The sequence below is a fragment of the Amblyomma americanum genome, chromosome 2 (assembly GCF_052857255.1).
Source record: "Amblyomma americanum isolate KBUSLIRL-KWMA chromosome 2, ASM5285725v1, whole genome shotgun sequence".
NCBI classification, from domain to species: Eukaryota; Metazoa; Arthropoda; class Arachnida; order Ixodida; family Ixodidae; genus Amblyomma; species Amblyomma americanum.
In genome coordinates, this window is record NC_135498.1 from 230377607 (window position 1) to 230521785 (window position 144179).

The following is a 144179-nucleotide window of genomic DNA, read 5'->3' on the forward strand; positions in this document are numbered from 1 at the left end:
AAAACCGATTCAGGCGGCGTCGAGTGGTTCAAAGGGTGACTTCACCCTTAGCGGGAGCGCGCGCATAGAGGCACCCTAGGTTGGACTAGTGCTCGAATGGTTGGAACACAACATCCAGGCATTGCACGGCGATGAAAGGCGCGAACGCAGGCGCGCAGCAGTGACGCCCGCACGACAGTAGAGCGGCGAGGTCGACGCGGGGAACGCAATGGCGGAGGGAGCGCGCAAAACACGGTTCAGGCGGCGTCGAGTGGTTCAAAGGGTGACTTCACCCTTAGCGGGAGCGCGCGCATAGAGGCACCCTAGGTTGGACTAGTGCTCGAATGGTTGGAACACAACATCCAGGCATTGCACGGCGATGAAAGGCGCGAACGCAGGCGCGCAGCAGTGACGCCCACACGACAGTAGAGCGGCGATGTCGACGCGGGGAACGCAATGGCGGAGGGAGCGCGCAAAAACCGGTTCAGGCGGCGTCGAGTGGTTCAAAGGGTGACTTCACCCTTAGCGGGAGCGCGCGCATAGAGGTACCCTAGGTTGGACTAGTGCTCGAATGGTTGGAACACAACATCCAGGCATTGCACGGCTATGAAAGGCGTGAACGCAGGCGCGCAGCAGTTACGCCCGCACGACAGTAGAGCGGCGAGGTCGACGCGGGGAACGCAATGGCGGAGGGAGCGCGCAAAAACCGGTTCAGGCGGCGTCTAGTGGTTCAAAGGGTGACTTCACCCTTAGCGGGAGCGCGCGCATAGATGCACCCTAGGTTGGACTAGTGCTCGAATGGTTGGAACACAACATCCAGGCAGTGCACGGCGATGAAAGGCGCGAACGCAGGCGCGCAGCAGTGACGCCCGCACGACAGTAGAGCGGCGAGGTCGACGCGGGGAACGCAATGGCGGAGGGAGCGCGCAAAAACCGGTTCAGGCGGCGTCGAGTGGTTCAAAGGGTGACTTCACCCTTAGCGGGAGCGCGCGCATAGAGGCACCCTAGGTTGGACTAGTGCTCGAATGGTTGGAACACAACATCCAGGCATTGCACGGCGATGAAAGGCGCGAACGCAGACGCGCAGCAGTGACGCCCGCACGACAGTAGAGCGGCGAGGTCGACGCGGGGAACGCAATGGCGGAGGGAGCGCGCAAAAACCGGTTCAGGCGGCGTCGAGTGGTTCAAAGGGTGACTTCACCCTTAGCGGGAGCGCGCGCATATAGGCACCCTAGGTTGGACTCGTGCTCGAATGGTTGGAACACAACATCCAGGCATTGCACGGCGATGAAAGGCGCTAACGCAGGCGCGCAGCAGTGACGCCCGCACGACAGTAGAGCGGCGAGGTCGACGCAGGGAACGCAATGGCGGAGGGAGCGCGCAAAACCCGGTTCAGGCGGCGTCGAGTGGTTCAAAGGGTGACTTCACCCGTAGCGGGAGCGCGCGCATAGAGGCACCCTAGGTTGGACTAGTGCTCGAATGGTTGGAACACAACATCCAGGCATTGCACGGCGATGAAAGGCGCGAACGCAGGCGCGCAGCAGTGACGCCCGCACGACAGTAGAGCGGCGAGGTCGACGCGGGGAACGCAATGGCGGAGGGAGCGCGTAAAACCCGGTTCAGGCGGCGTCGAGTGGTTCAAAGGGTGACTTCACCCTAAGCGGGAGCGCGCGCATATAGGCACCCTAGGTTGGACTCGTGCTCGAATGGTTGGAACACAACATCCAGGCATTGCACGGCGATGAAAGGCGCGAACGCAGGCGCGCAGCAGTGACGCCCGCACGACAGTAGAGCGGCGATGTCGACGCGGGGAACGCAATGGCGGAGGGAGCGCGCAAAAACCGGTTCAGGCGGCGTCGAGTGGTTCAAAGGGTGACTTCACCCTTAGCGGGAGCGCGCGCATAGAGGCACCCTAGGTTGGACTAGTGCTCGAATGGTTGGAACACAACATCCAGGCAATGCACGGCGATGAAAGGCGCGAACGCAGGCGCGCAGCAGTGACGCCCGCACGACAGTAGAGCGGCGAGGTCGACGCGGGGAACGCAATGGCGGAGGGAGCGCGCAAAACCCGGTTCAGGCGGCGTCGAGTGGTTCAAAGGGTGACTTCACCCTTAGCGGGAGCGCGCGCATAGAGGCACCCTAGGTTGGACTAGTGCTCGAATGGTTGGAACACAACATCCAGGCATTGCACGGCGATGAAAGGCGCGAACGCAGGCGCGCAGCAGTGACGCCCGCACGACAGAAGAGCGGCGAGGTCAACGCGGGGAACGCAATGGCGGAGGGAGCGCGCAAAAACCGGTTCAGGCGGCGTCGAGTGGTTCAAAGGGTGACTTCACCCTTAGCGGGAGCGCGCGCATAGAGGCACCCTAGGTTGGACTAGTGCTCGAATGGTTGGAACACAACATCCAGGCATTGCACGCGATGAAAGGCGCGAACGCAGGCGCGCAGCAGTGACGCCCGCACGACAGTAGAGCGGCGAGGTCCACGCGGGGAACGCAATGGCGGAGGGAGCGCGCAAAAACCGGTTCAGGCGGCGTCGAGTGGTTCAAAGGGTGACTTCACCCTTAGCGGGAGCGCGCGCATAGAGGCACCCTAGGTTGGACTAGTGCTCGAATGGTTGGAACACAACATCCAGGCATTGCACGGCGATGAAAGGCGCGAACGCAGGCGCGCAGCAGTGACGCCCGCACGACAGTAGAGCGGCGAGGTCGACGCGGGGAACGCAATGGCGGAGGGAGCGCGCAAAACCCGGTTCAGGCGGCGTCGAGTGGTTCAAAGGGTGACTTCACCCTTAGCGGGAGCGCGCGCATAGAGGCACCCTAGGTTGGACTAGTGCTCGAATGGTTGGAACACAACATCCAGGCAATGCACGGCGATGAAAGGCGCGAACGTAGGCGCGCAGCAGTGACGCCCGCACGACAGTAGAGCGGCGATGTCGACGCGGGGAACGCAATGGCGGAGGGAGCGCGCAAAAACCGGTTCAGGCGGCGTCGAGTGGTTCAAAGGGTGACTTCACCCTTAGCGGGAGCGCGCGCATAGAGGCACCCTAGGTTGGACTAGTGCTCGAATGGTTGGAACACAACATCCAGGCATTGCACGGCGATGAAAGGCGCGACCGCAGGCGCGCAGCAGTGACGCCCGCACGACAGTAGAGCGGCGAGGTCGACGCGGGGAACGCAATGGCGGAGGGAGCGCGCAAAAACCGGTTCAGGCGGCGTGGAGTGGTTCAAAGGGTGACTTCACCCTTAGCGGGAGCGCGCGCATAGAGGCACCCTAGGTTGGACTAGTGCTCGAATGGTTGGAACACAACATCCAGGCATTGCACGGCGATGAAAGGCGCGAACGCAGGCGCGCAGCAGTGACGCCCGCACGACAGTATAGCGGCGAGGTCGACGCGGGGAACGCAATGGCGGAGGGAGCGCGCAAAACACGGTTCAGGCGGCGTCGAGTGGTTCAAAGGGTGACTTCACCCTTAGCGGGAGCGCGCGCATAGAGGCACCCTAGGTTGGACTAGTGCTCGAATGGTTGGAACACAACATCCAGGCATTGCACGGCGATGAAAGGCGCGAACGCAGGCGCGCAGCAGTGACGCCCGCACGACAGTAGAGCGGCGATGTCGACGCGGGGAACGCAATGGCGGAGGGAGCGCGCAAAAACCGGTTCAGGCGGCGTCGAGTGGTTCAAAGGGTGACTTCACCCTTAGCGGGAGCGCGCGCATAGAGGCACCCTAGGTTGGACTAGTGCTCGAATGGTTGGAACACAACATCCAGGCAGTGCACGGCGATGAAAGGCGCGAACGCAGGCGCGCAGCAGTGACGCCCGCACGACAGTAGAGCGGCGAGGTCGACGCGGGGAACGCAATGGCGGAGGGAGCGCGCAAAAACCGGTTCAGGCGGCGTCGAGTGGTTCAAAGGGTGACTTCACCCTTAGCGGGAGCGCGCGCATAGAGGCACCCTAGGTTGGACTAGTGCTCGAATGGTTGGAACACAACATCCAGGCAGTGCACGGCGATGAAAGGCGCGAACGCAGGCGCGCAGCAGTGACGCCCGCACGACAGTAGAGCGGCGAGGTCGACGCGGGGAACGCAATGGCGGAGGGAGCGCGCAAAAACCGGTTCAGGCGGCGTCGAGTGGTTCAAAGGGTGACTTCACCCTTAGCGGGAGCGCGCGCATAGAGGCACCCTAGGTTGGACTAGTGCTCGAATGGTTGGAACACAACATCCAGGCATTGCACGGCTATGAAAGGCGTGAACGCAGGCGCGCAGCAGTGACGCCCGCACGACAGTAGAGCGGCGAGGTCGACGCGGGGAACGCAATGGCGGAGGGAGCGCGCAAAAACCGGTTCAGGCGGCGTCGAGTGGTTCAAAGGGTGACTTCACCCTTAGCGGGAGCGCGCGCATAGAGGCACCCTAGGTTGGACTAGTGCTCGAATGGTTGGAACACAACATCCAGGCAGTGCACGGCGATGAAAGGCGCGAACGCAGGCGCGCAGCAGTGACGCCCGCACGACAGTAGAGCGGCGAGGTCGACGCGGGGAACGCAATGGCGGAGGGAGCGCGCAAAAACCGGTTCAGGCGGCGTCGAGTGGTTCAAAGGGTGACTTCACCCTTAGCGGGAGCGCGCGCATAGAGGCACCCTAGGTTGGACTAGTGCTCGAATGGTTGGAACACAACATCCAGGCAGTGCACGGCGATGAAAGGCGCGAACGCAGGCGCGCAGCAGTGACGCCCGCACGACAGTAGAGCGGCGAGGTCGACGCGGGGAACGCAATGGCGGAGGGAGCGCGCAAAAACCGGTTCAGGCGGCGTCGAGTGGTTCAAAGGGTGACTTCACCCTTAGCGGGAGCGCGCGCATAGAGGCACCCTAGGTTGGACTAGTGCTCGAATGGTTGGAACACAACATCCAGGCATTGCACGGCGATGAAAGGCGCGAACGCAGGCGCGCAGCAGTGACGCCCGCACGACAGTAGAACGGCGAGGTCGACGCGGGGAACGCAATGGCGGAGGGAGCGCGCAAAAACCGGTTCAGGCAGCGTCGAGTGGTTCAAAGGGTGACTTCACCCTTAGCGGGAGCGCGCGCATAGAGGCACCCTAGGTTGGACTAGTGGTCGAATGGTTGGAACACAACATCCAGGCATTGCACGGCGATGAAAGGCGCGAACGCAGGCGCGCAGCAGTGACGCCCGCACGACAGTAGAGCGGCGAGGTCGACGCGGGGAACGCAATGGCGGAGGGAGCGCGCAAAACCCGGTTCAGGCGGCGTCGAGTGGTTCAAAGGGTGACTTCACCCTTAGCGGGAGCGCTCGCATAGAGGCACCCTAGGTTGGACTAGTGCCAGAATCGTTGGAACACAACATCCAGGCATTGCACGGCGATGAAAGGCGCGAACGCAGGTGCGCAGCAGTGACGCCCGCACGACAGTAGAGCGGCGAGGTCGACGCGGGGAACGCAATGGCGGAGGGAGCGCGCAAAAACCGGTTCAGGCGGCGTCGAGTGGTTCAAAGGGTGACTTCACCCTTAGCGGGAGCGCGCGCATAGAGGCACCCTAGGTTGGACTAGTGCTCGAATGGTTGGAACACAACATCCAGGCATTGCACGGCGATGAAAGGCGCGAACGCAGGCGCGCAGCAGGGACGCCCGCACGACAGTAGAGCGGCGAGGTCGGCGCGGGGAACGCAATGGCGGAGGGAGCGCGCAAAACCCGGTTCAGGCGGCGTCGAGTGGTTCAAAGGGTGACTTCACCCTTAGCGGGAGCGCGCGCATAGAGGCACCCTAGGTTGGACTAGTGCTCGAATGGTTGGAACACAACATCCAGGCATTGCACGGCGATGAAAGGCGCGAACGCAGGCGCGCAGCAGTGACGCCCGCACGACAGTAGAGCGGCGAGGTCGACGCGGGGAACGCAATGGCGGAGGGAGCGCGCAAAAACCGGTTCAGGCGGCGTCGAGTGGTTCAAAGGGTGACTTCGCCCTTAGCGGGAGCGCGCGCATAGAGGCACCCTAGGTTGGACTAGTGCTCGAATGGTTGGAACACAACATCCAGGCATTGCACGGCGATGAAAGGCGCGAACGCAGGCGCGCAGCAGTGACGCCCGCACGACAGTAGAGCGGCGAGGTCGACGCGGGGAACGCAATGGCGGAGGGAGCGCGCAAAACACGGTTCAGGCGGCGTCGAGTGGTTCAAAGGGTGACTTCACCCTTAGCGGGAGCGCGCGCATAGAGGCACCCTAGGTTGGACTAGTGCTCGAATGGTTGGAACACAACATCCAGGCATTGCACGGCGATGAAAGGCGCGAACGCAGGCGCGCAGCAGTGACGCCCGCACGACAGTAGAGCGGCGAGGTCGACGCGGGGAACGCAATGGCGGAGGGAGCGCGCAAAACCCGGTTCAGGCGGCGTCGAGTGGTTCAAAGGGTGACTTCACCCTTAGCGGGAGCGCGCGCATAGAGGCACCCTAGGTTGGACTAGTGCTCGAATGGTTGGAACACAACATCCAGGCATTGCACGGCGATGAAAGGCGCGAACGCAGGCGCGCAGCAGTGACGCCCGCACGACAGTAGAGCGGCGAGGTCGACGCGGGGAACGCAATGGCGGAGGGAGCGCGCAAAACCCGGTTCAGGCGGCGTCGAGTGGTTCAAAGGGTGACTTCACCCTTAGCGGGAGCGCGCGCATAGAGGCACCCTAGGTTGGACTAGTGCTCGAATGGTTGGAACACAACATCCAGGCATTGCACGGCGATGAAAGGCGCGAACGCAGGCGCGCAGCAGTGACGCCCGCACGACAGTAGAGCGGCGAGGTGGACGCGGGGAACGCAATGGCGGAGGGAGCGCGCAAAAACCGGTTCAGGCGGCGTCGAGTGGTTCAAAGGGTGACTTCACCCTTAGCGGGAGCGCGCGCATAGAGGCACCCTAGGTTGGACTAGTGCTCGAATGGTTGGAACACAACATCCAAGCATTGCACGGCGATGAAAGGCGCGACCGCAGGCGCGCAGCAGTGACGCCCGCACGACAGTAGAGCGGCGAGGTCGACGCGGGGAACGCAATGGCGGAGGGAGCGCGCAAAAACCGGTTCAGGCGGCGTGGAGTGGTTCAAAGGGTGACTTCACCCTTAGCGGGAGCGCGCGCATAGAGGCACCATAGGTTGGACTAGTGCTCGAATGGTTGGAACACAACATCCAGGCATTGCACGGCGATGAAAGGCGCGAACGCAGGCGCGCAGCAGTGACGCCTGCACGACAGTAGAGCGGCGAGGTCGACGCGGGGAACGCAATGGCGGAGGGAGCGCGCAAAACCCGGTTCAGGCGGCGTCGAGTGGTTCAAAGGGTGACTTCACCCTTAGCGGGAGCGCGCGCATAGAGGCACCCTAGGTTGGACTAGTGCTCGAATGGTTGGAACACAACATCCAGGCATTGCACGGCGATGAAAGGCGCGAACGCAGGCGCGCAGCAGTGACGCCCGCACGACAGTAGAGCGGCGAGGTCGACGCGGGGAACGCAATGGCGGAGGGACCGCGCAAAAACCGGTTCAGGCGGCGTCGAGTGGTTCAAAGGGTGACTTCACCCTTAGCGGGAGCGCGCGCATAGAGGCACCCTAGGTTGGACTAGTGCTCGAATGGTTGGAACACAACATCCAGGCATTGCACGGCGATGAAAGGCGCGAACGCAGGCGCGCAGCAGTGACGCCCGCACGACAGTAGAGCGGCGAGGTCGACGCGGGGAACGCAATGGCGGAGGGAGCGCGCAAAACACGGTTCAGGCGGCGTCGAGTGGTTAAAAGGGTGACTTCACCCTTAGCGGGAGCGCGCGCATAGAGGCACCCTAGGTTGGACTAGTGCTCGAATGGTTGGAACACAACATCCAGGCAGTGCACGGCGATGAAAGGCGCGAACGCAGGCGCGCAGCAGTGACGCCCGCACGACAGTAGAGCGGCGATGTCGACGCGGGGAACGCAATGGCGGAGGGAGCGCGCAAAAACCGGTTCAGGCGGCGTCGAGTGGTTCAAAGGGTGACTTCACCCTTAGCGGGAGCGCGCGCATAGAGGCACCCTAGGTTGGACTAGTGCTCGAATGGTTGGAACACAACATCCAGGCAGTGCACGGCGATGAAAGGCGAGAACGCAGGCGCGCAGCAGTGACGCCCGCACGACAGTAGAGCGGCGAGGTCGACGCGGGGAACGCAATGGCGGAGGGAGCGCGCAAAAACCGGTTCAGGCGGCGTCGATTGGTTCAAAGGGTGACTTCACCCTTAGCGGGAGCGCGCGCATAGAGGCACCCTAGGTTGGACTAGTGCTCGAATGGTTGGAACACAACATCCAGGCAGTGCACGGCGATGAAAGGCGCGAACGCAGGCGCGCAGCAGTGACGCCCGCACGACAGTAGAGCGGCGAGGTCGACGCGGGGAACGCAATGGCGGAGGGAGCGCGCAAAAACCGGTTCAGGCGGCGTCGAGTGGTTCAAAGGGTGACTTCACCCTTAGCGGGAGCGCGCGCATAGAGGCACCCTAGGTTGGACTAGTGCTCGAATGGTTGGAACACAACATCCAGGCATTGCACGGCGATGAAAGGCGCGAACGCAGGCGCGCAGCAGTGACGCCCGCACGACAGTAGAGCGGCGAGGTCGACGCGGGGAACGCAATGGCGGAGGGAGCGCGCAAAAACCGGTTCAGGCAGCGTCGAGTGGTTCAAAGGGTGACTTCACCCTTAGCGGGAGCGCGCGCATAGAGGCACCCTAGGTTGGACTAGTGCTCGAATGGTTGGAACACAACATCCAGGCATTGCACGGCGATGAAAGGCGCGAACGCAGGCGCGCAGCAGTGACGCCCGCACGACAGTAGAGCGGCGAGGTCGACGCGGGGAACGCAATGGCGGAGGGAGCGCGCAAAACCCGGTTCAGGCGGCGTCGAGTGGTTCAAAGGGTGACTTCACCCTTAGCGGGAACGCGCGCATAGAGGCACCCTAGGTTGGACTAGTGCTCGAATGGTTGGAACACAGCATCCAGGCATTGCACGGCGATGAAAGGCGCGAACGCAGGCGCGCAGCAATGACGCCCGCACGACAGTGGAGCGGCGAGGTCGACGCGGGGAACGCAATGGCGGAGGGAGCGCGCAAAACCCGGTTCAGGCGGCGTCGAGTGGTTCAAAGGGTGACTTCACCCTTATCGGGAGCGCGCGCATAGAGGCACCCTAGGTTGGACTAGTGCTCGAATGGTTGGAACACAACATCCAGGCAATGCGCGGCGATGAAAGGCGCGAACGCAGGCGCGCAGCAGTGACGCCCGCACGACAGTAGAGCGGCGATGTAGACGCGGGGAACGCAATGGAGGAGGGAGCGCGCAAAAACCGGTTCAGGCGGCGTCGAGTGGTTCAAAGGGTGACTTCACCCTTAGCGGGAGCGCGCGCATAGAGGCACCCTAGGTTGGACTAGTGCTCGAATGGTTGGAACACAACATCCAGGCATTGCACGGCGATGAAAGGCGCGAACGCAGGCGCGCAGCAGTGACGCCCGCACGACAGTAGAGCGGCGAGGTCGACGCGGGGAACGCAATGGCGGAGGGAGCGCGCAAAAACCGGTTCAGGCGGCGTCGAGTGGTTCAAAGGGTGACTTCACCCTTAGCGGGAGCGCGCGCATAGAGGCACCCTAGGTTGGACTAGTGCTCGAATGGTTGGAACACAACATCCAGGCATTGCACGGCGATGAAAGGCGCGAACGCAGGCGCGCAGCAGTGACGCCCGCACGACAGTAGAGCGGCGAGGTCGACGCGGGGAACGCAATGGCGGAGGGAGCGCGCAAAAACCGGTTCAGGCGGCGTCGAGTGGTTCAAAGGGTGACTTCACCCTTAGCGGGAGCGCGCGCATAGAGGCACCCTAGATTGGACTAGTGCTCGAATGGTTGGAACACAACATCCAGGCATTACACGGCGATGAAAGGCGCGAACGCAGGCGCGCAGCAGTGACGCCCGCACGACAGTAGAGCGGCGAGGTCGACGCGGGGAACGCAATGGCGGAGGGAGCGCGCAAAAACCGGTTCAGGCGGCGTCGAGTGGTTCAAAGGGTGACTTCACCCTTAGCGGGAGCGCGCGCATAGAGGCACCCTAGGTTGGACTAGTGCTCGAATGGTTGGAACACAACATCCAGGCATTGCACGGCGATGAAAGGCGCGAACGCAGGCGCGCAGCAGTGACGCCCGCACGACAGTAGAGCGGCGAGGTCGACGCGGGGAACGCAATGGCGGAGGGAGCGCGCAAAACACGGTTCAGGCGGCGTCGAGTGGTTCAAAGGGTGACTTCACCCTTAGCGGGAGCGCGCGCATAGAGGCACCCTAGGTTGGACTAGTGCTCGAATGGTTGGAACACAACATCCAGGCATTGCACGGCGATGAAAGGCGCGAACGCAGGCGCGCAGCAGTGACGCCCGCACGACAGTAGAGCGGCGAGGTCGACGCGGGGAACGCAATGGCGGAGGGAGCGCGCAAAAACCGGTTCAGGCGGCTTCGAGTGGTTCAAAGGGTGACTTCACCCTTAGCGGGAGCGCGCGCATAGAGGCACCCTAGGTTGGACTAGTGCTCGAATGGTTGGAACACAACATCCAGGCATTGCACGGCGATGAAAGGCGCGAACGCAGGCGCGCAGCAGTGACGCCCGCACGACAGTAGAGCGGCGAGGTCGACGCGGGGAACGCAATGGCGGAGGGAGCGCGCAAAAACCGGTTCAGGCGGCGTCGAGTGGTTCAAAGGGTGACTTCACCCTTAGCGGGAGCGCGCGCATAGAGGCACCCTAGGTTGGACTAGTGCTCGAATGGTTGGAACACAACATCCAGGCAGTGCACGGCGATGAAAGGCGCGAACGCAGGCGCGCAGCAGTGACGCCCGCACGACAGTAGAGCGGCGAGGTCGACGCGGGGAACGCAATGGCGGAGGGAGCGCGCAAAACCCGGTTCAGGCGGCGTCGAGTGGTTCAAAGGGTGACTTCACCCTTAGCGGGAGTGCGCGCATAGAGGCACCCTAGGTTGGACTAGTATTCCTGTATATGCTCCGCAGGGAGCATATACAACCTAATGTTCCTGTATATGCGGGAGCATATACAGGAACACTAGGTGGACTGCTTGCGTCATGGTTGCCAACGGTCGCGCGGGGCTGGCGTTATCTCTGCCACTCCTATACTACAGACCTGCACCACGCGTCTGTCAGATTCCTGATTCGTACCCCTTCTTGCGTAGCTCTCGATTCATTCACGGCGCAGCACTTTTTCCAACGACAATCGGAGGGAGCAGCAGCTTTGCTCGCCGTTTGCAGTGGCGGGTTCAGGCGTTCGCTCCGCCTATCACTTGAGGATGCTGTTCCTTGCCAGAAGAATAGAGCGTTGTAAGTTGTTACGTTTGTTCGTTTCGTTTCACCATGATTAACGAAAATTGTTTTGCGCGGATAAATGGTGTGGTCGGCGACGCTGACGTGAGGTGTCCTCGCAGCAACTCTAAAATGGCACCAGTGAATTATGACAAGCACGGCTGCTGCTTTCAGTTTTGTGCGAAGTGTGGGAAATTTTAAGCTCGTTTGTAGAAAAGAAGGGGACGTTCACGTGCATTTATTTATACATATTTACAACTCTTTACACCAATAGCATACACAATACTTTGCATATCGGTCTGCTGCTATACAATACAAGTATGTTTACAGCCGTTTACATTTCTAGAATTTGTGTATTTGCTTGTGCTGACACTTATTTACAGGCATAAGCAATATGTATTTTAGCGCAACTACATTTGTACGCTCGAAGAGGACAAAGCGTCTCGAGCGCGAGCGGAACAACAGTGAACGAAACAAAACACACCTGTAACGCCCGTCTGGACAGCCACTTCGTACGCCCTCGTGTGTTTGATCGCCCTCTCCTGCGGCCTGAAGCGAGAACGACGGTAAAATAAACGATGATGCTGCGGCGAAGAAACGCTGGCTTGTGGTTCGGCCTTTAGGGTGATTGCGCCTGAAGACGTGCTCAAGGGGACTTGATTTCGATTTTGTCTGCCTCCTTTCCTTCAACCGCTTTTTTGTTTTTTCATCATTTTATTAACGCCTGCTTGTAGTCAAGACCAAGCAGAACGTCCTAAATGCTTCGGCATCAGCTGCTGTGCCGTGCATTTGCGTCTGGAGTTCTTTTCGCTTCTTAAAACAATCGTAGCTGCAGTCTGCCACGCACAGAGAAAAATCTTTATCTAGTTGTCGTAACGATGACAGCTTAGCGTGCGAAAAGTAGAGCTACGACTTGAAAGCTACTGCTACTTGGCAGTTTCGAAAAATGCCTTCTCGGGCAGATATATAATTCCTTCTTTATTTCATTCTTCCATTTTCCTTACTCAACATGATTGAATCGCAAATCAATAGAGTAAAACGTATTACTAACTACCCTTACCCTCTGATTTCATATATCTGCCAAGCAGTTTCAGTACCTATCCCGGAATGTTTCAGTGTTGTAGCTAAAAGACAAACATGATTCGGACAAGTCGCCACAGCCTTTCGTTACAATGCTAACGCCGCTGCACCGCACTCTCTGTGGCTCCTTTTAAAACCAGCGCCTGCAGTGGCTCCGCGGTGAGCAGCGCCACGAACGGCGCTCTATATGACGAGTCAGTACCTGACAGACAGCCTGATTACTATGAGGGATTCTGAGCGCCGTCTCACGAAGTCATGGCTAAGTGGCTTGAGCCAGGTAGTAGTAGCTCTAAGTGAGCCACCACCCGATTTAAAATGTTCAGCCTTATCCATCCATCCACCCATCCATCTTTGTTTACAAATGTTTAGAAATTTCCTTTTTATGACGCATGTAATTTTCATTCAAATTAGTTATTTATATTGGAACATTAAGAACATATCTGCGAGAATTATTCGCAAGTGCTTACTCAAAGACGCAACAAAAATTAACTAAGATGCAGCGCCATCTGCCGACGTTTTACGAGCTCGTTACGATGCTTACGTAGTTTATTGACTTTTACGAACGCGTGTTTTGACATGGAGGATGAGATGTTTGTGTGAATGATGGACGCAGTGTGAAAGGTATTGTTGTGCGAGTGCCATATAGTAGTTCCTGGCTGCCGAAACCGCGGAACGCCGGCAGCGCGTCCTGTGGCCAGAAAGAGCGAATGTCACGACGTCGCTGAGAGTGGCTGAGACAGCTTGTCACCCGCCCTCGCACGTGCCGGTACGTATGCACGACTGCGAGCTCAGCGAAGCTGTCTATCCCCGGAAAGCAGCACGGCGTCTGTGTAGACATGCCCTCTGGGGATGTGTGCCCCGAGCTGCAGTGCTGATTTAACGGTTGAGCTCGGGAAAGCAGCGGCGAAAAATTCAGATGCTGAACCGTCGTTTGTACACTTTCAGTGGATAGGAACGAGCTTTACGGCAGAACAAGCCCGCACTACGCACATTGCGAAACAGAGAGAGGACTAGAACAAGCGCTGATTATCAGCTGACTTATTTTTCCCCCTTCAAGGGAGGAAATACAAAAAGAGTAATGCCATAAGAAATGAAGGTAGCTGACAGCCGTCAGTTATGCTGTCTTCCCCGTCTCCTGTTATTTGTATCAATTTGCCCTGGCTTGATTAGCCCTCTTAACTAGCTCAGTGGACTGGTCCCGGCACACTCGCTGCACATGCGTACAACTTCTGTGTTGGCATGATGCTGGTGGTTATTTCATTCCTTTCATTTTGAGCATGTTAACTTTGCTCAGTGCTGTGTGCATTACGTGCTGTGCTCTTACATAATGTCACACCGTTTTCCTAAGTTCGGGTGTTGCACTTTTATGTTGCCTATAAACCCCATTATAAAGAGTATTGCAAAATGGGCTGGAATTTCCGAGGTATTGACCATGTCGGGTGTCAATTTAAGGAGCTAGTATAGATGCCAAGTTTTTGTTTTCTTTCGAACGATGCGTTAGACATTAGTATACGTGGGTCACCCTGTTTTGTTCTCTTATGGCCGTTGAATAATATGCAATCCACTTTTGTTTTGATGCAGTTTCGGTTCCATTAACTGCATGTTCGCTGGCACATGTACGGTATGCTAAGCTCTTATGAAGCTCGAAAATAATTGCAATATAATCCCGATGTGTAGTCTTAATTCACTACAGTGCTTAAGCCAGCTTGCCTCTAGAGCTGCAAGGGTAACAAACGATATGTCAGCAGTTATATTTCATGCCTCACGTGACCTAAACACTCCTTACACATAGCTATCGTTCGGTTGATGAAACCGTAGCACCATGAAAGAAGAAATTCAGTCATGAATTATAAGTAATAACAGGTGCTGATCCATATATATTCTAATGCCTTATGCGTCATTACAGAAATGAAAACATGCAACTAAAATGAGGTGTTTATGTTCATTTAAGGGGGGACGCTGCATTCAACTCCCCAAAAAATGGCCAAAAAATTGGTTTTTTGATCGTTCTTGTATTTGCTTGTATGCCTGTTTTTTTGCTGTTCCAAAGTTCCATTGCTGACATTGACTAGGAAGCACTCTAAAAAAATTGTTTCATGAGCAGTGGGAGCTATGCATTGGAGGGAAACACTTGAACAGCGGGCGTTTTTCTCTCTTCTGGTTTTCTGCTTGCGTACCTTGTGGAGCAAATTTATTCACAGCAATTTTATCTGTTTTGAACGTGTTAATTTTTTTCACTCCTTAGACCGTAGTGCATGTCAAGAAATTTAGTTTTTCAAATTTGTGACTCAAATTTTTTTTATGCAATGTTTTTCTCTCTGTAGACATGACAATAGACACTGCATCAAAAAAATTGAGAACCAAAATATGTGCTTTGTAAAAATACTTCTGAGAATGCCTTGACTTGCAGGACGCCATTATGAATGCAAGGAATGTTGAACCAGTCGTCTTCTGCCTCATTTTCTTAAATCTGCAACCCTTTCATGAAGTTCAGAGAAAAATGTATATTAGAAAACTTTTTTTTGAAGAAATAATAGGGAAATCTTGCGGGAGTGGTCTCAAATTTTTTTTTATGTTTTATAAAAGTACATGTAAACATGTCATGTTTGCTGAAAGCCGGGTCTCCCCTTAAGATAGCTGCGAAATTTGATGGTGGGTGATGGTGGTGGCATGGTGGGAGGCTGTTCCAGTTGCTGGTAGCTTAGGGTGCCTTTATGCCACCCTATTGTGTCAGGATAGAAATGAATTGGCATCCACGCATGTGAATGAAAAAAAGGATGACCAGTATGATGCGGTGTATGGAGTGGGAGTACACAGATGTATTATTTTCTTTTTGTAGAGGGGGGGTGGGGTGGGGTATAATAAAATCTGAGACAAGAAAAGACTGTCAATCTTCTCTCAAACGTGAAATGTAGCTGTATTTGTTTTTTCTGCTTGCAAGTTTAGCACCTCTATGTTATTTGGCATGCACCCTCTGGAATGCTGGTTCATGGCACTGTTCAAGGTTAAATAAAAACTTTATGTGGTTTATGAAAAAGCAGTGAAGTAAGATGGAACGTACCATTAATTGGGTCAAAATTTTCCTATTTAGAGAGGAAAATACACATACCTGTGATGAAAACATGTCAGTTGCTAGACAGATGGTGCCTTTGACATTTGTGCATCAAGCTGAGGCTGCATGGAGGCTACAGCTTCTTAAATTATCAGTGGAGGTGTGGTGAAAATTGGCAGCAAATTTGTTCTCATGTAAGCAGTGAAGTTCTGATTTGAAATGAAACTTTTAGATGAATGCCTGGATAAGCAGTCACTCTTTGCCATTTGGAACTCGTAGCATAACATATTGCAAGGGGCAAAGTTGAAAATGCACCGCCACTGCGGAACTCTCGTTAAGCATGCACACCTTGAAGCGGGCATTTGATCAGCCAAAAATGATCCCTGCACTTGGCAGTAATCTGACGCAGTGGGTATAAGGTTCCCTTCATGTGTAGCAAAGCTTATGCAGGCCATAGTGGATGTTTCCTAAATTGCATCTCTGCAAGCATGTGGCATTTATGCTGAGACCACCTTGCTCACTTGGCAGTGCATGGCATCATGTGCTGGTGTTGCCCTTTGTTCGAAACAGCACTTGCACTTGCTTGTGTTAAAGATGAACTAGAAAGGGCAATCTTTGAAGCAGTGTAGACCACAAGATTTAGCAGTGACACACGCGTTAATTTGCCCCGTGTCTATCTTTCTGAAAAAGAGTTAATGTTCCTTGGTGCAACCTGCAGTTCTTCTTGCAGGTTTGTTCCGAACTTCCCGGCAGAAGGTGTGCATGCTTATTTTTGGTCGAAAACACAGTGCCTCTCTGCACTTGCCCTGCCCTGTTTTTCATGTTGAAACAGCTTTGTTAGCTGTACCAACGTGCAGGCACATTATGGGATTTGACGTTAGCACCAGAGATCGATTGGAAAATGTTGCTTTATGTCGTTTAAGCAATTGCCTTGCTGATTTAAAATAAAAAATCTTTAACCAGCAATACCGTGCCAGGCCCTGTGAATACAGTGTGCGGCTCAAGTGTGCCTTCGACTTTCACCGTAATCTCATATTCTTTGGCAGTTGTTCGTCTTGTTCAAGAGTTGATCTAACGACTACCAGACTCAGCTGAAATCTAGCCAGGAAGCTCGACGAATTGCCTCTGCCAAAAACCGGTTACATTGCATGTTCAGAGCTTAAGCAGACAATCGCTGTGCACGTCAATGTGTAATGGCAGTGAGCCAAGCACTGGGTTATGGATTGGCTGATGTAGGAGCCACTGAAGAGTAGAATTTAATGTTAAGCGTTTGTCTGTACCAGTCTCAGCGGTGTGTATGGGACTTCCTGTGTGTCTTCTGGCTTCGGCTTGAAGCACGCCAGACTCTGTACTGAGTGCACAGTGTAAGAGGAGGGTATGCGAGATCGGCAGACTGGCTACAGTCAAAATGCTGCTTTCCACGGTAAATCGCCCTAGAACGCTAGGTCTTGCACTGCCACTACTTGGAAAGAATGTTGGCAGTTTTGCTTGTTTAATAGAAAATAATTAGCAGCCAGAATAGTGTGTTTGTTAGCCATGTGCTCGTGTAACAAAACTCGTATTCTGACATGAAAAGCCACATGACTGACAGGCCATGTGGTCGTGTGACAAACTCGTATGTTGACAACATGACAAGTCACATGACTGACAGGCCATGTGCTCTTGCTCTTGTGACAAGTGTCATCAGCCCTTGAAAAGGGGTGTGGACGAGAGGCAAAGGCAAGATGCCCCACATGTGAGGCCACTAGAAGACCAGTGGTTAGTGCTACAATGTGTGTGCAAGCTGTGCAGTCGTGAGCAATAGGAAAGAGAAGAAACATTTCGCTCGAAATTGCAAATTTTCTGGTTAATTCTCCACTAAATTTTGGAATCAGTTTTGAATATTATACGCGAAGAGGAAAAATAGCTCGAAACCAGAAGAAATTGTGCTTTTCAAACATAATTATGCAGTAATCGGTAAGTGAATGCTCAAACTGCGTTCCCTCTCATATCGCACACGACTGTACATGGCAGCGCAGCCAGGGACCCCTGAACAGGGGTGGCAAGGGGGGCGGCCGCCTCCCCCCCCCAACGTTTTTCCGAAGGAGGCAGCGCCCCCCCTCCATAGTCTCCAATTGCTTATCCTTGGATCAGATTTTTGACAATTGAAACACTTCAGTTCTAGGACTCTCTTAATGCAAAGCACAGTGCGGCTGAGCTACTATGCTTCATGGTCAGTTGTAAATCATTTCATATATGAGTAACCTAAGCCAGCCATGTCTCAACAGAAGTCAACTGTCTGACCCGCGTACATGATCACGATTAGCAGACTTTAAACAAATTGTACACAAACTTTTTAAATGCAACCGATCACTCCTTGTGCTTAAAGCTTCCCATCTATAAAGCTTCTTATTTCATGCCCTGAATCTGCGCCGTTTGTTCATTCGCACTCAAAAGTGCCGGCACGCGGCTTTATCATTTTGTTTTGTAATGCGAAAAGCAGCCAGACTTTTCTCCATTGATGGTGGCCACTTACAAATGCTTCCACATTTTTCCAGATTGCTGTAGTTGCTTTTGGTCCTTTATCTCGAAGGTTCCTTGCAAGTTTTAAATTGAGCACGGCCAAGTACTGCAGGCATTCAGTTCGATGACCTCCGAGCACGCTTGTGGCTGTAGCCGCCGCCGGGTCATTCAGTTCTTAGTGGGCGCAAGCCAGCCGATTAAACAGCTTATTTTGGAAGCCTTTTCTTTGTCTTTCTGACTGGTGGAGCGTCGTCACAACATGATAGTTTGCGTCAATCTTTGAACATCGAAAAATAAATAAATAAATAAAAATATAAAAATTTTATGCAAATGAGCATTAAATAAATAAATAACAACATAAGCTCGAAGTCTTGTCCCCCCACTCAAAAATAAAGGTTCAGGAGTCCCTGAGCGCAGCATGAAAAGATGAAGGTAGCTTTCGTGCATCCTTCAGTGGATGTCTCAGTTGTTGTGTATCATGAATGGGTGACTCGTACTTGTGACATTTGCCTGACTCGATTGTCAGCCTCATCTTTTCTGGCTTGCAGTGCACCAAAATGACTGACACTGCTGTGATACCATATACACTTGACTAAGGGCTGCACTCATATATGGGTTGCTGCCCCAAACAAGGGAATTTGGAAAGTAATTTGGAGAAAACTATCCCTAAAGACCAACTCCACTTTTCATGTGTGTATGAATTTGTTTGTGTGGCACATGCACCCCGTTGAGCTGCCAGATGACCACAGTTGCCTGCTGCCGTCATAATCTTTACTAGAAACTTACTAGAAATTTTTTGTTCTGCAAAGCACAAATTTTGGTTTTGAATTTTTGCGATGCAGTGTGCATTGATAACCTTGACTTGGGGGAGAAGAAAATTTCATATAAGAAATTTAAAATTCACCAGTTTGAAAATCAAAGAAATGTTTTGACCTGCAGTATGGTCCTAGGAGTGCAAAAAAACAAAATCAAATGGCTATGAAGAAATCTGTTCCTCTAGCTATTGTCTAGACGGAAAACCGTAACAAAGAAAAATGTTCATTGTTCCAGCATTCCTTGCAATGCAGAACCACTGCAGTTCACAAAACAATCTTTTCTAGACTACTACTCGGTTAATTTCATCAATGAAACTTTGGGACAGCGTAAAGAATGAGGCATACAAGCGGATGCAAAAATTTAAAGAAAAGAATATTTTTCGATCATTTTTGAGATTCCAAACCCACATCTGCCCTTAAGTCAGAATACAGAATACTCAGAACAGATGCAACAGCCGACCATGAAGTGATGCTCATTAAATGGCTGAGAGCATCACTGCATTTCTTATGCTTGTGGTTTTGAATTGTTGCGCGTGGTGTCTCTGGACAGTGTTCAAAGCTTGAAAGTTGGAGGAATTTTGGATGCAATGGGTGGAACCGAAGATGGCATCATTTACGATTACGAGCATGGTAAGGGGTCAGGCTCGTGTAGGGAGGACAGCGATAGTGATGGATTAAAGTTACCTTTAATACGTGCTACGAGGCCCCAAATATAGCATCAGAGTATAGGGTAACTAGTGTAGTTTCCTGAAATATGAATAGGAAATTCAACTGAAAAATGCCCTTTTTTGTAAGAGCTGCACCCCGCCAAAATAACAGTAGAAAAGAAGACGGCCTTAGTGGAATGCATATGGATATTTACAGCTGCACAGATGACAGTGTGGGCGTAACGAATGTCAGTCATTTGGATCCTCTAATTGCCTCTAAGTGCCATTTGCGCATGCATCGCCGCACTCTTATTTCGTGCTCATGACAAAATCCCATGAACAAGCAGATGTCTGCAAATTGCCTTCACACCTAGCATTCAGCACCTTGCTAAGCCAGTCTCTCCGAAGTTTGCAAAGTGCATGTTGTGCACCATGTATAATATGTTAGGGGGTTTGTTTGTTGTGTCCGAATACAAGCGCTACCAGCCACCTGTGCTGTTGGTGCCTGGTCCAGAGTGGTGGTCAGCATTTTCTATGTTGGCTTCTTTGAGGCTGTAGAGGAATTGCATCGCCTGCATTGCTTTGCCTTTTGAAGTCCTCCTGTTGAGAGGAGAACGCTGGCAGACTCGCAGTGTGTGCCCCCATGCTGCCCCGGCGTGGGGCCAGAGCGCCCTGGGAGCAGCAGCCACTCTTGATGGTGGTGCCTGGCCCAGCGTTTCTTCCGCACCTGCCCGTCCGGCCACTGCTGCATCATCCCCCGTACCTGGTGCCGCCGGCCAGAGCTATGCCGCAGGATTCCTCCTCTCACATGCTCCGCAAGTGAGTGCCACTCCTCCTCCACGGTACCCTGAAAGGGGACACTTGAAAGGACATTCAGGACAACTTAATCATTAGAATGACATTGATTATCTGACAGAGTTTCTTAAATTGTTATGGAACTTAATGTGATTCGTGTTCTTAGTGAAGCTCTCTTCTGTGGCTCCTTCTTGCTACACAAACGACCGATTTCTGGTTTAGAGAATTGGATTTAAAAATGGAACTTCTTTCTCCCTCCACTCAGTTCAACCTTCCGATATTTTTCACCATTTTAAATTGAGTGTGGATGCGGCATATAGCCTTGGCGATCACACGGAAAAAAAAATGCTGCTGTCCCTCCCGCATGGGCATTTGTAACATGCAGATGTTGGGGAGTTGTTACACCGTGGACTCCTGAACACATGTGGGCTCGTGCTTTGGCTCGTGGGCTCGTGGTGTCGTGCTTTAGTTTTGATTCTAAGTCCCCCCCAACTTCATATGTTCAAATAAAAAAAACAGGTCGACTTACAGTAGTGTAAATACGGTATCTCCGCAAAATTCATAATCTCATCCACTCACCTAACCTGCTGCCCCCTGCTACGCGTGCCTTCTCTTGGAATCCAGTCCATTACCATTGGTTATCATCACTTCGCATTACATACCTTGCCCAAGCCCATTTATTCTTCTTGATTCAACTGTGATGTCAGTAACCTCCGTTTGTTCCCTGAGCCACTTTTGCTCTTTTTCTGGCTCTTAACGTTACAACTATCATTTTCCTCACGGCACTGTCCAACTTAATTTCAAGACTTTCCGTTCGCTTCTGTGTTTCTGTTCTATACATTTCTTTTGAGATACTCGAGGGTTGCTGTTGACGACCAAATAGTAGTTGCCAGTTGTGTGAAAACAAACATGGGGGAGAGGAGGCGAAATGAGTCAGTACAGACTGCTGCAATGTTTCTTGACTGAGCACAGCCAGGCTGCAGCTTTGTTCACTTCAAAACTGTGCCATGGGTATGTGCTGCCACCCCGTATTGATTTTGCAGCGCCTGGAGGAAGCCCAGTGGTGGTTGGTATGAGGTTTGATGGTTGATTTGGCTGTGTGATGTTGTCAACAGGCGGAGATGGGATGATGGAGAGGAGCAGGAGCGACCCCAAGTGAAGCGGCGCTTGCCGGCACCCAACCAGGCACCACCCCCACGACCTGTGGGGGACGTGCGAGAGGCTGGCCCCCCTGAACCCGTGCCCACCCCTCAGGTCGGTCCCGACCTTCTTTCATAATTGAACACAAGATTAGCGAAATCAGGAGCTTGTTACGTTGTACATGAAACAGGAATCAAGTCATTGGAACCAGGTAAATCATTGAGTAACGCTTTTTTTATTTATATTTATCTTTTGCCTGAATTCCCCCAGTGCAGCTGACTCATCTTGTGCGCTTGGCGTTCGCATCAGAAAGGACAAAACATTATGTTGTGCATGACCTAGAATGGGGTGCACCCACGTTAGTGGTTAATTTTCTTGCATTGACACGCCACCTGCCAGGCTCTAGCGCCAGTGTAATATGGACCTTACTGGCACGCTGTTCACCTTGTGTTGCTAGTCCTAGTGGGCTTTTCATCGAGGCCAAAGCCAAAGTGCTTTGAATCAAGTCACAATTCTTCATAAAATGTCTAACCTGGTTGCCACTTTACCATCACACAATAACTTTTAATTAAAATGAACATTTGATTGATTTTTGCTAGGCCTTCAAAGGTGAAGCGTGCAGAAAAACAGGCCAGGTGAGGGCCACCTCACACTGACAGCCGTAAGTCGCACGCATGAAGCTCCACTCCGACCCGTGGGCCAAGGCGTTATTACTATGAGTCGAGCACCTTATCTTCGTAAGATCTTGTTAACTTAAAATGTGATGATATTTCCTAGTAAACTGATTTAGTAATCTGCTTTACTTTGTGCTTTTAATTTGCGCCGGTTGTCAGGTGCATGTCCTATCAGCCTTACTTTCAGTGCATTGCGTAGTATTTTTTGTCATAAAAATGCATGCCACAGCATAAAAGGGGGCATGTAAGTGGGACTCTCCTGCAGTCCGAAAAATTTTGTACAACAAAAATGATGACTGCGACAAAAATAATGACCTCGTGTAAGGGCTGTGGCCCCATCAAAACCATAAAAAAAAAGTCTGGCCTTTACATGGGTACCGTATTTGCTGGTGCATAACCCTCCTCTGCATATAACTCGCACACCTAACTTTGAACTCTACGAAAAAAAAAACCTCTTATATAAGCCACACGTTTATCTTAAAAAGAAGAAAAAGGAGCACTAGAAAGATGCAACTGCACACTCAGTGATACAGTCAAAACTCGATTTAACGAAACCCGATTTAACGAAAATCTCGATTTAACGAAGGTATCCTAATTCCCCCTCAGACGCCCATAGGGTTCAATGCTTTGACTAACCCGAAATAACGAAACCGATTCCGTGATCTGTCCCGATTTAACGAACCTTTTTTCGAGAAATAAAGATGAAAAAGGGTTAATTTTTGGTCTATTTTGTAGACAGCACCCCAAAATTTATTGATTGCGAGTCAGCGGTAACAGTGCGGAGCACCTTCATCCCGTCGCTTTTTTCAAACTGCGCGGCGCAAAACGAGTTTTAATTTTGAGTCGAGCTCACGAGATGGCGCCAGCAGTAAAAAAGTTTCGTGCCACATTTCATAGATGGCGCTGTTGCAGTTCGCGTGTTTTTTTTTGTGTGTTTGTGTGTTGTGCTCTGTGTTCGCTCTTGTGCGGATTTCCCCGTGCCTTTGAACGCACGTCTTTGTCAAGCTCAGCTTGTTAGGCCTCCATCAGTCTAGCCTTGCTATCGTGAACGCGGACGTGGTGTGTGCGAGCAAGCGCGCCGCTAACCCTCCTGACTAGCAGATGTAGCCCTGCAAGAAACGAAAAAGGCTTACGCTGGACGAGAAAGCGGACATAATTCGTGCTGTGACAAGTGGACAGAAGAAATGTGACGTGGCTGCATCACATGGCATTGCAGCGAGTACTCTCTCCACAATATTGAAAGGGAAAGATGACATCCTCCGCGCCACTTCGTCGGGGAATCTCTCGCGCAAAAAAACGCTGGACCACTCCTCAAAGCAAAATGGAAGAGGCCCTCTTCGCCTGGTTTATGGATTTGCGGGCGAAGAATAGTATTCCCGTGAGTGGAGACCTGCTCCAACAAAAAGCTCGCTCTTTCGCGTGCTTGCTGGGCGACAACGAGTTCAAGGCAAGTCCCGGCTGGCTGTCGCGCTTCAAAGAACGACACGGCATCGTCGGGAAAGTGCTTAGCGGTGAAGCGAGCAGCGTAAGCATGGCTGTAGTCGGCGACTGGCAGTCTGAAAACGTGCCCGACATTCTGGGAAAATATGCCCCCAGCGACGTCTAGAACGCCGACGAGAGCGGTCTATTCTACCAAATGCTGCCTAAAAAAACACTCGCCCTGAAGGGGCAGGCGTGCCACGGCGGCAAACACAGCAAACAAAAGCTGACTCTTTTGCTGTGCGTCAACATGGACGGCACCGACAAACGAGACCCGCTTGTCATCGGAAAGAGTGCGAGGCCGCGCTGTTTTAAAGGCACCAAAAAGCTTCCTGTGAAGTACGTTGCCAATTCAAAGGCGTGGATGTCGCGTGCCATTTTCGCTACATGGCTGAAGGAATTTGACAGCGACATGTGTCGCCAGAAAAGGAAAGTGTGCCTGTTGCTGGATAACTGCACGGCCCACTACGTTGCAGAGGTCGAGCTGACCAGCGTGGAGCTCCGCTACTTCCCCCCAAACGCAACATCCGTGGTTCAGCCCTTGGATCAAGGGATAATTAATAGCGTGAAGTGCGCATACAAGCGTCGAGTCGTCGACAGAGTTCTCCTGAACCTGGAGCTGAAGCGCGAGACGAAAATAGATATTTTTATGGCGGTTCAGATGGTGGCGGCCGGCTTGGAGAGCATTGAGGCCGTCGATAATTGTCAACTGCTTCAGGACAGCCGGTTTCGGTACACTAGGCCCTGAAACTGCCGAAGCTGGTCCGGACTGCGCGAGCGCCGTGCACGAGGATGAAGATGCCTGGGAACACCTTCGCTCAGTGGATGAAGTGCCCACAGGCATAAGTTTCTCAGACTACGTGAACGCCGACGCAAACGCAGTCACAACGGAAGTTTTGACTGATGCCGATATCTTGCGGCTTGTAGGAAGCGTGGAGGGAGTGACGGCTGAAGACGCTGCCGACGACCCTGCAGGTGCCGAAGCTCCCGTGCCGACACCAGGTCAGGTGATGGATGCTCTCGATCTGCTGCGACATTTTGCCGGTGCACACGAGGGGACGGAAGACGCGCTGGACGCACTTCAGACCTACGAGAAATCGGTGCGGCCGTTGCTCACAAAGCGCACGCAGGCAAAGATCACCGACTTCTTTGGCGGAAAATAAATTTGTAGTCCCCTCGGGCCTTTCTTGTCGAGTAAGAATTTTTGTTGTTTCTTTTCATACGCGCTAGCGGCGCCGGTCGTGGTGTTGGCGCTACCCACTCGAAAGTAGCGCGGGGGGTCATGACGATGACCATACGGACCCCCAAAGATTGCGGTAGTTGTATGATTACCAACTTTGGCGCCAATTTGTCATTAGCTGTGTGGCTTGCCGTCCCGTCGGCGGTATTTAGGGAAGATTGTTGCGCCGCTAGCCGAACCGTCCTTTGGGTCGGTGCTACCAGCGTGGATTCGTCACGCGCGAGTGCGACGAAAAGTGAAAATGGTACGTGCTAACCGATACGACCGCGATAAGCTGGTACGGTTTATGCGGATGCAAAATGCATTATGTTCAATGGGTGCTCAGTCGGGGACTTGACTTTACTACTTTTAAAACGAAAGTGCTGTTTAAGCGGGTACGTTTTAACGAGGTTTTACTGTAATCGAATGTACTGAATTATGTGCCCAAGAAATGCCTCATTCAATTTAACGAAGTTCTCGATTTAACGAAATAATTCACGGCTCCCCTCAACTTCGTTAAATCGAGTTTTAACTGTATTGCGTTTTCAGAACATTTATTTAAGTGACCACCACCATGTCACTGGTTATCCGATTCTCAATCGTCACCGCTCTCACTGCTGCCATCTGAGGCTTCATCGCCACTCTCAAAGATGTAGTTGTCCTGAGAACCATCCAAGCTGTTACTGATGGCACATTTTTTAACGCTTTTACGCACTACGCACCAAGTTGGCCGGTATCGCTTTCCATGCATCTATGATCCACTGGCACAGGAGTATCGGGCCTTTGCACGTGTCCCGTCGGTGTGAGGACGTAAAGGCTGTCGGCCATCCACTGGGTATACAGTTGCTTCACGTGTGCCTTGAACGGCTTGTTCAGGCACACGTCAGGTGGCTGTAGCATGGACGTCGTGCCACCAGGTATTATAACGAGGTCGGTGCCGGTCTCGGCGAGGCGAGCCTTCACTGCATCGTTGCAGTGGACTCGGAAGGAAACCAGTACGAGCATCAAACATCCAGTACGAGCAGCAGCTCTGTTGCCTGCGTAGCCCGCGTAGCCCGGTTCCCCCTTTTCCACTCGGGAGAGGAACAGTGGTCGAGGGTACTAGCGGGGAGAGGCAGGTTTTGAGTGGGCAGCCCGCGAGTGGGCCCTACATGTTTAACTTATCATGTCTCTAAGAGGTAATATTGGTCCACCAGACAGTGGCAGTTGTCACAAATGACCAACCAAGTACACTGTTTGAGCACTCTATAGACATGTACCGCAGTGGTAGCCTAGTGGTTTGACAATCTGCCTCGTATGCAATGGATGCGGGGTTTGATCCCAAGTGCCGCTAGGTACCCACCGGTGCTGCAGTGGGTACAAGCTTTCCCCCCGGCCAGGTGCACGGCTTCTGTGGTGTGAAGTGCTTGGAAAATGAGTTTGATCCCAGCTTGAGTAGAGCGAAACACCTTGAGCCAAAGCTGCCCTTGCATTGTTAAGATCAATTGTCATCATCGTCACTCAAGGCAGGTATGTGAACCTCTGTACATGCCTGCTATTACTCACCATTTGCTTTTGTACACTACAAGTGGCGAAGATTTTGGGATGAGCAAGTTGATTGGTTGTTCCTCATTTCATGCTTGTGAGAGATAGCAGTAAGTGCATGTTGAAATGAATCAGGCCATCAGCCAGGCTGGGGTTTGCGGTCTCCTCTGGATTGTAGCCGAATCCAGTCTTGCTAGAAGTGTGTGGTTGGAAATTAATGCAAACACCACCACTGCATAAACAAACATGCTGGGGGCTGAGTGTGTCCCTTGTGGTTCTCTCAGTGGAGGTGGAAGCACCACGTCTTGTTGGTACATTCCCATAATGTTGATGAGGAGAATAGGAGCGTTTGCTGAGGTCATATGTCGCCACCTTGAGGAATTTTGGCAAGGGACGTGTTGCTATGTTGCCTCCTCAGAATACAGCGCGAAGGAGAGTTTGGGTCCATCCAGTGTGGCTTCTTTGAGGTTGTTGCCATGCGCTACATTGACATCAGTTTCGAGGAACGGTTCACTACACAGGGAAAAAAAAATTTCTGCAGATTTCTTGTTGCGAGAGTAGAAATTTCATATCGTTTGTCTGTCCGCCAATCTGTTCATCAACAAAAGCACACGGTCAGCTGTGTTGGTGTTACCAGTATTTAGCATCATTTGGTTCGAAAGATATTTTCTGTATCATGGCGCAATGCGATGATTTTGTGATAGTCGACAGTGCCGGCTATTCGCGGCAAGATAAAGCAAACATGCAGAACACTGGCCCTTAAGGTCAGGTCCGCGCTTTTTATGCACGGCTGAAAAATCACGCAGTACGGTTGTAAGTGTGTAATGAGAATCTTTAAGCATTAGCCGGGGTGTGAGAGGGATTAGGCACTTTGACTTCTGACCACGAGCTCGCCAAATTGCTTGGTGGTCTGGTGGTCCTGCTTCCTCCATAGAATTTCAGTGTAGAAGGTGTTTTGTAGCTTTCTGGTTTAAACTGCTATGCTCTTCTTCAATGATCAAGCGTGCAGCAGCGCACTGAGTGAGCCGTCGCTGCTGGCACTTGTATCAAGGGCATGCAGTGTCTTGGCACTCTGCCAAGTTTCCCGAGCACAGCGCTCATCAAAAGATAAACACGCCGTGGCATTATTGGTGCACAGCATCATGGCGCATTGCCAAGGTTTGTGCAGCAGCCGGCACAAAACTGAGGAATGCGGTAAGGAAAGTTAATGCTTCAATGGGGGAGGCTACTCTTGAACACCAACTTTTTTCAGGTGTCTTACTGAAATTTTTGAGGGTAGGTTGATGGCACAAACATTTGAATAACTATCAAGTTTCATGGAGCTGTGCTTGCTGGTTCTCAAGTTACAGGAGTATATCAGAATGAATCACATCGGTCCCTTATCCTACTCCTGGATATGTACCTCAGGCCATGACAAGGCCCTTTTTCTAAATTTCAAAACGATGGGGGGGCTCATTATGTGTTTAAATGCGGTGTGTAGCTGCCGTTCTCTGCTTTCACTGTAAGTGTGAGCGGCCACAAGTGTGACTACAGTCATGGAAAAGTTCAAGGCTGTAAGCTCATTGAAAGAGGTGAAAGAACACTGTTGTTTCAGCCATTCTTTGTCAGCTTGTTCCTTCCTAAATGCACGGCAAGAATCACTGTGAGGAAAAGTTTGCCTTGGCTGCTGACAGTGGGCTCACATGTGGCACGTGTGCTGAGCAACTTGCGCAAGTCTGCGTCCAGAAGCAGGAATGCCTCATCCGCAGAGTTACCATTACAAGCCAAAGGGCAGACACCAAAAGGTGGGGAAACTTTTTTTTCTGAGTACTGCACGCTGGGCACTTCCAGCATCTGTGGAGGGAGGGGTTGACTGTGGCCTCGGCACATTTCTGTGCCAGAGACATGCGATAGTTCCACGCAGTCAGTGGCAGCAGGTTTGCAAATGTTGCTCAAGTACTGTTGAGTGTCATCGAACTGCTGTGCTGAAAAATGTTCGGCTCAGGTAGATGGCATTCTTTCTCTTTGCACCACTGTGTCCAGAATGGCATTCAAGATAGCAGCACAGAGCTGAGTGCTAATTGTCACAGCTTCTGGCCAGGGCCACTGTGTAGTTGCCGCAGACGCATGGACCTACTCTTTTTGTAAACCAGCACAACGGCTCGAAGCCGAACAGGGAAAGGACAAAATACAGGGCTGAACTAACAACAGAATGGTTTTATTCAGGACACCAGTGCTCAAATACACGCTGGTATCGCAGAAAAACAGAAAAAGAAAACATCAAGTTTCACAGGCTAATCATTCTGAGTATACGAAAGCTTTGCCGATGCACATAATCTAGGACATCAAGTATTCGTGCTCTTTTTTCGAGATAGCAACAGGAGGGGTGCTTATGCATTTTGTACCTATCCTCATGATCTCTGATGCCTCAATTATCTCCCTGTTCAGCTGGTCTTTGCTTTCTGTTCACCGTGTGTTTGTGTTAGGAGTGGACCAGTGCTGTGGTTTGTGTACACAGGTAGCTGCTTCTGGGCAGCAGTGCGTGCCTGGGGCGGCACCGGATGAACATGACAAGTGGGCGGCTGTGTCCAGTGCGCTGTGGGCACACTACAGAGCACGGCAGCACACAGAAGACCTGCTTCAGCGCAAGATGGAGCTGCGCAAACGCCTGCACGACAAGCTACGCGTCATCTTTCCCCGTGAGTGTGACCCTTCCGTCGCGACAGCTGTAAATCTGGCCGTGGGGAAAGTTGGTTGCCTGTGAATCGTCATTGCTTGCAAAACGTTGCACTGATGGCTGCTTTACTGCTGCGGTAGCCTAGTGCAAGGGTTCTCAAACTGGGTTTCGCGAGCACCCGCACTGGCCTGTCCATCCTTTCCTTTACATTTCTGGCGGGCGTGTTCGCGCGTGTGTTATTAGCTCGTTCCTCAGTTTCGTGCTATCTGCAGCACGGACCTTGACAGCATGCCAAAATGCTGCACGCTAGTAATGGCACCACGTGTTATTGTTTTGACAAGAGCGCAGGCAGGGGTGGCTCACTTGGTGAACTTTGCAGTGCACCAAGACTCCGCTGCACCCCGCTGCACCCCGCTGCGCTAGGGTGGCTAGACCAGCGGCACCAGTGAACATGTGTTTGGAATGTAGGCGAGGAGGTGTGGAAAGGGCATGGCACACAAAGCGATGCGTGTTATGTGCGCTCGTGCACATGGCGACTGAAAGTGTGGCCTGCACCACCGAGCTAGCTGAGCTCAGCTTAGGCAAAATAGTGTGCCCATCTCATTGAGCATTTTTCCAAGGGATTCGCCAGCGTCGGTGGCGCTTGGACGAAGTTTGCCGGTGCACCCACTTGAGCCAGAAAGTCAGTACAGTCGACGACCGATTTTTCGAACTCTAGGGACCGTGAGAACGAACGGAAAATCAGGCAGTCCGAAAAATCAAATTTTGCTGAAAAAATTATGAACTCATTGCCAATATGCAGGAGGAAGGGGGTCAGTCGTATTGCACACATTCTGAAGCTCCTCATGACTAAATTTCGCCGCGTGACATGTGCACAGACGACGGGCGGCGACCGCTTTCACGAGTTCAGCCTGGCTGTGCTGCCCTCGGCATGTCGCCGATGAACGCACGGGTTGGGACAAAGTCTAAACGGGAGAGCGAACACGCCGCTGCGGGAACTGCGCTGCACCCGCAGTACGATGGGCCCGGAACGAGAACGGGAAGATGGCGAAGCAATAAGAACCGAGAAACGGCCGAAGCAAGCACTCCGTTACTGTTGGCCTTTGTCATTAGGCCTAGTGACTAGAGCCAAAATCGGCATCGTATCTGGCGATATGCACTCTGCGGTGGCTTGCGTATAATGAGAGGCGTCTTGCCTGTCATCGCAACGCGAGTTGTTTAAGGTTTTATGATAGAAGAGTCAGTGTTACGGTGCGTTTTGCTGCGGGTACTCTGAACTCGCTTTGAAATGCACCACCATTTCCTCCCGCGCTTGCCATCTCCGCGAAGCCGTATGTCTCCCACGCGCTTTGCTGCTACCTCTTCTCATATTGTTATGTGACGGCAAGCAGGTGAAGACAGGACTACATGAGAGATGGCAATGGAATGATTTAATAGCAGTGGGCCTAGCGCAAGCGCTCTGTGCCGCCCCACTGCCCACTTTGTTGTTTTCTAGTCCGTGACACTACCCGAGGCTGCCGAGCAATCGTCCCGATCGTGCGAACTAGAAAAACGGCCATGAAGACAAAACATAGGACGTGACAATGGGCGTGACAGGAAGGATGAACACAGAAGAGAAGAAGATGCAGGGCTTGCCGTTACGATGAAAGAGATGAGCAGATCATGATCAGACTAGCGCTGGCCCAGGAAGCTTCTGGGCCGTGCGTAGGTCACCTTGAGCTGATGGCCGAGGCCCATGAACACACCAAACGGCATGGGCATCTAAGGGCTGTGTTCGAACATAGTGGCGGCTTCTAGGGTTGGTGGGGTCGTAGGTTCGAGTTGCGGCGGCGGCGTCATGTCGTGTCTTCTGGTCGGGGCGGGGGAATGGGGCTGGGGTGAACAGCGTGGTCGGTTCTGGTCTGGTGGGCTGGGGCACTGCCGGGCGGTACGGACAGAACACACGACCAATGACCTCGGCACAACCAGGACGCCGAAGCTCCAGGACCGGGATGGGGATGAACTCCGCACCTCACACCTAATGTTACGTGACGGCAAAAAGGTGAAGACAGGACTACATGAGAGATGGCGATGGAATGATTTAATGGCGGTGGGCCTAGTGCGAGCGCACTGTGCCGCGCCACTGCTCACTTTGTCGTTTTCTAGTCCGTGACAATATGCGGGATGAAAGACTCGTCACAGATGAGTTACGCGAACTCTGACTACTGTTCAAGTTTGTGCGGCGAAAGACATTCAAGAACAGTACGAATTCGAGACCACGCAGGTGTAGTGTGCTGACTCGTGCAGAATTTCAGCATCGCAAGTTAAGAGGCTCCCTTTAAGCTTGAATTTCGTTTTGTTTGATCAAGTTTTCGATCTTGCCTGCAGTTTGAATGAATGAGGTTCCACTGTACACATTATATGCCGGTTTGGATATTGGGGGTGTGAACGAGGTCCGAAAAATCGAGCAGTCGGTTGAGGGTTCGTCCGAAATTTCAGGCGCTCTTACACATCGGCTCTGTGGGCCATGTCACGGTGTCACGAGAAAGTCCGAATAATCAAGCATGTCCGAAAAATCAGGCGTCCGAATTTTGAATCGTTGACTGTATATATATATATCTTGAAATTGAAAAAAATATGCTGACGCCGGAGCGCCAATGAAAGCCGGACCAGGCTTCGCGTGATTCTGGGCTCAGGCCAGGCAGTCGAGTGTGCAAATGCGAGGGGGAACTTTTGTGACTAGTTTTCTGCTTTTTTTTCTTGGGGCTAGAGGCCTGAGCATGAGTGAGAGATGGGCATTGAATAAAACGCTGATTGCTGAAATCAAGAAAACAAACAAATACATACAAAAGTGAATGAAATAGCAAAAAAAAAACACAAAGGGTCCATTCTACAAGCAACACGGACATATTGTGATTGGGGGGCGGGGGGATTCCTTGACACGTGAAGTCTGTTGGGGTTCCTTGAGGCAAAAAAGTTTGAGAACCCTTGGCCAGAGGTATGAGCATTCGCCTTCGTTGCGGGAGGTGCAGGGTTCAATCCCCAGTGCTGCCAGGTACCCACCTGTGAAACAGTGGATACAAGACTTCCCTTGACCTGGTGCTTGTGCTTGGCTTCTTCAGGGTGAAATGTTTGGGAAATGGGTCTTTGACGCCATCTTGAGTAGACACAAAAACACCTTGTGCCATGGTGCTCCTTGTGCCTTCATGTTATAAAAGTTCATCATCATCATCAACAGCATGGCTGCTTTGGAATTTAGCCTACTTTAGAGGCCAGTTCATGAAGTTAGCGGTCTTCTCATGTTGTGCGAGACTGTTTCCCTAGAGACATCCTGCCAGCATCTAGTGCTGCCTTGGGTTGCTTAACTACAGAACAGTTTGATTCCAAGCAGCAGTGAACCTTGTTGGCATGGCTGCTTTGCTCTTAGCCACCTGGCACTTTGTCTTTCTGGCCTTGAAATGGACAGTCGGGCATCCCACCATATGCCCCATCCTGTGTTGCCCACCTGCCCATGCCTTTTTCCTGCATTCAGGCTCCCGCTTGGAGGAACTTTGCTCAAAGGCAGTGGATGACTAGTTGTGGATCAGTGCATGCACCCCCCCGGGAGGCTGCTGTTTGGCACTGTTGAAAACCGCAGTCACAGAGGTGGGCAGGTGAGGTCGTTTGTGGTTTTCAACTGTTCCTTAGCTGCCACAGTAACGTTGATGCTAGCTGCTGCTTGGGATGCTGACTGACGGGAACTTCTGGCATGCACGGGGTAGAAGGGAGCTGGAGGAAAATGCGTTCCCGCCTTCTGTGCGCAGTGTGTGGCCTGTACGTGGTGGGATCCTCACTGACCGGCTTTGGGTCCAACGTCAGCGATGCCGACATGTGCCTCATGCTGAGCCAGGACCAGGTGAGAGGAAAAAAAGAAGCACAGTATTACGGGAACAGTGTGTTCTTTTGCTCTCTAAAACTTGCCAACTCATGGCTGTCAGCACTGATGGCGTAGCTTTCTTCAGAAGCTCTGCAAATGTGATGTGCGTGACCTGGGCAGTTCATGGACACTGGGCTAGATGAGAATTTCAAATGTTGTCTGCAGCTGAACAGGAGATGGATCTCTGATGGTCGTGTGTTGTGTGCCACCACACAGCCAGTTTCACTTGTCAGGCAAGCTGTCTCTGTGGGACCTGTGGCTCTTGGAATAGCCACTGACGTTCGTGTAGCAGTACTCAACGAATGTCAAGATTAACAGCGCAAAAAGCAAAGATGAGACTATGGGAAGTGCACACAGTGAACTCTGATGAGAATATGTGAAGCAGATGGGTGTAGGTGCAAACATAAAGCACCGAAAGAACACCGTGATCAAGTTCAAGTGGCCCCGGGAAGCCTGGAAGTTCACTGTAAGGTTTTCTCCATCCGAGGAAAACAGCGCTCAATATGTGCACTTTGCCCGTCCTCATCTCTGGTGTATATAAGCTATTAAGAGGGAATGTGGCTTTCAACAAAATGTTTTAAATTTTTTGGTGTATTTACAAGAATTTTTTTGGGCTTATTAGAAATAATTTTATGACTACTATCACAAAATTTCACTTTTATATCTCAAGAAAAATGTTTACCAATATAGTATATTTTTTCTCAGCTTGTGAAAAGGCTGCAGAGTTAATAAAATGTAGCAGAAGACTGGTTCAACAGTCACTGAGTTCCTACTGGCATGCTACAGGTAAAGACATTCCAGAAATATTTTTTTTTTTGCCAACCACAAATATTGGTTTTGAATTTTTTGATGCAGTGTCTGCTGACATGTCTAGAGGGAGAAGATATTTTCATGCAAAAATTAAAAGTTACGAATTTGGAAAACAAAATTTTCTGAGGGAACAGCAGTTGGTAGCGAGGTGCTGGAAATGGTAAGGGAATGCATCTACTTAGGGCAGGTAGTGGCCGCTGATCCGGATTGTGAAAGGGAAATAACTAGAAGAATAAGAATGAGGTAGAGCGCATATGGCGGGTTCTCTCAGATCATGGATGGCAGTTTATCAATATCCCTCAAGAGAAAAGTATACAACAGGTGTATCTTACCGGCACTCACCTACGGGGCAGAAACGTGGAGGCTAACGAAAAGGGTTCAGCTTAATTAAGTTGAAAACGCAGCGAGCCACGGAAAGAAAAATGATAGGTGTAACATTAAGAGAGCGGAAGCGAGCAGAGTGGGTGAGGGAACAAATGCTTTTTAATGACATCCTAGTCGAAATCAAGAGGAAGAAATGGGCTTGGGCAGGGCATGTGATACGAAGGCAAGATAACCATTGGTCCTTAAAGTTGCATTAAAGATTAATCTGAACTCGTCTTTTTACTGCGGGAACTCAAACTACATGTTCTGAGCATTCTTAGCAACTTCGAATTATTTTCCTGTGCAGCTGATTTCCCTAGTTTAAATCGGATTAAATGTCCCGGCTCCTGCCTTTTTTTGAACTCAACGCTGTAGGTAGGAGGAGTCAACCAACGCGTGGAGTAACTTTCAGCTAGTCCCTTGGCGGCTTTGCTTTTGCTTTTATTTTGTTTTTAGGCTTCTGTGAATAAATAATTTCATTCGCAGACAACCTAGCCATAAATTAGGCCCACGGAAATAAAAATGCACGTGGACTCTTTGATTTACGTATTACTCCGCCAACGGCAGAGCGGCAAGCCGCCACAGGACTGGCTGAAAGGCACCCCACGTATTGGCTGACTCCACCTAACTACAGTGCTGAGTTAAAAAAAAAGGCGGGAGCAAGGATGTTTAATTCGATAAATTAGGGAAATCGGCCGCACAGGACAATAATTCAAGGTTTCTAAGAATGCTTGTAATGTGTAGATCGAGTTCCCGTGGTAAAAAGACGAGTTCAGATTCCTCTTTACTGCACCTTTAAGGGTAACGAAGTGGATTCCAAGAGAAGGCAAGGTAGCAGGGGGCAGCAGAATATTAGGTTGGTAGATGAGATTAAGAAGTTTGCGGGCATACACTGGCCGCACCAGGCAAAGGACAGGGTTAATTGGAGAGATAAGGGAGAGGTCTTTGCTCTGCTGTGGGCATAGTCAGGCTGATCATGATAATGATAGCAGACGAGCAATAGGTATTCCATCACTCATCACCCCACCATAAGAATTTTCACCTGATCGCATGACCTTCTCTACCCAGCGCTCGCCTTCGCCTCGTCGCCGCTCCCTTTCTCCCATGTGTCGGCGCCTGGATCTTTCGCAAGAGGAAAACTAGGTGCCGCAGTTCCTGAGGTGTGATCTGCGGCATCAGCAAAATGTCCAACGCCTCAATTATCTCCCGCAAACCTGATCGCCGTTTCCGTAAAGGGTGTTTCTGTTCTGGGGCTTGTCGACACCGGTGCTGCAGTTTCTGCCATGGCCGCCACCTTTTGCCGCTCGTTGCGAAAAGTGACAACCCCGCTTTCTGGATTCTCGCTGCGCACCACAAGCGTGCAGGCTATTGTGCTGTTAGTGACTTGCACGGCTCGCGTCGTTATTCAGGAGATCCCGTGTGTGATTGAATTCATCATTATGCCAACCTGTTCTCATGAAATCATCTTGGGTTGGGACTTCCTGTCAACGCAGTCATCGATTGTGCTCGCGCTGAACTCGAGTTCTTTGTGCTCAGCGGTTCCTCGTTGCCCGAGGCCCCTTCTGCTGCCCCTGCCAAAGCCGCTGTGGCTGAAGACATTGAACTGCCTGCCTGCTCATCTGTTCTTGTGCCCATCACTTCTGACCTTGTTCGCCACTGCAAGGCACTTATCACACCATCGCCTCTCTTTCTGTGCCGCAAGTACCTGCCCAAACCTTACGCCGTCCTCACCTTGTCAGCTGGCCTTGGCGTGTTGTTCGTGACCAATCTGTTTGCACATGCTTCCGCTGTGCGCTGCGGTGAGTGCCTCCGTAGCGTCCAGATCATTGATTTCGTTCTCTATCACAATGAGACTGATGATTCGCCGTCCCTTGACGTAGATGCCCTCAGCCCGCCGGTTCCTGCACTCGACACTTCGCCTCCAGACGTTTTCCTTCCCTCCATCGACGCCTCTTTCCCTGCACCTCAACGCACTCATCTTCTCGCGCTGCTTCATCAATTTCGTTCCTCCTTCGATTCACACCAACCCGCTTTGACCCACACGTCGACACCGGTGACCACGTTCCTCTGCGTCAGTGCCCATAATCGTGTCTCCGCCAGTGAGCGCCAAGTTATTCAAGACGAAGTTGACACCATGCTTCAGAGCGGCGTGATTCAGGCCTCACACAGTCCCTGGGCCTCACCCATGGTACTCGTGAAGAAGAAAGATGGCTCTGTTTGTTTCCGCGTTGATTATGCCGCCTGAATAAGATCATGCGTTTACCCTCTTCCCGGCATTGATGATGCTCTGGACTGCCTTCAAGGAGCGGAACTCTTCTCTTCTCTCGATTTACGCTCAGGGTGCTGGCAGGTCCCCATGGCAGCTGACGATCGCCTTAAAACTGCATTTGTGACCCCTGATGGCCTGTATGAATTTAACGTCGTGCCTTTTGGCCTCTGTAAGGCTGCTTTCGAGCGCATGATGGACATCATTCTGCGCGGCCTGTTATCTCGACGACATTGTGATATTTTCGCCCGACTTTGCGACTCATCTGTCCCGGCTGAAGCACGTATTAACCTGCTTTACGGATGCTGGCCTTCAGTTGAACTTAAAGAAGTGTCGATTTGTTGCTCGTGAACTGACAATTTCAGGCCACGTTGTGTCAATAGAGGGCGTCCACCCCGACACTGCCAAACTTCAGCTTTGACTGCGTCTCCAAAACATACTTGCATTAAGGAACTGCACAGCTTCTAATATAACATATGTGTCGTATGTCGGTCGGGCCGCAAGCATCAGGATGCTGATGCCCTGCCCCCCTCCCCGCTACCGGCCGAGCTTGCCAGCCTCTCCGCCCTCGAATCCGCTGCACCTTCGCTCACCACCTGCGACATGCCTTCTGAGCAGCGTAAAGATCAATGGATTGCCTCTCTTCTTGACTTTCTCTCCGACCCATCTATGGCTCCAGTGTCCCGCGCCCTTTATCGCCAAGCTTCACATTTTGAAATTCGTGATGATCTGCTTTATCGGCGCAACTATAACAGATGACGGAAATGGCTTCTTGTCATTCCCTGACATCTCTGGTCCCAAATCTGCACCTGTTTCTATGCTGACCCGCAATGCGACCACGCAGATGTATTCAAGGCGTACACTCGCATCCGTCTCCGGTACTACTGGTGCGGCATGTATAACTGCATCTTGAAGTACGTCTGCTCTTGCCCGTCCTGCCAACGCCGTAAGCAACTGCCTCATCACTCTTTTGAAGCCAATGCATTGTCCGCCTCGCCCTTTGGATCGTTTTGGCATAGATTCTTACGGCCCTCTGCCGTGCACCGTTGCTGGCAACCGCTGGGTCATTGTTACCATTGATCACCTGACTCGGTATGCAGAAAGCGCCACGCTCCCAGATGCTACAGCTCGTGAAGTGGCGTCCTTCATTTTGCAGTGCTTTTTACTTCGCCACGGTGCTCCTCTTGAAGTGCTCAGTGACAGAGGACGAGTCTTGTTGTCTGGCGTCATTAAAGCTCTACTCATCGAGGGCAATATAATTCATCGGACTTGTACAGCCTACCATCCGCAAGCGAACAAAGGGTCTAACCGAACGATTTAATCGCACTCTAGGCGACATGCTGGCTATGTACGTTGCTGCCAACCACATGAACTGGGACCTCGTTCTACTCTATACAGTTAAACCTGGGTATAACAAAGTTGACAAAAGCTCGCAATTTTTCGTTACGTGCAGGTTTTGCGTGAAGGCTCGTACGGATGATGCAAAAACGAAAACAAATGGCTCAGATATCCGTGAAGGTGAACTCACCCTTCAAGCATTTATTTTATAGCGAAAAACTGCGTAATTGCCGCTTGCTTCTTCTGCACGAGTGAAAGCACAACACGCTGCTCCAAAGAAGCTAAAACGTGTAAAGCTGCTTCATCGTCGCGCGAGCCGATGAAACGGCGCAAAATGTCCATTGCGTTCATCACCTCCTTTGCAGTAGGCACGTCACACGGATCTACCTCACAGGAACCATCATCACCGTCATCGGGATCTTGCACGCTTTCAGCTGCTGCTGCATCAGTCATTTCTTCTGTAGCCACGGCGGCGTTGTCAGTAAACAAAAAGTCACTCAGTTCAACGTCGTCGGGTACACCACCGTTAGTGCGTAGCTCGTTCCACGCTTCGGCCACATCGGACGGAGTAGATAGGTCTTCTTCCTCCTCCTCATCGTCGGCACCAGCCGGTGCATTTTTGGCTATTCCTGCCTTTAAGAAGCAATTCGCGATAACTTCTGCCCTGACCTCTTGCCAGGAGGCAGCAAGCATCTCGACTGCTTGATAAATGCCGATCTTCATCTCCCGTTCTAGACGGATGTCAAGAAGTATATTCAGGATTAGTCGGTGCCGGTAACAGATTTAAAACTGTTAATGACCCGTTTGCCCAGGGGTTGTATTAGGAACGTGCAGTTGGCCGGGAAGTAATGCAGTTCGATGTTCGACAGCTGCAGGCCTTCGACGTGGTGCGTTGAGCAATTGTCCAGCAGTAGGCAAACTTGGTAGCCTTGCCGCTTGACTTCCTGGTTAAATTCCTTTAACCACTCAGAAAATATTGTCCGAGTCATCCACACTTTGGAATTCGCCACATACTTCACGGGCATACGCTTCGTTCCCTTAAAACACCTGGGACAGGCACTTTTGCCGACAACTAGCGGGACTCGCTTGTCTGAGCCGTCGAGGTTGGCGCACAGCAGAATCGTTATGCTGAGCTTGCTCTGCTTTCCGCCGCAACAGTCATCGCCTTTTAATGCTAGCGTGCGGCCCGGAAGCATCTGATAAAATAGAGCTGTCTTGTCGGCATTGTAGATTTCAGCCGCTTCGAAGCGACTCAGAATTCCAGGCAGCTTGTCAGCCACCCACGAAGCAGTAGCATCGCTGTCTGCAGAGGCAGATTCGCCACTAAATACTTTTCCGACGACACCGTGCCGGCTCTTGAATCCCTGCAGCCACCCGTTGCTTGCCTTGAAATCGTCATGGCCCAAGATACACGCAAAATCCTTTGCCTTTTTTTGTAAAATAGTGCCACTAATGGGCACATTTCTGGTTCGCGTGTCCAAAAACCACGTGAACACTGCCTTGTCCACATCAGCGTATGTGGACAGCTTCAGTCGTTTTTTCTTCGAGCTTGTTCCCGACTCCACTGCGTTTCTGATGCTGTGTTCCGCACTCAAAATCATTGATAGGGTGCTCGCTGGAATGCTGAAACGGGCAGCAATGTCCTTCTTCTTCTCGCCTGCGGAGACTGCATTTAAAATTGCGAGTTTGTCTTGAAAAGACAGAACTTTCGTTTTCTGGCAGAAGAACTCATCACGACCAACTGATGATGCAGTTACAAGCGGAGACGCAACACTATACGCTGACAGGCAGGCCTAGCACCTCCAAAACAAGTCGGACGAATCGGCACCAGAGCACAGTTGACACGCACACGTGCAGACGCAGGGCAACACGCAAAATGGCGAATAAAACGCGTTGTCGTCGTTGTCTCATCGTCCCTCCCTCCTCTCCCTTCCCCCGGCCTGGCAATGAAAGAACCGGCCATCAGCTTTGCTTTTAAAGTGAATTCTTAACAGAAGTGTGTCTAAGCCGTTGAAACAAATGAAAATCACAAAATAAGAATGCTTGTCCTCAAATCCATGCAAAAAAAAAATGCTGCAAAAGAAATCAACTGCTGCTACAAATGCCACCTGGTGTCACGCTAGACAAGCAAAGCCTGAGAAGGCTGCTACGTTAGGCACGGGGCAGCGCTAGCCGCCACCATCATCATCATCGCATGTGGAAACCTGTTTTCCCCCTCCGTTTCGATGCGGCCCATCTTCATCGTCGGCCGTCGGGACGGGCAGCCCCGGCTGGGCGAGGAGGGAAGTCTCCCTCATGGGGGAAAGGGAACGGCGACGGGAGCGCCCCCTTGTATATTACGCGGAATTCTGCGGGACCAGAGAGAGGCTCTTCGGGATCCGGCCAGCGTCGTGACCGGTTGCGGCCGCACGCTCTCGTCACCTTCTGCGGCAGGCGCTCGGGGATCCATTGTGCCTTGCTGCTGGACTTCTGCTGCTGGTTCCAGGCAGCGAAGCGAGTGCAGCAAATGCGTGCTCTGGTCGCCTTCCTCAGCAAATGCTAGGGAACGGCTTTGCCCCAAGAATGCGGCGTGCACGGGAAAACCCGGCCACCATTGTCGGCGCATACAAATGTTCGCCGCCGATACTTCCGAAGTCGCGCCCCTGTCCCAGCCGGTAAGTCGGAAGTCCTTCTTGCGTTGCCTTCTACTTCCGAGGAATGCCTCGTTGATGTTTTGTAGCTAGCTGGCCCGCTATGTGTATTAATTGCAAGTGTAATAAATATGAGTGTTAACGCTGTGTCGTCCCTTCCCTTTGTCCCTCGAGCACGAACCCCATCCGCAGTTAGCGAGCGGGAACGCTGCATCCGCGGAGTGGGGTGCGGGTAGGGGCGAAAGGCTTTGTCCCCCGTTGTATTTCCACACGCTAACTTTGCTCGGTCACGGCGATCCCAGGCGTTCGCGTAGCTGCTGGCTCCTTACAGTATTAATATTCACTAATCTAGTGCATTTCTTTGGCCGAATTTTCTTTAAAAGTGCTAAAAGTAATGACTGATCAGCTTTGCGAGTTCGTTACATCAAGGTTAACTGCCGCAACCCGTTCGTTACATCGAGGTCGAAAATACATGGGCTTCAATGGGGGCAGCGTTGGGGAACTTAAAAACTTTGTTAAATCCAGGAATTCGTTACATAGAGGTTCGTTACATCCAGGTTTAACTGTATTACGTACGCCTATAACACTGCTACCCAGTCCACAGCCGGTTTATCCCCATTTTTTCTGCTCTACGGCCGGCATCCATCCGCTCCCATCGACACAGTTCTCCCGTACCTCCCTGCCTCATCTGAGTGTACAACTGTTTCTGAAGCTGCCCAGCACGCCAAAGACTGCTGACAGATTGCACGGTCGCTCACGGGAGACACTCAGGGGCGCCAAAAACGCCGCCATGATGACGGTCAGCTTGATCCGGATTTCCCACCCGTTTCACTCGTCTGGCTGTTGATCCCTTCCACTGCTTCCAGCCTCTCAAAGAAACATCTTTCGAAATACCATGGCCCCTACCGCGTCATAGAGCGCACATCCTCCATGAACTGCCTTGTTGAGGCCCTCACACCGTCTTCTGATCTCCGCCGACGTGGTCACGAGACTGTGCATGTTCAACGACTCAAGCCGTACTACGACCCAATTGTGTTGTCGGCACCATGAGTCGCCAGGATGGCTCCTTTTCTGCCAGGGGCCATGAAGGGCATTAGCCTAGTCGCACTGCCATCGCTCAGATCAAGAACCTGCTAAACGTGACGCACCAGGGACTGTGTTTCGCCGGCGTGGTTTCGTCGCCGCCTAAGCGCTGACCTAAGCCCCTGTTACAATGGAAAGATGAATAGAAGTTTGCGCACAAAAGTACTTCAAAGCTTTCACACACCCTCTCTGTTTCAAATGAGCTGCATAAAATATAAGACTGATACGAAGATAAGTACGGAGTCCCACCATGTCGCCACCACATGACCGTGCGCTTAAGACCCCTTGCCGTAAAAACAAAATTTCTCCTGGTTGCCAAACCGAGCAGCGAGTTATGCGTCCCGAACTTCAGTGGCCCATCTTGGCAACATTTGAACAAGTCTTCATCCTGCACAGAGCTGTCGGAAAATTGCGCGAGTTCGTTGTCATGGAGAAGTGCGTCTGATTGTGATATCAAGGAAAGTAGTGAGAGCACCTTTTCACATGCAGTAGCGTGCTGTAGCATGCGGCTGCAAATGTTGAGGGAGTGTGCCGAACTTTCAGAGAATGGAACGAAGCCCTTTGCGATGCCTTCAAGTTGCACGTATTCTATCGCCTTTCCTCGGGACAATGTATGGAATCCACGCTCGGTGCGCAGGTGCAGGTGCACTACCTCTGACGAGGAGTTTCTAACTGCTCGACCGCTTTTCCGATACGTTTTTATTGGTATTTGTGGCATGCAGCTCCCCTTGTTTGACCAGTGTGGAATTTTAACTTTTTCTTTTTCGTTTCCCAGAGTTGGGGCCTACCCGCATGACCCATCAAATAATGGGTGTGTAAATACGGCATAGTGTGCTTTTGCCTCTGCATATTAGATTTTAACGGGAATATTCGGTTATATAACGCCAAAGGTGACTTTTCGCTTCCTTTTTCGGTAAAAAAAAACTCTTGCTACTTTCAAGTAAATACGGTACATCTCAGTTGATGCCCCGGCCAGACTCAAGTAGGTGCACATTCTGCTCTGCACTGACTATGTGCACGGAAGTTTTGTAGCAGAGGAGAGCATTGTTGGGCTATGATGTCACTCGGGCTGCTTCAATATGCTGCTGGGGGGAGGGGCTTAGAGCCGATAACCTCTGATTGCAATTTCTAGCTCGAATGCGAGCATGGAGCCCAACTTTTTTTTATGTACACGTAATGTTGTGGCTAATAGCTGCAACTTTTAAGCACAATTTGTTGGTAGGCTATGTCGGGACCCCTTTAAGAGGCTGGCAAGAAAGCTTAAAAGGACTGTAGACTCCAAATTTTTGCTTGCTTTTTCTTTATTTCAAATAATCCGTTGTACATGAATACACATGGTTCACTTGTGATATTCACCTACAACCGCTAAATAATTTATAATTTAATTTCTTCTTGATGCTGTTTCCATTTAGATTTCATCAATCAAACGATGGCTGTGACGTGTTATTAGTCTTTGGGTCATGTGAGGCATGAAAAAAATGCAGAAAAGTGGTAGCATTTGAACATAGTTAAACCGTGTAGATGTGCAAAAGTGAGGGGTGCTAAAGCACCCCTCGCTTATAAGGTGGGAAAGCAAAACTTGATGGTGCCAAGGTCACCATCAAGGTTGCCCTCCCTTAGGCTGCAGCTAGCGCGACGCTTCTCCGAACTTACCCGTGCCTACCCAAGTTACTCCAAGGCTTCACACAAAATTTTTGGTTGGAAACATGTTAAGTGGTGCTTTCTGCAACCAACTTAATTGCCTGTCAAAGGCTGGCTACCATGCAGACGTTTTGGTTTCTGTTGCGGAAAAACTGAAGGAAAAGGTCGGACTGGATAAGATAGGTGAAGCGAGACAGGAGGAAAAGAAAAGAAAGATTGCCGTAGTACCGTATCTGCACCAAGTCTCGCATAACTTGAAAAGAATTGGGAAACATGCTGGTGTCGAAGTTGTCTTCTCGGCGCCTAAGCGACTGTCTAGCCTGGTCAAAAAAGTAAATTCAGTAGGAAGGGAACCACGCAGCTGCTTGATAAGGCACGCGAAACAATTCGTGCCTTGCCGGGAAGGGGTCATCTACTCTCTACCTCTGTCATGTGGCAAATGTTACATCGGCCAAACTGGCCGATGTGTTAACGAAAGATTAAAGGAGCACCAATATAATGTCTCTCGTGTCGCTATCACAGGCCACGTAGCAAAACATTGCAGAAACTGCAAAGACAACGAAGATGACGATGACGAGGAAGTCAACGACGACTCATAAACTTGTTTTCCCCTTTACAAGGAATGCTCTGTATTAGGAAAGAACCGAGACTCGCTAACTAGGGAAATAATAGAAGCGTACCTGATAGCTAGGACTTCAGATCAGTATATCAGCACTCCCTCTGTAGCCTTGTCGGATAAGGAAACCCGCTACCTTGATTGTGAATGAAAACTCGTGCCTGCTGTAGGGGTGATATTTTGCACTGATGACTCTTGTATGTTGACACGTGCCTGATGAACTGGCGATGTTTGATACCACGCAAGTCAAGCGTGCTTGTATTCTTTTCCCGGCCACCAGGCCAGTATTTATACTGGCTGGCAGCCAATAAACGTTTTAGTTGTGAGTCAGCGCTGTGTGTTGTGTCTCCTCTTCTTTGTCCCATCTGTCGCGCTGTTATGGATCATCGTCAGCACCAACTCGCCCAACAACTGGCATTGTCAAACTTCATTTCTCGTACAAAGGGCTCTTTTGTTTGTGACACTGAACCTCTTCAGTTTGTGTCTGTCATCGCGGCTGCGTCGTGCACGGCAAGAACGCTCGGTTTTTGCATCCGCAAGAAAGTCCTCCCGCCCGGAGTCTTGGCTCTGTTGGGTGGTGTCCAGCCGTCTGCCAGCCATGGAAGAAGACTGTGCAAGTTGCTCAGAGCGGAATGGCAGCAAAGGGTGAGAGTGTACAGGGAGCAACTCAAGCTTCGGATGCAGTTTTCCGTGGGACCGGTCCGGTCCCCTCAAGCAATCAATGGCATCAGCTATCACGGTGTATCGACCGCACCACAGATTTCGTTTGGCAGCAAAGGCTTCCCGGTCTTCGTGCGCTGCTGCCGAAGAAGAGTGCAACAACTGCACAACAGATCTACACCACTGAGAGCGTCCCGTTCCCTGGATACGTCAGGAAAGTCCTGAGCCTGGGGCCCAAATTTGCAGTGGAGCCAAAGAGATCGAGACCTGAACTTCTGGCCATGGTGAGGCAAGTGGCTAAGCAGGCCGACAAAACTGAGGTGGACCGATGCATATCGGAAGGTGTAGACGTGCTAACAAAGTACAGGTCGTCGGGGAAGAAGCTACCTCTACAGAAGACCATTAGCTGGCTGAAAGATAACTCACTCTCTCTCCTACTTGCTGACAAGGACGGAGGTTTTGTCGTTCTGTACAGGGATGTGTATGTGTCAAAAGCATCAGAAGCTGTTCTTGCTGTGTTTGAAAAGCGCAATGATGTGTCAATTGCCAAGGTCAAGAGCAGGGCAAAAAAAACTCGTCAATAATTTGAAATTAAATGCGCTGTCAAGTAAGATCAACAGCAGCTCTAAGTCCTTGTTGGAAGTGTTCTTCACAGCGAAAACCCATAAGCCTGAATGGCCGTTCCGCGTAATAGTCTCCGAAATTGGAGCATGGCAGCAGCATGTAGCGAAATTCCTGCAGCAGAAACTGAATGTTTTGTCGATTGATGATCCTTTTAGAATAAATCGCTCGGATGATATGATTGAATTCTTGAAATGCAACTACAATAAGAAGCTCCGTGGTTTTTCAGTCGTTGTAAAGGGTCTTTATTACACCTTGCCTCAAGCAGAAATTCTGTCATCTGTAAGTGACCTCATTGACCAACATGGTGCTATAGCGTTTCAAAATGAGTGCGGAATTTCCACTGGCGGCTTCCTCGAATTGCTTTCACTCTATCTTGTCTCGACGTTTGCCGAATGGGAAGGCGAGGTTTTTATTCAAAAAGAGGGAATTTGTATTGGTTCGTGTTTAGCACCCTTTCTCAGCGATGTGTTTCTAGCTGCACGCGACAGAATGTTGAAAGAGCGTTTTGACAGGTCCAGTGTTTGTCGTATTTTTAGATTTGTGGACGACTACTTCGTGTTTTTAGATTGTGACAACCTCGATTTCGAGCAGCAATTGCATGACGTGTTGTCGGTATTCTCAGAATGCCTTAATCCATTGATTTTAACACACGAAGTACCATCGAATGATTTTATTAGGTTTTTAGATCTTTCGCTTCATTTCACTCCATCTCATGTTTGTTGGGCTTTTGAGCCCCGTGGTGCAAAGCCAATCTTGCCTTTTTCATCAGCTCATTCAAAGCTGGTGAAGAGAGCGATCGCTTTTTCTGTGCTTCACAACGCTGTAATGAAATCTTGTGCGCACAGGTTGGAGCACAGCTTCTGCAACCAACTTAACCACCTGTCAAAGGCTGGCTACCATGCAGACGTTTTGGTTTCTGTTGCGGAAAAACTGAAGGAAAAGGTCGGACTGGATAAGATAGGTGAAGCGAGACAGGAGGAAAAGAAAAGAAAGATTGCCGTAGTACCGTATCTGCACCAAGTCTCGCATAACTTGAAAAGAATTGGGAAACATGCTGGTGTCGAAGTTGTCTTCTCGGCGCCTAAGCGACTGTCTAGCCTGGTCAAAAAAGTAAATTCAGTAGGAAGGGAACCACGCAGCTGCTTGATAAGGCACGCGAAACAATTCGTGCCTTGCCGGGAAGGGGTCATCTACTCTCTACCTCTGTCATGTGGCAAATGTTACATCGGCCAAACTGGAGCACCAATATAATGTCTCTCGTGTCGTTATCACAGGCCACGTAGCAAAACATTGCAGAAACTGCAAAGACAACGAAGATGACGATGACGAGGAAGTCAACGACGACTCAAAAACTTGTTTTCCCCTTTACAAGGAATGCTCTGTATTAGGAAAGAACCGCGACTCGCTAACTAGGGAAATAATGGAAGCGCACCTGATAGCTAGGACTTCAGATCAGTGTATCAGCACTCCCTCTGTAGCCTTGTCGGATAAGGAAACCCGCTACCTTGATTGTGAATGAAAACTCGTGCCTGCTGTAGGGGTGATATTTTGCACTGATGACTCTTGTATGTTGACACGTGCCTGATGAACTGGCGATGTTTGATACCACGCAAGTCAAGCGTGCTTGTATTCTTTTCCCGGCCACCAGGCCAGTATTTATACTGGCTGGCAGCCAATAAACGTTTTAGTTGTGAGTCAGCGCTGTGTGTTGTGTCTCCTCTTCTTTGTCCCGTCTGTCGCGCTGTTATGGATCATCGTCAGCACCAACTCGCCCAACAACTGGCATTGTCAAGAGACAGGAAGGGAGTAGTGTAAACCAGAGAAGGAACTTTGGTTAATGGTGTTGTAGTGGATTAAGGTGACAAAACGAACTTGGGTGGTGCATGCCACAAGGAAGATGGGTTACTAATTACCTGTGTCTAACAGAGTGAATGCTCACGGCAGAGCGTCAGAGGAGGAATCGTGGGATGGGGCTTCTGCAGGTGTCTGTGTCCGGTGGTGTACATAATTCAGCCTGTGGGGTGTTGGAATGTGTAGGTCACTTTGGCAGTGCGGGTGAGGGGAAGAAACAAATTGCATTTGTGCAGGTGGACCAGCGGTACCAGGCCATGGCCATACTTAACCACGTGGCTCGATTGCTGGCCAAGACGGGTGAGTGATTTTTACATGAAACCAGTTCAAGTTGATTGGCTGCATGAGATTAGTACATTGGAGATAAATGAACAAATGTATGCAGAAAGAGGTTCCAAATGTAGCACTACGCTGGGACCTCTTGAGTTGATCAAAATAAGGTGCAAGGTGACAGACACAGAAGGGGGTACTCACATGACGTCACGGGCGACATTTTATTGTCCGATACACACTTTCAGCAGTGCAGGCTGGAGCAGAAGGCAGGGATCCCTTCAGACATGCTGGCGGCCTTTTGCAATGCTCCATAGACAACAAAATGGCAGTCACTGTGATGTTGATGAAGACTCCCTGTACACGACAGTCATTAGATTATAATTAGGGTCTTTTGTTTTGGGTGAAATCCAGTTTTTCCTGATTCTTGCACCCAGAGAAGATTTCCTAAAAATTATGTTAGGCCCGATTTATACCTCCAATTGTGCCTTGGGAAAATCATTCTGCCCAGGCACAAAGCTGTAGGCACCATACGGGAACAAGCAATTTCTTGAACTTTAGAGTAGTGTTCTCAGTTTATTACTCATTAGTAACGTGATAGCATTAAAAGGACCAGGAAATGATATTTGAAAATATAGCAGGCGAATAAGAATGGGATGGAGCGCATATGGCAGGGTCTCTCAGTTCATGAATGGCAGTTTACCAATATTCCTCAAGAGAAAAGTGTACAACAGCTGTATCATACCAGTACTCACCTACGTAGCAGAAACATGCAGGCACAAAAAGGGTTCAGCTTAAGTTAAGGACAATGTAGCGAGCAATGGAAAGAAAAATGATAGGGTAACGTTAAGAGGCTGGAAGCGATCATTGTGGGTGAAGGAAGAAACGCGAGTTAATGATGTGCTAATCAAAATCAATAGGGAAAAAATGGGCTTGGGCAAGGCTTGTATTGCGAAGGCAAGATAACCGCTGTTCCTTAAGGGTAATGGAGCTGATTCGAAGAGAAGGCTAGCGTAGCAGGGGGCAGCATAAAGTTAGGTGGGCGGATGAGGTTAAGAAGTTTGTGGGCTTGTGGTGGCCGCAACAGGCAAAAGACAGGGTTATATGGAGAGATAAGGCAGAGGCAGGCTTCGCTCTGCAATGGGTGTAGTCAGGCTGATGATGATAATGATAGCAGACGAGTAATAGGCATTCCATCACTGATTACCCCACCACAAGAATTTTTGGGCTAGCTTTATTAACACTGAAGATATCAGCGATTAAAAATGACATTCTTCCTCTCCCCCCTCAACTCACTCAGGTGCGCCTGAAAAAATAAAAACTAGGTTGGTACTGCGCCTTGCCCATGAAAGCATTGGGCATCACCTCCTGGTTTGTTTACTTCTGGTGGTGACGCCCACTTGGCCCCACAGTCCCTTGGGAGCAGTCCCTTGTGAACATTTCAGGGCCCTCATTGTGGGTGCATCACGAACCCGGATCTCAAGGCATGGCTTCTGCAAGTGACCCCTGCCTTCAAACGCTTTGAACCCTATAAGTATGCCTTGCGTAGAAACCAGCTGCTGAACTCCGGCAACGGCAGCAACAACTTGGCGCCCGGCACACGGACCACTACAGGCAGCGGCACAGGGGCGTCGTTCTCCTTGTTCCTTTCCTTTTCAGTCCGCAGTGGTGATAACTTCAGAGCTACCAGAGATCAAGCTATCGTTGCAGAGCAGATGAAAGTGTAGTCGTGACATAATGCCAGCAGCGAAGGCAGCGCCGGGCTCTTTGTTGTTCACCATGACATCACCACACTAGTGACTTATAACTGTAGGAGAAATAGTTCCGAAAGCCGCCACCACTCACACATAAGTCGGCCCGTGAATTAAAAAAAAAACTAGTTTTTTCTAAATCTCCTACTCGGCTCTGTTTCAAAATCTCCTATTCGGCATGAATTCTCAGAAGCATTTGTTGTACACATTTACCAGCAACTCTGAATCCATTTGCTATTCTCTTTAAGCAGCTCATACCGCAGAAAATGCTGTATTGGCGTTGTCGGCGTCGTTGAGAGTGAACGAAACTTCCTCGAAAAATCCCCAGAGAAGCTACCTAGGAAGCAGGTGGGCGGGCCACGTAATTTTGTGGTGTCATCACAAACAGCCCACCGGAGCGAAACATCTCCGAAAAATTCCCATAGAAGCAATCTGGGAAGCAAGTGGGCCACCTAGGTCACGTAACCGTGTGGTGTCATCACAAACTGACCACCGGAGCGAAACATCTCCGAAAAATCCCCAGAGAAGCAATCTGGGAAGCAGGTGGGCCACCTCGGTCACGTAACCGTGTGGTGTCATCACAAACAGCCCACCGGAGCGAAACATCTCCGAAAAATTCTCAGAGAAGCAATCTGGGAAGCAGGTGGGCCACCTAGGTCACGTAATCGTGTGGTGTCATCACAACCAGCCCACCGGAGCGAAACATCTCCGAAAAATTCCCAGAGAAGCAATCCGGGGAAGCAGGTGGGCCACCTAGGTCACGTAACCGTGTGGTATCATCACAAACAGCCCACCGGAGCGAAACATCTCCGAAAAATTCCCATAGAAGCAATCTGGGGAGCAGGTGGGCCACCTAGGTCACGTAACCGTGTGGTGTCATCACAAACTGAGCACCGGAGCGAAACATCTCCGAAAAATCCCCAGAGAAGCAATCTGGGAAGCAGGTGGGCCACCTCGGTCACGTAACCGTGTGGTGTCATCACAAACAGTCCACCGGAGTGAAACATCTCCGAAAAATTCCCAGAGAAGCAATCTGGGAAGCAGGTGGGCCACCTAGGTCACGTAACCGTGTGGTGTCATCACAAACAGCCCACCGGAGCGAAACATCTCCGAAAAATTCCCAGAGAAGCAATCCGGGGAAGCAGGTGGGCCACCTAGGTCACGTAACCGTGTGGTGTCATCACAAACAGCCCACCGGAGTGAAACATCTCCGAAAAATTCCCAGAGAAGCAATCTGGGAAGCAGGTGGGCAACCTAGGTCACGTAACCGTGTGGTGTCATCACAAACAGCCCACCGGAGCGAAACATCTCCGAAAAATTCCCAGAGAAGCAATCCGGGAAGCAGGTGGGCACCTAGGTCACGTAACCGTGTGGTGTCATCACAACCAGGCACCACCCCCACGACCTGTGGGGGACGTGCGAGAGGCTGGCCCCCCTGAACCCCTGCCCACCCCTCAGGTCGGTCCCGACCTTCTTTCATAATTGAACACAAGATTAGCGAAATCAGGAGCTTGTTACGTTGTACATGAGACAGGAATCAAGTCATTGGAACCAGGTAAATCATTGAGTAACGCCTTTTTTATTTATATTTATCTTTTGCCTGAATTCCCCCAGTGCAGCTGACTCATCTTGTGCGCTCGGCGTTCGCATCAGAAAAGACAAAACATTATGTTGTGCATGAGCTAGAATGGGGTGCACCCACGTTAGTGGTTAATTTTCTTGCATTGACACGCCACCTTCCAGGCTCTAGCGCCAGTGTAATATGGGCCTTACTGGCACGCTGTTCACCTTGTGTTGCTAGTCCTAGTTAGTGGGCTTTTCATCGAGGCCAAAGCCAAAGTGCTTTGAATCAAGTCACAGTTCTTCGTAAAATGTCTAACCTAGTTGCCACTTTACCATCACACAATAACTTTTAATTAAAATGAACATTTAATTGATTTTTGCTAGGCCTTCAAAGGTGAAGGGTGCAGAAAAACAGGCCAGGTGAGGGCCACCTCATACTGACAGCCGTAAGTCGCACGCATGAAGCTCCACTCCGACCCGTGGGCCAAGGCGTTATTACTATGAGTCGAGCACCTTATCTTCGTAAGATCTTGTTAACTTAAAATGTAATGATATTTCCTAGTAAACTGATTTAGTGGTCTGCTTTACTTTGGGCTTTTAATTTGCGCCGGTTGTCAGGTGCGTGTCCTATCAGCCTTACTTTCAGTGCATTGCGTAGTATTTTTTGTCATAAAAATGCATGCCACAGCGTAAAAGGGGGCATGTAAGTGGGACTCTCCTGCAGTCCGAAAAATTTTGTACAACAAAAATGATGACTGCGACAAAAATAATGACCTCGTGTAAGGGCTGTGGCCCCATCAAAACCATAAAATAAAAGTCTGGCCTTTACACGGGTACCGTATTTGCTGGTGCATAACCCTCCTCTGCATATAACTCGCACACCTAACTTTGAACTCTACGAAAAAAAAAGCCTCTTATATAAGCCACACGTTTATCTTAAAAAGAAAAAAGAGGAGCTCTAGAAAGATACAACTGCACACTCAGTGATATTGCGTTTTTTAGAACATTTATTTAAGTGACCACCACCATGTCACTGGTTATCCGATTCTCAATCGTCACCGCTCTCACTGCTGCCATCTGAGGCTTCATCGCCACTCTCAAAGATGTAGTCTTCCTGAGAACCATCCAAACAGCCCACCGGAGCGAAACATCTCCGAAAAATCCCCATAGAAGCAATCTGGGAAGCAGGTGGGCTACCTAGGTCACGTAACCTTGTGGTGTCATCACAAACAGCCCACTGGAGCAAAACATCTCCGAAAAATCCCCATAGAAGCAATCTGGGAAGCAGGTGGGCCACCTAGGTCACGTAACCTTGTGGTGTCATCACAAACAGCCCACTGGAGCAAAACATCTCCGAAAAATCCCCATAGAAGCAATCTGGGAAGCAGGTGGGCTACCTAGGTCACGTAACCTTGTGGTGTCATCACAAACAGCCCACCGGAGCGAAACATCTCCGAAAAATCCCCATAGAAGCAATCTGGGAAGCAGGTGGGCCACCTAGGTCACGTAACCTTGTGGTGTCATCACAAACAGCCCACCGGAGCGAAACATCTCCGAAAAATTCCCAGAGAAGCAATCTGGGAAGCAGGTGGGCTACCTAGGTCACGTAACCGTGTGGTGTCATCACAAACAGCCCACTGGAGCAAAACATCTCCGAAAAATCCCCATAGAAGCAATCTGGGAAGCAGGTGGGCCACCTAGGTCACGTAACCGTGTGGTGTCATCATAAACAGCCCACTGGAGCAAAACATCTCCGAAAAATCCCCATAGAAGCAATCTGGGAAGCAGGTGGGCCACCTAGGTCACGTAACCTTGTGGTGTCATCACAAACAGCCCACCGGAGCGAAACATCTCCGAAAAATCCCCATAGAAGCAATCTGGGAAGCAGGTGGGCCACCTAGGTCACGTAACCTTGTGGTGTCATCACAAACAGCCCACCGGAGCGAAACATCTCTGAAAAATCCCCATAGAAGCAATCTGGGAAGCAGGTGGGCCACCTAGGTCACGTAACCTTGTGGTGTCATCACAAACAGCCCACCGGAGCGAAACATCTCCGAAAAATCCCCATAGAAGCAATCTGGGAAGCAGGTGGGCCACCTAGGTCACGTAACCTTGTGGTGTCATCACAAACAGCCCACCGGAGCGAAACATCTCCGAAAAATCCCCATAGAAGCAATCTGGGAAGCAGGTGGGCCACCTAGGTCACGTAACCTTGTGGTGTCATCACAAACAGCCCACCGGAGCGAAACATCTCCGAAAAATCCCCATAGAAGCAATCTGGGAAGCAGGTGGGCCACCTAGGTCACGTAACCTTGTGGTGTCATCACAAACAGCCCACCGGAGCGAAACATCTCCGAAAAATTCCCAGAGAAGCAATCTGGGAAGCAGGTGGGCTACCTAGGTCACGTAACCGTGTGGTGTCATCACAAACAGCCCACTGGAGTGGAACATCTCCGAAAAATTCCCAGAGAAGCAATCTGGGAAGTAGGTGGGCCACCTAGGTCACGTAACCTTGTGGTGTCATCACAAACAGCCCACCGGAGCGAAACATCTCCGAAAAATTCCCAGAGAAGCAATCTGGGAAGCAGGTGGGCTACCTAGGTCACGTAACCGTGTGTTGTCATCACAAACAGCCCACTGGAGCAAAACATCTCCGAAAAATCCCCATAGAAGCAATCTGAAAAGCAGGTGGGCCACCTAGGTCACGTAACCGTGTGGTGTCATCACAAACAGCCCACTGGAGTGGAACATCTCCGAAAAATTCCCAGAGAAGCAATCTGGGAAGCAGGTGGGCCACCTAGGTCGCGTAACCGTGTGGTGTCATCACAAACAGCCCACCGGAGCGAAACATCTCCGAAAAATTCCCAGAGAAGCAATCTGGGAAGCAGGTGGGCCACCTAGGTCACGTAACCGTGTGGTGTCATCACAAATTGACCACCGGAGCAAAACATCTCCGAAAAATCTCCGGAGAAGCAATCTGGGAAGCAGGTGGGCCACCTAGGTCACGTAACCGTGTGGTGTCATCACAAACTAACCACCGGAGCGAAACATCTCCGAAAAATCCCCAGAGAAGCAATCTGGGAAGTAGGTGGGCCACCTAGGTCACGTAACCGTGTGGTGTCATCACAAACCGCCCACCAGAGCGAAACATCCCAGAAAAATCCTCCAGACAAGGAACCCAAGAGGCAGGTTGGCCACCTAGGTCACGTAACCTTGTGGTGTCATCACAAACTGCCCACCGGAGCGGAACATCCCAGAAAAATCCCCCATAGAAGGAACCCAAGAGGCAGGTGGGCCACCTAGGTCATGTCACCTTGTGTGTCATCACAAACTGCCCACCGGAGCGAAACATCCCCGAAAAATCCTCCAGAGAAGGAACCTAAGAGGCAGTTGGGCCACCTAGGTCACGTAACCTTGTTGTGTCATCACAAGCTGACCACCAGAGTGAAACGACCCTGAAAAATCTCCAGAGAAGCAACCTAGGAGGCAGGTGGGCCACCTAGGTCACGTGACCTTGTGGCATCATCACTAACTGCCCACCGGATTGTGAGAAAACTGTGCACAGTGGCAGGCGGCAATTAAATTATTTATTGGTCACTTGAGGTTGCTTGGAAAGAGCAACCTGGGCCACACAAGCCCACCAGCAGCAGCACGTGCCATCGCAGGACGGTGGCGCTTTGCTTAAATGCTGTACCACTGCGCCATTTGTGGTAGGAGGACACCCAGGGATCTGTGAATGTCAAGTAGAGAATGACTAGTTCTGCATTCATGGGCATTAGCTCATAAAAGCTATTGTGTCATTCCCTTAAAGCAGGGCTGAAATGTCGCCTCCAATTTTTTTTGTAAGCTCTTTTTGATGGTTGTTATCCGTGACTTGGCCTGATGTGAAGGTAAATTCGGAAAATATGTTTTCGAAGTGAGAGCGCAGAAGAGAGGTACTGTCCTGGTGTCTTACTAGCAGCATGTGTGAATGCTGCCTATGCTGACGGCATCATGTGTCAAGGCACTGGGAAGTATTGGAAAAGTTGGGAGGTTCTGCTGTGCCTTTATAGATTTAGAAACATAATTATAATTGCAAAACTTAATAAGAACGGAAAACTGGGCGAGTTGGTAGGGAATCATGTTTAACTGCGCAAAGAAACGAAGACAGAGAAGAAGAAGGCACGACACGAGCGCGGACTATCAACTGATTTTTTATTCAAGGAAAAAGCCTATATATGTATCTTCATCCCGTGGAAAAACCACGTCTTGTTTAAACCAGCGTCTTGTTTAAACGCAGGGATCAGGTTTGCAGGGAGTTGGTGGAAGCCTACCTGATCAAGAAAGAATCAGATGACTGTGTAGCATCACCATCTATAGGCCTGATTGATAGGGAGATACCTTTTATGCGCAGTTTTTTTAGCGCAAGCAGGCGGTATGGAGTGTTAGCTTGACAGGAGGGTGCCCGTGAGTTTGCTGTTTGTTTGTTTTGTATCTTGTCTCTGACGACGCGGAGATTGCTTTTAGGTTGTGATCACAGCGGCATCACGTTACATATGCCAAAATAGTGTGCGATAGTGTTTGCGTTGTCGGTTTTTTAGCATGTTTTTCCGCGGGATGAAGATACATATATAGGCTTTTTCCTTGAATAAAAAATCACTTGATAGTCTGCGCTCGTGTCGTCCCTTCTTCTTCTCTGTCTTCGTTTCTTTACGCAGTTAAACATGATTGCAAAACTTCTTGTGGAATGATCCAATATTTATCTTAATTTGATCTCTAAATATAACACTTACCTATTTCTCACCCCCCAAATTCCTAAAAAAAACCCAGAAATGAAGGACCCTAAATATAGTTCACCAAAATAAAAAACAATGCATCAAAAGACAGTCAACAACAATGCCAGCAGATTAAAGGGATTGATCACTGGCCAAAGCATGTCATGTGTTTATAGCAGAAATGAAAAGATCGTACCTCATATTGTGAGAATGGAGCACTGCAATATTGAGTAAACAAGGATTTATAACTTTAAATTGGTATTGAAAATCACATAAAGTGCCATCTAGTGGTGAAACCCTGCCATTATTAGTGTAGTACACAATGTGACTACATCTCGGTCAAATATCAACGATTTGCTTTAAGCACAGTGTTTTTTTTCTTTTTCAGAGGTGTTCCTTATGTTTTACTAAATTTTTACGGACTGTCCAGTGTGCCGTTCGATGAAAACTAACACATCCTTCACATCGCCGATGTGCTTTTAGCTTTTGTCACTAGATGACGCCGCTGTTTTGCATTTCTTTGATGAAGTGGCAACAACGATTCACTAAAACTTTCGTCGACCTAGTATTTGTCACTGTGGCAAAATAGCTTTGGGTGGTGGTTTGGGTGTTTATATAAACAAATTTTTTCATTCTTAAGCAACAATAGCGATAAAGACGAGGACAAGGAAAGAAAACAACAGGACCAGCACTACTGTCATTACTGTCATATCACTTCTGCCAACATACAGTTGCCACCTTTTTGGCTGATCATGGTTTCCAGCATCGGCCTACATAAAAACGGACGCACTCACTGATAAAGAATTCACGGTAAAAATCGTCTGCACTGTTTCTAACATAACTTTGCGGAATCGAGCACTTTATGCAGCGAGCTTTTCATTGCACCAAAAATAATTGGGTGCTTAAAATTCAGTATTCTGTCCCCTGCGGATAATCCAGTTTTAAGTAAACGTATAGTATTACAGAAATATAAAGTGGATACAGAAATTAGGGCGGTGTGAATATTGAAATTTCTTGATATGAATTGATTATAAATATGAAAACAAAATGCCTTGTAATGTTGATTCAAATATCTGTTCTGAATGAAAAAAAATTCAGAAAAAGGTAAGTAAGCAAATGCTGTTGTCCTTACTTTCTTTATTGTTTTGAAATAGTGCATGGCCTTTGCATTCAAAATTAAACAGACCTGGACTCACTGAGCGAGGACCATATAAAAAGAATGTACACTGCTTTATTATATTCGAATACAACTTCAGTCTGAAGTTCCACCCACATTAAGGACCATCACAAAGGAGTCCTCCATGGCAAAAAAAGTAGTCCTTTGTTAAAGCTTTTCTTGTTACCTAAACAAGAAGCAAATCATAAGACGGAATTGAAAGTTCAAGAACTTCATTGCCTCTGGCTTGTTTGACATCATCATCAGCCTGACCACACCCACTGCAGGGCCCATGTCTCTCCAATTAACCCTGTCCTTTGCCAGCTGCGCCCACCCGTTCTATGCCTGCAAACTTCTTAATCTCATCCGCCCATCTAACTTTCTGTCGTCGCCTACTACGCTGGCCTTCTCTTAGAATCCACTCTGTTACCCTTAAGGACCAACGGTTATCTTGCCTTCGCATTACATGCCCTGCCCAAGCCCATTTCTTTCACTTGATTTCGACCAGGATGTGATTAATCCTCATTTGTTCCCTCACCCACTGTTCTTGCTTTTGGTCTCTTAACGTTACACCTATCATTTTTCTTTCCATGGCTTCCTGCGTTGTCCTTAACTTAAGCTGAACCCTTTTCGTTATATTCCACGTTTCTGCCCTGTAGGTGAGTACCGGTAAGATACAGCTGTTGTAGAATTTTTCTGTTGAGGGATATAGGTAATCTCTTGAGGAATATTGATGTAGGCAAACATTAAAAAACTGATTTTATTTACTGTTCTGGTCGGTCTGCAGAGTAATACAGAACACTGCAGACCGTGGCCCAGTGTGAGCGACTGCTGTTTCTTTAGTTAATGTAAAGCTGCTATAGATAAACTAGCCCTTGGTGCGATTCGCTTATTGGTTGACCCCTTGAGTAAAAATAGTTCAATGTTGAAGGAAACAGGTGGACCTATACGTATTAATAATGTTACTAAGGTGAAGAGGTGTGTGTGCATGCGTGGGCATGCATTTGTCTTCAGTGTTGAGTCTTTGTTATTGTTGGCCATGTAAGGCCTGGCAAAATGTGGCACGCCTCGAAAGGTGCAACTGTGTTGGGTGGATGCGGGGCCCAGCTTCCACATGCACTTGTGCATGAAAACTTCCAGTGGGCTCCTTGCCGGAGCATGTTTGTATTTCGCTGATCGGCCATGCTTGTGTTGCTCTCTCGTGGATTCAGTCACCCTGGCACGCGTTTGACACCCTGCTCCTAATCCACTGGTAGAATTGCCACTATAAGTGAGAAGTTGTGCCTTGAAGGGCAGCCCAGGGCTTTTTGGACATTTTGAGCTGGTGACTGCAGCACAATCATTGGCCCTCCCTTAGATGCTGTAAATAATGCTTGAAAATAACTAGTGAGGCAGTTTTGAGGCATCATAAAAGAGGAAGCTGAAACTGGCTGTCGCAGTCGAAGGTGGTCATTCACACAACTCGCAAATGAAGTCACAAGCAGTCAGAAAAAATTGGAGGACGCTTAAGCTTCGCATTTAAGAGTTGAACGCGACAGCGTGTTGCAGCACTGCCAGGGAGTCCACGGAACGCCATCGCCCGTTCGGCGCGACGCCTTGCCTGTTGGACAAATCGCTTTGCTCCATACTGTGAAACGTACGCACGGAGTGGTAAACCATGTAGAAGCACTGCCAGGTGCCTTGCCGAAACGTGCGGGACTCAAGTTGCAGTCATAGTTCGTCGGCACATCGTTCTCAACAAACCCGATGCCACGAACGCTATCATAGGTTCCGCACCGAACGAACGAGCAGCAGGCCACAAGCTTCGTGGTGAACGCGCTTTGGATGTGCGTTGTGTTGTTCGCCGCTCACCGCTTGATTCCGGCGTGCTCGCACTGCGCCATTGCGCCCGAACTAGACGAGCGGGAGACACTGCCGTCGCGCGCCATCTGTTGGGGCAGTGGCGTACATTGTGAAGAGGAGGAGGACGATTTTTCGCTCATGGCCAACGCCGCCGACGACACCGCCTTTTCTGTGACACAAGGCCCTTAACACTGTTGTGATAAAATTCACATGCATGGGCTCAGTGGTTAAACTAGTTAGTGGCATTAATAAAATGACCAGAAGAAAACTTAGCATTTTCTTATTTTGCAAGCACGGAGCATCTATCAGTGGCTGAGCATTTTGTGACATCAGAGGTGTCTCTAGGAATTGCCCCAGTGAGGTTATGAAGTTTCATGAGTTCATTTGTGCCGAAAGAAACTGCTGCGTTGCTACAGGATTAGGCATAAAATATCAAGAGACTGCAGAGAACCTACAGTACCTGTTTCTGTTAAATGCACGAGCCTTGAAAAAAATGGCTGTAGCTCAACTTGGCTAAGCCAGGTTATACGGAGCGAAAGCTCGATTAAGCATTGTTAGACATGGTTAGACGCCGCTGCCCTTTTCCGCTTTAGATACTCTTGTTGCCTGTGCCGCTGCTTCTCCAGACTTGCCTCCCATTCTTCATTGGTTTCATCAGCTCAATGTGACTGCTTTCACAGCTTATCTCTACCCAACGCGGCTTTGTGACGCCCTCTATCGTAGGCATCGCTATAAGCAGCGTGGCGCCTCCAGTGCTTAGTCGAAGAACTCGTCCTGGTGACCGGTTCTGGCTCCATGCCTCTGCGGTGTCTAGGCCGCGGGCGCTGTCCTTTATTCAGCAAGAGCGAATCATGGTTAGCCAGGTGACACAACTGGCGAGAGTGAGCCGTTGGAGCGGCAGTTCGTGCAGTGGCGGAACGAGCGGTAACAGCTGTGACAAGTCTTGTGGTATGACATCACAGCCACACCTGCGGTGAGCCTCCAGTTAGAGGTCAGATCCAAGCGTCTTTTGACCTTCAGCTTTGCATGCGAGAAGTGGACCTTTGCTCCAAAAGGAACCAAGGCAACATACTCTGTAAGAGCAGGCCGCAATGCGCTAGCATTAATGTCGTTGTGCTTATCACTTGTCGTGCAGTCATCGACTGCACTAATGGCTGCTCCATTGCCTGCCACGTTGACTATGTTTATTAAAGACTACACCTTTATGCATGTCTTTTGATGTTATTTGTCTTCCTTCGTGACGCTCCGGTGTTTGGTTTGCATGTTGACTGCGTCCCCTCGTTGTGGCAGTCTCCAACCTCATTTGGCGCTTTACTACCACTTTGGGCTCATCAGACTCACGTTCACGCTGCCGTTGTAAGCAGCGTTGCCGTGCACCCAACGCTCAAGTGATGAGAATCTCCTGTGCCCTGATCTGCATGGCTTATCTTTTGGCTGACTGCCCAGCAGGGGGCGACCACACAAGCAAGCACACATACACATAGCCCGGCTTAGGTGCTCACTGTGGCTCCTAATGCATAAAGACTCCTGAACTTGTCTTTTTAAATTTTCCTAGCAGCGATTGAAGTAAAAAGCTTTTTTGTTTTGAGCACAAAATAAGCAGCTGTTTTTGAATACTTGTTATGTCAACGTGGTGGCTGTCATTGAAAGGCAGCCCTGGGTGTTTATCGTGGTTAGCGTAGTCTAATGAAACTCATCATGTAGGTCTTCCTCTCATTCCACCAAGTGGCAGCCACGTGACGTTTCATCCTGGCCTTAACAGATTTTAAAGTTTTCCATTACAGCCTTAGTTCAGACAATTTTTACGGACAACAGGCCATTGAATGCACGTACAAGTGTTTTTCTAGTAATGTTTGCTACGTCACTATGTCTGGCCTCAGGTTTAGTTTCATTTTTTTTTTGCTGTTCTCACTGTTTTAAAATCGCGGCACGGACTTTCTCTTCAGGCACTGCTCCTGCAGGAAGCTTGAAATATTTATTTATTTATTATCAATACCTCAAATGCCCCTGAGGGGGCTGAGTTTGTGCTGCCTCTTCATTCAGACACTCGTGTTCATTGTATCTGAGACTCTGTGTCATTGCCCCATTGTATATTTTGAATATTTTGACGACAGCACAACCCTTGTTTGTAATAAGTGAGCGTTTGCCTTAACTGTGGTCGCTATAAGTGGGCTCGCCTGTACCATACTGTATTCTACTCTGGCAGGGTGTGTAACATCACTGTGTGTTTGAACCACTCTGTGTCGCGTGTTGCCATAGTGTGTTTCTGTGACGTCATGCGTGACGTCACTCTATGGTGGCTAATCAGCATGTTGCGATGTTTTGTCAGCCCCAATGCCGCAGAACTCGGGAGCGTCCTTTCAGCAGCTGTTGCTGTAAAAGATGGCAGCACTCAGCCTTGCTGTGTGCATTTGTTGCTAGTTTAGCTGAGGCCTTGTTAACATTGCAGCGTCCAGGCTTCCATTCAGCGGAAAACCCGTGTCGTCGTCGTGTAGAGAAACCCACCCGATGTCATCCGGTGGCACTGTTGCCGAGCAACCCACACCACTTGTGACATCACGCATGTATGTCTGGAATGAAAATAACTGAAAAGAGGACTTAGAATGGGAATTAAAGGCCGGTGCGTGTCTTAAATGACTTAAATTTTATTAAGTAATTGATTTTACGTAAAGAAGAATTATCATAAATTTTAGTCTGGAGTCGGACCCATGACCCTTGAGTCACCAGCCAGGCCCGCTATTGACTAGGCCATGTAGTGTTGACTTGGCTGAGGTACAAGGAGGTGATGTATGTGTGTAATGTTGGCTTAGTTTGCAGCTTAGTAATGTGGTAATTAGTGGAGTGAACTAGAGACATGCTAATTGGTGAGACACTTTAAATTAGAGTGACATTATGTGCATAAACTGTAGGGCGGAAGAATTCAAAGACAAGAATGTGGAAACTGCGTGGTGGTAATTGTGATAACTGTGTAAATGTGAGCAAAGAACAGTGACTGTGTGTGAAAAAAAAAAAAAAACCCGCTGAAGGGAGCCATTAATGCAGTTGCATCACACCTTTAAAAGTGGAGATTGAAGTGCCCCCCCCGGTGGGTGGGTGTCCCATTAGTGTAAAGGAGCACCAAAAGAGCGCTTCGGGTGTAGTTTCCTTGGAGGTCAGGACACAGTGTGGGTGGTTGTTGCTATGTGCAGGCTGGTGCCAGGGCGGGCGCCCGCAGGTGATCCATGCCAAGGTGCCCATCCTGCGGTTCCGCGACCGGTCCACGGGCGTTGAGGTGGACCTGAATGTGAACAACGTGGTAGGGTTGCGCAACACGCGGCTGCTGCAGTGTTATGCACAGCTGGACGCCCGTGTTTCTCCTCTGGTGTTGGCAGTCAAGGCGTGGGCCTCGAGCCGGGACATCAACCAGGCCAAGCATGGCACCCTATCCAGCTACTCCCTGACGCTCATGCTCATCCAGTACCTGCAGTGTGCGTCTAAGTCACCCGCTTCTCAGCATGCACCTATTACGGCCTCTCTTTGTGCCAGTTGCAAAAATCCACTTGGGAACTTGACTAATCTTTCTGGTCAATCCATGGAGATATGTACAGGTATATCACATAGATATTATTGGCATCCCCCTCTGGATTGAATAAAGTAAACTTTTTTTATTTTGTTTTTAAATCTTAATCCTGTTCTGGTTCTTTGCCATTCTGAGCAGATTAGCAAATGGAGGGGTCACCTTGGTGCAGTCATTGTGGCTCAGTTATTAGCAACCAATCGGGAGTGCAGATTTTGTCAGTGACTGCAAAACTCATCTTTGTACCAAATATCAGAGGAAAAAAAGAAGCCTTTTGTTGATTGTAAACATTATTTACCAACATACTTTAAGGTTTAATGGAAACTCGTATGGGAAGGGAGTTTCATTCTGCAAGAAAGAAGCATCTGCCAAAATGTAAAAAATATGGACATTTCAACGCTGATACAGGTGCCTTGTTCACAGTGAAATGCAAACAGGTGGGCCATGGCTTATGTAGTAAAAACTTGGTGTACAGAGTGTATGCAAATCTTAGAGATGACAAGTGAAGCAATAAACAGGATGCCAGCCAATCTACCTGAGATATTTATACGTTCTGTGCATCACATCTTCCTACATGAACGATGGCCCATCTGTTTTCATCTCGTGTGAACAAGGCATTTGTAGCGGTGCTGAAATGTCAATATTTTTTGCATTTTTTTTTTCTTCAGTGGCCTTGGTCAGTTCTTATTTCTTCACATACAGAATTCTCCACCAATGTATTCTGTGCATGTTGCACATTGATTGTGTGACACCATGAGATTTTTTTCTCCTCAGGCCAAAAGCATGTCGTTGGCAAAGCCACAAAACTGTGGCTCAATACAGATGAACATAATATACAGCACACTAACTTATGAATACGGTTTATTTCATGTTTGTTCAATACATGGGGAGATGGAAGAAAAAAGCTGCTGAACAGCATCTTGACAAGCTCCCACCCCCCTTGTTTACCTAGGCAACAGCAGCTCATACAATATACATATACAGATCAGCATACACACACAAAAAAAAACACGCTTTTATGAATATTTTATATATCAATAAAAAAGGTGAAAGACAATTTCCTTGAAATGTACAAGTAGGAAACGCAGTGTAAGTATACATGATTGAAAATACTTCAAAGATTTGAAAGAACAGCAGTTATAAAACCAAACAGAAGAATTAACAGGTACACAAAGCATAAAGATCTATCCTGAGAAAAAAATTTTCATAAAAGGTAGTGCAGAGAGTACATTTGTAGCATTTGAGAAAAAAAAAAAATGAAGGGATTACTTTTTCTCAATGCTATTTCTAAACAACTAAAGGAATAAATCTCTGAATTCTGTTTTTGAAATGGTCATTAGATAGTTTCTTTGAGAAAAAAATAATTTAATACACTTAGTACTGTGTGTCGTAACATTTGTTCATCGTAGTCAGTGCGGTTACGATGGACTTCCCAGTGCTCAGGATGTCTAGTTGTGTAACAATGGTTATTCGTTTGCAAGTTTGCCAGATTAGTTCGAGATTAATGCCTTGTTTCTTTTCATCCCTTAACTTTTTACAAAGGTGATAGTTATACAAGTTTTCTCTGTTAATTGGTCTAAGCTTTCTAAGCAAGCTGTCTGCTGAGTGGTCTAGTGAAGAATTCGCAATAATCCGGATTACTTTATTTTGCATTACCGTCAGTTTCCTGACGTTTGTTGAGATTGTCGTGCCCCACACTAAAAAGCAGTAATTTATGCGCGATAAAAACAGCGAATGATAAATTAGCAGTCTTGTGCTTACAGGAAATGCATTTGATGATGCATTTCATTATGTGGATTTATGCGAGCTACCGTATTTACACGGATGTGAGTCGACCCCCCCACTTCACATTCTAAAAAAAAAAAAAAAAACTTGGGGGGTTGTTTAAATTTGGCCTTTAATAATAGAACGCAATAGCATTATCCTGCCGCGCGTGGGCGGGCCCGTGTGCGCATTCTAAAACGGAAATGTATTAATCACTGGACTACTCGTCCACACTTGTGTCATCGTCCTCACTAGCACTACTGTTGTGATTGCTGCTGTGGACCCACAGCACGTCATTCTAACGTCGCCGTGCAGTGAAATCCCGGACTTCGCAAACAGTCACATCACAACATCACGTGGGACAGCTGAAAATTTTGCCTCGCTGCAGCTGCCACACCTGTATCACCCGTTGCGAACGTCGAACTTGTAGCCCTGCGCGCAGTTGTTCGTTTCTTTGGCGTAAAGAATGACAGCCATCTTGAATGCAGCTGTGAATGAGTGCCGGTTGTTTACCAGACCCGGAGCACAAATGACAACTGACGAAGCACTGCATTCAAACTTGTGAAACGTTGCCGGCAGTGGTCAAATGCGCCAGAGCTGAAGAGAAACTACGCGTGAGCGTCGTCGGCTCTTCTGCGGGCTACCAGTACTCTCCAGCGCCGCTGCCGTTTGGAGTGGCGGTGCCGCCACGATTGGAACAGGGGCCCTTCCATCAACTATTGATGCCCCCTTGAGCGCTGAATGCGCAGTTGAAAGTAAAAAGAAAGAGTAGAAAGCGAATGCGCTATCGGGCCGCTGCTGCTTGTCAGCAGCTACAATCTGCAGCCACGTGTGGGGAGTGGGGGGGTGCCGGTTTGCTGCTTATCAATAGCCACCATCGGCCACCGGGAGGGGACGCCGGTTCTGCGCAGTGACTTGACAGCTGCTCAAGGCACCAAAAGCGATGCGATGGAGCCACGCAGCATGAATGCCACCACACGGTAGCACGCCTGATATCTCATTTGTCTCATCTTTATATTGTCATTCTTTGGTTTTGATTATAAGTAGACTCCCCCACTTTGGATTTTCAAATTTTGAAAAATGGGCTGACTTACAGTCATGTAAATACGGTACTGTTGAGAGCATAAGTGGCATGTGTGACTCGCTGTTTTGAACCGCAATTAAGTCGAATGAACTCATGCGTGATTGGTATATACCACTTTTGCCCCTGTCAGACAGGTGTCCTGCCTTTTTTTGGCAGTGTAAAAGAAATGCACATATTTTGGTGGTGGTCTACTTGGTGAGATAAACATATAGGTGGCTAGCGGTGAAGCATGAATTGGGAATGGCATCACTTAGACTCTGAGAAAAGAGGTGGTCCCTGCTGATATGACGCCTGCCTTGCCATGCAGGTGGCACTGAGCCAGCCGTGCTTCCCTCCCTGCAGAAGATGCATCCCGTAAGTGGATTCGGCCTCTCTTCCAGGGTAGCTTACCTCAAGCACTTGTTGCAACCACGGCAGCTGTCTGTGCTGAGTGGTTGCTGCAGCAGCTGGCGTGGTGGTTCTGTTGTGTTGGCCACTGCATTGGGCCACCTTTAGAGTAACTGGAGCACAGTCATGCACCATCCATAGCAGGGGCATTATATATGAAGTTGCACCTCTTGCCATCAGCACTGGCTGTGGTGGCTTAGTGGTACAGCAGAATCCCCCTGTAGTCAAGTTGCTCAGACCAGGCAACACGTGCCTTTACTGTATCAGTGTCATTATTATATTCATAGTTAGCGCTCATTGCGTGGTTCTGAGGATGCTGTCTGATAATTTGACTACGTACTAAAACGTAATGTTGCTTTAGAAAAATACATGGAAGCACCTTTCATCCTGCTCTTATTATCCTGTTATGTGCTGGCAATTTATTTTCAGTTGTCACATTTTGTTACAGTTTCGATTTTATCCAAATCTTGTGGGAGCACTACATTTGTACAATTATAATGCGGCCACGAATAAGGCACGAGGGAGGGAGGGTTTGATTCTATGTGAAAGCCAAAGCTTTCCATGAACACGATGCCTCTTCGGCGACATCACTGAGGCAAAATGCGCACGACTGCATTGCGCGCATCAAAAGAGCCCATGCAGCACCGCCGGGCCTTTGCTCCTTATCACAGCCGCTTTGTCCTTCGCTCTGCTACCCAGTGCTGCATAGCTTCGCCCTTGTACAGCACTAGCGCTAAGAGTAAGGTGGGCGGTGTCGCGAGGCGAACACGAAGAGCAGTCGCCCACACGCTTTCATCACCACCATGCAAATGTTGTATAGAAAACAGATTTAAAGGAACAAAGGGCAAATGCCACAGCTAGGCTTGAGGGAAAGAAAAAATGCAACAAGTGGCTAAAAAGCGGGCGCCAAAGCCATAAAACACTGCTGGCACTCTTGGAGAAGGGACGCCTTCGCAAGCTATGACCATCTGAATGGGGGAGGCGGGTCTCAAAACTATTGTTTCTTTTTATTTATGGTAGGATTTTTATTAAAATCACAAAGTTCTTTTAACATGAAATCCAAATATGCTATTAGAGTTTGCATAGCACAATTAGAATTTGGGTATAGCAGCTCTGATTTTAATTGGGCTCTTCGTTACCAGCTACTATTAGTAAAAAATGTTTATAAATTATTTGAAATACTTGCACAACTGAATCACCCAAGATGCACTTTGTGTGGTGGGGCTGTCTTTACACTTGCCTCTGCGGAACTACATTGGAAAAAAATTCTCTGAACAGAACAGCAGAATGTACGAAACGGGTTGGCTGGCAGTTAAGTAAACCAGCTAATTAAATTTTACGTATACAGTAGAACCCCGCTGTTACGTTCCTCACTGCTGCGTTTTCCCGGCTGTTACGTCGTTTTCATCCGGTCCCGGCATAGCTCCCATAGGATCCAATGTATTGGGTACCCCGCTGTTAAGTTGTAGCTGTGACAACGTTTCCGCATGATACGTCGCAACCTGGCACACCGAACCCGGCCGGGCAACACGCGCCAACCGCCATTTTGACGAGTCTTGGCCAGGCTTGGCTACGGAATTGGCTACAAGACCATGGCCTCCGAGATCACGCCCTTGCACGCGTGTGGGTAATCTCGGAGGCCATAAAAAGCCGCACGCGAGTTGGAGAGATTGCCACTAGATGGCCACTGCCTCGTCAGCCGAAGCGAGTAAAACCCGCAGGCCCGCAGCAATCCAGTCTTTCTTGTTTGTGCGGTTCAACCCATCCGAGTCGTCCGTGTCCTTCCATCAACAGCTACGCTGCCTACGCCTCGTCGGGCCTCGCTAACACCGCGAGCGATTTGTCGTCCTTTGATGGCGTCGCGCAAGCGCAAGGCGCTTTCCCTCGAGGAAAAGCTGGATGTTCTCAACGCAGTCGACAGGCAGCCAGCGCGGAAAAGAGTCGACATCGCCAAGGATATTGGTCTGCCACCCTCGACGCTTAACAGCATCGTCTCGAAGCGTGCCGAGATACAAGGGAATGCCGCGCTCTTCGGCCCGAAAGCTAAGCAGGCTCGTGGTGCCAAGTATGGAAACCTCGACGAGTCGCTTCTTACTTGGTTTAAACAAGCTCGCGCTGCCGGTGTTAACTTCGACGGCAGCATTTTGCGCGAGAAGGCGATGGAAATAGCCGACCGACTGGGCATCAGTGACTTTGCGGCGTCAAATGGCTGGATCGACCGTTTCCGGAAGAGGCACGGCATCGCGTATAAGACGGTATCCGGGGAAGTAGCAAGTGTAAACTTGGAAACAGTCGACGATTGGAAGGCCACACTATCTGCCATAATTGAGGGGTATGAGCCTCGTGACATTTACAATGCCGACGAAACGGGACTTTTCTTTCGGGTGCAGCCATCCAAGTCGTCAAGCCTGAAGGCCGAAGCATGCCACGGAGGCAAATGCAGCAAAGAACGATTGACGGTGCTCCTTTGCTGCAACATGGATGGCTCGGACAAGCTGAAGCCATGGGTAATCGGAAAATACCGAAACCCACGGTGCTTAAAGAACATTCGCCTGCTGCCATGTCACTATAGAAGCAACAGTCGTGCATGGATGACGGGTTCTTTGTTCGAAGAATTTTTTCATTACTTCGACAACAAGATGGGCTCCCAGTGCAGGAGTGTTGTCCTTTTTCTGGACAGTTGTGCTGCCTACCCGAGAGACCCGTCGTTTCTTCGGAACGTTAAGCTTGTTTTTTTTCCTGCAAACACTACAAGCCACTTGCAGCCGTTGGATGCCGGCATCATAAAGAACTTAAAGCACTCGTACAGGAAGTCCATCGTAAAGCGCTGTCTGGCGCGTATTGATCGCGGACAGCAGCCTACGATCGTTTCAATACTGGACGCCATGCACTACGTCGCTTCAGCGTGGACTGCAGTGAGCGCGTCAACTGCACAGCACTGCTTCGCGCGGTGTGGCTTTCGCATGGACGGCGGAGAGGAAACTGCCACGGAAGCTGAAGAGACGGAAGAAGCCTCTCATGATCAAGAGCTGAGTGAAGCTTTGAATGCGCTGAGTGCCACGGGAGTCACGTATGACGACTACGTCGCCGTGGATGCTGCTGTCACGACGTCCGAGTGTCAGAGTATTGCCGAGATCGTTGCAGACTCGGTCGTGAGTGAAGCCTCAGACTGTGATGACGACGAGAAGCACGAGCCGCATGATTCCGGGGAGTTGGCGGACCCGAGCTTTGGAGAAGCCGTCGCGGCTCTAGACCTCCTCTGCAGGTACGTCGCACCTCAAAGCGACGCTGAGAGTAATGAGGCTTTCCAGGCCATCGAGAAACGCGTGGTGTTTTCCAGCGAGCGGAAAAAACGGCAATCGACCATTCTCGATTTTTTTAAGACCTAAGCTCACTTGATGTCGAAATAACTTGTTTCAAGGCAAAGCTGCACAGTTTTCATTAATTTTCGGACCTTTCCTCACTGTTGCGTTTTCCCAGCTGTTAGGTTTTTTTTCACGGTCTGGTGAAAAACGTATGAACGGGGTTCCACTGTAATGTAAAAGCTAGTAAAAATAGCATCCACTGCACAACTCTACTCTTCCCGAATAAATTTATACCAAGCTCAGTTCAACTGCTCGAGGCAAACCTCAGAAAAAGCCCGTAAGACAGGGACAGTACAATTGAACCCACATATATTGAACTCGCAAAAAAAAAGTATGAGTTCGACATAACATGTAATTCAATATAAAAGTAGCAGTAAATTTAACAACAGACAAACATATTGAGATGGAAAAAAATGTATTTCTTTGATAGCCACCTACTGCTTGCACATTACAGAGTGAAATAGTCGGGAGTTTTGTTATGTTTATCTTCATTGCCTCAGTGAGAACACATTTTTTAGTGTTATCGATGGACTCCAGACAGGTGCGACCGCAGCCTTCTGTCGATGTGCAATAGCAACGAACCATGCTATACACATGGAGCATGTCAAGGCACTTAGGCACAGGTTCTCTCAAGTCATCAGAATTTGCATCAGTACTGTCCCAGTTATCAGCAGCATCAGTTAGTGTCTCCATCTGCAAGCTCTCCCATGGTCTCAACGTAGTTGTCCACGGAGGCGAAGTCTCCTACAGCTGCCCCATCACAAATACAGTAGACTCTCATTAATTCGCGACATTTGCGCTCGGGCCGTTGAGTATAATCCATGCTTGGTACCCAAGTGCGCTGTCTCTGGCAAGGAGTTTAAGACTGCTCGGCCGCTGCTCCAATATGTATTGATCGGTACTTGTGGGTTGGAGCTGCCGTTGATCAACCAATGCAGCATTCTAATTTTTTTTCTATTTCCCAAAGTTGGGGGTAGACGTGCACGACCCATCAACCATTGTGCGAGTGGATGCGGCATATTATGCTTTTGTCTGCACGTAGTATTAGAAAATTTCGATCTAAATGCAAATGTTCGATCACCTTTCAGACGCCCATAGGGTCCAATGATTTCGGTCTATTTTGTAGAGAATGCCCCAAAATTTATTGACGCAAGCCAGCGGTCACATCGCAGAGTACCTTCGTCCCGCTTTTACCAATCTGCGCGGCACAAAATGACACAGCCAGTCTAGAAGGGAGCGAACGCTCTTCGCGAGCGCACGGCCGTGAAAACGAGATAATTTTGAGTTGAGTTGATCAGATGGCGCCAGGGGTAAAATAAAAACGTTTCGTTTCGCATGCCATAGATGGCGCTGTCGTGGTTTCTTCTGCGGATATTACCCCGTGCTTTCGTCCTTCTTTCTCTTTTTCTCTTTGCGAATGTTGCATCGTATTTGCCAAGCTCACCTTGTTAGGCCTGCAGCACCTACAGTCAGTCAGGCCTTGCTAATCGTAGACGCAGACGTGGTGTGTGCAAGCAAGTGTGCCGCTAACTCTACTGGCTAACGTGTTGAGGCCTGCTGGCTTCGATACACTAGGCTCTGAAACTGCCGAAGCTGCACCGGACTACGCGAGCACCGTGCACCAGCACGAAGCTTCCGTGCCGACACCGGGTCGAGGGATGGATGCCCTTGACCTGCTGCGCCAGTTTACCGGAACACACGAGTGGACCGAAGGCACGGTGGCCGCACTTACAGACTTATGAAAAATCCGTGCGGCCATTGCTTACGAAGCGCATGCAAGCAAAGATTACTGACTTTTTTGCTGGTAAATAAATTTGTATTCTTCGGGGCCCTTCTTGTTGCGGTAATAATTTGTTTCTTTTTATAAGCACTAGCGGTGTTGGTCGTTTCCGCTGGCCGCAGTTTATTTTTCGGCGTATTTATGCCTCACAAATATGATGCCACGGCAGCTTTCTGGATGCTGCTACACCATATAATCGATTGTATCGAATTAAGTGACCGAGAAATGCATCACTCAATTACACAAAGTTCCTGATTTAACGAAATATTTTGTGGCTCCCCGAAATTTCGTTAAATCGAGTTTTAACTGTAAAACATGCATGTTGCTCAAGGCTGTTTATTTTTTTGTGATAGCTCGTTTGTCTTCACATGCATGTTGCTTTGTAATCTACTTCCGCTGGAAATGTTGGTACTACCTAAGCTGTGCACATCTCTGTTTTTGTTGACAGTGCTTTCTTGCTGAGTTATTTTCAACTCTGAGTTGTTGTCTTGAAGTGCTATTATTTTAAAGTTATGTTTGCCTTTTGTACTATTTGTTCACTCACAGCTACCCCAAGACCTTGCATATAGTTGGCAGTACAGTTGAGCCCACTTATAATGGCTGCAGTTGTACAAATGATCGCTTATTACGAGCAAGGGTAGGGCTGCCATGAAAATATGTATTTGGGCTATGTCACTGGGTCTGAGATAAAATGAACCGCGACTGCAGCATTCGGTTACAATAAATGAGGAGGCGCTATAAACTCGACCTCACAGTCAGAAAATTCGCGTTTCCTGTCGTCGGAGCGGACACTGAAGAGCGCCTCCAAGCTCCTGTGACCCCCCACCCCCCTTCCTTCTTCCCCCCCAAATTTTTTTAAAGCCCCTCAAAAAACATTGCAAAAAATGGTATTGAACCACAGTTGACCGCCGGCCGAGCATACCCTCAACAGGCTAAAAGGTCAATCAGTGCATGCATACGTGCGAGCTGGGCAAAGCGTTCAAATTGAGGGCAGAATCTTGGCAAGTGTGAGACATGAGCAGCATTGAAAGTAAAACCACACTGCGCACAGTCAGTGATCAACCAGTGACAGCGATTTGGCAAGTTTGAATGCCAGTCACAAGGTATGCCAAAAGAATGCCAGTCACCTTGCTGTGACTCCTCGTCATGTGGCATGCATTGTTTGCCCAATCAATCTCAGCCTAATGCGCTCCTACTGAGTGTAGACAGTGCGCAGATAGCAGAGTCTGCTTCACTGTTCTGTGAGCACTAATTAGTGAAATCACAGTAGCTGGTGGATTTGTGGTGAAGTGCTAATGCTTGCCTGGTTTTTAGATAAATGATGCTCTATATGCATGCAAATGTTGCTTCAAGAACCCAGTAGCTATGGCAAGGTGTCAGTTTATTTGGAGCCCAGTGTGCTGCTTGAGTGTCTCACACAAGGGTGACACGCCCTGTGCGTTCTGCATGCACCAGAGGTGTGCAAATGCCCTAATTTTTACTTTTCCTCCCTCACTTTTGAAAACATGGCCCTCCCTCACCCTCGCCCTCACATCTTTGGCCCTTCCTCACCCTCACTAAAAGTCGTTCTAGAACTCGAGTTATTTTTTGTAGTCTGCAAGCTCTGGTGATATTACTTAGTAATAAACATATAAGACAAGCCCTCAGGCCACTGTTGGACGAAAGGCTAGATGCTTATATTGTGGTGTGTGTGTGTGTTGTTTGAGCCAATACTTGAGACAAAACCGAGAAAGCTACGAGTTGGTCCCCAAAATATCACTGCCTTTACTTCTGGCACGCACTGCATGCATACATGTGCCCTGCACTTAAACATTTCATTGTCTATATGCACTGCTAAAATGAGCTTGTTGTAGTGTCTGTGTACAAAAATGAATGTACGCCAATGATATTTAGAAAACAATGCACTAGCATTTACCACGACAGTTACAATAGGTGCTGAACACAGAATAGACTCAGAACACGCAATATTCGTAGGTCACTTAATTAACATTACCTGATGACACTGTGGTATCACTGGGACTATTCAATTTTGTTTTCAAACTACAGCGTGAGAGACTGGCAGTTTAACACGCGTGAACGCGGGTACGTGACAGAGACGATGGCATTGCAAGCGCAGCTCAAGAGCTTGGCAGTTCGTACAGGCAGGATGTTAGGATTTCTTCCAACTAATTGTTCGTCTGAGGGAAGTATATGCACCGACCTACTTTAAACGGGAGTGGCAATCCCTCTTCGTGATGCCCTCAGCCTTATTTCGTGTCTAGTGTTCTGTTGCTCTGTCTTTTTGCGATGTGTTTCGGGCGGGGCGTTTTCAAAAAGCTTTGTAAATATTTTAGTTAATATAAATAGAATATATTTTCAATGTAATAAATACCATGCTTAAAAAAGGATGTGGCATTGGCGTAGTGGTCAGAAGTAGTGGCCAGCAGAACTGATTGTTTAGTGCCGCCGCGGGTTTGGATCCCGCTCCAACCCTGCTATTAAGCTTTTTTTATTTCTTTAGTGGTTTCCTCGATGCGATGCCGGCTTTCCGCTGCTGTGAGGCTCTTATGTTGTCGCTAAAAAATAAAACATTATTCAGGCCGCTTGAAAATCAAACAGGTCGCTTAAATGCAGCATTTGAGCTGAATAATGGTAATCACAAACTCCCCGAGTCTGGAGTGAACGATTCCTGTGGTTGCCATTTTAGTCCCCTAGCTCTTCCACACCACCTAAAAGCGGTTGTCTGTCTGTCCTAAGCCTAGCTTCTAGGCGTGGGCTTGTGATGACGTTGTGACGTCATCACAAGCTGCCCACCGGATCGTGAGCAAACTGCTCACCGAAGCAGTTCAATTAATGATTAATCGCCAGAAATTCCTGAGGAACAACATGACCCTCACAAGCCACACCGAAGGCAGCACCTGCCATCGCAGGGCAGTGGTGCATAGCTTAACCACTGCACCTCTGCACCAGGAGCAGAAACAGGACTTCCAGGGATCGGTGAATGTAGAGAATGACCAATTCTACCAGAGTATAAGTCTAAAATGATGCAATAACATGTAAACTTGCATCATATGATATATCAAAGTAAGCCAGTTCAGGTCAGCACATGCATAGAAAGTCGAGATAAACCATGCAAAACCATGGCTAACAATGCTAGCGCATGACAATTCGTGGTTAAGCCCAAGCTAAAGTGCCCGTGATTTTTCTTGCTTGCACGTCTACGCATTACCCAAACGCTGAGTGTCAATTCCATGGCATGCCTGCAAGTAATTTGGTTCATAAAATCAGGCGCTCGATTACGTGGTCACACGTCTCAGCAGGTACAGAACCTAGACATGTTCCTCCTATTTGGAGAGCAGTACAACATTTTCTTTTTTTAGCACATCGTACAATGCAAGGTGGAGTGAACAATGATTCAGACCAAGGTGGTTAAGCTGCTACTTTATTTCCATGCTAATTAAAGCGGCGTTCAGACTACAGCCGCAACTACCATAAACGTCATAAGTATCGCATTCTGCATAACTGCTGTAGCTTTTGTTTATGCAACTAAAAGCTGCCTATGTTCACATGAGCCCTTTGGTAAGATACGCTTTTTACGACCGCCCAATCACCGCTCTCGAAAAGCTGCGCTCCGCATTTTTCAACATGACGCCGGTTAGCAAGTGGTTGTTAGCGGAGGTCGAGGCACTTCAAGCTCAAAATGAGGTCATCATCATCTGTGCACTTAACCGACGCAGATGGAGGAGTCACAGAACAATGTGGGTGTATTAAATCTTCCTTGATAGAGCCGTTGAGAGAGATTTCCACAATCCTTTTGTGAAGCTGAGGACTGGCGACACTGCGCTGTTCTACAACTACGTGCGGATGTCACCACAGCGCTTCGACTTCCTCGAAAGAAAGTCTAAGAAACGCCATTGCGAGAATCTCTATAACGCTGAAGTAAACATTAACTGGAGGTTTCTATGTCTTTTTCTCTGCTTCAGATGGTAGATGCGGATGCAAGGGAGCTGTGCGGAGGCGTGTTGGCGAAGTCTGTTTTTTTTTTTTTTTTTGCAGACAGAAAGCTACTCTATCATGCATAATAAGAGGTTTCGTCTTCTAGTCACAACGATGCATATTTTAAAGACAGTGTCATACGCTTCCAAGTTCGTATAAAATGCATATTTGGAGTGTCCGGGGGGTGCAATACACTCTTGATATAGGGAATTCACACTGCTTTTCTATTTTCTTAATGCTTTATGTATAGCATTCTGATTTTGCTATGAAAACTAGTGCACAAATAGACGCTTTTGCAAAGGTAGGCACTCATTTTTCTTTTGTCAGAAGTAACATTGCCGTTTATCATGCCTCCTGCTCATAATGCAGTCCATGAAAATGAACTGGTGCCACTTAATAAAAGCACATTTTGCACAGCAGCTGTGAACAGTTGTCTGCATGTAATGTTGTAAACAAAAGCCAGCGAAAACCTATATTGTCTTTTTATATTCCAGTTTCTTGGCAAGCGGGAACAGCTACCAGTTCCTGGCATACAGCTTCAGGGTCGGAAAATCAACTATCTTGCAACTGGTTTCTCAAGTGCGCATTGCTAAAGTATGGAAGGTTCTACAACCAAGGGCCCTGAGGCGGCCAGATCATAGGCAACTTAAGGCCATTGCTAATGAGTTTATGTGGAAATGGAACCTTCCAAATTGTGTTGGTTCTATCGATGGTAAGCACATTAATTTGGATGCACTGCCAAACTCTGGTTTTGTGTTTTAACTATGAGTGCAGCTTTAGTATGAACCTCATGGCATCCTGTGATGTGGGCTACAGGTTTACAAGTTTCCATAGGGGCTTTTGATAGTGAAACAGATGGTGTTTTTTCATCGTGCGGGCTTAGAGAAACCGTTGAATATGCACAGGAAACATTCCCATCTCCCATGGCCCTGCCCAATAGTGGCCCTGTGCTCCCATTTGTGATGGTAAACCAAACACGCCAAAAAGAGAACCGCATGAGTCTGCTGCCAGAGAATGTGTTTGCAGTCTCGGGTGCTTGCGTTTGCGCAATTACCTGATGCAGGAGGGGAGGCTGCCAAATGGCTATTGTCCACCACAGTTTGGAGACAGTACACACAGTGCAGGTGTACTTATCACAGGCAAATGGAGGAACAGCATGGAGTCCTTGGCACAGATGAATAGGCAAACTCTAATGCTTATGCTGGGAGAGTATCTGAAGTGAGAGACTGCTTTGCTACCTATTTTCATGGTCTAGGTTTTGTGAGTTGGCAATGAATCTAAATGCAGAATTGAAGTTGAAGCTAATATTTTTCGGTGGCATTCTGTTCAAGTGATAGACACCTTGACATCATGATCTGCTTTGACTGTGTGCTTTACATTTGCTGTGGCTGGATAAGTGCTGAGATATCAGTAATGTTTTGCAAACACAAGCATGTTTTTCATGATACTTTATTTCGTTGGCATATGACCTTTGCACTGCATGAAATTTTCGTGACAGCATTGTTCAATAACTTAGATACAATAATAATAAATAAAAATACCATTTTATTTCAATATGGTTTTCTTACGTGCCCAAGGACATTGCACAAGGAGAGGCAGAGTGAACATTTCTTTAATATATTAGAGAAGCAAAATACAATACAAATAAGAGAGCAAAACAAATTAAAGCAAGATGCAAGAAAAGTTAAGCGAGAGAATTGCAAACAAGCGGAAAATATTTCATAGCAATTTTTTCTCGGGCTGTTTTGGTTATGGTTTCACAGCCGAACGACGGCTATGACGTCAAGGACGCATTCAGGTCACATGAGGCTTGCAAGAACTGTGCTAGTGCTGCTGCTTTCTTCATTTTAATTTACACCGACTCGTACGCAAGCCTGCCCAAGAGTTGGAGTAGAAAAAATGAACAAGCAGCAATTATATCTGTTTTTGTATGTTTCACATGACCTGAACACATGTCTGACTTCACACCGGATGATTCGGTTGTTGAAACTTAAATCAAAATGACATCAGAAAAAATTTGATAGATTATTGACCCGGCATTCTGAGGGTATGCTGAGAAGGCCTTTTAAGCTCAAAAGGAGATGTTAGTCGTCATCTACTGACATGGCAGCCGTTGTCAAGTCACTGAGATTCTGGCGGTTTGCTTGTAGTGTAGACATTAATTCATCTAGGTACATCGTCTTACGTTGGTGCGCTTGCTCAAGTTCTTGCCTGGTACAGAAGTTTCGCTTGAGCATGAACGCCCACTTGGGGTAGGCTGAATGTCTGGGCTCCTTCGGTGCTGAAGCAGAGAACCCTTGCATCTCGTCAGGCAGTGAAGGCTCGACCTGACTGCTGCCAATATAAAATGGTGACATATGCCCTCAACAGACTCAAGCTACTGCGCATGTTGAACTGCAGGCTCGTCTCTTCTCGCCAGGCCGTGGAGAAACATATTAGATGCTTATATCCACACATAAACTCAAACATAATTAGCAACACGAAGAGAATAGCCCATGCAAGGTTGTGTCACACAGGGCTGTTTATAAACTTCCTATTAACACGCGACAAGTCAGTGATGCCCCATTGTATAGGCTGGTTTTAGTTTCTAAATATTCTGCTCCTGGTGGCCTTTTGTCACACTTTTTGTCATAGTAGCATGGAGCAGAAACGCTATCCACGTGCTCTGGAATGAAGTAGGTTGCGGTGAAAAAATAAATTTTCACCAGCACTGCATGTAAATGTGGCACTGGTTTTTATTACTGGAATGAAAATTCGAATGTAGACTACAGGAGAGTAAAATATTACAAACGTATTAACCGGATGAAGGGGCCTAAGTGTTGTCCAAATATATTACCGATTCTCTAAAAAAGGCACTTGTGATGTAGTTCATTTTATGTGTGGCGTGCTGGCAGTTGTGTCACACTGATTGTTCCTACTGTAGGAAGTGAGGAAGTCAGCTACTTCATACATATCAAATATGCCATTAAAACAGATTGCCTGTAAAGTCCTGATGCCGAAATTCAGAGTACAAAGGATGTTGCACTGTGGTCTACACATTTTTTTTTTTTTTCACCGGGGGGCCAGTTAGTGTATGCGAAAATGTAGGTACATGAGCGTGGTTTTATTTCTTCATCGAAATATGGCGGCTGCAGCCAAAGAAATCAACCCATGCTTAGCAGCAAAATGCTACAGTCACTGAATATAAAGAAGCTAACAATTGGCTTTTACCTTCGACGTTATTGCGTCAACCAGGAACAGTAGATTTGGCATGAGTGTCCATCCTTTCGCCACATCTGCTGCGCCACTGCTGGACTTTGTGTATGCTTTCCGGAGGCGGAGAAACTTTTGTCCGAGGTTGTTCCACCGATGCTGTAGCTCTGGCATTGCATTGACCATAAGAAAAGAACGCGTTTACATATTACAAACAACACATTGCACATATTCTCTGAAAAATAGTTCGTCTAAAGAAAGCTCACTTCTGCTATATTATACTGATCTCATTTTTCCAGTCCAACATGAGGTTTATGAAAATTTGTGCACACTGCCGTAGAAGTGAGCTATGAACGTTCATTTCAGCTTACCAGCTTGAGTTCGGCAGGGTAGCATCAAAAACCAAGGAGGGTCACTTCATCGCTGATTAAAGGCAAAGCGACAACATAGCCTCTCCCTATAGACGCTCGTGCCATAGAGACCCACTCCCGTAGACACCCTTGCATGTGTCAGTTTATGGTTCGACTCCCAACTGACAGCTGGCGCAAGTTGCGACTAGCAATTCTGTGCTACAACTTGCGCAGATTTCAACGCAATCAGTCTTGTGTGCTAATTTTGGGGTCCACAATCTTTGCCTTAGAAATCGCCGCTTCACCTAGTATGACAGCGAAACAACAGCACCGCAGAAACAGATGTGAACTGGCCCACGAAATTATTGAAGCTGAAATGATAGATCGCTTAGGTGGCTCTTGCATATCGAAGCAATCGCTCGCTCTTAAGGAACTTTTGTACCTACGTTAGTGCCTGAACGTTCTGCTAGTCACGCTTGCGTGGTGTTGGCCATGTTATATATTGTCACAAATGGGTTGCAGAATCAAAAGGCTAGGCACAGGCTGCAAGGAATCGAGCAGTGTCCCAGCTGCAAAGAGCACGCGCGTCTCACTTCTTTGTCCTCAAGGCGCCACCCGGGGACACCTGGCGGCATTATTCCCCCTCCCCATCCAAAAAAAGGAAGCAAATACGTGGGCGCACTTTGAGCGAACGAGGTGCCCGTTACTGCATCAAGTACGGCTTCATACGCAGTACGTGCACGACCTCAGGCTGTGGTCGACGGTGCGAACTGGGCAGAGTGCCATCCGGGAGGACTCCATACGTCACATCCGTGATGCGGCGCAGCACAGTGTAGGGTCCAAAGTAGCGGCTCAGGATCTTCTCCGACAGGCCGGGGCGACGTACCGAGGTCCATACCCACACTTAGTCATCGGGGTGGTACTCGACGTGGCGATGTCGTTGGTTATAGCGTTCTGCATCCGTTGCCTGCTGCTGGCGGATGTGCATACGGGCCAGTGGGCGGGCTTCCTCTTCGTGCCGGGTAAATTCCTCGGCGTCTGGTGTGAGCGCCTGGTCGTCAGGGGGGCACAGAAGCATGGTGTCGAGCATCGTTTGGACATCACGCCCGTAGACGAGGCGAAAAGGCGTAAATCAAGCCGTTTCCTGAATTGCCGTGTTGTAGGCAAACGTCACATATGGGGGGTTCTCGTCCCAAGTCTTGTGCTGTACGTCGACGTACATTGCGAGCATGTACGCTAAGGTTTTGTTGAGTACGCCATTGCGAATGCAAAAAGAAGACAAGTGGCGGGAAAAGTGTCGAGGTACATTGGAAGCATGGCCCTCCAGGTGATCCATGACAGACCGCAGGTCTGCGTCAGCACGCTGCTTTGCCACTAAGTCCGAACTGTTGATCACACCTAGGAAACGATTGTCATCCTCTGCACTGTCATCAGCTTGCTCGACGGGTACGCGTGAGAGTGTGTCGGCGTCTTCGTGTTTACGTCCGGACTTATAGGCAATTGTGTAATCAAATTCTTGAAGGCGAAGGCTCCAGCGTGCTAGGTGGCCTGATGGGTCCCGGAGATTGGTAAGCCAGCACAAGGAATGGTGGTCGGTGACCACTTTAAAATGACGACCATAGATATAAGGCCGAAATTTCATCGTGGCCAAGACGACAGCAAGGCACTCCTTTTCCGAGGTGGAGTAGTTGATTTCGGTGCGCGAGAGTGTGCGACTCGCATACGCGATCACACGTTCCACGCCTTCACGTTCCACGCCTTCTTGATGTTGAACGAGGATGGCACCAAGCCTGATGTTGCTAGCGTCGGTGTGTATCTCGGTAGCAGCCTGCTCATCGAAGTGAGCCAGCACAGGGGTAGTGTGCAGCCGTTGGCGCAGCTCTGTGAAAGCAGCCTGTTGCTCGGCAGTCCAGATGAACGATGTATCGTCACGTGTCAAACAGGTGAGGCGTTCAGCGATCTTGGAAAAGTCGGCAATAAAACGACGGTAGTAGGCGCACAAACCCAACAAGCGCTTGAGCGTTTCCTTTGTAGTAGAACAGGGAAACTTGGCTACGGCGGCAGTTTTCTCCGGATTGGGTCGTATGCCATCGGCACTCACAACATGGCCGAGATACTTGAGCTCTTTGTAGCCGAAGTGGCATTTCTCGGGTTCAAGTGTCAAGTCGGCCAACCGCAGGCGTTCAAAGTGTTGATCGAAGGTTTCTGAGAACACCACCACGTCATCTAGGTAAACTAAACAGGTTTGCCATTTGAGGCCAGCAAGGACAGTATCCATCATGCGCTGAAACGTCGCTGGTGCAGAGCGAAGGCCGAAGGGCAACACCTTAAAATCATATAGGCCGTCGGGTGTGATGAAGGCCGTTTTTTGACGGTCACGTTCATCAACCTCAATCTGCCAATATCCAGTCTTTAGTTCGATCGACGAAAAATACTTGGCGCGGCGAAGTCTGTCGAGCAAGTCGTCGATGCGGGGCAGCGGGTAGACGTCCTTTTTCGTTATGGCGTTCAGCTTACGGTAATCCACGCAAAAGCGCAGTGTCCCATCCTTCTTCTGAACAAGCGCGACGGGCGACGACCACGGGCTCTTAGAGAGCTGAATAATGCCGTCTGTAAGCATCTCCTTCAGCTGCGTTTGGATAGCGTCGCGTTCCTTCGGGGAAATGCGGTAGGGCTGCTGTCGTACGGGGCGAGCGTCATCGGAAGTGATGATCCGATGCTTCGTGATCGTCGTTTGCCGCACTTTCGAGGAGGATGCGAAGCAGGTTTTGTACTGGAGCAGTAGGATGCGGAGGTCGTGCTGTTGAGTCGCTGAGAGCCCGGAGCTAATATCGATGCGATCCAGGGACGTGTCTGGACAGTCCATGGCCTCGGACGCAAAGCACTCAGTAACATCGGCCAATTGGTCGGGCCACGCGACGGCAGTAGCTCGGAAAAGGTGACGAGGTTTGCTCGTAAAATTAGTAATCAGGAGTTCTGACCGACCGTCACAGAGGTGGATGACACTTCGGGCCGCGCTAATGCCATGTGGCAGCAGCAAAGAAAGGTTGCCCTCGGCGACTGCAGGTCCATCATGTAGCCCATCATTACATTCGACGCTTGCAAAAACACTGGAGCGCAGTGGGATCAAGACGCTTTCAGTGGAAATACGAAGGGCGGAGCTGTGTTGCCGAACGTTGGAGGTGTTGCCGGCTTCCGCTGTCGAAAACGTAACGGTTCTGTGCCGCAGGTCAATAACAGCACCATTCTCCTGTGTCCAACAACGTGCTAATGCTGTGATCATCGAGAAGCACAGGTATGTCGAGGGAGAAGTGGTCCTTTAGTTCAACTGCGGTCGTCGACGTCGTCAAAGCTCTATCATCGGATGTCTGCGTCGTCTGCATCATCAGGGGGTCTTTACAGCGTTGATGTGTTGATGTCCAGCGACCACGCCCCCGGAGGTCGCTGTCCTCAGTTTTCCCGGCGAGGGCTGGGCGAGCGGTCCGCTGTCGCTCGCGAGGAGTTCTGCACATTCGGTGCACGGGGCCGTTGGCCAAACCAGGGCCTTGGCGCATCGGAGGGAAAACCCTGCAGGCCAAGCTCTCGATATGGGCACCGCTCTCGATATGGGCACCGGCGGAACAGGTGACCGGACTCCCCACGGTGGAAGCACAAACACCGGCGGTCAGGGCCACGCCAGACGTCTGCTCTGCGCAGGAATTCTCGATCACTCGGGATGCGGTGCCCCTGGCTACACGGAGGGTAGCAGGATGTCGTGATGGTTGGGAAAAACTGCTGCTGGATTCGGGGCAGGGCGTCGCTGAGCTTCAGCGTATGTTGGGCGGCAGTAGTCTGTCTGGGTAGGCTGTGGTTTGGCGAGTAGTAACGGAGGCCTGATAGCTTGCTGCACCTTTTCGTGGATAACGCTCATAAGGGAGCTGGCCGTTGGCTGCGACGTACCACAAATCTTCTCTAGCTCCTCACGGACAACAGCGCGGATCATGACGCGGAGAAAGTCGGTATTGCTGTTGAAAACTGGGAGGGACTTCGTAACAGAAGCAGCAAGGACTGGCCGGTCGTACGAGGTGGAACGCTGCTGGAGGACCTGCTCCATCGTGACTGCCTCCGCTAGAAACTCGGCAACAGTGCGGGGGGGGCTGCGCACGAGGCCGGCGAAAAGCTGTTCTTTAACACCACGCATTAGGTGGCGCAGCTTTTTGGCTTCCGACATGGCTGGGTCAGCCCGCCGGAAGAGCCGCGTCATGTCTTCGACGTACATGGTAACCGTTTCATTGGGCATTTGCTTACGGGACTGCAAGGCTCGTTCAGCTCGCTCTCGACGATCAGCACTGACATACGCGGCGAGCAGTTGACGTCGGAACTCAGGCCGTGATGAAAGAGTGTCCTCACGGTTTTTGTACCACGTACGAGCACCGTCCTCCAAGCTGAAGAAAACATTCCTCAGCTTGGCGGCGTCTCCTATTGGTTAAATGCGGCGACACGTTCAAACTGGAGGAGCCTATCTACCACGTCCTCCAGTTGAGTCCCGTGAAAGGACTTGGGTTCTGGAGGGTGTAGTACGCGACGCCTTGCATGACTGGTTGAGGGGTAGGTGCCGAGGGAGAGTCGAATGGCCTGAGCACAGCAGGCAATCGGCCAGGCGGCGAGGTTGTCTCCAATAGCCCATGCTCGGGGGGCAGTCCAAGATTTCGGCTGCTGACCCGGTGCACTGGCGTGTCGACAGGGAGAGGTCTGGGGTCCTTGGTGTTCGGAGGGGTGTGCGACACATTCCAGAGCGATTTACCCGGCATCTGCACCACAAAACATCTCAAATGGGTTGCAGAATCAAGAGGCTAGGCACAGGCCGCAAGGAATCAAGCAGTGTCCCAGCTGCAAAGAGCACGCGCGACTCACTACTTCTTTGTCCTCAAGGCGCCGCCCAGGGACACCTGGCGGCAATATTCTGGGGCGAGGTTCGAAATAAATGGTTAGGTCGGCGCTAGTGTCTCGTCTTTTCTTTCCTTGTGTCCTCGTTCTGTGTGTGCTGTTCAATCCTGCCATGCCCAACCATGCCCAAACTGCCACGTTAATGAACATCGGAAAAACGCCTCGGCGGCCTCCTTATCCTATCGCATAAAAGCACTGTTGTAGACACGTCGCTTGATGGTACGCAGCCTTACGGGCTATAAGAATGCACAAGAACGAAACGGGCAGTGCACCGCCGTCTATATTTTTAACGCTCACCTGGTGCCATAATCGCACTTTTCTAGATGAGGGAAAGCATTTGACTGTTGCGAGTTTGTCTGCAGATGAAAAACGAAAAACACTTGCTGCTTTGGTTCAGTGCACTTCCTATTTCGAGGCAGGCGTCGTTTTGAAGCTGCTTGTTTCTGTATATTTTCAGCCGCTGGTCGTACAGAACCGGCCTCTGCTGCACTTTTTCAATGAGCAGCTCATCAGTTAATAGTGAAGGACCTCCTGCACTGATCATGACGACGTTGCGGGCAAACCATGGTGGAAGAATGGGCAGACCACGATGACTATTAGCAACACAACACCAGCGAGCCAAGACAATGTGGATGAGGCGTTGGTTTGCGCATTAAATTTGAGAAGATTGGAAACTTCATGACCAGAAAGTGAAAGCCGAAACTGATGAGCGCATTGTCCGAGCAGTAACAGTTGCATCTGTGCTTGCTGTAAATGTCACGGGTCCATCAACATTTACGTCCACGCTCTGAGCAGACTACTTACTTTACGCTCAGCGTAATACTCATCTGAACAGACTCATTGCGTTTTTTGCATTTACGCTTACGATTTTTACCAACAATCCGTGTGGAGCGCACGTAGTCTGAAAGGGGCTTAAGTCTATAGTGGCTGGATTTGCCCACTACATTGTGGCACCGCTTTCCTATATCGCAATTTCAGTGAAACTAGAAAACAAAGAATATACGACTGTGCTGAACTACTCACAGTGTGAATGAAAAAATTCCACAGCACCGCCGCCAACAGGCTTTGATTTGACTGTAATTTCGTAGGACCATTTTTTGTGTGAGCTAGTTCTTTGAAACCTCACTGAGCTGAAATCGAACTTCGTTCCAGGAAACAAGGCTTAAAACTTGGAAATTCAACAGCCTTACTAAGTATAATTTCTACATGTTTTGCTCTACACTCTGATATTGAAAATGCTGACTGTGGTACCACGGTTCCCTCTGGACAGGCGGCCACCCGCTCTGCCCGGCCTGTGCCCCATGGTTAGCGCACTATTCATACAGGGTGTTTCACCTGAGACTACACAACTTTTTAAAATAGTTTTTTGAGTTAGAAGAGCGCTTTTTCGTCATAGTACTGTGAGCGGTGTAGTACATCGCAGCAACGGAGAAGGCGTGCGGTTCCCTGCCTTTCGTGTTCATCTCTTGTACCTCCAGACTGCAGAAACTACGTTTTCCATGGGAACCTTCACCCTAAGCATTGCCGCTTTAAAATCATCGTCATCATCATCATCAACCTTACTACACCCACTGCAGGGCGAAGGCCTCTCCCATGTCTCTCCAATTAACCCTATCCTTTGCCAGCTGCATCCACCCTTTGCCTGCAAACTTCTTAATCTCATCCGCCCACCTAACCTTCTGCCGCCCCCTGCTACGCTTACTTTCTCTTGGAATCCACTCCGTTACCCTTAAGGACCAGCGGTTATCTTGCCTTCGCATTAGATGCCCTGCCCAAGCCCATTTCTTTCTCTTGATTTCAACTAGGATGTCATTAACCCGTGTTTGTTCCCTCACCCACTCTGCCCGCTTCCGGTCTCTTAACGTTACACCTATCATTTTTCTTTCCATGGCTCGCTGCGTTGTCCTTAACTTAAGCTGAACTCTTTTCGTTAGCCTTCACGTTTCTGCCCCGTAGGTGAGTACCGGTAAGATTAAGCTGTTGTACACTTTCTTCTTGAGGGAAATTGGTAAACTGCCACTCATGATCTGCGAGAATTTGCCATATGCGCTCCACCCCATTCTTATCCTTCTAGTTATCTCCCTCTCATGATCCAGATCAGCTGTCACTACCTGCCCTAAGTAGACGTAGACGTCACAGCTTCTAGGCTCTCGCTGCCAATTGTGAACTGTTGTTCCCTTGCTAGGCTGTTGGACATTACCTTGGTTTTCTGCATGTTAATTTTTAGACCCATCGATCTGTTTTAAAATGGTAATTCATAACGGACTGCATAGACAAAACAGGTTAGCCCGGACTATGGTTTGGGCCACCACCCTCGCCCTCAGACAGTGCATCTCCCTTCCTCACCCTTAACTCATCATAGCTTCCTTCCCTTGCCCTCACCTCATCATGTCTTCCCTCCCTCACCCTCACTTCACCATGTCTTCCCTCCCTCACCCTTGTCCACAAATTTTCATGTGCCCATCCTCCCTCCCCTTCACCTCACCGAGTGAAATCCTCCTGAGGTGAGGGTGAGGACGCCAACATGAGGGCTCGTTTTTGTGAGGACGCCCACCTCTGGCATGCCGTAAAGTGGTTCGTCCACAACAGGGATCTTGGCTAGGAGCACATTACCTGTTGGAAAACTTGGAAAGGGGCTTGATAGGGCCTGCTTCGAAGAAGCAGGTATACGCAGAGAACATTTTAATGGGAACAATTACGGGGAACTTCAAATACAACAAGTACAATCCGCGTGACTGTCAGGTTTGTTATATAAGTGAGCTTGACTGTACCTGTACCTAGGGGTTGGACTTTTCAGTTTACACTAAAAAAAACAACAAAAGTACACCCAATTCATTTTAGAAAATTCAGTTTTAAGCGATAAAGGTCTGTATTCTTGGCATATAAGGCACAGTAAGTTGGCTGTTGGTTACGAACTGCACTCTGCCAGAGTAGAAAATTAACTATGTAGGGAACCCAGGGGCATAATGGGATGGTGGTATTGTCAGATAACCAGCACAGTTATGCAATTTGAGGTACTGCTCTAGTTGCTTATATGCCTCTGCAGGCCAGGAAGCATCAGCTCCTTCCCACCTGCTAGCTAAGCAGTGTTTGTTCACTTTTATCAATCTCTTACAGCAGTTAATGAAGTAGATTTATCAACTTCATGAAGGATACCGGCAAGAAACCGTGCAGTATCATGTTTTCATTACTGTGTCAATTAAGCCACTGTTCTATCGCCACCATCAACACGTAGACCATGCGATTCCTCGCCCTCTCGCTCAGCCTAGTTACTAAAAGCTAACTGGCACTATAAACTTGTTATTTTTTAATGGCAATGGCAATTTCTTCTACAAGCACACATCTATATACTGCCACTTGTACATTAACAACTGGTAAACTCCATGCTGACAAAAATGCCAAGACAGGCTCTCGATGTTCAATCGCAAAAAAATTAATTAAATCATTAGAAAAAAAGAAACAGAATTCACATCCTCCTGAAATACACATAGAAAAAGTCTGCTGAATTTCAGGAAAAATAAAATTGAAAAGTTCAAACCCTACCTATAAAATGAAATCAAATAACTTGCGATGGTGTCATGATTTTAACTGCGGGCCTCTTGCATGCTATATGGGGGCTCTACCTCTACATCAGTGTTGATAGTATTAAGTGCCATGATTCTGATATGTATTGTTACTTTTACTTAACCGTTGTTCTTTCCAAGTCATTCTTAATCGTAACCTGAGTGCAGTTCAAGATGCCAGAGTGCTCGACGGTATTACACCGTATTGCGTATGGGCAGGTCTCGTCCGAACTTCAAGTTTTGATGCTCTTAAGATACGAAGTGGAGGCTTTAGATACAGATAGGTTCCTGAACTAAAGTCTAAAACTTGCTTTCAGTAAGCTGTATTGTTTGAGGATTGTTAATATGATTAGAACATCAGTGTTCTCTGGCAGCTTCATTTTGGTACATTTGAAGCAAAAAAGTACCTGTTTCGTATGCGATGCTCATAATAGAACCCTAGTTACCTTCTTCATTCCGGTGCTGTGTGAATCGCTTTTCCTCAGTGTGAAAGATTGCCGACTTTGCTCACATTGTGCAGGGCCGTTTCCAGAGCGATGGAGATGTGCGCCTGCTGCGGCTCGGTGAAGAGCTGCCGCGGTGGGAGTCCAGCAACACGCAGAGCCTGGGCATGCTCTTTGTGGGCTTCCTCAACTTCTATGCCAACCGTTTCAGCTTCTCACAGAGCTGTGTCTCGGTGCGGCTTGGAGCACCCCTGAGCCGTGTCGAGGCAGTCGCCCATCGCACGCCAGGCGCTGGCCGCGCTCAGTGGAAGTACATCTGCATAGAAGGTGCGTGCCTCCGCTTGCAGTCTTGGGGCAACTCTTCCATGCCAGCAGCCTGCCACGACAGATCAGTGGCATTTGGTTGCCCATCCCAAGGTCATCTGATCCCAATTGGATGACCCCAAGTGACTAATCCCATATGGCCGCATATTGATAAATGCAGAATGCAAAAATTAACGCCCTTTGTGATGTCAATGCTTGTTGAACGAGTAGAGAAACCGAATTTTCAGTTGTGTGTTGTTATATTTGAAATGGTGCATGAGCTACTAGGCATGGATCGTCACGAGAAATTAACCTAGGCCCACTAAGCATTTTACACAGTGAACCCCTGTCAAGGTGAACTTGGCTTACAGAAATTCTCAGATGAGGCGAACATTGCAAGAACATTCGATTGGCTTACCATAAGAAGACTAGCTGTTTCGCGTGTGCTTTACTTAAGACAACTTTTTGACCATAAGCCACGGTGACCCCACGCAACTGTACTTGCAGAGCTTTCGCGCGATGCTGTTGAGAGAAAAATGAAATCATAAAAACCTTCCATGCAAAGAAAAACCCTGCACAATAGCTTCCACATGGCTTCGTGCAAAACTGCGGAGAAGCTTCCTTGTGAGGGCATGCTTTTTTGAAGGGAAGCTTTCTTGCCAGTGTAGGCATGCTAGGGAACCTTCACTCCTGCTGCACAGCACGGATATCAGATATGCCAAATCTCGCCATTGGGCATGCGTCACATGCGTCATGGTCATTGGCAGACAAAAAGGCAGTGTACCCACTTGTTGACTTTGGGTGTAGAGGGACGCTGAGTTAAAGTAGAAATAGGCCTATATCGATGGGGTACTGAGCTGTAATCACAAAGAAACCACTCTCGTTGAAGACAGAGCTTTTATAAGAGCTAGGAATGACCAGAAGACAAAATACGGGTGTCGGCATCACTGGCTGGTTTCTCAAATGGACTGTGTGCGTTGACTCTGATTTTTGTGTGCGGATTCTAGAGGCTACATTATACCGCTACCCAGTGACAACACTGACGTCCAAAGGGCATCCATTTATTTATTTATTTATTTATTTGTGATACCCTCAAGGTACAAAGTACATTTCAGAGGGGAAGGGCAGTTGTTAACAAGAAAAATAAACAAAGCACAATTCATACAAAACTATAGAACAACGGAGGCAGGATAAAAAGATGTGAGCAAAATGAACACGGAACAGATTAATAAAATAGTTTAAAAACAATACTAATACGTGGAGAACACAACACTCCAATAAAATATAAAAGCGATCATTATGTAATCAGAGTGGTAAGTATTCTTCTAAATTGAGTTGAATCAGTGATGCTAGTTAATGATGCGGGTAGGGAATTCCATTCTTTAGAAGTTAGCGGAAAATATGATTGCGCACATGTCACTGTGTTACAATGAGGCACTATGACCTTGTGTTGATGATCACGACGGTCAGAAATGAACGGTGCTGGTTGAATCCATCGAGAGCGAAGTTGAAAATTGGAGTAGAAAATCTTATGGAATAGGCAGATGCGGAAGTGCTTACGGCGGGTAGCTAGGGGCAGGAGGTTTAAAGACTTTTTCATTTGGGTGACGCTAGATGTACGATGGTAATTGCCTAAAATGAATCTAGTTGCACGATTCTGGACAGTTTCCAGAACCTGTGTCAGTGAGACCTGTCCAGGGTCCCATATAGATGAAGCGTATTCCATTTGCGGTCGTACGTAGGTCATGTATAATAATGATTTTAATGAAGATGGAGCAAGTGTAAAATTTCTTCGAAGATAACCAAGCGTTTTGTTTGCTTTAGATGCTATATGTTCTATATGAAGTTTCCAGGACAGGGTGTTAGTTATATGTATGCCAAGATACCGGTACGATCTTACGCTTTCAAGGGGATGACTGTGAAGAAAATAAGGAGGACAAGTAGTATTTGAACGTGAAACTCTCATAGATTTGCATTTTTTAATATTTAGTTCCATTTTCCAATTATGACACCAGTCTAGTATGTTATTAAGATCGACCTGGAGAGAGCGAATATCGGAATCGTTAGTTATTTTACGGTAAATCACGCAGTCGTCGGCAAACAAACAAATCCTAGAGTTAACAGTAGCAGGCAGATCATTAATATAAATCAGGAACAGTAAAGGGCCAAGGACAGATCCTTGAGGAACCCCAGAACCAACTGGCACGGTAGAAGAATTAGTGTCATTAGCATGCACAAACTGAAGGCGAGAAAAAAGAAACGCGCGAATCCAGTTCAGAACAGAAGGGTCAATATTTAGAATGCTGAGTTTATATAGAAGTAATGAATGGTTAACTTTATCGAATGCCTTAGCGAAGTCGAGAAATATGCAGTCTGTGGAAAACGCGGAGTCTAAGTAGAAGTGCAGATCATTAGTAAAGGAAAGTAATTGAGTTTCACAGGAGAAACCTTTCCGAAAGCCATGCTGAGTCAGAGAAAAGAAGCTATTATCTTCAAGAAAATTAACAAGGTGAGTGAGAATTATATGTTCCATTATTTTGCAGGGTATTGATGTGAGAGAGATGGGTCGATAGTTAGATGGGTTCTGTTTGTCACCGGCTTTATGTACAGGTATGACCTTAGCAGTTTTCCAGTCCTCGGGTAGTACGCCATCATGGTACGACTGTGAGAATATGCTTTCCAAAATGATAGAAGTATATTCAACAGTATTCCGAAGAAATTTGCTATTAATGCCATCGATTCCGCTAGAAGATGTTTGTTTTAAATTATTAATGATCGGTATAATGCCATGAGAGTCAAACACAATTGGATCCATACAGTAGTAGTTACACGATTGGAGTTTGGGATGGTGGCGATCAACGGATGAGGAAGAAAATGACTGGACAAAAGAGTCATTTAGTGAAGTGGCACAAAGATGGTCCGGAATGGGATTTCCAGTTGCTGAAAGTAATGACACTTTGTCGTTAGTGCTAGGTTTTATTATGCTCCAGAAGCGTTTAGGATTAGACTTTAAGATGTTCGGGAGGGTTACATTAAAAAAAGAAAATTTAGTACTCTTTAGTGCACGGGAATAGGCTAAGGCAGCTGATTTATATGCAGTCCATCGCTCAGGTTTTAATGAATTCCTAGCAGTTCGAAAAAGTCTTTTCTTTTTGTTAGAAAGGCGGTTTAAATATCGATTATACCATGGAGCTTGGTTATTCGAGTAGACGCGCCGAAGAGGAATATGTCGGTTAATCAATTCAGATACCTTATTTCGGAACATGCACCAGTTAGTTTCCACCGAGCGCTCGAGGTAATTAGGCAAGAATATGTCTAGAAAAGAGCTCAGTTCATCATTAATAGCAAGAAAATTAGCCTTGTTGTAGTCCCTAATATTTTTGGAGCGGTTTGATGAAGGTACGTGTTCATGAGTTAACGTGAAATGTAATACATCGTGGTCGCTCAGGCCAGGCATATGTATTACAGGTGACGTGCAATCTTCTGCAGTCGTTAATACAAGATCTAGAAGAGAGGATGAATTTTGAGTAACACGTGTGGGTGAAGTGACGATTTGTGTCAAGCCAAAGTCTGCGCAGATGGTGATAAATTGGTTAGTTTCTGCGCTGGGTGGGTTAGAAAAAGGGAACGTGTGTGACCAGATAATGTTGGGATAGTTGAAGTCCCCCAAAAGTAGAATTTGTGCGCTGGGATATCGAACGGTGATTTGATTCAGGCTGTCATGCAAGCTATCACAGAATGACATATCGCTGGAAGGGGAGCGATAGCAAACGCCGATGATCACTTTCCTGAAACCTAAATTCACGCAGCACCACACAGATTCAATATCAGAAACAATTGATATGCAGTGACAATCAAACTGCTCGTCAATTGCGAGCAAAACACCACTACCTGTTCTTTGAGTGCGGTCACTGCGGTAGACAACATATTTTTTATCGCAATGAAACAATTCTGAATTAGATATTTTGCTGCTGAGCCACGTTTCAGTTAATGCAATAACATTTGCTTTGAGGTCGTTAATCAAGGTGCATAATTCATCCTTCTTACGAAAAATACTTCGAATGTTAGTATAACAAACACAAAATTCTGATTTCGATGATGTGGCATCTCTTCCCCTCACGCATTCCTATTTCTTATCCTTATCGGGAAGTAGTTGGCGTCCAGAACGAAGAAATCTAGGTGATGCAGAAGCATTCATCGGTGCAGTATTCGAAGATGCAATTTCAAAAACAATGTCATCTACTTCATTATAACTGTAACATTTTCCATTGACATGCAGTTTCTTATACCCAAGTTTATATGGTTTATGCAGGCTTTTACCGTATTCTCTTAGCTTTTTTTGAATGTTGCGTGTGGCAACGCATAAGTCCTCACTGAGAGCAAAGCCCGTGTCTTTTAACATGGAACATTTTGCGAAAACTGATTCCCTGTGCTTATAGGTAGCAAATTTGACAATAACCGGCCTTGTTTTTCCTTCTACAAACCGACCGATCCTGTGCGCACGTAAAATGCTTTCACTTGTTAAGCTGAGGTTTAGTTTATCGGCAATGACCCCTAAAACTTTCTCTTCAGAATCAGCATACGCTTCACTTTCATCGTCTTTTATTCCGTAAAAAAGCAGATTGTCGCGTCGAGAACGGTCCTCTGCGTCGTCTAATCGGTGGCGCATTGCGCAGGCTTCCAGTTCAAGACGGTTAAGTTTATCGCTTAGCTCATTAAAATCGGCCTGCCAATGCTGAAGCATTGAAGTCTGGCCTTCAACAACGTCTAACCGGGTCTTTATGTCGGAAATAGCTTGAAAAGCGATTCTTTGCTGGTCTTTCAGTTCAGTCACCGTCTCGGCTACCGATTTTTGCACTGTTTCCATCCTGATTGAGCGCTCGCTTAAATCTTTGAGTGTATTAAGAATTTCCGCAAGAGTCTGTTTGTCAGGACCCGGATTGCACTCTACGTCCCCACACAAAAGCAAAAGCAATAAAAGTGAACAGAAAGGCTCGAACAAGGCTCCAGGGCATGGAAGCACGACTATAAAGGCATCAACTGACTTAAAGCAGTGGTTAGGTAGTTTGAACTGGTAACTGACCTGCATGACGAAGAAGAGCGCGCGTGAGCCTCCCATTCTTTCGGTGCTTCCATGCCCTATGAGCGACGGCTGCGCAGCACATGCTTTTATATGGTGCACAGTGGGGACTGTCGATGATCCTGCGGCTGCGATAGACTGTGGCAGGACGTGATGAGGCAGGAAATGTTGAAGCTGTTCATGTTGGCAAGTTGTCAACCAGTCGCATCCTGGTGGAGCGGCAATACTGGATGCCCCTGAAGCAGAGGCGTTGATGGCGAGCGCGCTCAAAGGATGCACTTGGCCATGGTCCACCCAGGCGGCAGCCGGAAAGAAGAGCAACTGCATGACGAAGAAGAGCGCGCGTGAGCCTCCCATTCTTTCGGTGATATCTTGACAGGATATGTGAATATATCCCTGGCAGATCCCGAAATCATCTGGGGACATCCCCTACACATCACTTTGGCCAGGGTTTCTGTATCCCACGGAAGTCCGTGGTATGTCCTGGGATCTACAGAGCACTAGATAGAGATGTGAAGGCCTTTGTTCATTTTTCTCCGTGACAGGTATTCCAAAGTGATAAAATAGTACACGGCACGGTAAAAATGGACTAAATTCTGATGAAACAAGCTTTATTGGACATCTATGAAAAATCACATTTGCAGGCATCCCTTTGCTATACAACCAGCGTGTTTAAAAATGTAAAGGACGAAAAAATTTGGCACACATCTCGAAAATTTGAATACGGAACATTTCTCTAACATCATGTTGGTTACAGCACAAGCAATGAAGGATACAAAGAAAACGCATGACAGCGCGCGTCCCGTGCTTTCTTGCCAGTCTTTGTTTGCTCTAGAATGTGCAGTGGAACCCCGATTATACGACTTTCTCGGGACCGCGAAAAAGCGTCGTAAAATCCGAACATAAATTATGCCTATAAAAATACTACTTTTTTCGCACTACAAATTTACGAGAAACTTCAATGTAAACTACTAACATACTCTGCAGGGCTTGGAAACCGAAATTATCAAAAAAGTATATGCGATAAGAATTAATGCTGCAGTTAAGGTACCAATCATGCTTTATTCAGACAGATCTTTTCGGCACTCCACTGTCCACTGCCGCGATTCCTGCCAGCCAGCGCGAACTTTAAAAAAAAGTCTGTCAATTTTTTTTGGACCTTATTTGATCCGTGAGCTTGCAAAAGCATTCGCTCGAGTTGGGCAACATCCAAAAGGAGGTCCTCTGCGGCTTCGCATAAACAGATGAAGTTCCGGATGCCGTCTATGTGCCGTAGCACCTCGGCGAACGTGGTAGGCACAGGCACGGCATCTGTGGCGTCGTTCTCCTCGTCCGATGTCGCAGTGGTGTCGGCACTAGGCAAAGCCTCCGTGATTGCATCATCCAGCGACACCTTGCCGCAGATCGCAACGTTGTCGTCGGCCTCCACGTACTTGGCGAAGGTCGTGGCGAGGTTTAAACCCTCGAAATCGTCGTCGGCGAAGCCTGCATCGGCCTCAAGCGGCATCGAGGTTGTTGCTTTCCCAGCAGAGGAGGCAGTCTTAAAGCCACAGTGCTTGAACGAGTTGGCGATTGTGCTTTGCGACACTGCGTTCCACGAACTGGCAATAAAATGCATGGCGTCGAGCACAGTGATCTTTCTTTTCGACTCGCTGCACTCCATAGCCGCCAGCCGACGCTGCACTAACCGCTTCCGGCACCCTTGCTTCACACACTTAATGATGCCGTCATCCAGCGGCTGCAGCCGGCTTGTGCAGTTGGGCAGAAAAAAAAACAACCTTTACATTCCTTGGGCTGGATGTATCGGGTGGGTAGCACGGTGCGTTGTCCACAAAAAGCAATATTTTTCTTGCCTTGGAACCCATTTTGTAATCCAAGTGCTGCAAAAAGGCTTACAAGGATTTTTTTTTAACATTAACTTCACGACAACAGTGCTCGCTGCCTGTAACGGGTGTGCCCTTACATGCATTTATGCGGTACTTTGAGCAAAAGTCATGAAGCTTGGCTTAAAAATTCTTCCAGGCTGTTTTTTTCGTAGCGAGAGCTGCACTGGGCTACCAGTCGAGCATTTCGCAGTACATGGGAGAGGCCAGTTGTGCGCATGCATCGTTACCATGGCAACCGAAGAGGAGCAAAGTGCGGCATGCGCTTCGCCGTCGCCACGGCTGCGCGCCCGCTCCACCGTCAAAGCCGCCGAGCATGACGTCACGCAGATGAGCAGTTGTGTGCATGCGCTGATGCCATGGTAATCAGAGAGACCCTACAGCTGCGCGGCATTCTTCGTCGCCGCTTCGCCACACGCCGCTCTATCCCCCGAACCCTGCGTCGCATGCGCAGGATTGCGTATACAGTAAACTGTCAGTACCACTGACAGTTTATCAGAATAACGAACTTTTTAAAAATCCCCGGCAGTTTTCTTATAGATTCTATGCAAAAAGGTTTCACTTAAATGAATTTTGGAGCAGTCAATATTTAAGTTTAACGAACTCGCTCAGAGGACCCAGGCTTATATTTCCGATCAGTTCAACGAAGTTTTGCGCCCTGCACTGCAAGCGCAACCGATGCCCACCCTCATCAAACCGCCGCTCCAGCGGCAGTGTAACGTCGCTGGCGCTACAGTGCCCCTGGGGCAAAGCGGCGGCGCGGAAGTCAAAAGGCAATGAGGCATGGCCTCCGAGATTACCCGCGCGAAACGAGCGTGCGTGTGATCTCAAAGGCCTTGAACAAAGTAACATCACTGGCGCTTACAGCGCCTCCGAGCAAAGCGGCAATCTGCCACACCACAAACCACGTGATGTGTTTTTTTTTTCCGACCGGCTAGTCCTGGCATGGTCGTTGTCTCTTTCTTTCCAGTCTCGTCGGTTCTGCGTGTGCACACAAACAACCCACGTGGTGCGTTTTTCATCGGCTCTGTTCAGCCTTCCAATTTTAAGTAACAATGGCAATTCGCGTGCCCACTTTCGAGATGAGTGCGACGAAACGGAAGTGGTTGTCTCTCTTGGACAAGCTTGAAATCCTTCAGCGTCTGGACAATGGCCAAAGGCAAGTGGACGTTGCAAAGGACTATGGAATTGCACCGTTGACGTTGTCAACGATTGTGAAACAAAAATCGAAGCTTGAAGGAGAAACTTCGAGGCATCCTGGCAGGAAACGACTCTGCACGGGGTACTTCGAAGAAGTGGATGATGCCATTGCGGTATGGCTTCAAGACCTATGATCCCGAAACATTCCAGTGTCCGGCCCAATGATACAGCGCAAATTGAAGGAATTTGCTCTTCTTCTGGACGTCCGCGGCTTCAAAGCAAGCAGTGGATGGCTTACACGATTTCGGGATAGGCATGAGATCGCGTGGAAAATGATTTGCAGTGAAAACAAGGATGCCAACCAAGAGGCAGCGAGAACCTGGAGGGATGAAAAACTTCGCTATGTCATTATCGGATATTCACCTGACGACATTTACAGTGCGGATGAGACTGGTATGTTTTATCAGACTCTTCCAAACAAGACAATGGCTTTCAAGGACGACAGTTGCAAAGGCAGGAAGCAGTCAAAGGTTAGAGTTATTGTGCTTTTGTGCTGCAACGCCAGTGGCACCCACAAGCTCAAGCCGCTGGTGAGAGGGAAATATGCGAAACCACGATGTTTTAAAGGTCTTCCTTCACTGCCATGTACCTATAAAAGCAACCAGAAGGCATGGATGACCAGGAATATATTGAGCGAATGGTTCCTGACCCTGAAAGAAGAAATGAGGAAGGTGAAGAGAAACATTCTCCTGATAGTGGACAATTGCCCAGCCCACCTTGTTGATGTCCATTTCAGCAATGTGCGTGTCAAATACCTTCCGCCTAACCGTACGGCTGTGCTTCAACCGCTCGACCTGGGCATCATTCAAAACTTGAAGGTGGAGTATCGACGGCGGCTGGTTCAGCTGATTTTGATCAATCTGAGGGTTGGCAGCAATGCCCCCATCAACGTCAGGCAGGCGGCCGAGATGGTGACAAGCTCCTGGTGGTCAATAACTCTGGCTACCATAAGAAACTGCTGGCAGAAATTTGGCCTTTCTCCCCTGAGCAATGAATGCGAGCCTGAGGACGAGATGATAGACTCTGCGATGTGGACAGAGATCTGTCACCAGCTGGAGGTCGATAGCAGTAGTCCTTCGTTTGAAGACTATGCACAGTGTGACAGTGTACTGATTACCTGTGCTGGACAGATGGATCTGGAGATTGTTTCCAGTGTTCGTCCTGAAGAAGAAGTGTGCGACGAAGAAGAGGCAACTGCAGAGCCAGTTCAAGCCCTATAACTCTTGCTGAGGTTGTAGGGTACATTGGAAATTTTGAGAGACTTTGTGTCTCAACAGCAAGCTGTGCCAGAAGAAGTGCACAAAAACATTGACTCTTTGGACAGTTTTGTTACTTCCTGTGCTTTAAAAGTACAAGTGCAGAAGAAGATTACAGATTTTTTTTCAAAGTGAGAAAGGCAGCATTATAACTGTTATGCACCTTGTACGTGTTGATATGTATAAATTCCATTTCACACATTTTTAACACTACGGATGTCATAATGTCTTATGCTCCATGAATTTCACTTCAAACTTTTGACTCTGTATGCCATGACTTATGTTGGTCTAGTAAATATTGAGTTTAGTGCGCTTTCAGTTAAGTGAACTATTTCCTTCGGTCTCTTGAAGTTCACTCAAGTGAGAGTTCACTATATCGAACCTTCATATTTCGAATTGGCTATATCGAACACAAAGATTATCCCCTTGAACATACTATGCAAACGTATAGGACTGTTGCGTAGCATATTGATCTCCAGTTTCGCCACCCGTTCATTATTTTGAACGCCGCGCCGGCCCCCTGGGCAGTGCGCTTTCCCGAAAGACACTCGCATCTCCGGTTGCACAACGCGCAGCATGGAGGCGAGCAGCTACGCTTGCAAGCCATGCCTCCTCGGGAAAGAAAGAAAACCAGCCGTAAGTGAAGGCAGCTCCTCCTCTCTGGTGAGGGGAGATGAGAGAACTGGAAAGAGCCAGGCGGGGGTTGCACACGCAGCGCCCCAAGACTGGCACAACTAGCACGAATGGTGCATTTCTGCTGAGTTTTCTCCCTCTCTCTCCTTCATTTCCCTTTGTGCCTTTGTCATTCCTTCGCTGTCTCCTCAGCTGACACCAGTCGACTCCGTCAGCCAGTGCGGGGCCTGTCACATTTTTCTTGTGCGTGTCTTTGTTTCAACGCGCCAGTTGTAGCGTACGTGACTGCTGTCATCTAGTGGGCTATGGCATCTACGGACCTAAAAAAGAGAAAGAATCTGAACTTCACAACAAAGCGCCCCGCAGAGGGGCGCCTGCAGCTTGCAGGCGTCGCGACAGTGAGTGGCGACACCGCGGGTTCCCAAGCATCCGCAGGGACATCTCCGCAAGGGGATGATGGTGAACTGTGCATCACCACGGACCCGAGCACCCGCGCCTCGCCGTGCGTGGCATCGCCGTGTCCGGGGAAAAGGGGATCCTGGTGGTTGAGCCGATGCCGAGCGTTTGGACCCTTAAGGCCCCTTGGCGGAGGCAACACACCACTTTGGCCCCAGCTTCCTGCAGACGGCACCTCCGGCCTGACCCGACCGGGGGGAATCGGCAGTCGCCTTTTCCTATCCTCCTCTCCATCTTTCACTTTCCTATCTCTGTCTCACAACTCTCCTATATCCTACTCACTTCTTGGTTTTTCCTGTTTTCCTGGTGGCGAGGGTTAACCTTGTGTGACCAACTACCCTGAGTTGAGTCATATTTGGTTATAGTTGAGGTGTACAGCTGGCGTGGGCAGGACTTGCGTGCAAGTTGCTGTCCCGTCCCCTTGTTGGGCTCCGTGGTGGGTGGCTGGCACCACGACCGAAAAACTAAATTTTTTCATGGCTCCACCCTTATCCAAACCTGATCGCTCTCAAAAAAGAGGGCGGAACGAAGCAGCTGATTTTTTCTCAAAAAAGAGACAAACATTTTCAAAGTTCCACGTAATCCACAGTGAAAGTGACGGAATACAGGCAAGAATAATATTCCCGTTCCTTGTGTCAAAATGCTTAACCGATACCTTGGGCCCTGGCTACAAGGTCTCAAAAATGTCCAGCGGCGACTTAGTTCTTGAGCTGCGCGACAGCATCCAGTGTTCAAACTCTCCAACATTGCGTCTATAGGGGACATCTCTTTCTCTGTAACCCCCCACCGGTCTCTAAACACAGTCCGAGGTGTAATCTCTGAATCAGACTTTATCCATATCACAGAAGCTGAAATGCTTGAAGGGCTTACCGACCAGAATGTAATCGACGTTCACCGAATCAAGATCCGCAGGGATAACAAAGAAATTGATACCAAACACATGGTCCTCACATTTAACACCAGTACCTTGCCCGAAACGATCGAAGTTGGATACTTGAAAGTCAACGTCAGACATTATATACCCAATCCCCGCCGATGTTTCAACTGTCAAAAGTTTGGCCACGGCTCACAAAGTTGCCGCGGCTGCAAAACCTGCGCGAAATGCGCTTCGAAAGACCAGCATTCTGAGGAATGTGACGCAGCACTGCGCTGTGCAAACTGCGAAGGAGACCATGCAGCGTACTCCAGGGCATGTCCGTCCTGGAAAAAGAAAAGGAAATAATTACCATAAAGACAAAAGAAAACATTTCATTCAAAGAAGCAAGGAGGCGTTTTGTGCTTACGAACACATTCTCTTTCACAGCGAAACCCAACTTCGCTGATGTGGTGCGCGGGGGCGTAGCACCACACAGCACTACGGCACCTGCCGAGGCGGCTTTCACAGAGCCAGTGGCAGGGCCATCCACGCCCCAGGCAGGGACAGCGAAGGCTGCTCTGCCACCCTCAAAGCAGGGAGCGCCGGTCCATGGGTCGGCATCCCGCAGGACCTCCCCCCGTCGGGAGAGGCCTGAAACTAACACAACCGCGGCCCCTCCGCGGTCCTCCAGCACCTCGGTTGAGGTGATGGATACAGCACCCACTCCGCCTCCACTACAGAGGCGGAACAGCTCTCTTGAGCGGAAAAAAGACAGGCCCCTAATAACGGGCCCACTACCTAAGTAAATCCTCTTTCATTTCCTCTCAAAAACATAAACATGGCCTTTTTAATCCATTGGAATTGTAGAGGACTTATGCGGAATTACAGCGACATAACACCTATTTTAGGGTCAATGTTACCCACAGCTTTATGTCTTCAGGAGACCAATCTTGGTCCACAACATGTACATATCCTGAAACATTATAAAACTTTTAGACGCGATCGAGAGCAGGCAAATCGGCTATCGGGAGGCGTTGCGATAGTCGTTCAAAGCGGTGTCCCTGCTCAAGAAATTAAACTCAAAACAAAACTTGAGGCGGTTGCAGTCAGTATTGTAAGCTACAAAACACTAACAATCTGTTCCGTATACATTCCTCCACATTTTACGTTAACAGTCCATGATCTACAGCAACTGATCAGAGAACTTCCGGAGCCATATCTGTTACTTGGGGATTTTAATGCTCACTCCTCCCTGTGGGGAAGCGAACGCTGTGACGCTAGAGGTCAAATAATCGAAGATTTTATCCTGACGAATAATGTATGTCTTTTAAATACGAAAAAGGCCACATACTGTTCCCCAACGTCTGGGAAAATGAGCAGTTTAGACCTGTCTTTTTGTTCACCTTCTGTTTTTAGCGATTTTAAGTGGGACATTTTAGGCAACCCGTTTGGGAGTGATCACCTACCAGTTTTTATAAGCCTATCATCCTCACCTGCAGTCATCCCAACCAAACCACGGCGATGGAAGCTACATCTAGCTGATTGGGCGTTGTTTAGAGAAAAGGCCAGATTAGAGGACATTTACTCAGAAACACTTAGCATAGATGAAATCAATGAAATTCTCACAAAGTGTATCATCGATGCTGCACGGCTAGCTATTCCCCTGTCCACAGGCATGGTGCGCCAGAACCACAAGGTATGGTGGACGCGAGAATGTTGGGAGGCCAAAAAACAACAAAATAAGGCCTGGGGTGTAATTTGTAGGTATCCTACTCACGAAAATCTAATAGCTTTCAAAAAGGCAAAAGCTAAAGCCCGATATATACGGCGGAACGCGGAAAAAATGTCTTGGCAAAATTATGTGTCGTCCATAAACAGCTCGGTAACATCAAAAAAACTGTGGGAGCAGGTCAGAAAAGTAAATGGCAGCTATTCCCTATTCACCCTTCCTCTGGGACGGACTGCTGACGGATCCTAGTATTCAGACAAGTATTAAAGAACAAGCAGACATTTTGGGGCAACATTTTTTTATAGTTTCTAGTTCTTCCTACTATACACAGTCATTCTTAAAATACAAAAACACAACCGAAGAACAAAGACTCCCTACGGCAGGCAGCACAAACGAGCCTTACAATAATTTGATTACACTTGAAGAAATATAGAGAGTACTGTCTATAGGTAAACAAACCGCACCAGGCCCCGACGAAATTCATTATGAAATGCTGTCCCATCTATCTGAGCAATCTGTAGAAGTTCTGTTAAAATTTTTTAACAAAATATGGGTAGTAGGGAAAATACCAGCTGCTTGGAAAAAAGCCGTTATTGTTCCATTTCTAAAACCAGGAAAGCCACCAACCTCCCCTAACAGTTACAGGCCTATGGCCTTTACAAGCTGTCTTGCCAAATCTTTTGAGAGTGTTATAAATATTAGATTAATTTTTATTCTAGAATCCCGGGAGCTTCTTGATGTCCACCAATGTTGTTTTAAAAAAACAGGTTTCACAGTCGACCATTTAGTCCGCCTGGAAAACACAATCCGAGAGGCCTTTATACACAGGCAACACTGCCTTTCAGTTTTTTTCGATATGGAGAAGGCATATGACACGACCTGGAGGTTCGGGATTCTTCGCGACCTGACAGAGCTTGGTATCCGCGGGAGGATGCTGAAATATTTGAGCGACTTTTTATCCAACCGTTCTTTCCAAGTTCGTCTCGGCGCAACGCTCTCAAATAAATTTACTCAGGAAAACGGCGTTCCTCAGGGATGCATTTTAAGTACTACATTGTTCATAGTAAAAATGAATTCTTTAACCAGTATAATTCCACAGTCCATTATGTACTCGGTCTACGTGGATGACCTTCAAATTGCATGCACATCTTCTAGCCTGGCAACGTGTGAGAGACAACTACAACTCACAATAAACAAATTAGCGCTTTGGGCAGACAAAAATGGGTTTAGGTTTTGTCCACAGAAAACTGTTGCGGTTCTTTTCTCGCTGCAGAGAGGACTGCAGAATGATCCCACCCTCCACTTGAACGACACCACACTTCCAGTAAAACAAGAACACAAATTTTTAGGCTTAACTTTTGACAAAAAAGCTAACGTTTCTACCACATATAAACACCCTAAAAAAGAAAGCCACCCAATCCCTGAATATACTCAAAGTACTCTCATGGAAGCGTTGGGGATCCGATAGGAGGTGCCTATTGCACATCTATCGCTCTCTAGTACGCTCTTCGTTAGACTATGGATCCATAGTGTATGGGTCTGCGAGGCCATCATACCTTAAAAAGCTAGATCCAGTACAAAACATCGGGTTGCGCCTTTCAACTGGTGCTTACAGAACATCACCCATAAAAAGCCTTCACGTAGAAGCAAATGAACCGACCCTCACCAACAGGAGAACAATGCTTACCTGTGCATACGTACTGAAAATAAGGTCGCTACCGAAACATCTTTGTTACACCATAGTTACAAAATGCCCATCCAGAACACTGTTCACCAACAAACCTCAAGCTGTAAAACCATTGCTCCTCTGCTTTGAAGAAATATGCCAAGAAATAAACATACTAGATGCACTTCCTGATGTTGCCCAGAGACCCGATAGGTTGCCACCTTGGTACTTGTTTCCTGGTGTATGCGATTTCGCACTGACACACATTCAAAAAAGACATACCCCACTGGAATATATACAGCAACAGTTTCTTGGAGTAAGTGAAAAATACAAGAATTGCACAGATTTCTACACAGATGGATCTAAGACAGCACTCTATGTAGGGAGCGCGATAGTGCAAGGGAAATGGGAAAAAGTAGTCAGGCTGCCTCAGTGCGCTTCAATCTTTACAGCAGAATGCTACGCCATTGCTCTAGCTGTAGAACAAATAATGAAGAAAAACATACAGAAGAGTGTTATCTACAGTGACTCCCTCAGCGTAATTACAGCAATAAACCCCAGAAATGCAACCGAACCCTTAATAGGAAACATAATACATAATGTAATACGAGCTGATTCACAAGGACATACAATAAAGTTTTGCTGGGTTCCCAGTCACGTGGGCATCAGTGGAAATGAGAGGGCTGATGCAAGCGCCGCACTTGCCCTTAACGCAAAAATAAAACCAGTAAACATACCGCATAAGGACTGCATCAAGTCAGTCCAGAATAAATTGAGAGAAAAATGGCAGGCTTCTTGGGACAACGAGGTTAACAACAAGCTGCACTTTGTAAAACCTGTCCTGGGTGAATGGAAGACCTGTAGGCACCAGGAACGATTTATTGAAGTAATTTTATGTCGTCTCCGCATTGGACATACACACATTACACATAATTTCTTACTAACGAAACAAGACAAACCTCGTTGTGAAAGATGTGGAGACGATCTAACAATAAACCATATTTTATTCTCTTGTGCAAAACTCGAAAAACTAAGAAATAAGCACTTTACGAAGTTTTATAATGAATACATTCCTTTACACCCAGCGCTGCTTTTAGGCGAAAATGCCATTGTTAACATATCTTTCGTTTTTAGCTTTTTAAAAGAAGCAGGTGTTCTTCAGAAACTGTAAACTTTGACCCACAGCTTTGCTTTAAAATATGATGCATTTCAGCCATTTTCTCATTCCATGAGAAGAGGGCTGAGGTGGCTATTTGAATGGTTGGGAGCCTCAGGATCTTTGCGCAGCCAAGGATGGCTACTGAGGTTATCTGACGTTCTTGAAAGCTTTTATTTTTAGCCATTTATAAAATTTCTTCTTTCTCTTATTACTACCAGAACGAAATAGCAATTTAAGTCCTCTACACAACCATGTTTCCTCCCACCTACAGAAAAGTGTTCATATACCTTGAGCCTGGCGCATGATAGCCTTAGCTGCTTATGTGCCATTAAACCCAACACAACACAACATCACAACAAAGCTTGAGGTGATCCGGCGCGTCGAGAATGGTGAAAACAAGTCCCCCATGGCACATGTATTCAGCATTTCATGGAGCAGTCTAAGTATGCTGTTAAAACCAAGCAAGACATCATGCTTGAAGCAGGTGAGCAAAGTCGCTCGGGAGTATGTCGTGTGTGCCGTGCTTCTTTCGACAAAGTTGAGAAGGCGCTGTATGCGTGGTTTCTCGAAGTCCGAGGGACAAACATCCCTGTGGATGGCCGCATGTTAATCGAGAAGGCCAAATGGCTTGCCACGGCTCTTGGCGAAGAGAACTTTTGCGGTGGCACTAGGTGGCTGAAACGGTTTAAAAACTGCTACGTCATTGTGCGAAAAGCCATTTCAGGATAAAGTGGGGCTGTCAGCAGCCAGGAGATACAGCAGTGGCTTTCAGAGGAGTGGCCGAAGATCGCTGCAAAGTTTTTGCCTGCCGAAGTCGTCAATGCAGACAAGACTGGTCTCTTTTGGCAGATGCTGCCGAGTAAGACTCGATGTCCCTGGGAGCTCATGCCATGGCGGGAAAATGAGCATAGTGCGTGTTACGGTTCTGCTTGCGACAAACATGGACGGCTCGTGCAAGCTGGGTTCGTTCGTTATCAGAAAGAGCATGTCACCGCGCTGTTTCAAGAATTGCAAGCAGCTTCCCGTCCGCAATGGCTGTAATAGAAAGGCCTGGATGACACGCCAACTTTTTGTTGAAGGGTTGCAGGCTTGGGACACCGAGTTGGGCTGGTCGGGCCACCGAGTATGCCCTCTGTTAGACAACTGCTCGGCCCATCGAACGACTTGCAAGCTGCAGAACATTGAACTCAAGTTTCTCCCGCCGAACTCCACAGCGAGACTGCAGCCCGTGGACCAGGGTATCATAAAGACTTTCAAGGTAGGCTACAGAAGGTGACTTGTTCAGCGGCTCTTTATAAACCTCCGCATGGGAACTGATCTCAAGATTGACCTACTCGGCGCCGTCCAGATGGTTACCGGCGCTTGGAACGACGTAAAACAGGCCACGGTAGCCAACTGTTTCGGCAAGGCAGGCCATGAAGTGGCTGGAGATGAATGTCCTAATGCTTTGGATGACGACGATGAATGCTTGGAGGACACGTTTCACGACTTGTCCTATTTTCCCGTCGTCGTCCCGTCAGAACTTACCTTTGAAGACTTCATCAACGCTGACAGCGAAGTTCAGGCTGTAGCTGGTGTCGCTGATGACGACATTGTGGCTGGAATAGCTGGCGCCCATGAAGGTGATTTCAACGACGACGAGGATAACTGTGTACCAGAAAAGATGCGCCCGTGCACAGCCGCTGAACTGGCATCAGCATTCAGCCTCATTCGGCGTTGTTGCGGCAAAATGGAAGGTACCGGGCTGTAGCACCTGGACAGTCTTGAGGAGATTGAGACTAGTGTTTTCAACTTCATTAATCACAGCAAAAAAGCACTCGAAAATTGGCGTTGCGATTTTTTTTCTGCGAAATAAAGTGCTTTCACGTTGCGTGCCCTGACTTCACGGTTCATGACTGTTGCAATTGGTAAGCCACAGTTTGTCATAATCTGGAGTGCGGATTAAGACTATCTGTATATCAAATTTTTGCTATATTGAACTATTTTCGGATCCCCTTAGAATTCTATATATCAGGGTTCGACTGTTCTTGGCGGGCTCACTGAATGTGGACATGACCGTGCATTTGCATGCTGGGATTTTGCTCACAGCTAGGTAATGGTAGCAGGAAACAGTTAAACAAGGGCTAACTTATGCTTACTTTTTCTTTTGATACGTGTTGATCTGCATTGAGGCTTATGTGCAGTAGGTGTGTTTCTGAGGGTGTCCTCACATTGATCACAACTCATGCATATGAGGCAGTTCAAGAGAGGTTTTTTGGCGTGGCTGGCTGAATAATCCACTGCATGGTTGTTTTGTTTTAGAGTAGGCTTTTGTAAATGTGCATGCTCTAAGTGCCCAGGAAAAATGAAGTGACATTTTCTGCAATTTATTTGAAGCATAGATGTGGCGACTTTCTCGCTGCAGTTCGGTCCAATTTCAGTATAGAAGAGGCTCATGAGTGGTTGCTCTGTGTTTGTCTAGTGCTGCACAACTTGTAAGCATTGCATTGAGAGCACTTTTTCTGTGACATTGTTAGAGTGGATGTTCTCGGGAAGAGCCAGCCGCATTTTCGCACTGTAATTCAGGATTGGTCAAGAGGGTTGTGACGTCGCACGTTGAGCTGTGAATGAAAATGATTAAAACTTTAATTGTGAGTATGATGTCATAGCATGGCTGAAATGTTGTTTTAAGTTCAAGAATCTAATGTAAAGTAAAAATTTTCGTGAAAAGAAAATTGGAGTAATTAGTCTGGAATCGAACCCATGAGCATGGGTTTCAAGTCAGACACTCTATATCTAGGCCATTGAGGCAGGGTTATTTGACTTGGTTAGAACGGGACTTCATGTGTATTGTGGGATGTAGTATGCATACTGATGCATGCTAGTGAGTGTATGCAGTTAGAAAGAGGTACTAATTTTGAAAGAAATTACCAAATATCCTTTAATACTGTTGTGTCATGCTCTTAAGGTGGAGGTTAAATGTCCCCCTAATTTTTTTATGTGTGCAGAGCCCTTTGACCATACCAACACAGCCCGATCGGTTTATGATTGGGACGCATACCAACAGATTGTGCGCGCCTTCCACGATACCCTGGAGTGCCTGGAGGACGGCCGTGGTCCTGAGTGTTTGCTGCTGCCTGGCCTGGGCAAGTGAGGAAGGACGCATCTGTGTTTGGTGTCCACTGTCTTCTGGTTCTTTTTTTTTTTTGCAGCTACGTTCGAGCTTGCCATTCACCAGTGGTGCCTCCATAAACTGATCTCAGGAGAAATGTTTGTGCGTGTGCCACAGACTGTTGCCCAATGCACCGAGTAGGGCTGCCTTGGCTGGGTGCCTGAGGAGCGAGAGTGTACACATTAAAATTATATTCAGCAATGCTGTTTGTAGTAGCTTTTAGAAATGAACGTTGTTTTATCTGCCTTTTCTCTGTGTATGATGAATGTATGCAGCAAGAGCAGTGTTTACATAGACAACTGCTGCGTACTGCACCTGCATACTGCTGCTTCTCAAAGGAGACAGTTATGCTGCCCCGAAGCCCAGGTGGGTGCTGTTCAGCTGTCACTACCTTGCCCCATGAGGACTGATTTGGGAGTTTTTGTAGGACCTTCAACTGCCCGGCCTCAGTTTGGTGGAAGTTTTCTTTTTGCCATTTAGGTATTCACGGCGTCCTCTTGCTACATGGTAGGAATGTTGAATTTGTACGCTGGCAAGCTGTGCTTGAGGCCTCTCCCCATGTGCCACACATGGTTCCATTTTCCTGCTCTTGATGCACTGTTTCACCACTCGATTCACTGGATAAGTTTTCAGAGTACCGCAATCCGCTCCCCGCCACCGGATTTGGAAGCTTTATGGCGGGCCCTGACTGATGTTCTGATCACGGCAATCGCATACGTGTTCCTTGTGTATCAGCTTTTGCTACATCATTATTATAAGTGACAAATTAAACTTCTGCGTAGTTGGTACGGCTAGTTAAATTCAGAGATAACGTGAGCGGACACTCTGAATTAACAAGAAACAATAATTTTTTGGAACTCGTGGAAGCAAGGTGTTGAGCATGTACTATATAGGTTTTGGAAGCGTGCCGCTCTATTGGAAGTCCCTGGAAGTCATAGTGTTTGCTGTTTTGGCAACATTGCGCCACAGTGCCAGCTCGGGCAGCTCAAATGAAACTCCGCATTTGCTCGCTGTGTATGATTCCAAAACAACTGATCTACTGCAGGCGTAGAATGCTTTCCTTGGAGTCTCCACTAATCTGCATTTCTACTGCCCACATAGCAAACAGTCCAAAAAGACAAACTTTCATGCTGTAAGTTGTGGATACCATCAATCAGCCCCCAGGAAATCGTACACAGGAACCGCTGCAGGGAGCATCCATCGTTGCATTATGGGAGACACTGAAGGTAGTCTCGAGCGGGAGGGTAAAAAAAATTATCCGCCAACACTGCCTTAGTGTTTGACCTAACAGCTTTAGCTACAGGGGCTTCAAGTGTTTACATCGGTGTGCTCGACAAATGTGGAGAAGACCAAATCCAAACATCCGTGGATGTTTCCTTTTGGAAAACATTACTGCAAGATACAAGCAATGCCATCCTCATGTATTTTGTACTACTATTGCAATTTACAGCCACCTTTGCTATATCCGGCATATTTCTTCGTTATAGTAGTTAATGAATTTTATAAACGTGTGCATCACAACACGACGAATCGTTTGACACCATCCGAAACCCCCTGCAACAAAAGGTTCGGTCTTAATGGCCGTCTGAAGGTCCTCGGAATGCGCGGTTTGGGGGCGGAAAGATCGCCGTTGTGAATCCCACACATACTTTGGGCTTCATCTCAGTTAGGAATTTTATCCTCAAGAACATGTCAAGTCATTTGACACCACTTCAGACATTCTGTGTCAAACGGGCGGCCCCCAAATTTTATACAAATGGTCCCAGGGAGGTCCGCTTCGATGGCCACTCTACTGGCACGTGTATATCGGATTGAAGGTAAGGTATCAATTGAGGCGTTACGTGCCCACTGTTGCTATGTGATATAGTGTGGTCTCATGGTTACTGTTTGGTCAATTTGACCTTCATTGCGGACACGCGTCCTTGACAAACATTAGTAAGAGCTGAGTAGCACTGTGGGGCCATCAAGTTGCATTAATGGTTCCGGCGGCCATTTAGAAAATCGCATTCAACTACTAGTTAATAATGTTCACTTCGGTAATTCAATAACTTTTTATGCCTGCACTTAAGGTTCATAGAATAGCTAAATTGGAGAGGAGCTAGCTTCATAATCAGCCTGAACCGAAAAAAAATTCGCACGGGACGCTGCAGTGGGCCGGCGGGGTAGCAGCACACTCCGAAGCGTCGCGTGGTTGAAACCCGTCTAAGGTCACCGATCGAAGTGGCCAGAGTGAAGATGAGAACGAATGTAGGGGTGACAATGAGGGGCACAAAGTAGGGCGAGGAAAAAACTTTCCGACCAGAGTTTTAAAGTGGTAAACGCAGCGATGCCGTGAGTGTCATCTGCCACAGAGCCTGTCTGGTCGGTTCTGTGTTTCTCCCCTCTAGCGGCTGCAGCTCGAAAGCGAATTGTTCGGCCACGGCCGGTCTCGAGGGGAGCGCGCGCCCCCCTCGAGACCGGCCCTGGTTTGGCGAGAGGGAGCTCGGCAAGATTACCTCTGTAAGCGGCCGGAGAAACAGTAAACCGAAAAATCGGCGTGCGCGGATGGCGCAGCAGGTACCGTTAACAAAAGAAAGATAAAAATGAATCAGAAAGGGACGAGCAGAGCTTTGCCAATTAATGAAAAGGCCTTTCGTCGCGCTCCCGAGGCTCCGTCGGCAATACCCAGTTGTCTTCGTCGCCGAGCGAGACTCCGATCGAAAGCGTAGCCAGACCAAGGAACGGCTGCCTACGAAGACTTCGCAGGACCAAGAGCGGTGCCAGCCATGGAGTTTTTTTTTTTCTCCATAGTGCCAGCGATAACGCTTAAGTGCGACCCTCCAACATACGGAAATGCCGCCTCGGACAAGGTTCGCGATAGAACGATTGCGCTGGAGCGAGAACGCCGGAGCCGTCAGCGTGAAGCAGCCGCCTGCTCGTGGCGATTGTTTGATGGGGCCATTGCCTATAGTCAAGCCCCCCCTTTTTTTTCATGGAGGGTGAAACGTATTCTCAAGGAATTGGGATGATGCTTGTGCTATCGGCCCGCAGGTGCCCTCGAATGTCTTATTTCCCGACATGACTACATTTGTTTCTGCGTAGCATGATGGGGTCTTGGATATTTCAAAAGCACTTGCATCATGATATTGTCGGCAAATTATGATTTCGTAGTTTATCTAATAAAAACCACATATTTGGTACTTGCTGTCGTCTCCCTCTTTTCACTTGTATGATACTATTGTCCTCATTACACGTATCAAGGTCTTCTTTAAGACCACCAAGAAATTTAGCTCCCTTTCCATAATTTGAACGTCATAAGCAAGAGTATGGAGAGTTCTTTGTCACATGGGCTGTGACGAAAAACTACGAAGTCCTCCTCAGCGTGATGGGGAAGGAACGGGATAATGAAGTGGTGGTTTGTATCGACGACGAAGCTTGCCCTCCTGTGCGTTGCAAGATGAATGGTTGCTGCCTGGAATTGCTTGGTCTCTTCGATTTGGCTGCACTAGTTCCGAAAAGTTCCGGCACCGTGCAACGAGTGCGCAAGACCGGTTCCAGTAGTTCACAACACTAGCGCCGCACGGTCGCTGTCAAAACGAATAGGCAAGTTCACAAAGTGCAGGCCTTGTCTGCAGTGCGTCGCAGCGTCGCTCGCTCCGCCTGTGTATCGCCGACTCCAATGGCTTTGTGTTCTATGCTCCGCTATCTTCGTGCTGCTATTTTTCTTGTGTGGTGCATCGAACTTTACGTTCTTCTATAATGGCTGTCTGCTTACAAGCGGCTATGGAGCTGCTAGAGTCCGACAGTGACGAAGAATTCGACGAAATGTGCATTTTAGTTGCACGTGTTGTCGCGAGAAACGGTCGGCGCCGTGCACCTGGCTACTGCGAGACTGTCGTGGGAACGTACTTCGAAGTGGTGTTCAAGAGGCTGTTCCGGCTGTCTAGGAGGGCTTTCGATGAGCTGAGCTCTCGCTTCATGGCATCCGCTTTCTTCCCGGATGCCGTACAAGGAAGGCGGCAGATTTCGGCAGAAAAAACATGCCTGATAGCTTTAGTGTACATAGGCTTCCAGAGCTCGATGTACTCTATTGCCAACAAGTTTGACGTGACGGAGTCGTCGGTGCATGTCTGTGTCAACCGAGTCAAGTTTTTGCACGCCATCAGAGATCAAGTAATCTGCTGGCCCAGCAGCGCAGAGATGGTCCACGTGAGGGCTGGCTTCCTTGCGAAGAGTGGTGGCAAGGGGCCACGGAACACTATCGGGTGCATCGATGGATGTCATGTGGAGATCATCAAGCCGGATCAGTCTGCACATTCCTACTATAACCGGAAGAAGTTTCCGTCAATTATCCTCCAGGGAATCTGCGACAATAAGAAATTCACGCATGTTTTCATCGGTTTTCTTGGGTCTGCACACGATGCGCGTGTGCTGAGGGAAAGCTCGTTTTTTCAGAACGCTGCCACAATGTGCGACGGCGGGTATCTTCTGGGGGACTGCGCCTATCCACTAATGCCGTGGCTCATGACCCCTTTCAGGGACAACCAGAACAGTTTTCCTTCGTGGAAAAGGAGCTTCAACACAAGGCACAGCCAACAAAGGGTGACAATAGAGAACACCTTCGGGCTTTTGAAGCAACGCTTCCGAAGTTATACTTCGTTGATGCCAGGAGTGTGTTACAGTGCTGCTATATTACCATGGCAGCCTGTGTTTTATAGAGAACACCTTCGGGCTTTTGAAGCAACGCTTCCGAAGTTATACTTCGTTGATGTTAGGAGTGTGTTATAGTGCTGCTATATTACCATGGCAGCTGTTTTTATCTTTGTTAGAAACTCTTCCACCAACTAGCCCAGCAAGAGGTACTGTTAAACGAGCTTTCTTCTACAGTGGGCCCCTTCTTTTGTGTATCATCTGTTAAACTCGGCCCTTTGAAGATCGTGAGTGCCATCGCCTTTTCCACCTCCAGAGCAAGGTTCATCACCTTTAGTTTGAAGAGAGGACTTGTACCAGCGGAAGTCAGTGCCTTTTTGGATATGTTAAACCTTCTTTAGTACACACAAGGTGAGTTAGCAAAGTTTCAAGGGCGGAAATATGGATGCAAGTGCGATTGTTGCATGATTGGTTAAACTTGGCGTTCTTAAGTGGAGATGTAGAATGGCTAGCTAAGAAGGAGCTGCAATCCCTAAAAAGACGAGCGACACAGACTATGGGGGCGTTATGGAGGTGCGTACTGAATAAGACCTTCCACACCGGTGTAAAGCATCCTAGGAAGGAACAGACGAAGAGCGGACCGGTGGTTCTAGGCAACGTGAGCATGCTAAAAGACATTGCAGACGTCTTGGCAAAAGGACCAAAATACAGCCTTGAGCTTGCTGTAGCGGCACACGAACTGTTGGCTTTTAACCGCCGCTTCGCAAGAAAAGCAGAAAAAAATTAATAAGAACATGCGTGCTGGCGCTATGAGCCTCGCAGCAACAAAGGCTTCTTTCGCAATTGCGAAAGAGGCATTGAAGTCGGCGCTGGAAAAATCATGCCCACATCAAATGGGCCTCAGTTTTTTGAAGCAGATCACCAGGTTATGGGAAGCTGGTTATCCCCAAGAAACGACCACTGTAAGAGAGGCGTTGCTTCACCGCCTGCCATGCAAGGAATCTGCCACCACGGGGAAAGAAACGGCCCAGCAAGAATACCGTTGCTGTACCTTGCGTACATGGGTTCACTCACAACCTCAAAAAGATCGCTGCAAAACAAGCAGTCAAGGTGGTTTTCTCTGCGCCCAACAAAACATACAGAATGAGCCGCCAAGTCAACGAAGAGTGGAAGATGAGCTGCACAGTAAACTACCAGGCATGATGCGCAGATTGTGGTGATGGTGTCTTATATCATTTCCCTGTCACATGCGGCAAATGTTATATTGTACAGACCGGCAGCTTCGTCGACACGCTAGAGAACTGGCAGCTAGAGAACATGCAAAATAATTAGAAGCAGCTGCTAAGTCCGGTTTCCTGCCACTTCATTGCCTCCATCCTAAGCACCCATGCACGGCCAACATCTTGATCTTCGGAAGAAAAAAAGATAGGCTGGACAGGGAGATCATTGAGGCAGTTACCATCTTAGAAAGGAAAGGACCGTGCAAGCACCACATCAACTGCACTGTTGACGAAAGAAAAAGCGTACCTCCATGATGTTTGCCCTGTCCCATAAACCAGCCAATCTTTCGCCCCGCTTGTTCTTGGAATCTTGTTCACCATCGTTTTTTATGTTTATATCTTTTAGTCAGCACCTCATGTTTTAGCCTTTTTCGCCCTGTTTAGCCGTGTTACCGTTGGCATTGGTTTTAACTCGACTCTCGTCTCACATGAAGCCGGGAATTACAAGTTTTTTTTACAATTTTCGCAGCCTCATCTCGGTCCATGTTTAACATTTAGCTTTGTTTAGGCAGGTTTTTTGTTGGCGCTGTAACTTTGTTTTTTTTTATGACGCGGCTATCGATTCTTTCAGTGCTTTGTGGCCTAGATCTTATGTTGTGACTGCTCTCAGGACTGATTTTCGGTTATCTGTCGGTTCTCAGCACACGTGACAGACATTCCTGATAGACATTCCGAAGAGGATTCTTCAGGCGAACCTGGACGAGTGTCTTGGGATTAAAGGGTTTTGTGGCTTCACGTCTAGATCTAATACCATTGCTGTGTGGCTCCCGACTTTGGCTGCTGTCGAGCGTCTGCAAACGCTGAAGTGCATATCGATTACGAGCGAGATCTTGGTGCCGGTCCAGGTGTACCTAGTAGAATCCCAGCAAACGATGCTAGCTCCCCAGGAGCGCCCAGAAAAGATGGAATGTCCCTGTCCCAGTACATTTATCGAACATTTCCAGGCCATAGAGGCAGGGCATAGAAACACAAGCAAAAGGGAAGTGCGCCCACTAATGTCCTAGAAACGTTTTTTCGAGGGCGTTAAGCACAAACAAAAACAAATCAGAGCATTTTGTACCCAGAAAGGTAACTGTGAGAACGTTTTTGGGACCAATGCTTTTCAACAAAAAATACAAATTGACTCCTCGCTCTCTTTTCTCTCTCTCGCGCCAAAAGCTACGGGGAGAGAAGGTTTTGCGCTAGCACTCGTCGTTTTGAGAGATCACAGTTTTGTTCGAACAGCCGAAGGAAGCGCCGTTCACCCCGCATCTCTCGTGGGCCGTCAGATCCATGCTGCAGGCAGGCAGGCGACAGTGGTCTGCCTTTTCATCGCCGGGAGCGGCGGTCACCAGCGTTTCCGTCTTCAATAGTGTTTCCAACTTCAGCACGGTGCGGCGGTCCCTGCAGGCATCTCCAACTACCAGCAGTCCTCGTCGCGCCGCTGTCTAGCAGAGGCGCAGTAATGGGCCTCCCGTCGCTCGCCCGGCTTCCTCGCTGGACGGAAGCCATCTTGCGCACACGTATTCGCGCAGCCCCTAGCCGTTCGCGCGCAAGCCCCAGCGCGCAGCAGCTCTCGCTCTCATCACTTTTCTGTCGTGAACTTAACCAACAAACGACACCAGACCAACGGCCCAACACCGCCATCCTGGTCCACCGAAATTTAGCAGCTAATCATATAGACCTTAGTTACCCCGAGGTTCCGCACACTTTCGTACAGGTGCTACCGAACAGTCGCTCACAAGCCCCGCTCCACATCCTTAACGTCTACAGCCCCCCTAGCGACAAAAGCACACGAGTGGCAACCCTCGTTCGTAAGGCCTGCGCGACTGCACAAACAGGGATGCTACTCATCTTAGGTGACTTCAACGCGCCGCATACCGAGTGGGGCTACCCCCGCAAAGCATGCGGTCGTAAGGGAGCCAAAGTGTGGGAGACAGCCCAAACACTGGGCCTGACACTACTCCTAGACCCCGACAGGCCTACTCGCATTGGAAACAGTGTCACACAGGACAGCTGCCCCGATCTCACTTTCGCCCGCAACATCCCAGACGCACGCTGGGAAAACCTCGGCATGAACATAGGTAGCGACCATTATGTTCTCAGCACAACCTTCACGGCTACACACAGCAAAGCCCCCAACCGAACAATCAGGCACACTAACTGGGACGCCTTCCGATACGTGCGCGCCAAACGCACTTCGGCCCCCATAGACGACCCGGACGCATGGGCAAACGCACTTCTCGAAGACACCGCCAATGCCACCTCCACGACTACCCAGAACGAGGATGGCCCCTCTCCCGACGCCAAACTAATACACATGTGGGAGGCCCAGCGCAGTCTTAGGGCTCGCTGGCTCCGCCAAAAGCACAATCGACCCCTCAAGCTCCGTCTCGTTCGCCTCGAGCGAGAGATCGAAGCTTACTCCGTCAAACTGAGTCAGGAGCAATGGCATCAAACCTGCGACCGTCTTAACGGCCAGTTAGGATGCAAAAACTCGTGGTTCTTGCTCAGACATTTACTGGACCCAACTCACACCAAATCCACATCTCACAAGAACCTCACCCGTGTCATACACGCTTTTCAGGGAACAAATGAGGAACTCCTCGCTACCCTGAAAGACAAATACATCAATACTTCCACTGAAATTCCCATCCCTTCATGATACACGGGTGCTCAGAACACCAACATGGACGCCGACATCACGGCAGGAGAAGTCCGCGCCGCCCTCAACCAGATTAAAACCACCGCGGCCGCTGGCGACGACCACATAACCAACAAGATGCTTCGTAACCTCGAAGATCAGTCCGTCGAAGCACTCACGGACCTCTTCAACCAACATTGGCATGAGGGTCGCCTTCCAGACACTTGGAAGCATGCCAAAGTGATTTTCATACCTAAGCCAGGCAAACGACTCGAGCTGGGCAACCTTCGGCCCATCTCGCTCACGTCCTGCCTGGGAAAGGTCATGGAACACGTCATACTCAATAGACTCCACACTCACGTAGACCAAGAGGACCTTTTCCCCCCACTATGATCGGCTTCAGAACCGGCCTCTCCACTCAAGACATTATGTGGCAAATCCAACACAACATCCTCGATCCGAGACCCATCCGAGCTACACGAACCATCCTAAGCCTAGATGTCAGCAAGGCTTTCGACAACGTGTCACATGCTTCCATCCTGGCAAACCTCTCACAAATGAATGTAGGCACTCGCACTTACAACTACATCGCCGACTTTCTTCATAACCGTACAGCAGAACTTCATATTGCAGACCTCCACAGTGAGAAGATCACACTAGGCACCCGAGGAACACCACAAGGAGCAGTCCTATCTCCGTTCCTTTTCAACACTACAATGAGAGGCCTCCCTCTGCTCCTGGAAAAGATACCTCACATTAAACACTCAATATATGCCGACGACATTACCCTGTGGACCAACTCTGGCTCTGACGGGGAAATCCAAAACTCCCTCCAAACAGCAATCGATAAAGTACACTCCTTTGTACAGGCGAACGGGCTCACATGCTCCTCCACGAAGTCCGAATTACTAGTCATCAGGGACAGACGAGCTCGCCTGCCTGTCCCCGACCCGCAAGAACCTATTGTGCTTCAAGTCGACACACATCCCATACCTCCGGTCCGCACTATTCGCGTTCTGGGTATGTTAATACAGAACAACACGCAAAACTCGGAGGCCATTCAGCGCCTCCGCACCACAGCCAACCAGATCAACGGCCTTATCCGCCGCATCAGCACCCGCCGCAGAGGTATGAAGGAGGATGACCTCTGTCGGCTCACGCAAGCTTTCCTCATTAGCAGGATAGTCTACTCCTACCCCTACTATCACCTCCGCCGGAAGGACGAGGAAGCTGTGAACAGCATTATACGTTCAGCTTACAAAGCGGCACTGGGGCTACCTCAGTACGCCAGCACACAGCACCTCCTCCAACTCGGCATCTACAACACGCTCACAGAACTCATAGAGGCACACAAGACCGCCCAAATCCACCGCCTCTCCCGCACTAAACACGGGCGGCTCATACTTGACCGTCTCAACATCAACCCCATAGGCGACGTCCACCCCACGACGCCCATTCCGATAGGGGTCTATAGCCGCCTAGTTATAAAACCAATCTCCAAAAACATGCTACCTGGCCGCCATGATACGCGCCGTCAGCTGAAAGCCCAAGCACTAGATGCCACATACCTTGCCGACGAACACGCAATATACGTAGATGCTGCACGGCAAAGTGCAAACACATACGTGGCTTGTGCAGCCACGCCACAGTCTACTCTCGTCACCGCCGCCACAGTAGTAGCTCACTCTCCGACAGCGGCAGAAGAAACCGCCATCGCGCTGGCCATCGCTGACCCACGTACGCGCACAGTCCTCAGCGACTCCAAAAGAGCAATACAAAATTACTCGGCAGGTTTTATCTGCCACCCCGCTGCACGCATCCTTCGCGGCTGCACTCCCGACCATAAGATCAACCTGGTCTGGGTACCCGCCAACGCGGGAAACTCTGGAAACGAAGGGGTCGACCGACTAGCCCGAGGACTAACCAACCGGGCGGCCGGCCCCACGGACCCAGACGCTCTTGCCGAGGCTCCCCAGACCTTTGCCGAAATTACCAACCTCTACAGAGAGATGAGACGCCAGTTCCCGCCTCCACACCCCGACTTGAACCGAGCGCAAGCCACCTTGCTCCGCAGGTTGCAGACACACTCTATCCTTAGCCATTCTAGACTTTCACTCATCACAGACGGGGAATACGACCCCGTCTGCCAAAATTGTTACCAGGGAGAAATCGCCACCCAGGCTCACATCCTCTGGGGTTGCGCGGGAAATCCGCCCCCTCGAACCTTACTGCCAGCTCCCTCCGAAGATGGATGGAACGAACTCCTCAAAAGGCCAGACAAGAGCATCCAACTGGCACTCATTTCGTGGGCCCAGGAAGTCGCCCCCACCTGGGGGCCACACCAAGCCCACCTGCCCTAAATCCCGCCAATCTATGGCAATAAAGTTGTTTCTCTCTGTCGTGAACTTCGTAGCTGCGGATTCATGGCAGCTTTCCCGCGCACCTCGGCGTGCCTACATAGTTCCTTTTGGAACTGACGCAGCGGCGCGCGACGCATCGCGTCTTTTGCACAGCTTCACAGCCCTACACCATAATGGCGCCCTTACAGGCGTCGTTCACGGCAGCGGATTTCAAGGCAATGAGCGACTCCTAGCGCGCACTCTGCATCCCTCAGCACCTCCGACGACTGTGGCGTGTTGGTGGTGGCAGTGTGGCCGTCCACTGCGGTCATAGGCGGGAGAGATCTTCGGAAGCCCACCAGACTTGCTGCGAGTGCCCATGGATTAACCTGCTTTACCTACATTGCCGTCCTGTCGCTGACTCCCAACCCACTCCCACCGGATTACTTGTGCCTTGATCTCCCCTCCCACGCCGTATTGTGCCGCACGCGTGGTCTGCTGTACCATGAGTGCGGCGAGCCAGGGCTCCTACCTCAAGACGTCCCCCCTTTCCATCCGGCTCCAAGCAGTCTTATCTCCACACTTAGTCACAAGATAATAAAACGGGGGTGTAACGAGGATGTAACGCGTATGTTTGAGCGTTCGCTGTGCCGTGAGAAGGCGCCGGACAGAAGGCTGCGTTGAACTCATATATACAGTATTGTGCGTTTTTATCGCTGACACTTTCAAAAATTTCCCCGCCTCAACCGCTGGCTCGTTTGCGGTGAAACTGCACACAGAGCTTGCGTATTATGGTAACTTTTGTATCGTAGCAATTTTGACAATGGTACTTACTTAGTTTAGGCGCACATGATGCGAACACGTAAGCGTCTACGAGAGATCGGCGAGCCAAAACCCGCAGACGACGCTTTTTCGCTGAGAACCGGCAGTGACGCCATCTGTTTTCGGCAGCGGAAAGCGTCACGACTAGGCCGCCGGCGGCCTAGTCGGTTGGCTTGGCTTTAATTTTAATTTCCCAGACATCGACTGGGATAATCTAACCGCATCTTCCCGCCATTCCAGAGAATTTTTGGACCTTATTCTTTCGTTTGACCTCTCTCAAGCAGTCAAAATACCAACTCGGGGCACCAACACCCTAGATCTTGCTCTTGCATCTAATCCTGATTTAATCCAGTCTTGGTCTTCCATCGCCGGTCTTAGCGATCATAGCATAGTGTTGTTCAACTTTTCAGTTCGCATTACTTCACGACAACGCTCAGTGAAACACATACGTGACTACAAAAAAGCCAATTTTTCTAAAATCAATGAGGAACAAGCCAAATTTCTTCTCCACTTCGAACAGACTGCTTCTTTCAGGTCTATTGATGACAACTGGTCCATGTATAAAGAAAATGTCACCTCTTTAACTGAATCTTATGTACCCCTCGTTTGCATTCGTGGTGATGCCGTAAAACCATGGTTTACCAACTCTTTAAGAAGTCTGTGCAATAAGAAAAAACGATTATTTAGAGAAGCTAAGAGCTCCAACTTAGCGTCTAAATGGGAGAATTACTTTAGCTGTCTGAGAAATTATACCAAGTTGCTTAAGAGCACTAAACAAAACTTTTACAGCAATGACCTACTCGATATCCTTCGAAACAACCCAAAAAAGTTTTGGACTATTTTAACTCCAGGTCGTAGCGGTTCACATAATATGTCTTTATTATATCAAGATGGCTGTCATGTTCCAAATGAGCTTCGCTCGGGCGTAATGAATACGTACTTCTCATCTGTTTTCACCAACGAACCAGCCGTAAACATTCCTACATCACAGAGCCTAAATGTATTTGAAATGCCACCTGTTAGTATCTCAGCCGAAGGAATATGTAGACTTATTGAAGATTTAAAGGTATCAAGTGCTCCTGGGCCCGACAACATTTCTGCGAAAATTCTTAAAGGTACCAAAGTAATATCTAGTCATTTCCTGCAAATCATTTTTACGCAATCCATTTCTAGTGGCCAAATCCCGTCTGAGTGGAAGATCAGCCGAGTCGTGCCTTGCTTTAAGGCAGGTAACCGCTCTGATCCATCAAATTATCGTCCCATCTTGCTAACATGCATTGCGTGCAAACTACTTGAACATATTATTTACTCCCAAGTAGCTAATCACCTCGATAGAAATTCTTTTTTCTTTCCAAACCAACACGGATTCCGTTCAGGCTACTCATGTGAAACTCAACTTTTCGAATTTACGACTGACCTCCACCTAAACCTTGACTCCTTGTTTCAAACAGATATTATCTACCTCGATTTTTCGAAAGCTTTCGACCGAGTTCCTCACCAGCGCCTCTTGGCTAAACTTTCCTCCCTTTCACTGCACCCGCTGATATTATCATGGATTTGCAGTTTCCTAACTAATCGTTCGCAATACACCGTCATCAACAACCATCCTTCTACCGTCACTAAAGTCACCTCTGGAGTACCTCAGGGCTCTCTTCTTGGGCCGCTCCTGTTTCTTGTCTTTATCAATGACCTTCCTGTCGGCATTTCATCATCAATCCGTTTGTTCGCAGATGATTGCGTTCTTTACCGCCGTGTTAGCACTACGAACGACCAGTCATTGCTGCAAGACAACTTGAACTTGATACAAAGTTGGTGCTCGACCTGGCTCGTGAAACTGAACGAAACTAAATGCAAGTTTATGCACGTGTCCCGTAAACGATCTAACCTGCACTTTTCTTACACGCTAAACAGGACCGCGCTATCTGAAGTTGAATCCTACAGATACCTCGGCATAGAAATAACAAGTGATCTTAACTGGTCGAAGCACATAACGTCCCTTGCTGCTAGCGTTTCTAAATCACTAGGATTCATCAGACGATCGCTCACATTTTCTCCCCCTAAAGTTAGACTAATCGCATACGAAACTTTCATCCGCACTAAACTTGAATATGCATCGAGCATTTGGAATCCCCATCAAAAGTATTTAACACATATGTTAGAGGCCATTCAAAATCGAGCCGCTCGGTTTACAATATCAAATTATGATTCTCGGTCGAGTGTTACTAATATCAAATCCTCTGTTGGTTTACCTTCCTTGGCATCCCGTCGTAAGATAGCAAGACTCTGTCTATTTCATAAACTTTATTATAATTTTCCCCAACTGCGTGAGAGCCTAATTATGCCCCCTTTAAGATCATCGCGACGTTTGTATAATTGCCGTAGTATTCAACGCATTCATGGTTCAACCAATGCGTTCAATTCCTCGTTCTTGCCAGCTGCCATAGCCGAGTGGAATGTCCTTCCAGACAGTGTTGTGAATGCAGTTAATTCCCTAAAATTTAAACAGACGTTAATTGATTTATTCCCCAACTAATTCCTGTTGAAGGCCCTTTTTTCTTTTTTTCGTTTACTAACTTACTTGCTTGTTTTTCTTTTGAAGTGTTCACAGTTGTATCTACATGTGTTAAGTTTATGTTCCAATTTTGTTCTTTGTGACATGATTACTGTTCGCCCCCCTTATGTAATGCCCCCTGGGGCCCTTAAGGGTAAATAAATGATGATGATGATGATGAATAACGCTTCGTGACAGAGAAATTGATTATCTGCGTGCGATGTCTTAATATTTCACCACGTGTACATCTTATGCGTTTTTCATGCTTCTTTATTTTCCTTCTTATACGAGCGATATGTATCTATGCGACGAACGTGCATTAAAAATCTGGTTGTTATTCAGCGTCATGTCCCGTCTCTCTGTCTCGTGCTGCGCTGCTCCCGTCACAAGATCATGCACCAACCAGCCCAAATTTTCACCTTGTTGAAGCACATTTCATGCAAACAGGTAAGTCTGAATGGCCTAGCCAGCAAGCATTCACGTGAGTTGACGGATGAAAAAATGAAATGTGCCAGGGTTTCTGTAATCTTCAAGGGCGGCGACCTAAACTTGGCAACAAACTATCGCCCAATTTCAGTCCTCCCTGTATTTTCTAAGGCACTAGAAAAAATCATTTTTGCTCGTATAACTAACTTCTTTAACAAAGAAAAAATAATAACAAATGCACAGTTCGGTTTTAGGAAGGACAGATCGACGGAAACTGCTTTACTAACATTAAAAGAAAATATTTTACGAAACATAGAAAGTAATTTGCTCTCGTTGGCTGTTTTTATAGATTTCAGCAAGGCTTTTGACTGTCTGGACCATAACATTCTTCTATCCAAAATACAAGCTTACGGGATCCGCGGCACGTGTCTAGCTTTGCTGAAGTGCTACCTCAGCAGCAGGTTTCAGAGAGTGTTTGTCAAAAACTGCAGCTCATCCCTTTTTCCGATAAAGAGTGGCGTACCCCAGGGAAGTGTGTTAGGTCCGCTGTTGTTCAATACATACGTAAATGACTTGGTGAATATTGATAATACAGTAAAACTAGTGATATATGCTGATGATAGTACTATTCTTATTTCTGGCCCTAATGCTGATGGTTTAATCATGCAATGTAATGAATTTTTAGCTAAGCTATCCACATGGTCCAAGTTAAACAGACTTCAAATCAATTGCACTAAAACTAAAGCTATTATATTCCGCGCTAAAAACAAATTAGTTGAAATAAATCACACTATAACCTATGAGCACCAAGAAATTGAAATCGTTGACAACCATAAAATATTAGGTGTACATTTTTCCTCACATCTAACCTGGGATGCTCACATTGATCACCTTCGTAAAAAACTTTCCTCGATTACAGGAGTTATATCGCGCTGTCGTACTGTACTTCCACCCAAGATAAAACTTCAAGTATATTGCTACGGTTGTGCTTGTGCTTGGAACGCTCGTGCTTGGTGCGCTCGCGCTTGGAACGCGAAGAGGACGAAGGGCGTTTCTGCTGCTGGGCTTCGCGTGCCCGGTTGTTCGGCTGCGTGGCTGTAAGCTGTTTCCCTGTAAATATATTTTTCCCTTTTGGTGTGCACATCTTCACGTTACATTATTGGTGGAGGTGCCGGGGTACAGCCACAGCAAGCACGGAACTTCGCAGCGGTCGTCAGCTCGCCGGCTCTTCAACCATGACCAGCGAAGGGGCCGCTCCGTCGGCGTCCGCCAACCCGGCGTTCATCATTGCCCATCCGAGAGATCCTGGGACCTTCAACGGAACGGACGGCGTCGACGTGGAGGACTGGCTCGCAATGTACGAGCGCGTGAGCACACACAACAGGTGGGACCCGACCCTAAAGTTGGCCAACGTCATCTTCTACCTGACGGGCACTGCCAGGGTATGGTTCGAGACCCACGAGGATGAACTCACCAGCTGGGATCTCTGGAAGCGCAAGCTTTGTGACCTGTTTGGTAAGCCATTCGGGCGTCAGCTCGCTGCGAAGAAGGAGCTCGCATGCCGTGCACAAACGTCCACAGAGTCCTATGTATCATACATTCAAGACATATTAGCTCTCTGCATGAAAGTCGACGCCACTATGTCAGAGTGCGACAAAGTAGGTCACGTGCTCAAAGGCATCGCAGATGACGCCTTTAACCTTCTTGTATACAAGGACTGCGGAACGGTTGACGCAATCATCAAGGAATGCCGCCGGTTCGAACAAGCGAAGAGCCGCCGAATTTCTCCGCAGTTCACGCGGTTGCCGAATACGACTGCGACGTCGTCCTGTGTAGACTCGACTCCACCGAGCCGTCTGCCGACATCTGAGAGCCTGACACGACTTGTGCGCCAAGAAGTAGAGGCAATGTCCCCCGTTGCGTTTCATCCACCCGCAACAGACAGTACTCCAGCAGTATCCCTTATACAGGCTGTCGTTCGCAAAGAATTTGCCAATCTTGGGATTCAACCTGTTTGCTCAGTTAGTGCCCCATATGCTCGCCGCATGTCCCCGGAGCTCGGTTCTGAACGTGCATACTACCCTCGACGCAGCCGCAATCCAGATGAATGGAGAACACCTGATGACAGGCCCATCTGCTTTAACTGCTCCCGAGTTGGCCACATATCTCGACACTGCCGAAGCCGTCCGTCCTCGACCTACAGCCGCTACCCGCCGGGTTCTGCATATTTCCGCCGCTCTCCCTCGCCCTCGGAAACGACCTCTTCTGGCCACAACGCTCAGACCCCGCTTACCAACCGTTCGTCGTCACCTCAGCGCCGTCGATCTCCATCGCCCCGACCTCGCCGCCCTTCGTCGCCGGCCCCATATGCCCGCTCCCGGTCGGAAAACTGATGGCTGCAGCGTCTGGGGGTGATGCTGTTCTGACGACCCGACCAGAAATCCCTCCTTTAACTCTTCATGCTCATCGGAACATCCTTAACGTCGACGTGGACGGGGTCCCTGTTACCGCTCTGATCGACACTGGAGCGCACGTCTCAGTCATGAATGCTCGTCTTCGCCGTCGCCTAAGGAAAGTGCTCACTCCTGCCCCCTCAACTGTGGTCCGTGTTGCAGATGGCGGTATGTCTATTGTCGTCGGAATGTGTACTGCTCGTGTTTCAATAGCTGGCCGCCATACTTCTGTGCTCTTCACTGTCCTCGAACACTGCCCTCATGACATCATTCTCGGCCTTGACTTTCTCACCGACCATTCCGCCCTTATAGATTGCGCCACAAGCATTGTTCAACTCGCTCTACCTGTTCCTTCAGAGCCACCGGATCCAATTGTTCACCGACTGTGCACCGCCGACTTTGTCCGCCTGGACCCCGATGCCGCCACTTATGTCCGTTTCTCCTCGGTCCCGCCAGTTCCCGATGGTGACTACATCATTACTCCGGTTCCTGATGTGCCCTTTACACGCAGTGTTGCCCTTGCGCATACAGTTGTCACCATGTCGGCAAATCAAGCGTACCTTCCGGTTCTCAACTTTGCCTCTTACGTTCAGCCGCTCCCACAAGGTATGTCGCTCGCCACGCTGTGCCCTGCTGCCGAATGCGTCGTATCGGCGGTGAGAAGCGTCCCACCCTCGTCGAACTGCCGCGACTCTGACGTCCCACCACCTGATGAATATGCAAAAATGATTGCTGCTGACCTCTTACCAGGCCAAGCTCACGACCTTCGGTATCTTCTGTCGTCTTTTCGCGACATCTTTGACTTCGATGACCGCCCTTTGGCTCGAACATCTGTGGTCACGCATCGCATCAACACCGGTGACGCAGCTTCTATTCACAGACGACCCTACAGAGTGTCCAGTACAGAACGCACCATCATACAGCAAGAGGTGGACAAGATGCTCAGTAAAGACATCATAGAGCCCTCGTCGAGCCCTTGGGCCTCACCAGTTGTGCTGGTTAAAAAGAAGGACGGCAGCTGGCGCTTTTGCGTTGATTACCGGCACCTAAACAAAATAACAAAAAAAGACGTCTATCCACTCCCAAGAATAGACGATGCTTTGGACTGCCTTCACGGAGCCAAATTTTTCTCTTCAATTGACCTTCGGTCCGGGTATTGGCAAATCTCTGTTGATGACAATGACCGCGAAAAGACGGCATTCGTCACACCGGACGGCTTATATCAGTTTAAAGTTATGCCATTCGGTCTCTGTAATGCGCCAGCTACCTTCGAAAGAATGATGGACTCCTTGCTTCGCGGCTTTAAATGGTCCACATGTCTATGTTACCTCGACGATGTCGTGGTTTTTTCGCCCACGTTTACCACGCACCTCGAAAGACTGGCGAGCATTCTTTCTGTCTTCCGTCGAGCCGGGCTACAGCTCAATTCGTCGAAATGTCAATTCGGTCGCCGCCAACTCACCATTCTCGGACATCTAGTCGACGCTTCTGGTGTCCGCCCGGATCCTGTTAAAGTTAAAGCCGTCAAGGACTTCCCTATTCCCCAGTCGTCTACGGATGTGCGCAGCTTCGTCGGCCTCTGCTCGTACTTCCGCCGTTTCATCAAAAATTTTGCCGGCACCGCTCGCCCCCTGACCGACCTTCTCAAGAAAGACACCCCTTTTACCTGGGGCCCTGCCCAAGAGGAGGCCTTTTCTTCGCTAGTCGCCTTACTCACCTCCCCACCTATTCTGGCCCATTTTGATCCGTCGGCTCCGACTGAAGTTCGCACAGACGCCTGCGGTTATGGGCTTGGCGCCGTGCTAGCCCAACGTCACCAAGGGCAAGAACGCGTTATTGCATATGCCAGCCGCCTCCTTTCTACAGCTGAGCGAAATTACTCAATTACAGAGCGCGAGTGTCTAGCTCTTGTTTGGGCCGTAGCTAAGTTCCGACCGTACCTGTTTGGCCGTCCATTCTCCGTAGTGACCGATCACCACGCCCTTTGTTGGCTGTCTTCACTGAAAGACCCCACAGGCCGGCTCGGACGTTGGACGTTGCGCCTCCAAGAGTATTCTTACACTGTTCATTACAAGTCAGGGCGTCTCCATCAAGACGCCGACTGCCTGTCTCGGCACCCTGTAGAGCCGCCTGATCCTGGAGACAACGACCTCGGCCCGTGCCTCTTCGCTATCTCCGATCTGGTTAACATCGCGGACGAGCAGCGACAAGACTCTTCCTTGCGTATTCTCATTGATCGCCTCAACTGTGCCAGCCGAGATCCTTCATTGCAACTGTTCGTCATTCAGGATGGCGTCCTATACCGCCGCAACCTTCGTCCTGACGGACCTCCGCTCCTGCTAGTCGTTCCCCAGCGTCTCCGTTCATCTGTCCTAGCGGAACTACACGACCTACCGACCGCAGGCCACCTCGGCGTCTCCCGCACATACGATCGGGTCCGACGCCGCTTCTTTTGGCCTGGTCTGTACCGCTCTGTTCGGCGTTACGTTGCCTCCTGCGACCTCTGTCAACGCAGGAAGAGACCATCAACGTTGCCTGCTGGCCTTCTACAGCCTATTGACGTACCTCTCGAACCATTCTACCGTGTTGGACTCGACCTTCTCGGACCTTTCCCGACGTCCTGCTCCGGCAACCGTTGGATTGCTGTCGCGACCGACTATGCGACCCGGTACGCTATCACGCGTGCGTTACCAACAAGTTGCGCAACCGATGTCGCCGACTTCCTATTGCAGAACGTAATCCTTCACCACGGCGCTCCACACCAATTGCTGACGGACCGCGGCCGCTACTTTTTGTCCCGAGTAGTTGACGATATCCTCCGGTCCTGTGGCACGCAGCATAAGCTCACTACAGCTTACCATCCCCAGACGAACGGGCTTACCGAGCGCCTCAACAGGACTCTGACCGATATGCTATCCATGTATGTCTCGCCCGACCACCGCGATTGGGACGTTGCCTTGCCTTATGTAACATTTGCTTATAATTCGTCGCGGCATGATACCACCGGCTATTCTCCTTTCTACCTTCTGTTTGGTCGGCATCCTGCGCTGCCATTGGATACATTACTACCGAGTTCTACTGCCTCGACCACAGAGTATGCACGTGACGCCATCTCCCGAGCAACTCTGGCCCGTGAAATCGCCCGAGACCGGCTCACCGCATCTCAGACCTACCAGAAGTCAGTTTACGACCGCCGGCATCGCCCAGTACACTATCCGCCGGGCTCACTCGTCCTCCTTTGGTCTCCTTCTCGCCATGTCGGTCTCTCTGAGAAACTTCTACGTCAGTACAGTGGCCCTTATCGAGTTCTCCGTCAGGTGACCGACGTGACCTACGAGATTACACCTCTTCATGCTCCGACGTCGTCCACTAGCCCTTTGACTGACGTCGTTCATGTAGTCCGTCTCAAACCGTACCACACGCCTGCTACATCATCCACTTAGCACCGGGACGGTGCTTTTGCCGCCGGGAGTTATGCTACGGTTGTGCTTGTGCTTGGAACGCTCGTGCTTGGTGCGCTCGCGCTTGGAACGCGAAGAGGACGAAGGGCGTTTCTGCTGCTGGGCTTCGCGTGCCCGGTTGTTCGGCTGCGTGGCTGTAAGCTGTTTCCCTGTAAATATATTTTTCCCTTTTGGTGTGCACATCTTCACGTTACATTATCATGCTTTGTTTAACTCTCATTTAAGATACTGCAGTCTAGTTTGGTGCACAACCACAAAAACCAATTTAAATAAACTCCTGGTTTTACAGAAAAAAATCATCCGTTACATAGCAAATATTGAGCCCATGGAAACTACAAATGGTGCATTTGAATCATTCAATATCATAAGTGTAGACAAGTTGTATGAATTTAGCCTATTACAGTCAATCTACTTTTCCTCCCCTGAAGTTACTAACCTTCTAAAGTCCTTGGCATCCTTAGAGCGACGAAATATTAGCGTGCAAACAAGAAGTGTTGATGCGTGGGCAGTTCCTCATTTTCGTACATTTTATAAATATCAGTCACTTACCCATAACCTCCCTACAATACTAAACAAATATAGACATACAGTGGGCTTGAACAAAAAACAATTACATTCCTGTTTTGTGCAGTTGTGATCCATAAATTTTTGTTTGTTGTTTCCGCGTATGTGCTTTTCAGTTGTTTTATTTTGGTTTCAGTTCATTACTGGTAGCTTTATGTGATTGACATCATTATTACCTGTCACAGTAACTGTTTTATTATTTCCCTATTACTGTCTACCTATGTACTATTCATCTGTTATGTTTCTATTCTTTACGCTGCTGCCTTGTAATGGTCTCATGGGCCTCGTCAAGCTTTTGTGTAGCTTTTAGCCCAAGAGACCATCCAGTTGTCTTCTGGAAAATAATAAAGATGTATATATATGTATGTATTACACCACCTGTCACGTAAGCATGTGCCTGAAATTTGGCACATATGTGCGCTTAGATGCCTGAAGTCGCATGAAAAAGAAGAAATAATTTTATTGAGCCAGAGCCGAGACATGTAGCATTAACCTTTTGGGGCTGTCCCTGGGACGCACAAATTTTTGGACACGGCTAGTTGTGGGGACGTTTTTTGGACGTCTTCGGGAAAAATGAGAACCTCCTGGGGACATTACAAAGGTCCTGATGGGATATTTCTGGGAGATTTTGAGGAGGTTTTGTGTTTTTTGGGATGTTCGGACCTACAACGCTGTGTTGTTTACAATGTCGACGTTGCCGAAGACCAGACGACCCTCCAGCGTGAGTTATACTGTCCAACCCACCGTGTCAGCCAAGCGCGTTATATGGGAAAGGGGCGCTCGTGCATCGTCACAACACAAGGCCCACCAACTCTTCCAGAACGACTTTACTACTATGGCTGTATTCTGCGCCCTCGCCCCTACATGCGGCGATCATGCCCTTTTACAACGAAAGATGAGGCTCGGCCACAAGGCACACCATCTTACAGGTGCGGGCTTTTCAACACTGACGACCATGAGATCACCTCTCCAACTTACCCAACAAAACAGAAAGCAACTAAGGAGTTTCGGCGTGGGATCCGTAAGCAAGTGCCTCCGAATGAAAACATAGCCCCGATAAAGACATCCAACAGGATGTGGAAACCTGTTTCCCCCCTCCGTTTCGACGCGGCCCGTCTTCATTGTCGGCGGTCAAGACAGCACCGGTTGGGCGAGGAGGGAAGTCTCCCTCATGGGGAAAAGGGAACGGCGACGGGATCGCCACCTCGTAGGTTACGCGGAATTCTGCGGGACTGGACAGAGTCTCTTCGGGATCCGGCCAGCGTTACGAGCGGTTGAAGCCGCACGCTCTCGTCACCATCCGCGGCTGGCGTACGGGGATCCGTTGTGCCTTGCCGCTGGACTTCTGGTTCCAGGCAGCGAAGCGAGCGCAGCAAACGCGCGCTCTGGTCGCCTTCCCCAACAAATTCTAGGGAATGGCTTTGCCCCAAGAATGCGGCGCGCACGGGAAAACCGGGCCGCCATTGTTGGCGCATAGAAATGTTCGCCGCTGATACTTCCGAAGTCGCGCCCCTGCCCCAGCCGGTAAGTCGGAAGTCCTTCTTACGTAGCCTTCTATTTCCGAGGAATGCCTCGTTTATGCTTTGTAGCTAGCTGGCCCGCTCTGTGTATTAATTGCAAGTGTAATAAATAGCATATGAGTGTTCACGCTGTGTCGTCCCTTCCCTTTGTCCCTCGAGCACGAACCCCATCCGCGTAGTAGGAGTGCGGGCGGGGCGGAAGGCTGTCCCCGCCATATTTCCACAAGATTTTCGGCTCTCCAGTGGGATGAAGACTGGCCGGAGCTTTCTGAGCCCAATGCACCTGCAGTCCCTGCCCAACAGTCGTACAGCGATAAAGTGCGCAAGGATTGCCGTCGCCTTCAAGCTACACAAAAGCACAGCATACTGGAACCTCTGCGTGAGGACATGGCAGCAGTTGACGATCAAATTGCACGCCTTTTAGCCGAGGTCTCTAAGCTAGGGCAACGCCGTGAACTGCTTGCTCTCCGTAGACAACCAGCGGAATCCCACTCCACGCCAATCAATGCTGCAGCGCATTAGACTACGTCCAGCCCTCATGCGTTTTTCACAGACTCTACCAGGTCTTCTGAAGCAGTGCAGGATAACTCAAGAACATCCCTTCTCCGATTTATGGTAAACCAGTTATCTAACCTGACATCAGTTCCATTACAACGCTTGGAAGCCTAATCGAAAATGGCGAGTACACATTGTGGTGTGCTCCAATGGAACTGCAGAGGCCTCTCCACAAAGCTGGGAGAGCTCAAATCTCGACTTCGCATGAATAAGCTCGAGCTGTGGGCCCTGCTACAGCAGGAGACCAATGCCTTGCCATTCATTCCGGGCTTTAATGGATGCATGTCTCTTTCAATGAACGATCGTCGTGTGCACACTGCTGCCTCTCCGGGAAAGGCGGCCGTGTGCGTTATTGCGCGTTTTCCTCAAGTTCGCCTCTCTCTAGAAAACTGGTGCACCTCATATCAAGAGGTAGTCGCAGTGGCTGTGAAGCTTCCCAAGGCAGTTGTTGTGGTCGTGTCATACTATGTAAGACCCGCCAGTGGAGCTCCCTCCCGCATTAATCTGGGGTGGTTATTAACTCTATGACGACAACACCCAGGGTGGTCTATTTTAGTCGGTGGTGACTTTAACGCGCCTCATCCGGACTGGGGGTACCCCACTTCAAGCCCCGGTGGTAGGCGTGTGCGGGAAGCATTCGCGGATGCGCTATTTGTTTTACTCAACCATCCAGATTCAGGAACGCGGACAGACTGTGCTCCATGCTCACAGTCCAACATATGCTCCGGACCTTACGTGGTGGTCAGGACCCGGGACTCCCTCGTAGCACCTGGAGCCAGACTGCTGGTGTAGTGACCACCATCATATCATCATCGGTCTCCATCCATCAAGGGCCCGCCGATTACGCCGTAGGTGGTTTGTGGTCAGTTGGAACACGTTTCGCACCGCCGTCGAAGATCTCTCTCTCTGCAATCATCTACACTACTTGTGGACTGGTTACAAACTGCGCTGAATAAGGCTACTGCTGTCACTTGGACGGACATGAATCGCCCGGCGCCGGATGTTGGTCTGCTTAACCTGTGGTCTGCTCGCCGACAAGCGGAGATGGCAGCTTCCCGAGACCAGACTTCTGCGCAAGCACGGACAAGGCTGAATTACCTTACTGCCAAGGCTCGCAGATATGAACGCGATCTCTCGCGACGGCAGTGGCATGCGTGGTGTGAGCAGTTCTCGACAAAGTCATCGAATGCTGCTCTCTGGCGAACATTTCGTGCAATGGAACATGGTTCCCGTCGTCCTGACGCAGCGGCCACAGCATGCTTCGCAGCCAACTTAGCTCCGGATGATTTCGCCAGAGAGGCAGCCTGGAAGTTTTTCCCCAAATATGATGTGTTGCTTCCAAGGGCGATAGGAGCCGCCTTGGCTGCCATTCCAGCATATGTCGTTAAGCTCCCATCTACAGCCGATGCCGAGGAAATTGCAAGCCCATTTTCAATGCCCGAGTTTCTTGCAGCAATAGACGAGGCCAGTCGGGAGACTGCGCCCGGTCCGGACTCCATTCCGTACGAAGTTTACAAGAACTTAATTTCCGCTGTACTGCCTCAACTCCTTGTCACCATTAACAAGGTATGGATAAAAGGCGTCGTACCAGAGACCTGGAAATCGGCTATTGTGATCCCCATACCAAAGCCGGGGAAGCCGCCGACAGACCTCAGAAATTTCCGGCCTATATCGCTTATGCCAACATTATACAAGCTTACCGAAAAAATGCTTGCCACACGACTGTCGCGGTGGCTTCAGCACTATGGTTTCTACCATCTCACCCAAATTGGCTTTCGTGCGTCCGTAGGTACAGAAGATGGACTGGCTGTCTTGTCATCAGCGGTTCTGGCCTCAACTCGCCGCCACGTTCGTACTGTACTGGCCATGTACGTTGCAAAGGCGTACGATAATATCAGTCTTATAATGAACTGCACATCTCCAAACAAAAACTAACTAACCCAACGTTTCGAAACCGACTCGGCTCCTACATCGGCGAAACCAAAAATTTCAAAGAAATAATTCGGCAACATAAAAACGACATCCGCAAGAAAGCGCTATCCAGTAGCCGAACATTCCGAGGACTCCGACCATAGAATCAACTTCGAAGAAACCCGCATCCTCGGAACCGAAACAAATTGCCACAAAAGACTTCTTCTGGAATCCTGGCATATCCAAACCACCCCGAACAATATCAACCACACAAAAGGAAACCTGCCCCCAGTATATGCCCAGGGACATCGCTCTTCAACTCAACGAAACAAAGTCGCCATTCACCACCTCCCTGCAGTGCGCCAGCGCGACTAACAGCCTAACCCCTTCCCCACGCCTTTCGCTTCAGAGCTGTCTTTCCTCCTTTGACCCTCCCCCCCCCCTCCATATTTAAAAGACGCTAGCTACTGCCCTCAGTCACCCCTGATGAAGGAGCCGAGGCGGATTTGAAACGTTGGGTTAAGTTAGTTTTTGGTTGGAGACGTGCAGTTCATTATAAGTCTTCAAACCCAACCAGACAGGCAAATCTGTCAAACTGTTTAGTTTTCAATAATATCAGTCATGCTGCCATCCTGGAATCGCTTGACATGCTGCATTTCCCCGTTAGAGTGCGCAATTTTGTTAAATCCTTCCTTGAACGCCGACACTTTGCCATACGCCTCAGTGGTGATGCTGTCGGATCATTTGTACCTCTTCGCGGCGTTCCCCAGGGATCGGTGTTATCGCCAACATTATTTAATATTGCTTTTATCCACCTTGCATGGCGCTTACATGATGTCTCTGAGATTAAGTTTTTATTGTATGCTGATGACATAACGGTGTGAAGCACTCACAACGACCTGATGACTCAAGCAGCAGGCCTACAATCAGCCATAGATTTTACGTCGACTTTTGCTTCTTCAATTGGTCTGCAGCTTTCAGTGAGCAGAAAAGAACCACGTTTGTGTCAGTCGCCAACCGCTGGGAGCGCCGTAAACTCGCTGCAACACCTATTCGTCTCCATCTATCCGGAAATTCAAGAAAGTTCGGCCGTTAAAATCTTGGGCTTGACAATTGACGAGTCAAGAACAGGTATTGCATGGCTTTCTCGGGCTAACGCTGGGCCTGATTAGACGCATTGCTTCTAAAACAGGCGGAGCCCGCTCTCATGTTGCACGACAGTTGGCGTGGGTGGTTGTGCAACCGCGCCTCGTTTACCAAGCCCAATTCCAGCATTTGACGAGGGCTCAATGGGATCGTCTAGAAGCTGTTAATCGAGAGGCAATGAGGGTCATCACTTGCCTTCCCCGCATTACTCTGATCGTGGCGCTCCAAGAACATGCGCAGCTGAATACACTAGATGAACTGGTGCAGCAACGACGCGACGCTCGCCGCCTAAAGTCAAACCTTACACACACAGCGTGTGCACTCAGGGCATATGCTTCATCGCACTCCATTCCACAGCCGCCCCCGCCAGTTCTTCCTCCCTGGCGTTTTGTGCAGCTAAGCGACAACAAACCAACTGATCTACGTCGGCCATCATCTACCCGCGCGGCATCGTCATTTCGCGACCGAATCAAAGAGCAAGACGCCAATCTGCCGCATGGCTCCATCGTTATGTACGTTGACGCAATCATCCAGACCTGCGAAACAACAACGGCAGTTTACTGCCCTTGCAAACCTGCGCTGAATAAAATATCCAGGTTTCGCCTCTCAGAACTTCCTTCCTCCTTCTGTGCGGAGGTGTTTGCGGTTCAAGAGGCACTTTGCTCAGTGGCCACCGTTCCCATGCTACCTACGGTCCGCATTGTCATTCGCACCGACGCCATTCACGTCACACGCCTACTACGACGCGTCAGTCGCACCCCAGAAATCTGCCAAGACATCCATCGTCTAGCGGCACGCATCCCGCAGCAAATCCGTGTTGAGTGGGTCCCGCGTGACCTCCTCAGCGCACAAAGCCGCGCAGATTCTGCGACCCGCCTTTCGACGCCAACCTCGTCTTTGCCTCGAGTCCTCACTCTGGATGACACCACCCTCCTTTTAACAAGAAAGGAACACCTCCGGCGCCGCACACGTGCTCTAATCCCTCCGTGTGCGGTAACCCTCCCCCGTGGTCTTACCCGTGCACAGGAGGTTGCGCTTTGGAGGATACGGGTCGGGGTTGCCCTAACTCCAGCTTTGACACGCAAGTGGCCGTATTTCAAAGATTCATATCCCGCCCCGGCTGTCCATTCTGCAAAATCAGAGACTGTGAGGCGGATATCCACCAGCTGTTGAGGATTTGCCCGGCGCTGAAGCCGACAAGAATTCGGCACCTGGCGGCGGTTGGCCCCTCACCGGACAATCCGGATTCCTATATTGCCTGGACACAGGGTCAATGTTGCCACACTGCTCACACTCTGCGAGCGCCGCTATGCGGCCGAACGGCATGGCTGGGCTCGTGGGGAAGCGAAGAAGACGACGTTCCCGCTCGGACGCGCGCTGCTGGTCTTCAGGAATTTGCTGCCTCGGCTCTTACATCATCTCCCGAATATCAGCATCTTCTGCATCCTTGGAGTAGCAAAGACTGGCGCTCACGCAGACTAGAGGTCTCTTTCACGCGCTTGCGTTGCCGGGTTCCCCTTCTAAATTTCTACCTTCACAGATCTGGCCTGGCAGCTTCCCCACTGTGCCCTTTTTGTGCCGAACCTGAGACAATAGATCACTTCCTGCGGTTCTGCCGCCGCTTTTCTCATTTGAGGAAGAGTATTTTGCAGATTCCATTTCATCAACTGGGCTTGCCTGTGTCTTCCGCGGTTGTTCTTTCCATTGGCGCTTCTTTGCTTGGACGAAGCGACAGGAGTGTGCGCTCTGCTGTGCAAAATTTTCTTCAAGAAACGCAGCGACTCCCATTCTAATTTCTTTTTCCCGCCCTCAATCAGTACGACATTGCAACATTACAGGCATTGTGTACTATTATGCACATTAAGCAATTGTCCCGTCTTTGATCTCCAAGTTAACTGGACCCCTTTCCTTCCCTTTTCCAATCTCTCAGACTACATACTATTACCACTCCTTTTCCCGTCAAAACTTTCCTGTATGCAGTAATTAACCGCCTGTGTCTTGGCCACTCCCCCGTAGTGGGTATGTGCCTGTAACGTCTGAGGCCTTGCTTCCGTCCTTCCTTCTTGGCCTTCGGATTAAAAGCCCCCTTTTGTGTCGCCCTACGTTTGTCGGTGACATTTTGGTGGAGCCGCTGGGTATTGTCCCATGAACGCTGACCCCTAGGAAAATTCTGAGGGTCATCAGCGCCGCTTGGACACAACACCCGTCCACAAAGCGAGCCGCCGCCTGCGAGACCTGCAACCTGAGTGTCAGCCACTGACGAGGTCGGTGCGTACCATGACGTCTACTACTGGCAGTCATACAGGTCAGCCTTCCGGCACTGTCCCACCGGTTGTAGTCCTCACACCTCGCTTGCCGCCAAGCTTCCACGGCGATCGGTGCGAGGATGTCGAGGACTGGTTGTCCGGCTTTGACCGTGTGGCCACTTTTAACCAGTGGGACGACGACCGAAAACTACGAAACGTGTATTTCGCGTTCCAAGACTCGGCGAAGACATGGTTCGAGAACCATGAGGCATCCTTTACCAGCTGGGAAGCGTTCCATCGTGAGTTGCTCGCTACCTTCAGCACCAACGCACGCTAGGAAAACGCCGAAATCGCCCTTCGCTCCAGGTCACAGCAGTCGAACGAAAGCTTGACCATGTTTATTGAAGATATGGCGCGTCTCTTCAGTCGGGCTGACCCTGCCATGCCCGAAACTACGAAGGTGCGTTACCTCATGCGTGGTGTGAAGGAGCAGCTCTTCGCTGGTCTCATACGCGACCCATCAAGAACCGTCGCTGACTTCGCTAAAGAAGCCACAGGCATGAAACGTTCCTTGCAGGAACGCAGTGCGCTGTACGGTAGTCTGGGCAGTGTTGCGGCCACCAACTATTGTGTGTCACTGCCAGTCGCCGGAGACGAGGCGCTTCGAGAGCTTGTGCGGAGTGTGGTTCGAGAACTGCGCAACCTCCGCTTAGATGCTCCACCTGCCAGTGTTGCAGCTGTCTGTGACTGATGCCGTCCGTGATGGAATGGGGCGAGTGGTCCAGCCACCACCGGCACCACAGCCGGAGCCGTACATCATGAGCTACAGCGAAGCCCTACGGACACCGCAGCCAGAGCTGTACATCATCAGCTGCAGTGAAGTTCTGCGGAGACCTGCGCCAGTGCCACAGGCATTCCGCCCTGCTGCCGAACCAACGCAGGGATACCTTCCCCCCGTCGAGCTGCGTGACCCGCGCCCTGTTAGAAAAGTGGACTCGTGGCGCACACCCAACAACCGGCCACTATGCTACCACTGCGGGGAGCCTGGTCATGTCCTTCGCAACTGCCCATACCGGCGGATGAGATTAAGAGGATTTCCACCGAGCGCACCTCGACCACGCTATGGTGAGAGACCGCGAGACATTGAGCAGTACCTGGCCGATCATGTGCTGTCTTCACCGCCTCCACGACGTCAGTCTAGGTCGCCGTCTCCAAGACGGGTTCCCAGTCACGCATCATCCGCTGGCCAATTCAGACGCACGTCCCCCCGCCGGGAAAACTGAAGACGGCGGCCTCCGAGGGTAGGACCGCCGCTGCCGCAGAGAGTGAACAGCCTCCGTCTGACGGTTGTATGTGACGACCCAAACGCCGATGACCCCAGCCGCCGACCTCAAAGACGATCTCACCGCCGACCGCAACGACGATGCCACCGCCGACCCCACCGACGACCACGTCGACGACCACACCGATGACCTCACCGACGACCCCATCGATGACGGCACCAAACACCTCACCGACGAGTTGTCAAAGAATTGTTTCCGCCGCCGAAATTCTTGTTGCCGCCAATGGCTATGACGTGTCAGCACTCGTGGATGCCGGAGCCGACTTTTCGGTCATGAGCAGCCAGCTAGCCACGACCCTCAGAAAGGTTCTAATACGTTGGCATGGGCCGCAGATACGCACAGCTGGTTGCCATGTGGTGACGCCGGTTGGCGTCTGCACCTGCCGTATTAAGATCCGAGGTGCAACTTTCATTGGCTCCTTCGCCGTGCTAAGAGAGTGTTCCAAACAACTGATTCTCGGCATGGACTTCCTTAAAGAGTATGGTGCGGTCGTCAACCTGCATGAGCAATTAGTATCGTTTTCGACACAGCGAGCCGTTGCTACAGACCCCGAGCCGCACAGAGCAGCGCTACGCATTTCTGACGACCACACAACGATACCGCCGAGAGCAAGCAAGTTTGCCACAGTCAAGTGTGATACCAGCTTCGGTACTCGGGGCATTGCCGAAGCGAACATGTCGCTGCTACTGTCTCGGCAAGTTTGCGTTGCTCGCGCCCTTGTCGACCTCTTTCACGCGCGTACCGAGCTCTTAGTGACCAACTTTAGTAGCGAACCCCAAAATTTGACGCAAAACACCGTGATTGCCCATTTTTAAGAACTTGGCGAGCATGCCGCCTAATGTGCCTTATAAACAACGGACCCCGGAATAGCGGAACAGGACACGGCACCAGCCATTACGATCGACGTGAACCCTGACCTTCTGACCAATCAGAAACGCCGCGTGGAAAGCCTTATTGACTCTTTCAGCGACTGTTTTGCGTCAACCTCTAAGGTTCTTTAGACGCCAATAACTAAGCACCGCATTATCGTCGATAGTGACCAGAGACCACTATGTCAGCGTCCTTATCGTGTTTCGTCGAAGGAACGTGGTGCCATCCGCCGCCAAGTTGCCGAAATGCTCCGAGACGACGTCATACAACCATCGACGAGTCCCTGGGCATCAGCTGTGGTTCTCGTCGCAAAGAAAGATGGCAGCCTATGGTTCTGCGTGGATTATCAACGTCTCAACAACGTTACCAAAAAGGATGTATATCCACTGCCGTGCATTGATGACTCACTAGATCGCCTCTGCCATGCTACCCACTTTTCGCCACTCGACCTGCTTAGCGGTTATTGGCAAATCTAGGTCGATGAACGTGACCGAGAAAAGACCGCCTTCGTTACTCCTGACGGATTGTACAAATTTAAGGTGCTTCCTTTCGGCTTGTGTTCAGCCCCTGCAACGTTCCAACGTATGATGGACACCGTACTAACTGACCTGAAGTGGCAGTCCTGCCTCGTGTATTTTGACGACGTCGTGACTTTCTCCGACACGTTCGAGGAGCACCTGAAACGTTTGCGTGCTGTTTTCGAGGCCATTCGTTCCGCAGGTCTGTCTCTGAAGCCTGAAAGTGCCACTTCGCGTTTAGGGAGCTCAAGTTTCTTGGCCACATTGTGAGCGCTCAGGGCGTTAGCCCCGACCCAGAAAAGACGGCCGCCGTTGCTGCATTTCCCCAGCCAACAGATAAACTAAGCTTGCCGCGTTTTTGGGGCTTTGCGCCTATTATCGGAGGTTAGTTGAAAACTTCTCCAAGCTCGTAGAGCCGCTGACTCGCCTGACAAAAGACTCCAAACCCTTCTTCTGGGGCCAGGATCAGGAAACAGCTTTCACACTTAAGGCCCGCCTCCAATATACGCCTATCCTTGGCCACTTCTACAAGAAAGCCGCCACGAAACTGCACACAGATGCCAGCAATATTGGCCTCGGTGCGCTGCTTGTGCAGCGGCAAAACGGTGTGGAACGCGTGCTCGCATACGCAAGTCGCACTTTGTCCCTTGCCGAAATGAATTATTCCACCACGGAAAAGGAGTGTCTCGCTGTTGTGTGGGCAATCACGAAATTTCGTCCATACTTGTACGGCCGCCCGTTTCGAGTCGACAGCGATCCTCACTCCTTGTGTTGGCTTGCGAACCTCAAAGATCTATCGGGGCGCCTTGCACGGTGGAGCCTTCGGTTGCAAGAGTTCGACGTCACTATCGTGTATAAGTCGGGTCAGCAATATAGCGATGCAGACTGTCTCTCCCGAGCTCCTCTTCCGTGCCCACCACATAAGCCCGACGACGATTGTGCTTTCCTCGGCACTGTCACCACATTCGACCTTGCCCGCCACCAAAGGGCCGACTGCGAACTGCTGCCTCTAATCGAGTACCTCGAAAGAACCGCTCCGTCTCCGCCTAGACTCTTCTCTTGCGGACTTTCGTCGTTTTGCTTAATAGATGGAGTCCTCTACAAGAAAAACTACGGCCCGACCGAAACTGCGTATCTCCTCGTTGTCCCAACCGCGCTTCGTCAGGAAGTTCTCGCTGTATGCCACGACGACCTTTCTTCTGGCCACCTTGGTTTTTCCAGAACATTTGGACGCCTCCGCCACAGGTACTACTGGCCTCGGCTTGCTGCGGTCGTCCAACGCTACGTTAGAACCTGTCGTGAGTGTCAACGACGGAAGATACCGTCGACAAAACCGGCCGGCCTTCTGAAGCCAGTTGATCCACCGCAAATCCCATTTCAGCAAGTCGGCATGGACTTACTGGGCCCATTCCCAGTGTCCTCCACGGGTAACCGGTATATTGTTGCCATGGGCTACCTCAGCCGCTACTGTGAAACCAAGGCTGTTTCCCGTGGCACCGTGCTGAAATTGCAGTTTTTTGTTCACCACATCGTGCTTCGCCACGGCCCCCCCGCGGTTGTATTAACTGACCGGGGAACCGCTTTTACCTCGGCTCTTACACATGAGGTTCTGCGTCTCAGTGGCACCAGTCATAGAAAAACGACTGCTTACCATCCTCAAACGAATGGTCTGACTGAGAGGCTGAACAAGACCATTGCAGATATGTCTATGTATGTCGATGCTGACCATCGCAACTGGGACGAAATACTCCCTTACGTCACGTTTGCGTACAACACCGCCCTCCAAGAAACGACGCGCTTCACTCCCTTCCGTTTGGTGTATGGCCGGGAAGCCCTGACCTTGCTGGACGCCATGCTGCTCCCAGATTGTGCCCCTTCGTCTGTCACCGGCGCTGACGAATTCATTCGTGATGCCGAAGCCGCTCGCCACCTTGCTAGACGACAGATTCGACACTAGCAGAAAACTGACGCCCGGCGTTACAACCTCCGCCACAGGGAGGTGATTTACCAACCCGGCGAGCACGTATGGGTATGGAGCCCTATACGTTTGCGCGGGCGCTCTGAAAAGCTTCTGCGCCGCTACTTCGGCCCCTACGAAGTGCTACGTCAACTCAGCGAGGCGAACTGTGAAGTGTTCCCTCAAGGAGTCGTCCGCTCTTCTCGACCGCCCAAGTCTGAAGTCTCCACGTGTCCCGCATGAAACCGTATTACGCCCGTTAGCCATTGTCGGAGATCACACTCAGTGCTGCCGCCACACGCACCTTCGCACTTTCGGTGCCTCAATTCTGTTTTCCCCCTTGCCGGAGGCAGCGAGGCGATGCCTTTTGAAAGGAGAGGGGCAATGCCACACTGCTCACATTCTGCGAGCGCCGCGATGCGGCCGAACGGCAAGGCTGGGCTCGTGGGGAAGCGAAGAAGACGACGTTCCCGCTCGGACGCGCGCTGCTGGTCTTCTTGGCCTTCGGATTGAAAGCCCCCTTTTCTGTCGCCATACGTTTGTCAGTGACAATATCATCGTTCACTACTTGAGTTTCAGTTCAGTTTCAGTTTATGTCTTGCTACAGAGAGCAGTGGGCCCCGAAAAAAAAGCCGTAGCTTGACAAGCTCCCGAGGCCCACAGCATCCAGCAACAGTGGCGCCATTGGTCACATGCAAACAAGAAAGGCATGCATAAACCTAATTAAGGCATGATTCACAATCTATGAATGAACAGCGGAAACACAAACTAAGCGCGCAATATAACATAAAGAACAAGCAATATACAAAATTCAAAGCATGTACGGAAAACATTATTTAAACATTCTATATAGAGAGATTATAGCACTTAATTTCACAGCTTTGAACACATTGACAACGCATAAAAAAGAACAATTTTCAACATACATGAATGAAGATAACATGATACTGGCGTGCTGACGGGTTACGCTAAGCATTCAACGAGCCTGCATATTTCGACCGTATACGCAACAACCACGAAGAATAAAAAAAGACTTATTTAGTGAAAGGACGCCCGGAGGTCAGCATTGCTGCATTTATTAATGTCAATGCCTGCATCAAAGAGACGGTTGAGTAGTGCGGGAAGATTATGTCTAAGCGTCTGTAGCCCGTAGTTAGTTCGTGGCGTGTTAATGGTGTAGTGCCGCAGAAGGCGTAGCGGGTATGTAGGCACAAGGAGCTCAAGCTTAGCGATTTGAGATATTGTTGAAATTTTGTCCCGTGTTTCCTGTTTGTAGCGCATGGACAGACGTGTATCATAGAGACTAAATATTCTCGGCACGTAACTATTGTTGTGAAAAGGGCTGCGGAAAGATAATCGTAAGGTTGTTTAAAAATAATTCTTAAGGCTTGCTATTGAAGGAGGTAAATATTTTGAAGAGTGGTCTTTGGAGCAGCTCCCCAAACTAGCTTGCAGTAATGCAAATGTGACATGAAGAGAGTTTTAAGCAGAAGCAGTTTAATTGAGGTAGAAAAAAAATGGCGATACCCTGATAGTACGCCAACTACACGAGCAACCTTAAGGCATATATGATCAATATGTGTATCCCAGAGCAGTTTTTCCGTAAACCAGATTCCTAATGTTCTAAAGGTGTTAACAATTTTTATACTACTCGAGGCACAGCAGAGTTTTATGGAGAAACTTAACATTTTTCCTTTCGGACGAAAGAACAGTGCTTTCATTTTCGAAACATTAATCTGTAGAGCATTAGAGTTTACCCAGTGGACAAACGCTGAAAACGTCTTATTTGCAAGGATAATGAGATCATCGCGAGGTTGTAACCACTGAAGAATATGCTTGTGTCGTCCGCGTATATTATAATGTATGCATTCTTATTAATAGTGGTAATATCATTCATGTATAAATTAAACAGAAGTAGACCCAAGATACTCATTTGCGGGACGCCAGCTTTGATTTGAGTCATGTGCGAGGAGCAACCATTGATATCGACATATTGGTATTTGTGCGAAAGATAAGAACGAATTAGCTCTAGCACATGGCTCCTGATACCATATCTCTGAATTTTCGCAAGAAGAGTGTCATGTCTAATGCTGTCGAATGCTTTTTTAAAGTCTATGAAAACCCCAAGTGTAATCTTTTTTCTTCAAAGTTTTCTAAAATAAATTCTTTTTGGTCCACCAGTGCAGTTTCAGGAGAAAAGGCTTTCTGAAAGCCGTGTTGAGAGCGGGTGATAATAGCATGGCGATCCAAAAATTGGTGCAGGCGTTTAGCGACCACTTTTTCAAGACCTTTCGAAAACACTGGTAGAAGGGATATTGGTCCATAGTTGGCGATATTATTGCGATCACCTTTTTTAAATACAGGCAGTACTCTAGCAACTTGCATCTCCGTGGGAAACTTACCATTGCTAAGACATAGATTAAAGATTTTGATGAGTGGGCAGGACGGCAGCAGCCTTTACACGATGCCTAAGCGTTGCATGTTCTTCGTGCAGATCCTCGCGGCTGTTGCTGTTTCGCTTTTCTGCGACTTCGACTCAAGTGCGCCTGCGCAACCGTCCAGCCTGCGGCACGTGGATGGGACCGTCATCTTGGCTACGGACTGCCATGTCACCCTTGTTGGTGATATACCTGGCGTGCTCCCCTGGGCCCCTGACGGCTTCCCACGTGCCTGTCTACAACGTCGAATCACCATTGGCCCTTGGTCTACGTCAGCTCTTCATCGGACTATAAATCGGACCGCACCGGCATACCACTTCAGTGGGCAGGACGGCAGCAGTCTTTACAAGATGCCTAAGCGTTGCATGTTCTTCGTGCAGGTATGTTACCTCAAGAACGCTCACTGCGTTCGATCTGATGATCGTTGTTTGCTGCTGTTTTCCTGCCCACAGAGTTTTGTTAGTGTCTGTTCAAATGCTGTATTTTGCTTATCTCGCCTTCTACAGAGCGGGGATGTTGAACAAAATCCAGGCCCCCCCAAACGATCACTCTCAGCTAATTCATCTAAACATCTTAGTGGGAAACGGGCAACGCGTGCCAATACTGACTTGTCTTTAACTCTGGAGGCGGCTGACGTGCTTTCTCAGCTCTGCTTGCTGGTCTCAGACCTGCTTGCTGGTCAAAAACGAATCGCTAGTGACATTACAGATTTTAAGAAATCTTTTTCCGCTCGTCTCGATGATCTTGAAGCTCGTGTCTCATCACTGGAATCATCTGCAACTCCTTTAGCCTCCGAGTCTTTGAGCCCTAACCTCCGTTCGGACATTATATCCTTAAAGAAAACAATATCTAACCTGGTTGTAAAAAATGAAGACTTGGAAAACCGGTCAAGGCGAAACAATCTTGTTGTGCATGGTCTACTAGAGAGTCCTGATGAAGATGGCAACAGTTTATTGTCCCAAATCTGCAAAATATTTACTGACAAGCTTCGCATAGAATGTCCACGTATCGAGCGTTGTCATCGCATCGGCAGACCCAGTAATGGACGGACACGTCCTGTCATATTAAGGATCCTTGATTTCAGTGAGAAGATTCTTGTCATGAAGAACCTATCGAAACTCAAAGGGGAAAAATTTTACATCACTGAGGATTTTTCTGCGAATGTTCGAGCCGTTCGTAAGAAAATATGGAATGCATCTTCCTCGCTTCGTCACGGTGGTTCAAAGGTGAAGCTTCGGTACGACCATGCTTTCATTGATGGTGTCAGGTACACATGGGATGAAGCCTCGAGTGGCTTGAAACGGGACCCCCATCACGATGTGTCCGAATCTTCTGAGCTTCCTTCGTTATCACGTCACGAAGCCACAGAATATACTGAGCTTCCTTCGTTACCACGTCATGAGGCTGGCGAATCTACTGCACTTGATTCGTCACCCCATTGACAGTTACCTAGCTCTCCATCCAGTCTCGTTGTCTTAAATCTTAACGCTAGAAGCATCTCAAACAAACTCCCCGATCTTCTCGCGCTTGTGTCCTCCCATGACCCTCACATTATTGGCATCACTGAAACCTGGCTACACCCTGACATATATGACTCGGAATTTACCCCACCTGGTTACCTTGCTATCCGTGCCGACAGACATGAGGGCAAAGGCGGGGGTGTAGCTTTACTTCTTCGTTCATATCTTAGGTTTTCTATACTACCCGCTCCTTGCAACACTGAGTCAATTTGGTGCAAGATTTATTTGGAAAAAAAGACTGTTATTATTGGCGTTTTTTACCGACCCCCCGGAACTTCTGTTGATGTTTTGCAGTCTGTTGGCCAGTTCATGCATAGTCTTTCAGTACCAAACATCATCTTCATGGGTGATTTTAACGTGCCTGGTATTCACTGGCCATCGATGTCTTATTCTTGCTATGATGCTTCTTTAGCAAAAGAATTGATAGATCTTTCGCTCTCTCTTGGTCTCACTCAAATAGTTTCGTTTCCTACCAGACTAAATTCATTGCTAGACCTAATCTTCCTGAGCCACAACCTGATAGAGACCGGATTTCAGTGCACGGTTGTCGATGGTATTTCCGACCATGAAGCAGTTCTCCTTACTCTATCCCGCTTTAATAGTAACCCACAGTGCACGTTCACGTCATTTCTGGATTTCCATCACGCTGACGACAACTCCATAATCGACAAACTGGCCGAGTGCTTCGACTGCTTTTGCGCGCTCAGCCGTGACGGCGATGTTAATGACCTTGTTGAATATTTTGAAAAGATTGTTAGTCTGTGCATTAAGTTGTTTGTTCCCGTCAAAACGAAGAAAAGAAATCCTACTCTCCCTTGGATTAATCGAGATGTTTTGCAGATGTCACGTCGTGTGTCTCGGCTGAGGCGCATGACACGTAACAATAACCCTGATTCCATTGCTCGATTTCAAGCTGCGAAAAATGAACTTCGTAATAAAATGCACTCTGCTAAAGATTTCTATTTCCGCGTTCAGCTTCAAGGGCTGCTTAGCAATAACCCTCGTAAATTTTGGCGATCTGTCCTACCCTCAGGCACTTCATCTACCTCATTCGTTATTAATGGAGAAATTGTCTCTGACCCCGCTGAAATATCTGATGCATTTAATGTTTACTTTCATTCTGTCTTTGCACGTGATAATAACATCATTCCATCTTTCTGTCTTCCTAATCATGACCGTTCTATCTCTGATATCACGGTTAGCACTCAGGGCGTTTTAAATCTTATCTTGCACCTTGACTCA

At 49.2% G+C, this 144179-nt stretch overlaps 1 protein-coding gene across 2 annotated transcripts; it reads left to right on the forward strand.

Annotated features, from left to right (window-relative positions):
- Positions 1 to 12943: 12943 nt before the first annotated feature.
- LOC144122209 (poly(A) RNA polymerase GLD2-like) lies at positions 12944 to 106013 on the forward strand. 2 transcript variants are annotated; one of them, XM_077655793.1, is made up of 10 exons: positions 12944 to 13158; positions 20004 to 20227; positions 21319 to 21457; positions 28737 to 28917; positions 32678 to 32769; positions 46909 to 46972; positions 61197 to 61475; positions 64720 to 64766; positions 86471 to 86720; positions 105602 to 106013. In XM_077655793.1, the coding sequence occupies exons 2-10, from the start codon at positions 20052 to 20054 to the stop codon at positions 105745 to 105747; spliced, it is 1374 nt and encodes a 457-aa protein (XP_077511919.1). In that variant the 5' UTR covers positions 12944 to 13158; positions 20004 to 20051; the 3' UTR covers positions 105748 to 106013. The 2 variants fall into 2 exon arrangements, with proteins under 2 accessions (XP_077511919.1, XP_077511918.1); XM_077655792.1 differs by having other exon boundaries at positions 20033 to 20227.
- Positions 106014 to 144179: the final 38166 nt, after the last annotated feature.

Bases quoted from the DNA above. Each gene is read 5' to 3' on its own strand.
- LOC144122209 (XM_077655793.1), top strand. From the start codon at position 20,052: ATGCTGCCCCGGCGTGGGGCCAGAGCGCCCTGGGAGCAGCAGCCACTC. The intron at 20,228-21,318 runs GTGAGTGCCACT...TGTTGTCAACAG, and splicing joins TCCTCTCACATGCTCCGCAA to GCGGAGATGGGATGATGGAG. The intron at 28,918-32,677 runs GTGAGTGTGACC...TTCTGTGCGCAG, and splicing joins GCTACGCGTCATCTTTCCCC to TGTGTGGCCTGTACGTGGTG.